Below are 144,179 nucleotides of genomic sequence, written 5' to 3'. Positions count from 1 at the left end.
ATTTGTTTGTTGTTTACATGTTATTACTTGAATGTTTCTGCAACAGAAAGTACATTGTGCATGTTGCTTTATTAGTTTTTTTCAAAATACAACTCGGTTAAATTATTTCACTGTGTGTATCAGTACTTTTTGAAAATTTTGAGCATGTCAACAATACTGCGATAATAATGATAACTGTGATAATTTTGGTCACAATAACCGTGATATGAAATTTCATATCATTACATCCCTAGTTGAAGACTAGATCTGACTAGTCTGTAACCATGACCAGTCTAAATAGTGGGTTAGTGCTCGCTAACTAAACCTGAAGCCATTGTGGGGGTGTAATCATTAGTGACTTGTCTGCAGCCTATATTGCTTATTCAATGAATCGATAGTTATTAAAATAATCTACAGACTAATCAATTATAAAAAGTCATTGTTAGTTGCAGCCCTAGTAGTCGTACCCTTCCTGTGTCAGTATTACTTTTATTACAGTATTATTCTTTTTATTATGGTGCAGTACTGGTAGTGTTCCTGGTGTATGAAGTACCTCGTACACACACACACACACACACACACACACCTGAATGTCCGTGGGTGTTCTGTTTCCATCCGTGAGCTCAAGCCCGGTCACGCTTTATCTGTTGCCATGGCGCTGAGAGCGTTGACCCTCGTGCGCGTCCGGGCGCTGGGTGTCTAATGGCGTCTGACAGTGTCCAAATGGACTCCCGTACAGTTCACACAAGGTCATTTACATCATTTAGTGCCACTGATGAGATGAATAATAAATGAATTAGTCTCCTGATCGGGGGGGAAAAAACGTGTTGATTGAGACAGGAAGCTCAGTGAATGAAGGTGATGCAAACAGGTGCTGTGTTTACTGCACGCGCTCACTGAAGGTCTGTTCTCCGGCTGTAAAATTTCCCTGACATCCTCCAGAGTGAAGGTAATTTCATTACCCAGCATCCAAACTCTACATGCTTGACTAGTCGAGGGGAGAAGGGAAATCAATAGACGCCATTACCACGGTTCTCAGCTGAGGCGTAATAGACGTGCACGCGGCGGCGGCGATGCGTGTGGTGGGTGTGTGTTACTGTGTCGGCGTGTTAAACAAACCTCATTTACTGTTGACTAATGAAGATTTAAGAACCTACTGTTTGTCTTTCTCTGAGCAGCTGTCAGGGGTTGATTACATCTTCACATCTGAAGAGGAGCCGTTGTAGTAGTTTAATGGTGGCGTCTTACGTTTCATGCTCCTCCAGCTGAAGAATGAGGCCTGACCGTGACCCCATGACCCCGGAGACTGACAGGAGGAGGGAGGAGGAGTTGAGGGAGGATGGATCACAGCGGAGTGGTGGCATGGAGCTCAGGATGGGATGGCCAAGTTCAAGTACACTGGTCTACTATGTTTTATAAATCTTCTTCCTCAGAGATTAAATGTGCTAAATCATACATACTTTAATAAGATGAACTGAACACAAATGAAAGATGCTGGTTATATGATGTTTTCTATGCATATGATAGTGTTATTCCACACTAGGGCTGGGTATCATGGCCAGTTTCCTTAATCGATTCGATTTCGATTCATAAGGTTCTGAATCGAATAATTGTGATTCGATTTGATTCAGTATTAATTGATTGATTCAGATTCATTTAGTGATACCAAAGTACAATTTTGAGTTGAAACTTGATTTGACTACTGCAGCCATGCAGCAGTCAAGACAGAATCAATATTGATATTAGAAAGGAAATAAATCTGACATTTCATCAGTAAACAGATGAATCTGCTCTGAAATACTGAACAGACACAAACATGTCCATGTTTCTCCAGTGGCTCAGATCAGACTTCTTCATCATCTTTATTCTGTTTTATACCTGCTGCTTCCAGCCTTAAGGCACATTACTGCCACCCTGGGGCACTGACACCAGTCTGGCCCCCCTGAAACAGACTCATGTTGGGCCCTTGGTACAAGAAACTCACTGGAGGGGGAGGGTGGGCGGAGCTTTGTGATTTCCGCTTTACTGTTCCTCTAACCCCGCCCTCAGCCACAGGTGACTGACGTTAATATTTCTAGAACGACTAGCTTCTGTGACCCGCCTCCACCGGCCAGTTCCTCCACACTGCGGGTTCCAGTTTAAGGCTGGGAGGACCTCTCGCGGGGGGGTTTTCCCCACCCTTCCTCCGCATCACTCCCGCACCATAGCTGTCGCGAGCATGACCAAGACCCTGCGAGGAGCTCACGAGACGGAGCCAGCCGCGTTTCCACGTTGGCGGTTTCCAGGTCATTTACTCGCAGTCCTGTTCTGAAAAATCAATCTCATCCACCATTAATCAATTACACAAAATTAAAAAGAAATCGATCCAAAATTGATCAAATCGATTTTTTTTTACCCAGCCCTTTTCCACATATGTATTGGTTTATGTCCATTTATCCAGTAGATTTATAAATGATCCAGTATAAAGAACCTGTAAAGTGGATGTATTGTGATGTACAGTGTTTTTTGACACAAACATTCCTTTGGACTTAAATGAATTCTATCATTAATTCACATTATTTCACATTTAGACCTAAGACTGTATCTGTGAATCTACAGACGACCTGCATTTGGACTGAATCTGTGTTTACAGGTGACTCAGACTTGGTAAGGTTTCCCTACTTCTATTCTGTAGATTTTTTTTTTACTTTTAGACCAGTGTAATTAGTTTTGGTGTCCCGCAGGGCTGTGTGTTGTCACAACTAGCGGTGTGGATTGGCAAGAATTTGACGATACGATCCAAATCACAATACTAGGATCACGATACGATATATAGCAATATATCACGATACTGTTAGCAAGGCCATATTTTTTGTTTTGTTTCTTTTTATAAAAGAGTATTTCCGAGAAAAACTTATTGTGCAGCATTTGGATAAATAAAGTTTTAACATGCGAGTTTACTAGTACAAAAATCACACAAATCAATAAATAGATAATGTTTTGCAGACATTAGAGTTTAAGATCCTTCTTAAATGTTTGTATTTTATTGCGAAAAGAATGCATAGTGTTCAGTCCCTAAATCATCCAACATCAGAACATTATTTTTGTGCATTCCCAATAAAAAAAAACAAACATTTACCTCTTTCAGACACTAAAAAGTCCTTTTAGGATGCTTGAAATAACGGTCAATTTCCAAAAACTACATGTATGACCTGCAATATCACAATACTACTTTTGTAGAACACAAACAACAGAGCAAAGTACCCATGTGGATATATATATAAAAGAGCATGACAAACAAAAAAAACCCAAAAATGAATCTCTGCCATTTCTGCATTTGAATAAATACCTAAAAATATCCATAAATACTTTTTGATATTGGTACAGTATCATGAAGTGAAATATCGCAAAATATTGCGGAACCGATATTTCCTTACACCTCTGGTCACTGCTGTTTTCTCTGTATTTAAGTAACTTATAAATTCACTTCTACTCTGGAGGCGTTTTACTTGTAGACCAGTGTCATCAACGGGATAATATCATACAACTGTGTTCACGTCTGTCGTTTCACGGCTCACAAACCAAAAAAAAACAAATGACAGTGAAAACCTGGACTGACATTGAACTACATTTCTAGTTCAATAACAACTATTAGCCACTGCCACACAAATGCTAAAATTAGCATGCAAACACTTTGATCTTTAAATAACCTTTTAAAGATTTTGTGTGGGGCTTTTCACGCTCATATGGGTTTGTGGAAGTAGAGACAGACAGGAAGTATAGGAAAACAGAGTATGGGACAGACATGTAGTAAATGACCTCAGGCCAGAATCGAATCCAGTCTGTGATGAAGGTTCAGCCTTTGGACACCATCTACTGAACGACCTTTTTAACACAGTGATATGATGCAGTAGGAAACATGTACATTAACCCTTTCATGCATGAATTATAAGTGCCTTAACCAAGATTTTTTTTTCCTGAGTGTTTTATTCCTCTAGGCATTAAAAAAAAACAATGCAATTGAAAAAAAAATGTATGAACCTATTTTTCATGGAGTTGCAAAAATGTCCACTCAGCTGGACACCACGTGTTTAATTTTTGAAGCAAACAAACATGTATTTACTGATATATTGTGTGAAAACTATGAAATAAAAACATTTTTAAGTGCAGTGAAAGTGAAACTTGAGATGCTTTACTGATTCTTCTATTGCCACATTTCCACCATGTGGACCCGCTCCGACTCAGCTCGTCTCCCGTTGTTGTGCACCTCATTTCCTTTCCCCTACCTTCGGAAACTTGTATTTGAGGGGGTATGACGTTTGTTGCCCGCACCGGAACCAGAACTGGGCCCGTCGTTCACTCTACCGCTACATTCACAAGTGTCGCTAAGTAGCGAATCAAATACGTGACATTCCTGTAAATAAACCACATGCTGTGGACAAATGTTTGAACATATTGGAGGGATTCCACCCTTTAGAAGACATGGAAGCTTTGACAGTGTTCCAGTGGACCTGCTGTCGTCTGTTTAGACCGTTTCTGCCTCAACACCGTGTTGGCTACGTTCTGACCAAAACAATGCAGCGTCATGTCAGCGTGATGTCATCGCACATGCACAATGAAGGCAGGTTCGATAAGCAGAATCGTTAAGCAGGCAGGCAAATGATTCCAAGGAATCGAGCAACTGGGATCCGGTTCTCAAAAAGAACCGGTTCTCGATTCCCATCCCTACACCTTCGGATATAAATAAAGTAACCTTGAACCTTGATGCGTCACTGCCTTCATACTCCCATGCGTCCTGTACGTCGGAAAGAGCTTTTCTCAATCATTCCACCAGAGGGCGCTGCTCTTATTTACCATACTGGACAAATACCACGAAGAAGTGTAAAGTTTTTTGGGGAGAAGAAGAAAATCGATAATAACAAACATGGCGATGACAGAGGAGGTTTCACGAATGCTAATATTCAGAAGGGTAGTTGTCATAAATATGTATGTCAGTAGTTTTTCACTAACTCACACAGTCGCTCTTTAAAAGACACTGTTTATGGAAATTATTGTGTTCAAATCTCAACACTGCCTCCACTGTTCCTGGTGGTACTACTCTGTTTGGTCCGTCGCATCCACAAGCTCCTGGAAAATGGACAGAATTACAAACATAATGTACGCAGGGGATGGACAGAACTGTCCGTCTGTATCTGTCTGTGTCTTTAACGTAGAGCATAAATGAGCCCTTAGGGGTAAAAAAAAAAAAAGTAAGGGGGTAGAAATTGTACAGCAGTACAGAGCATGTGTGGCTTCTTCTTGAACATAGTAGTATGTATGTATGTATATATTATACATATGTATAATAAGTCCAGTGCGACAGTGAAACGCTGGATACTGTGGCATATTTGCCGCATTGGAATTAGGGTACTTGACATTTTACTCATTGTGTTCAGTTTTATGTGCAGGGGTTCAAGGGGGTGTGGTTATGGTCATGTTTATGTACGTTAATGTGTCTGTTCTACAACCTTTATTGGCCTTTTTATGTTTATTTTTATTACTCTGACACCATTAGTCAAACCTGTAGGCTGAACAATGCCGAACCTGTTTGTCACTGTCAAGCTCTAGTTCATGACGTATGAATGAAACTTTTCCAACTTCAAAGTAAAAGGACTTCCTACGCACCCTGAAACTCACAATATCAATATTCTTCCTTCAGAGTACATGTCAAGGTTCTAATAGTTTTGGATTTTTCATTATAGTTTAGTTTTATTTAGTTTTGACTTTTTTTTTTCTCTAATTCAGTTAGTTTTAATTAGTTGTTAGAGGAGGTTTGCTAGTTTTTATTAGTTTTCATTATTTTCTAAATGCTTAGTTTTAGTTTTTTTTGTCTTTTCTCTTCTTCTCCGTCGTATTCAAATAAATCCCAGACAGGACTCTGCTGCTTTCTCTCAACTTTAGTCTCCATGTTTCCAGGTAGAGCGGGGACCAGAGGACGACTCTAAATGACAAGTGTCGAGCAGTAACGGACCGTTAAATATCATATGGTGCCAGCAGCTGAAATTGCTTCAGGGAAATAAATCGATTTCATATCAATCCGACACTGACAAAGACGAAAATGAAGGGAATTTTATCCATAATTTTTGTACGTTTTAGTTAGTTTTGTAAACACACAATACCGTTTCAGTTAGTTGTCGTTTTTTTTCTTCGAATTATAGTTTTTATTTATTTCACTTAACGAAAATATTTTTACAATTCTAGTTTTTGTCATTTCATTAGTTCCCGTTAACAATAACAACCTTGGTACATGTGCAACAATACTGTCCTTCATCATTTGGAATCACCTCAGGGATCACATCAAGAGCTCTGAAAATCATCTCCCGACCCCCCACTAGCATCCCAGGGGGTCGTGACCCCCACTTTGGTAACCCCTGTGTTAGAGGTTTAATCTGTGTCGCTTTGTCATTTTTACCTCCATCAGGAGGTATTGTGATCACTTTGCTTTGCTATGTTTGTTTGTTTGTGTGTTTGTTTGTTTGTTAGCAACTTTACAGGAAAACTCTTCCACCCATCTTTCCCAAATCTTCCCCACAGATAGGCCTAGGCCCTGGGACCAACCCATTAAATTTTGGGCCAAGTAGGACAAAGTTCAAGGTCACAGCAAGGTCACAACATCTGCAATTTTCCTATCTGTCATCATTGAGCAATTTTCAAAAATTCATCAAAATTTCAGAACGACTTCAGTTAGCCTCCAATATTTGATCCACCTGTAGCTTAGAACAATATCTTGTATCTGGCACAAAATTGTCCACATCCACTGTGGAATGTGGACTCTGTGGACATTTACATTTAACATTGAAAATCCCGTTTACCACACATTTAAAATTAGAACTCAACAAATATTGACATGAATTTAATATAATCTGACATACACGACTGGTACCAAGCTTCAACTTTGTACGAAATATCATTCTGCTCCATTTCTCTTCCATCACGCTCTGTTGACTTTTGTTATTTTTTATGCACTATTTTCAAAAAATCATAAAAAATACAATTTGTGAAATATCATCTTCTCTTAAAATTAAAATTCTATAAATAAATAAATGAATAAAAACTAATGACAGACCCCCTGTACGGAAGACCTGTAGTTAAAATCTTTTAATTCAATCAAACTATAACTGTAAAAATGTAAAACCTATTAAATGTATTACCATGTTTCACCGCAGCATAGTCGATCCACACATGCACACCGTTCGGGATGCTTGGCGGAGGTTTGCGTTCTCTGAACACTTGTTATATCTGACTTCAAAGTCTGCATTTTTGCATCATTTTGCACCAACGTTATTACAATACTGATAATATGTAGATGAATAAACCCTACATTTTCACGTACATACAGCAGCAGGGTTTTATTAATTGCCTAGACTGTGGCGTAAATGTCCTGCTGGGGTTTTCCAATGAATCAAAAGCATTTTTACACCAACATAAATATCTGTGTGAATCAGACTCAATCAGTGCAGAATTGATGACCTGCAGTGGACTGACTTATGGTAATTCACTGTCATTATTTATTCTTCAGCAGTGAAACAACACATTACACACACTTTGCAAGTTAGTTCAAACTAAACTCAAACACCTTCATGCAAACAGACACGAAAATATCAACATAAACTAACATGACAACCTTTACGAGGGACATCAATGCTACAAACACATAGATCAGTGGAAACTGTCATCATTACTATTGGTCATTATTACTGTATTGATCATTACTGTGTTATTGATTGTTGTGTTATTGGTCATTGTTGCATTATTGGTCATATTGTGTCATTGGTCATTATTGCATTATTGGTTGTTTTTGCTTTAATGGTCAATCTTGCATTATTTGTCATTATTATGTTATTGGTCATTATTATGTAATTGGTCGTTATTGCGTTATTGGCCATTGTTATGTTTTTGGTCATTGTTGCATTATTGGTCATTACTGGTTCATTGGTCATTGTTGCATTATTTGTCATTGTTGCATTATTGGTCATTATTGCATTATTTGTCATTGTTGCATTATTGGTCATTATTGCATTATTTGTCATTGTTGCATTATTGGTCATTGTTGCGTTATTGGTCATCGTTGCATTATTTGTCATTGTTGCGTTATTGGTCATTGTTGCGTTATTTATCATTGTTGCGTTATTGGTCATTGTTGTGTTATTTGTCATTGTTGCGTTATTGGTCATTGTTGTGTTATTTATCATTGTTGCGTTATTGGTCATTGTTGTGTTATTTGTCATTGTTGCGTTATTGGTCATTGTTGCGTTATTTATCATTGTTGCGTTATTGGTCATTGTTGTGTTATTTGTCATTGTTGCGTTGTTGGTCATTGTTGCGTTATTTATCATTGTTGCGTTATTGGTCATTGTTGTGTTATTTGTCATTATTGTGTTATTGGTCATTGTTGCGTTATTGGTCATTGTTGTGTTATTTGTCATTGTTGCGTTATTGGTCATTGTTGTGTTATTTGTCATTGTTGCGTTATTGGTCATCGTTGCGTTATTGGTCATTGTTGCGTTATTTATCATTGTTGCGTTATTTGTCATTGTTGCGTTATTTGTCATTGTTGCGTTATTTATCATTGTTGCGTTATTGGTCATTGTTGTGTTATTTGTCATTGTTGCGTTGTTGGTCATTGTTGCGTTATTTATCATTGTTGCGTTATTGGTCATTGTTGTGTTATTTGTCATTATTGTGTTATTGGTCATTGTTGCGTTATTGGTCATTGTTGTGTTATTTGTCATTGTTGCGTTATTGGTCATTGTTGCGTTATTTATCATTGTTGTGTTATTGGTCATTGTTGTGTTATTTGTCATTGTTGCGTTATTGGTCATCGTTGCATTATTTATCATTGTTGCGTTATTTGTCATTGTGTTATTTGTCATTGCGTTATTTGTCATTGTGTTACTGGTCATTGTTGTGTTATTGGTCATTGTTGTGTTATTTGTCATTGTTGCGTTATTGGTCATTGTTGTGTTATTTGTCATTGTTGCGTTATTGGTCATTGTTGCATTATTTATCATTGTTGCGTTATTTGTCATTGCGTTATTTGTCATTGTGTTACTGGTCATTGTTGTGTTATTGGTGATTGTTGCGTTACTGGTCATTGTTGCGTCATTAGTTGCTGTAGAGCCTTTCCCATCAGTCACCGTCTAACATTATGAGGTCACTCAGACGTACGTAGTCGTATTCACACTTTTACTCTGGTAGAGTCTTTTACAGCTCAGTATTGATCTGTTCACTGTAAGCATGTGACTCTTATAACGGTGTCATTTCGGTGCTTTTTCTGACGCTGTCCGACCGCGACCCCTGACCCCTCCGGCTGACAGGAGAAAGGCAGCGGAGGAGGGCGGGGGTCGAGGAGGTGTTGAAGGAGGATGTGAAGGAGTCAGACGGGTCAGTGAAGTGGATGGCGCCTCCAGACTCCTCCATCTGCTTTCATAAACGTGCTTGTCTGCTCGGTAATTAAAATTAATTACTGATAATCAACTGCAGGCTGTACGTTCTGTCGCAGCCTTCCGACGACTCGGCCAACCTCCAGGATAATGTGCTTTTGGCGTCTCACCGAGTCTGACGGACGTCACATGGGTTCCTCATCATGGTGAGTGGCCGGTGCTGCTGTTGTTTTGCTTAACAGACTTCTCCAGCTCCTGCCAAGGCGACGGCAATTTGTCTTTTAATTCTGAGGCGACACTGCTTTGCGTGTCTCATTTCAGAGTCGGCAGGAGACTGTCCCTGCCTCTGCTGATGCTCGCCGCCGACGCCCACTGCGATGTGCGAATTAGCGAAAGCTGTCCTGACGGTCTGCAGAGAAAACACCTCACACATCCTCTCACCACCCGCTGGCCTCGGTGTTAAAATGAAAAACAATCTCCTTAAAGTTCTGTCAATGGAGACGGATAATTCTTTTTGTTTTTTCTTTGTTTTTTTTTCTTTTTTTATGAAAACAGCTACTTGATTATAAGAAATGCTTTACTGAGCTGCTAATGAAGCTGACAATCCAGACAGAATTATTATAGTCCTGGAATTTCATTTTGTCTTAAATTTATGTGAAGAATTGACTAGTAATTTTTGTTAATTTTTCCATTCTTGGTTTTGCAGAAAAGTGCTGCACCTGGATTGAGGGTAATGATGTAGAACACTGTGAAACACTTTTACTGTGCAGTTCGTGGCTGTTTGATAAGAAATAAACAGAGGACGTCTGGACATGCCTGGGGAAAGTCCTGCACATGTCCAGATTAAGGTTATAGTAGTTTTGGATTTTTCATTATAGTTTAGTTTTATTTAGTTTTGACTTTTTTTTCTCTAATTCAGTTAGTTTTAATTCATTTTAAGAGCAGGTTTGCTAGTTTTTGTTAGATTTAATTTTTTTCTAAATGCTTAGTTTATTTTAGTTTTAGTATTAATTTTAGTTTTTTTTCTATCTTTTCTCTTCTTCTCCGTCATATTCAAATAAATCTCAGACAGGACTCAGCTGCTTTCTTCTCCATATTTCTAGGTAGAGTGGGGACCAGAAGACGACTGAACGATAAGTGACGAGAAGTGACGAACTGTGAAGTACCATAGGATGCTGCTAGCTGAAATTGCTAGAGCAAAATAAAGTGCTTTTGTATCAATCCGACATTGACAAAGACAAAAACGAAGGGAATTTTATCCATAATTTTTATACGTTTTAGTTACTTTTGTTAGCACACAATACAGTTTCAGTTATCGTTTTTTTCTTTTAATTACAGTTTTTAGCTTACCAGCCGATAGGCTATAAGCTATTGTCGTCGTGCGGCATCTGTCATTGTCGTCTGTCGTCCGTTACAAAAATTTCAATCGTCTTCTTGTCCGAAACTACAATTCCGATTGACTTCAAACTTGGTATACAGCTTCTTTATGATGATGTCAACAAAATTTAGTGAAATTATTTGGATCCGGATCTGATTCTGGATTTGGTGCCACTTTGAAAAATTTCCCCATTATAAGAGATAGGAAGTGGATGGATGCAATAAGTCAGTAAATATAAATGATATCCAGTGTAAATTTCTCCAGTCCAGCCCTGATGAGGAGATGACCAAAACATTATGTCCACATGTGGATCAGGATCTTCTTCTGGATCTGGAACTGACGCAAAATTTAACATGGGCTCTTATGGGGAAACATTTCAATCGACTTTTTCTCTGAAACTCCAGTTCTGATTGACTTCAAACTTGGTATACAGCTTCTGTATGATGATGTCAGCACAAGGTATTGAAATTATTTGGATCCGGATCTGATTCTGGATTTGATGCGACTTTGAAAAAGGTTCCCATTATAACAGATAGGAAGTGGATTGATCCAATAAATCAGTATCAATGATATCAAGTGTGAATTTGAATTTTTTACAGATCTGATTGGAATATGAGCAAAACATGGACTATTTCTGTAATAGAATAAATACACAGAACTGGGTGAGAATAAATGGATCTGGATACATTTACCTAAGCTTTTCATTTGGCCGGTAAACTACAGGGCCATTGGTCCTGTTTTTATTTATTTCAGTTAACGAAAATGTTTTTTTTCAATTCTAGTTTTTGTCATTTTGTTAGTTTTCGTTAACGATAATAACCTTGGTCCAGATATGTGCCTTGGTCTGGTAAAGATTCAGGATGGGTAAAACCGCCTGGTTACGGTATGACATAATGGTGTAATTTGATATGAGGGCCCATGAGGACTGGTAATATTATAATGGTGTCAATCTGACTATCCAATGAAAAATGATCAGTAGGCACGGAAATGACCTTTGGAAATGTATAAAAGATGAACCCCCCCCCCCCTTGTCTGGTCAGAGGAGTTTGTCTGGTGTTCTTTGATGTCACTGTGAACTGTTCTCAGATTTGCTGGGCAGCAGAATAAAGTCCAGTCATCTGTATTATGAAAGGGAAGTGGACTCTACTTCTGTATTTTTGGTCAAGGAACAGACTAGTGAAAACGTCAAGTTGATAGGACCAATATTTTGGGAGATATTAGTAATTCTGGAATACAATAGCCCTATAATAGCCTTGCCCAGAATCATATGCCACATTTCCACTACGTGGAACCAGCTGGGTTTGGTTCGACTTGACTCTGGTACCAGGTCCTATTCCTGGAGACCGTTTCCATTACAGGATACTACCGACTTTCCAGTACCTGGACGTCATAGCGATGTGGCGCGTTACTTCTGTGTCGTCTGCTCAGAATCACTGATAAACTCGCTAGTTGCGTGTTGTCTCGTCAAGCTCGTGCTGAATTTTTACGTCTGAACCTCCTGGACAAACCATGGTGTAGTTTTATGGGCTGTCATCATGTGGATTAACCTACCGACATATTTACTGTCAACTTCCGCATCTGTTTTTTGTAAAACGGTGGGTCACAGAGACGACTCTCTGACCAGTCAGTGGTCTGCAGTGTTTACACGTCACGTTTTAGTGTCTGGTCCCCAGTCCTGGAACTTCCACGGAGGTGATACTAAAAAACTAGTACCAGGCACCACATTCCAGGTCCTTTTTCGTAATGGAAACGCAAAAAGGCCGAATTGAGTGAAGTCGAGCCGATACCACATAGTGGAAACGCGGCATTTTAGACCCTTTTGATGTGGGACACCCGTTCCACGTCAGTACCGCTGAAATGAAATATTATTAACACTTATCCTGTCACTGATCGGTGTATGTAGTGGCAACAAAATAAGACAACAAAGCAATAGAGAACAAAAGAAGAACCAACACATGCAGCTTCTAACCCAATAATGGACGACCCAATATAAACAGCTCCTCGACCCATTTCTGGTCCCGACCCTAAGTTTGGGAACACCAGTCCATAACCAGGGGTTGTGATGAGCAGCTGCTGAATGGATGTGTGACCTTATTTCCTCCAGGACAGACTCATGATGTGCGGCTGAATTCAACCCAGTCCCAGATCTGTGCGTTCTGTGCACATCCATCACCATCAGTGGCAGCTTTATGGGTTTTCATGACGAGCCTTCAGAACATTAAGTCCATTTTACATTTCATTGCTCTTTCTATGATGCTTTTTGGGCAAAGCTTTTTAGTAAAATGACTTTAATTTATGATGAGCATAAAGATAATGAAAAACTTGACTTATTTTCAAATAGGGACATTTTCTGTGGCTGTTTCATTCACACAATGAGGATCCAGTTTGTAATGTAATGCAAGTTCTATTCATGTGAGGAATTTAAGGTTTTATTTTGTGTCTTTTGACCTAAACTATACAGACAAAAGTATTGGGACACATTGAATTCAGGTTTCATTATGAACAGGGGGCGTGGCTGCAAAACAAGACCCAATATAATTTTATATTGCTATAAATATCATTTAAATCCATGTCTTTAAGGTTAATTGTGTTTATGTTGTCATCTACCATGACAGAATGCTTCACTGTTAGTTTTTAGTTAGTTTTAGTCAATGAAATGTTCTGCTTTCCCAAGATTTCTGAAATACTTGTTACATTTTGACTATAAATAATCATTTAAACCACAAGTAACTGGTTTCTTCAACCCTAACTCAGGAACAAAACTCAACATTTAACCCTAAAAATCTAAAAACAGCCACCAGCGGCCTAACCGTCTGCTGATCAAACCTGTTTAACACCTGTTGATCCACTAATCCTATCAATACATGTCAATAATTGATGTAAAAGCGTAAAATCATTCAATGCATATTTTGTAGGAAACATTCATATTGTTATTTGGTTGAAAATGGAAAAATGTTGAAATTATGGTGCCATTCAAGGGAAATAAAAAGGCTGTAAAAGTTTTATGTGAGAAAATAAAAATGACCTTAAATGTTCTATATTGTCAAAATGTTACTGGTAAAATGTATTTTTACCTCCGCCAAGGAGGTTATGTTTTTGCCAGGGTTTGTTTGTTTGTTTGTTTGTTTGTTTGTTTGTCTGTCTGTTAGTGTGCAACATAACTCAAAAACTTATGGACAGATTTGGATGAAATTTTCAGGGTTTGTTGGAAATGGGATAAGGAAGAAATGATTACATTTTGGTGAACCGGGGGGGGGGGGGGGCCCACGGGGGGGGGGGGGGGGGGGGGGGGCAAACATAACATAACAAAAACATAACCTCCTTGGTGGAGGTAAATATACCAAGTAAAATGAATAAAATGAACAAAATAAGAAAATAAGGTTGTAAAACCCATGGAGTTGGATCAGTGACAGTGGATGGACACACTGGGGTTATGTTGTATTATTGAAAAAGTCACTTTTTCTTCAGTTTTCTCTGTTTCTGTTTTAATAACCCCCAACTTTAATCTGAGCTTTAATGAACATCTACATGATCAGTGAATTAAATATAGGAAAATACTTGATTTACACTGAAAAACTGCATAAAAAAAAAAAAAAAACATAGGATAATATTATAATAAATGGTGATGAAACACTTATTAAAGGTTAAATTTAGAGAAAATGTAATTTGGGAACTGACACAAAAGTATCACTGGGTTGAAACATTGATTCACCAGCAAAGCCCATGGAGTTGGATCAATGACAGTGGATGGACACACTGGGGTTATGTTCAATTAATGAGAGATTTGATGAAAAAGTCACTTTTTCTTCCAGCCTGTGGGATGAAAATATTAACTCATAAAGACCCAAACATCCACTGGCAACCAAAACCATCTACTGATCTAAACTGTTTAATACCTGTTGATGCACTAATCCTATCAGTACATGTAAATAACTGGTGTAAAATACAGTTCTTCATCTTTTCATGGTCATCAGACATGACTCATTTGGACGTTCGGAGGTTCCGTAGTTACCGTGGAAACACCGTCATCTTCTACAACACTGATTCACCAGTAAAACCCATGGAGTTGGATCAATGACAGTGGATGGACACACTGGGTTTATATATATATGAAAATAAAATGAATTAAAAGAAGCAAAAGTGAATTAAAAAATTCCAAAATAATAAATAATGTGAAAAGAATAAGCAAAAATTGGACTAAAATGAAGTAAAAAAATTATATATTAAAAAAAAAAAAAAGCCACAAAATGAACAAAAACAATATAATTAAAATGAATAAAAATGAATTTTAAAAAATTACAAAATAAGGTTGTAGAGACATTCTGTATTAACATCGTTTTAGACTAAAAGGACTAAATCTGTCAAACAGTAAAATGAACTTTATTTACATTCATTATTTAAATACTTATTCTTAATTCTTCGTATTCATGTTTGACAGATGTGCCTTTCCGTAGGTCGAGCCTCTCTAAGACGTGTCTAATAAATCCTGTACTTACATGTTTCCTGTATGTTTGACTGGTGCTGATGTGGGTCCATGAAAACAGTCTTAATTGTTTCCGTGGAGACGGGCAGTAAAGGCCCACGAGTCCAACCTCCGCTTTTCTCATTAGCCGAGTACCTGACAGTCAGTGCGATCATCAGAAGAAGAAGAAAAGCCCCGTCCACCTCTGGAACCGAAGCGGCTTCTCCTTCATCCTCATGTCGATATCTGTAATCCCTCTCATCTTTACGTCGGTTGATGTAGACGCCAGTTCAACTCCGTGTTTGTTGTTCGTCACCTCTGACAAAACGGTAGAGACGGCAGAGAAAACATCCAGAGAAAACATCCACAGATACATGAGCTCATGTTAAATGCACAGTGAATCCACCAGGAACCATTCAGACCGTGAAAAAAACCTGCATTAACTCATTTATCTACCTGTATTTCAGTTAAAACACAGGTGTCAAACATGCGGCCTGGGGGCCAAATTCAGCCCACCATAGGGTCCAGTCTGGACCTTGGGGTGAATTTGTGAAATGCAGAAATTACACAAAGATATGAACAATCCTTTTAGTTCAGGTTCCACATTCAGACTAATTCCATCTCAAGTGGGTCCGACCAGTAAAATACGATCATAATAACTAGGGATGCACCGATACCAATACCAGTATCAGCATCGGCTCCGATACTCAGTGTGTGTACTCGTACTTGTAAAAGATATCCGATACAACTGCACCGATACCACTTACGGCCGTTTGACATTCCCAGTTCAGTGCAGCAGGTACGCAGCGGTGGAATAATGTGTGTGAGTGTGAAGAGTGTGGAGATTTTTCAAAATAAATGACGGTGATAAAAGTAACGCTGACTGACAGTAACTTTCCAGACACAGACAGATACAGACGCAGCGTTCTGTCCGTCCTCTGCGTACATTCCACCAGTTTTCCAGGTGATGGAGGATGCGTAAACAGAATGAGAATACCAGCAGGTGTGTGGACCGCCGCCAACAGAAGTGAAAACCAAACTTCTGGCTCATTTCTCTTTTCTCTTCCTGCTGAAGCTAAACTTTTAAACCTTACCAGTGAAAACGCTGCAATATTAGTATCACATTAGTGTTACCTCTGTCGTCTCCATCCATCCATCCATTATCCACCGCTTATCCGGGGCTGGGTCGTGGGGGTAACAGTCTAAGCAGGGATGCCCAGACTTCCCTCTCCCCAGACTCCTCCTCCAGCTCTTCCGGGGGGACCCCGAGGCGTTCCCAGGCCAGCCCACAGACATAGTCTCTCCAACGTGTCCTGGGTCTTCCCCGAGGTCTCCTCCCGGTGGGACATGCCCAGAACACCTCCCCAGGGAGGCGTCCAGGAGGCATCCGAAACACATGCCCGAGCCACCTCAGCTGACCCCTCTTGACGCAGAGGAGCAGCGGCTCTACTCCGAGCTCCTCCCTGGTGACTGAGCTCCTCCCCCTATCCCTAAGGGTGCACCCAGCCACCCTGCGGAGGAAACTCATTTCGACCGCTTGTATCCGGGATCTTGTCCTTTCGGTCATGACCCAAAGCTCATGACCATAGGTGAGGGTAGGAACGTAGGTTGAAGAAGAAAGTCAATAACATTGAGACGACAGAGGAACAATCGATCTTCGTTCCTCTGTCGTCTCAATGTTTGTTATTACTGACTTTCTTCTTCTTCTTAGGCGCCCCCTGGTGGATTAATTGACAAACGCTCATTCCAACACATTAAATGTCAGTAGCAGCACTTTGTTCCAGTCAGACTAATGACAACGACAATAAAGCACATTTACAAAAGGAACTAACAACTGGAATGGGATTATTAAGGACTCGTATCAGTACTCGGTATCGGCAAGTAGTCAAATGTAAGTACTTGTACTCGTACTTGGTCTGGAAAAAAGTGGTATCGGTGCATCCCTAATAATAACATATAAATAATGACAACTCCAGATGTTTCTCTTTGTAAATTTAAATATTTTCATGTATTTTCATCCAAAACAAAGTATTATTTTGCAAAAATGGGAATCACCTGAACTAATATGAACAACCTGAAATGTCTTAAGAGAAATAAGTGTAATTTTAACAATATTCTTCCTGTTATTAAATGTTTTTTGTGTTTGTAAGTTATAATGTATATGTGTAAATGATAAACTTAGGCAGAATATTGTTAAAATTACACTTATTTTTTCATTTTTTTCGTGTTATTCACATCTTTTGAAAGGATAGTTTGTAAATGTAAACCTTTTCATAATGTAAATGTACTCTTTTCTTTCTAAAACATAGAGAAAAGTTTGGAGTTGACATTATTTATATATTATTATGTTATTATTTTACTGGTCCGGCCCACTGCAGATCTAATTTAGGTGAATGTGGAACTGTTTGACAGCCCAACAGCAGCTAAAATCAGAGGAAAAAACACCAGAAAATCAGGTACAAAAGTATGTGGATACGTCGAATCTAGGTGTTTCTTTCTACAAAACAATAATGACTAATGTCAGAAAATAGTTTTATATTGGGATAATTGCAGTTTGGTTTAAATTGTTACCTTTGCTTGTAGAATGCCTCAGGGAAGGTTTGGACTTATGGTGTTATTGTTTTTTTTTATCCGTGACTATGAGGAACTTTTCAGAGATATAAAAACTTATTTTTAGACAATAGATCTGGAAAATCTTATTTCAAGAAATCTTACCAAGATAATTTTCACTTGTTCCATTTGCAGATTTTTTTTGCTTAAATTAAGCAAAAAAAAAAAAAAAAGTTACTCTTTAGGTGATTCTGTCTTATTTTAAGTGTGATGAGATATTTTGACTAGAAATGAGAAAAATACACTTGGTCAGATTTAGATTTTTTAGTGCATGCACCATCCCATACACTGCCATTCATACTGTTCCTGTAACTTTACTGTTCTTTATAAACCTGATCTGCACTGACATGTTTGAATGTAAATCAATTGCTTGTTATTGTTATGAAACTGTAATTAACAGATTTTGTGGGTTTTTTTTTGCATATTATCTCCATGAAGTGAGTAATGACTAGTATTAGTATTTGTTAAAATGTGAGAAAACATCAGATTAGCTGCAGTAAAAATGTTTTCATTTCATAGTTTTCACACAGTTTACCAGTAAATATGTTTCTTTGCTTCAAAAATTTAATGTATGGTGTCCAGTTGAGTGGACATTTTTGTAACGCCATGAAAAATAGCATTGCATTGTTTTTTTAATGCCTAAAGAGGAATAAACATTTAAACATCCCGCACACAACACAAGCACATACTGACAGCACTGAACACTTTACTGCTGGTTTTAATTGTTTTAATTTTCTAGTTGATTTTATTTTATTATTACTATTGTTTCCCCTGTTCTTATTTATTTTTTAATGTGTTGTGTTTTTAGGGAGATGAACAGAATAAGAATTTCATTGTGTAGTATAACTACCTGTTTTGCTGTGCATATGACAATAAAAACTATTGAACTCGAAAAACACTCAAGAAAAAAATATTGACTAAGGTTCTCATAATTCATGCGTGAAAGGGTTAAACAATAATAAATCAAATATAAACTAAAAAACAAAATGAACCTCCACAATATCTACATTTGAATTAATACCTAAAAATATCGTTATAGTAATTTTTAATATCGATACAGTACTGCGACATGAAATATTGCGATATACTGCAGAAGTGATATTTTCTTACACCTTTAGTTACCAGCCTCAGTTAAATGCACTAGTGTCCTGGTGTCACTGTGTCCATAGTAGATGGTAGATGATCCTGTTTTTTTTTTTTCCTTCACATTCTCCTCTTTCTAAATTCTCTGCACACTTTCTCGTCGGCCATTTTTCTGTTTCCATCACTGAACACTCAACCCCAATCTTTAAGTGTGAGATCGCTGGCGCCTCTCCACTCTCCTCCGCTGGCTTTCTACGTGTCCATGGCAACATTTCAGTCCAGTATTGATTTTACCATTTGCACACTTTGCAGATCTTGTTATGCCTTAATATTATTGCCCGAGTGAAACGTCCTCCTTCAGCCACTGGACTGTGCTGAGCTGCTGCGGCTCCATTAAGTGCGGCCCTCGGCCTATTTGGGCCCCAATGAAAGACACTAATGGTGCCATTAGAGGAGCTAGATTAGTCACACATGGACACCGAATGCACTCGCACAAAGTTAACATGTTGATGGCAGCCAGACACAGAAAGAAAAGGAAAATGTGAACCAGGATGAAGCCCAGAAAAACCTGAGAGGGCTGGGAAAAATGAATAAATGCAGCTTATTTTGCTGTAGAACTGATTGGTCAATTAGTCACTGTGGAAAAAACATGTTCGTCTTAACCCTTAAAGACCCAGTAGTACGTTTGTGGCACTTCCCAAATGAATTTCTCTGTTTATTTAACCTTTCTTAAGTGATTTATCACCATTTATTCTAATATTTTCCTCTGTATTTTTGCATGTTTAAGTGAAAATCATGTATTTTCCTGTATTTAATTCACTGATCGTGTAGATGTTCATAAAAGCTCAGATTAAAGTTGTGGGTTATTGTATCAGAAACAGAGAAAACTGAAGTAAATATGACTTTTTCAATCAAATATCAAATATCAGTAACTGAACATAAAAACCAGTGTGTCCATCCTCTGTCATTGATCCAACTCCATGGGTTTATGATGTTTTTCTTAAATTTTTATTCAGTTTGTGGCTTATTTTGTAATTTTTTAAATTCATTTTGTTCATTTTATTCATTATTTTGGCAGTTTTTTCATTTTATTGCATATTTTCTCCATTTTATTTTTTTTAGAAGAAAAACTGACTTTTTCAGCAAAGATATCATTAACTGAACATGAAAACAAGTGTGTCCATCCTGTGTCATTGATCCAAATCCATGGGTTTATTATGTTTTTGTTAAATTTTTATTCAGTTTGTGGCTTATTTTGTACTTTTTTTTAATTCATTTTGTTCATTTTTATTACTTATTTTGACTGTTTGGGTTTTTTTTTTTTTTCATTTTCTTGCATATTTTCTCCATTTTATTTATTTTAGAAGAAAAACTGACTTTTTCTGCAAAGATATCATTAACTAAACATAAACCCAGTGTGTCCATTCTCTGTCATTGATCCAACTCCATGGGTTTATTATGTTTTTGTTAAATTTTTATTCAGTTTGTGGCTTATTTTGTATTTTTTTTTATTCATTTTGTTCATTTTATTCATTATTTTGGCTGTTTTTTTATTTCATTTTCTTGCATATTTTCTCCATTGTATTTATTACAGATGAAAAACTGACTTTCTCATCAAAGATATCTTTAACTGAACATAAACCCAGTGTGTCCATCCACTGTCATTGATCCAACTCCATGGGTTTTACTGGTGAATCAATGTTGTAGAAGATGACAGTGTTTCCACGGTAACTACAGAGCCTCTGAACGTCCATATGGGTCATATCTGATGACCACAAAAAGACGACAAACTGTATTTTCACCAATTATTTACATGTATTGATAGGATTAATGGATCAGTAGGTATTAAATATTTTACATCAGTAGATGGTTTGGTTCACCGGTGGCTGTTTGGATCTTTAAGGGTTAAAAGATCCACTAATGTTTTCTTTCTTCTGTGATGATTTGCTGCTGCTGCTCTCAGTCATTTGTGACAGTATTATTATTATTATTTGGGTTTCAAATGAAATAACACACTTTAAAAATGTCACTGTGCTCTGAGAAAAGGTTCTTGGTATTTTTCATTGGTTCTCTGACATTGTTCTTAAGAATCATTCACTAATTGAGATGATGAAAGCTTCTCCTCCTCCATAATTAGTCTAGTTTCACAACGGGTGTTATAAATGGATGCTGGGAAAAATGCCTCTGGACACAGCTGGATACAGCAGCAGCCAATCAGAAGCAAAACATGAGGCTAGTTAGGAAGTTGCACCTACCAAATCCAGTCAGAAGAACAGGAATTTTTTTTTTTTTTAGCAATGAAGGTGTTGAAGGTCATTTTTATGATTTGGAAAGTCTAAAAATGTACTTCAATTAAGAGAATTTTACAATGTCAGTACCTTGTCATGGACCTTCTGGGGCTCTTTTCTGGGTTAAAGAGTGAACGCAGCCGTTTGTGCGCCTTTCAGCGCAAATATTGAGCCAACAATGGGTCGGCAAACGCAGAGGCTTAATGGACGCAAAATCCGTTTCTGCACTCGTTGCATTCACTAAACCATCGTTAGTTCACTATTTATGTTGAAGCGTGCGCTAAACAGGTGTGTTCACTATTTAACCCAGACCAACGCCTCCACTCCCACTGTTTCCAGTAGAACCCGACCGATATGGGATTTTTGGGGCCAATGCCGATATTGATATTGGAGGCTAAAAAAAGCCGATATCCAATATATCGGCCGATATCCGATATTGGCCGATAACCAATTTATTGGCCGATATATGAAATAAGAACACTGATTTACACAGGATATAATAATCTTCTATTAGATAATTGTGGACAGGTGGATAAACAGTTGTATAAATCTGTGTTTATCTCACAAATATAATTGACACAACTTTCAAATGCAAACTATGCAATCACAAAAATAATTAGAGCAAAAAATATGACTGAGCACAAAATTATGTTTTCACTCACAAATTTTGATGTGTCTGCCTCACGGCACTACTATGTGGACGAAGGACTAAACTGAGCATGTGCAGAGTGAGTTAGGTGAGTCCTAAGTTGTCCCTGATTGGAGCAACTGCAAGAGTTACAACTGACCTGTGTTACAACTGTCCCCAGTCTCCCCTACACTATTAACACCCAGGCCTGTCTGCAGAATGAAACTATGAGGGAGACAGGAAGTGCACGGACATGGGGGTGTGTGGGGGGGTGAATACTTCATAAGATGAGGGGGGGTCCATGATTTTTGGAGTGGGGCGGGGGTAGCTCTGTGATTGTGTGTGGGGGGGTGATAGCGTCATTGTCCGAGCAGGAGTGAAAGTGAAACTAACTCGCTTTAAAGTTCCTCTTACTCCCCAGGCAGCACACACACACACACACACACACACACACACACACACACACACACACACACACACACAGGAGCAGCGAGCAACAGAATCTAAAGAAGCACAAAAAAGTTAATATATCGGCCACATCGGCTACTTATTGGCCAATGTTGATTAGTTGGTGAACGCTACAATTGGCCCGATTAATCGACTGGCCTCTAGTTTCCAGTCATCTGACAGCATTATGGTTAGAATGAAGAATTATTATAGTCTATCTGTGACCCCGGATGTCCTCCCTTACCCTCACCTGTCTGGATGGACCTCCTCACCCTCATCTGAACGTCATGTGAATGGTAAATGGACTGAACTCCTATAGTGCATTTTCTACACCTTCATGGTGACGGTGCTTTACAGTTCCTCATATTCACCCATTCACACACACACTCATACAACAGTGGGCGGCTGCTGCCATGGGATAACCCTAACCCTGCCTGGCCCTACTGGGAGCAGTTTAGGGTTCAGTGTCTTGCCCAAAGGCACCTCTACATGTGGACAGTCACAGCCAAGATTTGAACCGCCAACCCTTTGGTCATTGGACGACCCGCTCTACCAGCTGAGCCACAGCCGCCCGTAAATGGCACATCGTCTGTCTGTATGTGCAAAAACTATGGTGTGGACTGAAGGCTGAGGGGTTTCAAGTACGTGCACATGATGTTTTTTCCTAGAGTTAAAGTGTTTACAAGACACAGACTTCAAACCCATGACCTACCCACTCATTACTACAGCTAGTCCTGATGTGGATGTTGAACATGAGTGAACTCTCCGCTCTGGTCCATCCTAGTAAAGTGAGCGGTACATGGTACTTACTGGCTGTTCCAGACCTTTGTATCTGCCAAAGCTGCAGACTGAGTGGCCTGGTCCTCATCAGCTGCCTCTAGAGTCCTGTGAGCAAACTAGGCCCCATAAGACTTGACGCTACCCTTTATTACTGGTTTCCACCACTGGGTTTGAGGATCCCCACCACAACAGACACCCACGACCTCAGCCACAGCTCTGAACAGCTGCTTCTGCCATAGAAGAGCTGAACATGGTCCGTTCAGGGTCCTCAGCCTCCCTCAGGATACTCGCACCTAAACGTATTATAGAAAAAATAAAGGGAAAACTTAAGTGAAAGTGCTTTAATTGAAAAATGAAGCCCACATCAGTACACTTAAGTTAAATATGTGAATATGACTACATACATTGAGCTCTGTATTAATTCAATCCCAGCCATTAAAATTTTAATTGAAACGGGGACGTTCACAGCAGATATTAGATGTCCCTAAATTTCACAAACTGAACCTTGAAGTGCAGCTCTTTGGCTCGACTCGCCAACCGAAGCTGCTGTCCAAGGCCAATTAACTTAATTAAGATCTACGATGAGGGCGAGCAGAGCATGTCTGCTCTGAAATTAGCTTAAGGAAATGAGTGAGAGGGCCGATTCATTTAGGGTCATACTTTACATATATGTCCTTCACACATCCCTCGGGTTATGGACGCTCTGTACTATTGTCTGTCAGAGGAGGAGAAAAACGACTTATTAACTTGAGTTTAATGCTGCATTCAGGTGCCTCTCCTCAGGCTTCTTCCAACAGAATTACAGGGCTCTTACACCGCAAAAAAAAAAGGAATTTGAAGACAGAAAAAATCCCTGTCTCTGTGAAAACAAAAGAATAATCTTATCAAGACGATAGAACTGATCTGATTCTGCTTAGGCTACATTAGCTGCTATCTGGCAAAAGAGAGATTTTTCTGTGTTTGTGCCTAGCATTTACATGACAACGATGGCCACGCCCACCGAAAACAATGGTTTCTAAAAACTCAAATCTCCGTTTTCATGTTAGCGTGTAAACAGGGAAACAGAGATCTCGCACGGATGTCACAGTTTTTCACAGAAATAAATTTGCGTCACACGTGCGACTAATGGAAGTAGCATTTTGTTGTGATTCTTTTCAGGCTTCTGATTGGTTAAAGGTACCTGATGGTCTCACCACACTGCCATCTACAGGTTGGCGTGCTCTTCACAGTGTAGATATACAAGGCTGTGGAAATGATGATTTTTCTGAAAATGGTCACATGTGCACGAGGTTTTTCTTGAAAGCGGAGAGGGGGAAATATCCTTTTCCCAAAGTACTGGGCTACATGTTGAACAGTCTCTTACCTCTGTCACTGCTGGCATTAGAGAGCTGAAAACGAGGTATATGTGTTGAATCCACTCCACAGTGTCCACAGTGTCCTAATGTAAACTCCCACTGTCCAGAAGATGAAGACTAGGCACCCTGGGTTTTGTCCCGTGTCTGGTTGTCTGTCTTCTCCTTGAATATCCACTATAAATGAGGGCTGCAGGATATTGGAAAAAACTGACATTGCGATTTTTTTTTAACCCTGCAATATATATTGCGATATGAAAAACCACTCAGCAGGATGTAATATCTGTGTGGTGCCGACATAAACGGTCAAATAAATTAGTTGTGTCGACACAGAACACGTGTTTCAGTTTCATCCTTCTTGTAGTAGAAATAATTCCACATAACTGACGTTGCTTTTCTTTTTGGCACCAAGTCTTCATTTTCAGTGGTTTTCTCCTGTTCGTTGCCCATGGACTGGTGTTGGAATCGAACCCAGGACCTTCTGTCTGTGAGGCCCCAGTGCTATCCACTGCACCACTGTGTTACCCACCACAGGACGTACTCATGGGTCAAGTCACACGCCTGTTGACTTTGAATCAAAAAATTAGAACGGAGATAATGATTTCAAACTTTTTGTAGTTCAATAGTAGAACATTTTAAGTTACTAAATCCATTAAAATTTTTGTCAAAAAAGGATTTTCAAGAAAATTACAGAACTTTTTATATGAACTAAATTCAGTCCCTCGGAAAGTTCTTTAAGAATGAATAATAACAGAACTTATCATTGCAATAATTTGAAATCTCAATCATATATTTCTATTCCCAATATAGTTTTATGACCTTTTATACATCCTTTTATCATTATAAAAATAATTTTGTCTGGAAAAATTGTTGTGAATTGCTTTTTTAAGCATTCTAATATCAGATGGTGCTGGTTATGCAGGGAATCTCAGTTTTCTCAAAAAACATGTTTTTTTTTAATCACTAATTAATCAAATGAGCTAAACCAATGGAAATTTCTGAAAGTAAGCACTTAACCCTCTGCTTAAGCATGGTTTCATCGAAATTTAAGATTATTTTGTCACTAATCTAAAAAAAAGATTTATTTCTTTTCCCTACATAACCAACAATAGGTCTGGACATGAAATAGCTGCTTGTGAAGGATTTTTTTCTTTCACTTTCTATAGATTTAACTTTTCAAATAAGTAATTATGATATTCTGTTGTCTTCATATGGATTTGGTATACATGAATATTACATTCTCTGGTAAATATTTCCTCTTAATTGAGATCAAAGAGTAGTTATTAAGGGTTAACACCTAAATTGCAAAGTCATGTGAAACTACCGTTTGTTCTTTTTCACATGTCTATATGGATAATACATTGAGTAAAGAGTTCTGTTTAATGTGTTTTATTGAATGTCAGTTGTTTGTGGTCAGTAGATGTGTTCTGAGGAGAGAACCTGAGCCCAACATTTGGAAGAACCCACATTAACAGCTTCATTCCATCAAATATGCATTTTTGACCATTTGGGTGACCTTTGACCTATAATTTGACCTTGACTCTACATCTTTTGTAGTGCAAAGCACTCTGAAGACATGACATGTCTGACAAAAAAAAACAAAAACATTGAAGGGCCCATCATGAGCAGATTGCTACATTGTACTTTATCAAAAGTGAAGAAGGTTTGAAAGTTGCCAAAAACCCCATGTTTTCAGGGTTGAAAAAGTATTTTTCGGGGTGGGGGGTTTGGGCTTGATTTGAAATTTTTTCACATTTTTGTATTCCCAAGACATGGGAGCATTAGAAAATCTGGGCTAAAGTTGAATCTGAAAACTTTCCTGAAATAAGCCCCCCCACTGGTTTTGTGATTTGTATCGTATCCACAGATTGTTGCCGATACACAGCCCTAGACTTCGTACATGATTGTGTTTGTTTTGTGCCTGTGATGAGAGCGTCACTGAGTCATTAACGTGTGTTTTAGCTGCATCACAGATGTAATGTCCACAGGTTGGAGGAGGCCAAGAGGGAAATCAGCTAAACGCCATCAGAATGTCAAAGCTGATCCGTCTGCATCTCCTCCAGCTCCTCCCTTTCCTCCTTCTTCTTCTTCTTTTTCTTTTTCTTGTGTCAATAGTGCAGCTGGGTCTCCGTCCCCATCGGCTCCATTTAGAGGTCTTGTTTTGATTTCTTCACATGAAATATCACTTCATCTTTAAAGGCCCGGGGGTGGCGTTCCCGCACTGACCTTTCCTTGTCAGTCAATAAAATGAACCCGTCTTTCATCAGGAGGACCCACAGGAAAAATTAATGCATCATTCTTCTGCGCTGCATTTGCTTCAGAATCATTGATTGTGGCTGAATTCATCACCTGCAGTCTGTTGTTACAGATTTCACTGCAGCGCTGCATAAAAAATACATTACAAAGCTTATATTGTAGATTTTAATGCAGTTAGGGCAGGATGATTTATATTTGGTAATAATCTTCTGTTCTGCAGTAACAATGCAATATTTATTCAATATTTATCAAAATAGAATTGCATTGTTTTTTACTTTAATAGGGTTAGGGTTATAGATGGTTCATAGATATACATTCTGTCACATACTGTTAATCATGTAAATTTACATGTATTCATATTTTGTCCATTGTTACCCTGCCCCCCGAAGGGTAGGAGTATTGGGGGTTTTTTTGTTTTGTTTTTTTAACACAGGTTGTAGATGATCGTTTTAGGTGTAGTTAACGACATATGTCAATAAAAAACTCACTTTTTCTTCAGTTTTCTCTGTACTTGATATAATAACCTTCCAGTTTATTCCAAAAAATGAACAAAGTAAGTAACAAAATGAACAAAAACAAATAAAGGAATAAAAAAGTAACAATAATAATTAAAAAATAAGTGCCAGGAACAAAATAAGGTTGTAGATTTTATGATCAGATAATGATATTGGCTAAAATTTACTTCAGGGGTCAAATGAATGTCCATTTTTGTCAAAAAGAAAAAAAAAAGTTGTCATAAATGCATAGAAGTGTGTGTAAATAACACTAATCCATTTGTGCACAGACTACTGATATTCTTTGACAGTGGAAGCTCTATTTTCATAAATATTGGATTTGGAATAGCACGTGTATGTGAAAACTTTTGCTGGTGGACGGACATGACATTACCCATGATGCTCTGGTCAGTACCAGTACTTTATTAGGAATAAACTTATAGACTTACTATTGTTAATTCTCCTCTTATTCATAAATGTTCGTATTGTGGATCTAAAACAATCCCAGCTGACACAAAAACACTGAATGTGTCAGTGGACGGATGTGACATGGTTGTTGTGGATCCCATCATACTGATGCTCTGCAGCCATGTCAGCGTTTACACTAATGATCCCTGTGCAAAAACTAGGATCAGAATTATTTATTGGATAGTTTAGCATCAGACTAAAGAGGAAAGAACAATATAGAATTGTTATTTCTTTATAAAAATGCTTATTATTAGAAAACTGTTGATTTAAACAGTGACATGTGCCATTCTTCATGTATGTATTGGTGGAACATAAGCAGGATGGATCAGCACCATACTCCAGATTGAACCTGTACAAATAAAACATGTGATATGGAGGAGAGAATCTGGGAAGAAAAACTGGGGAATCGAAAAGAAGAGAATATTTGTTTTTCAGGTAAATTCAGTTCAAATAGAACTTGTCCATTTGTGACATGAAAATATAGCATTAATTGTGATGAAACTGGACATTTTTGAGCTGAAAACATAGTTCATATGAACAGAAGTGAAATCCTGTACATTTGCAGAACTGTCATTTACCAACACAGAGTTCCTTTGGAGATTCACTTATACTGATTTCTTATGCTCGAAGACATAAATAAGGCCTCTAAGCAAACTTTAGCCGATGTATTTTACAAAAAAAAAGTCACTTTTCCTTCAGTTTTCTGTGTCTTTCATATAAAAACCTCTGAATTTACTCTGAGCTTTAACGAACATCTATACAATCAGTGAATTAAATACAGAAAAATACCTGATTTACTCTGAAAAACACAAAATACAGAAGATAATATAAAAGAAATGCTGATAAATCCCTTAAGAAAGGTTAAATAGAGAGAAAGATGTCACAAAAGCAACAGTGGGTCTTTAAGGGTTAATACGGAGGTTTCACACACTTCTTCTCATTCGGCAGTATTTTCTGGACTTTGACGTGACTTCACAGCTGTGTGTTTAAATATGGATATCTGTGCGTGCTGATTGGCTGTCTGTCCGCTCTGACTGTCCGCTCAGTGACCCCTGAATCCGTCCTCATTAATCACGGCTCGACACCTCGTGGGGACGCAGATCCAACTCAGCGGTGATGGCTTCAGCAGACGTCCCCACTTTACACCACATCAAAACTGGCTGTATATGTGTATTTATTTCCATATTCATGTTCTGGGGCACGTTACTTTTGTGGTGTTTCTAAATCTGAAGCCTGGCATTCGGTGGGACTCCCGCGGTCTCGCCATCGATCGGCCCCCGGGCCGCCGCTTGGCCGTCCGTCCCACATGTGTGTGATGGCGTTGCGTGTAGCGGTGGCGTGTTCAGCCGCTGACTGATGGCCTGTCCAGGCGGCAGGCAGCGCTGACTGATAAAGAGCCCCACAGAGTTTTAATTAATGGTGTCCAAGGTCAGAGTCGTCACGTCAACGAGCCGCGAACCCCCCAAAGATTGATCACCGGCCGCCACATGCCTGGTCAGGTGACGCATTGATCACAGGTTTATTTATTAATATATGAACGTCTCCGTCCCCCCTCTTAACTCTGCTTTCATGCTTTAATTTCTTTATTTATTTCTTACAGACAGCTCGCATTAATTTTCAGTTTAGACGTCGGAGTTAATGAGCTAATCGTTAGCCTCGTAGCATAATGAGGCTAACGTCATACACTATATGGACAAAAGTATGTGGACACGTTGAATTCAGGTGTTTCTTTTCTAACAAAACAATAACGACTAATGTCAGAATATAGTTTTATATTATGGGATAAATATCATTGCATTGGTTAGTTTGGTTTAAATCGTTATCTTTGTTTCTAAAATGCCCCAGAGATGGTTTTGACTTAATTTCTTTCAATATTGATTTTGTTTTTTTGTTGTTTTTTTCATCCATGACTATGATTTTTAATATTCTTCCTCTCCTCTAAATTTCTAAAATATTTTTCCTGCTCTGACTGTAAATAATTATTTTCTTCCACAACTAACCATCTACTTTTTTCACGTCTCACTAAGGAAGAAAAATCTAACATTAAACTTTAAGGAAATACTGATGTTTTTATCTTAAATCATCATGAACAGGACATTTACAGCTGTAGACATGATGTGTCCACATACTTTTGTCCATATAGTTTATAATATTCTCCCGAGATCCAGGAAAGTATTTTTGTCCTCTGTAGTGGACAAAAGTTTCACAGCTTTATTTATAAAAAAAACCCACAAAAACTGTAAAGGACATTTTGTTAAATAAAAATTTTTAAAAATGTATCTGAAATATGTGGCATCTACGGTTTCCAATCAAGGCAACTATTTAATGTAAAAAAAAACCAAAACAAAATAAAAAATCTTTCACTTACTGGGTCTCAGGAGGATATTCTGTCTCAGTTTATCATTTCCACATGTTCATTGTAACGTCCAGATCACAGTGGATCTAAAAAAAAAAAATCACCAAACATTTAATAACAGGCAGAATATTGGTACAAATACACTGATTTTTCTTCAGACATTTCAGGTTAGTCATATTTTTTGTGAAAGGATAGTTTGTAAATATAAACATTTTCATATAACTTCACATTTTTTAAGCGAAAATAAAGAGAAAAATTTGGAGTTTATCATTATTTATACATTATTATGTTATTTTACTATTTTATGACTATGATTTTAAATGTTCTACCTGTAAATTTCTAACATATTTTTCCTGCTCTGACCATAAATAATATTTTTCTAGCATAACTAACGTCATACAGTTTCCAATCAAGGCAGTTATTTAATGTAAAAAACAAACAAACAAAAACTTTCCCTTACTGGGTCTCAGGAGGATATTCTGCCTCACTTTATCATTTCCACATGTTCATTGTAACGTACAGATCCACAAATACACAAAACATTTAATAACAGGCAGAATATTGGTACAGTTACACTGATTTTTCTTCAGACATTGTAGGTTATTCTTATTTTTTGTGAAAGGATAGTTTGTAAATGTAAACATTTTCATGTAACTTCACTCTTTTACCCTAAAATAACAACATAAATTTGGAGTTTATCATTATTTATAGGTTATTATGTTATTTCATTATTTTATGACTGATTTTAAATGTTCTTCCTGTAAATTTCTAAAATAGTGTTCATGCTCTGACTGTAAATTATATTTTCTGCCTCTACTAACCGTCTACTTTCATCACATCTGACTGAAGAAGAAAAATCTACTATTAAACTTGAAGGAAATATTGATGTTTATAAACAATAAAACAGTGAAGAAGCAGAACAAATACGAACAACCTGAAATATCTTGAGAAAAATGAGTGCAATTTTAACAATATTTTGCCTTGTTTTGTGTATTTGTAGATCCACTGTGATCTGTAAGTTATTATATACATGTGTAAATGATAAACTGAGGCAGAATATTGGTAAAATTGCACTTATTTTCTTAATAGATTAACTTTTTTCATGTGCACTTTTGTTTTTTTAAGTCTAGTTTGTAGATGTAACTTTTTTTATAATGTAATTTTACGTTTTTCACTCTAAAACATAGAGAAAAGTTTAGAATTGTTCTTATTTATAGTTTATTCTGTTATTATTTGACTGGTCTGACCCACTTTAGATCATACTGGGAGGATGTGGAACCAGAACTAAAATGACTCTGACATCCCTGCGCTACACATTCATCCTATTTATGCTCCTATTTTTACCAAATCCAGACCGTAACCACGGCGACGTCACAGTCTAAATGCATCACTTATATTCCACTAGTTTTGGGAATATTTACTGTTGACAGATCAGGCTGAAGGGACATGAAAAGCCCTGTTTTTTGGGAGTAAATGTGCTGATAACAGGTTACCAGTGTGGGGTGGTGGTTTACGTCCGACCTGCTGCTCCTTGGCTGGAGGTAAATCTGTGAAAACGCTGAATTCTTTGTGGCATTAAACCGGGCCGTTCTAAAGGTTAAAACACTAAATGCAATAAAGTGGTATTAGAGGTGTTCAGAGCTGCTCAGTGCGGCGAGACCGAGTCGCACCGGGAAACAAATCAGACATCAGCGTTATTTAAAGGAGGAAATACAACAGGGGTGGTAAACATACGGTCTGTGGGCCAAAACCAGCCTTCCCAAGGGTCCGATCCGATCCACGACGAATTTACTAAGACACACCGACAGTGAAGTTGTGTTGATCATAAAGTTAAAGGCTGTATTTTTCAGTCCCATCGCCTGGAACTGAAAAATAAAATAAATAGAACAATGAACAAATTAAGCAAAAATGAACAAAAATAATTAATAAATTGAACAAAAACCAACAAACTGAACAAAAATGAACCAAATAACAAACAAAATCAACCAAATAATGAACGACATAATCGTGTTTCGTTCAACAGCTTCTATAAACCACAGTGGTCGTATTTAACGTGACCTTAACATGTCTTTAACCCTTCTGTTCAGTTAATATGAGATTAACAGCATTAATTTTCTGATGTTTCACACCAGTAACAAACTGGACAAAAATTAGCAAAATGAGCCACAAATTGAGAAAAAAAAAAACTGAAGAAAAATGAACAAAATATTCAAACAAAATAAAATAATCAGCAAACTGACAAAATAATCAATAAATTATACAAAATAACAAATAAAATGAACAAAATAAATACAACAATGAACAAATTGAGCAAAAATGAACAAAAATAATTCATAAATTGAACAAAAAACAGCAAACTGAACAAAAATGAACCAAATAACAAACAAAATCAACCAAATAATGAACGACATAATCGTGTTTCGTTCAACAGCTTCTATAAACCACAGTGGTCGTATTTAATGTGACCTCCCTTTGACCTTAACATGTCTTTAACCCTTCTGTTCAGTTAATATGAGATTAACAGCATTAATTTACTGATGTTTTATACCAGTAACAAACTGGACAAAAATTTGCAAAATGAGCCACAAATTGAGAAAAAACAAAAAAAACAAACTGAAGAAAAATGAACAAAATATTCAAACAATAAAATAATCAGCAAACTGACAAAATAATCAATAAATTATACAAAATAACAAATAAAATGAACAAAATAAATACAACAATGAACAAATTGAGCAAAAATGAACAAAAATAATTCATAAATTGAACAAAAAACAGCAAACTGAACAAAAATGAACCAAATAACAAACAAAATCAACCAAATAATGAACGACATAATCGTGTTTCGTTCAACAGCTTCTATAAACCACAGTGGTCGTATTTAATGTGACCTCCTTTTGACCTTAACATGTCTTTAACCCTTCTGTTCAGTTAATATGAGATTAACAGCATTAATTTACTGATGTTTTATACCAGTAACAAACTGGACAAAAATTTGCAAAATGAGCCACAAATTGAAAAAAAAAAAAGTTTTTAAAAAATGGAAAAAATAATCAACAAACTCAAGAAAAATAAACAAAATATTTAAATAATAATAATAATAATCAACAAATTGAACAAAAAATTGACAAAATAATCAATAAATTGAACAGAAACCAACAAATTGAACAAAATAAATAAAATGAAAAAAAATTCAAACAAAATAATAGAACAATGAACAAATTGAGCAAAAATAGACAAAATAATTAATAAATTGAACAAAAACCAACCAACTGAACAAAAATGAACTAAATAGCAAACAAAATGAACCATATAATCAACAACATAATCGTTTTTCATTTGGATAAACATTAGCAAAATGTGCCACAAATTGAAAAAAAAAAATAAGAAAATAAAATAAACACAAAGCAACAATGAACCAAAAATTAACAAAAATGTAAAAACCAACAACAAAATGAACAAAAATAATCAACAAACTAAAGAAAAATGAACAAAATATTCAAACAAAACAAATAAAATCAATAAACTGAACAAAAACCAGCAAACTGAACAAAAATGAACAAAATAACAAATAAAATGAACAAAATACTCAAACAAAATAAATAAAATAATCAAAAAATTAAGCAAAAATGAAATCATCAAACAAACAAAAAAAACAAATGGAACAAAAATGATCCAAATAAACAAAATTAACAAAACAAATAAACATTATTATCAATAAAATGAACAAAATAATCAGGTTTCATTCACAGATGTTTCTAATTGTTCTGTTTTTTGTCTTGGGGTCAGAGGTCAAACTAAACACTTTGACCTTTACAACACATTCAGTTTCGTTTTTTGTGTCTTTTAAGGCTGTGCGTGTGTTTCTTGTATTTTCTTGTCGTATCTGAAGAAAAGAGACTGAAAAATAACCATATATGATCATTTCAACCCTGAAAAACAGCGAAAATAAAGGAGGGATTCGACGTTTACACACGACTGTTGGACTCACTTTCATTCATTCGTTCTGGTTTCAACATGTGCAACAGAAAAGAAGTCCACAAACATCGGCATGCTGGTCCAATAATTCCTGACATGTGGATCTTTTCTTAACTCTTCTCCTTCATTGTGACTAAACTGAACCTGTTTTCATCCGTATCTTTCTAATCCTAAAGGTTAACTGGATGAATTAATCTCCTAAATCTCATTTTTATTGATCATTAACTGCTGAATCTTAATAAAGTCTCCTCTTTCCTGCTGAAAAATGATCTCGGTCCCACTTTTGCATCGTTAATGAGCTGCTGTTAGTGACCGTCTCTGTGGTCGTGGATCAACACCTAGTGGCCGACAGAGGAATTACACCAGACGGACCATTACCATGGATTCAGCTCAGATTTTACAGGTTTATTCTCACAAACAGGACGTCTGTTTAGTCCACATCTGTCAAATCAAATGTAAATTCTAACAGTATTCGTTGGTGTTTGGATGTTGATTTCAACTTTGCTGTAATTCACACAGAATTACTGTTTAGTTCATTTTAACCACAGTTTAGTTTTACTGTCTTTTTTTACTGGTTTGATCAACTTTTCGTCTGTTTGAACCATGTCTTAGTTTGATTTGGATTGGTCACAGTTATTGTTGTAATGGACTTATGTATTAACTGTTTGTTTCTGTAATTGTTTAACCTTGCTTGTACTTTTGCCCCCATCTCCCCCCACCCCCACCCCCACCCCCACCCCACCCCTCAAGGAGCCATTGCTCTTTGATCAGGCTGCATTTGTAAATAATCTGTTCTTAATTGCTTGCCTGGGTAAATAAAGGTTAAATAAAAAACAAACAAACTGTATTTTAGTCTAGTTTAATCCTGTAAAGTCTGAACCATTAAATCAGTGTTTTTCAACCTTGGGGTCGGGACCCCACATGGGGTCGCCTGAAATTCAAATGGGGTTGCCTGGAATTTCCGGTAATCGATTAAAAAATAAAAAACAACAACTTACTAATAAAAAAATCTATGGTGAGTTGACCGAGAGAATCCCAATCCATAACAGACAAACTGAGTCTGAAACTGAAGCACTGTCATATATGTAGTTGATCAAATACGTATGCGGTGAACAAAACCTTTTTTTCACCACTGAATTTTATTCAATTTGATGATTGGCGACACAATAGAAACAGCTCATTGACCCATTTTGGGAGGCAGTCGTGTGTATTGTCTTATATCGATGCTAAACTCGGGGTTCGGGGCATCCATTAATCAGCCTCAGTGAAGAATCCGTCTCCAGTTTCACAACTAACTTTAAACTTTAAATGAGTGTTTTTCAACCTTGGGGTCGGAACCCCACATGGGGTCACCTGAACTTTCTAGGAATTGATTAAAAAAAAAAAAAAAAAAAAAAAACAACACTTAATAATAAAAAAAAAATATGGTGACTTGACAGAGCCAATCCCAATCCATAACAGACAAACTGTGGTTGTGGAACTGCAGCTCTGTGGTTCTGTTCATCTGTCACATGTTCACTGTGGTCAGTTTCAGATGCTGCAGCTCTTTCAGAATTCATAGTTTCAGTTCTTGTTTGTTCAGTATTAATTGTCCTCCTTGTAAATCCCAGCTGGACTGACTGGACAGATCCTGACCAAGGAAAATAAAATTCTCTCTTTGTGCAGTAATCTACACCTGGATTTACTGCCTCTGTCCACAATAATATACATTATATAGACTAAATGTCCTCTAAAATTATATTACATGATCAAAAACAAATTAATTTTAGCACAACAAAAAAGGCTCAGTTTTGAATGTCTGGGGTCAGCAGAAATTTCTGATGTTAAAATGGGATCACGAGACAAAAAAGGTCGGAAACCACTGCATTAAATCATTGACAAATTCCACTTCTTTGAAACTGGAGCTGTCATTGGTCCTTCTGAACAACAACCAAAAAAAATGTTTTTTTAAATATCAATTTCCATGTATGAGTTTCAGTTTTGTATCATATTTGAGCCATCAGGTCTCAATGCTCAAATATTATTATTTTTAAACAAACAAAAACATAATCTAACACAAACATGTCTGACAGACTGTTCGTTCCTTTTCTAAATGGTCCCAGTTCTTCCTCATTAATGTCAGTCTTGTAGTGTCACTGGAAAGGCCTCTGGTGAATGAACGCCTCCCCCTGGTGGATTATCTGTGTATTACATGTATCTAATTGTATACATCAGGTTTTAAGACAAAAAATATCACACTGATCATGCAGAGGGCTTCAAAACTCATGGATCAAATATGATACGTTTGGTGTTAAAGGGTTAAGTCTGGTTTAACCTTCAAATACTCTGAATTTACCGTCTTTTAAGCATGTTTTTAGTCTGTTTTAACCGTCTGTAAGACTAGTTTAACCAACTGTTAGTTTGGTTTTATCATCCTTTAGACTCATTTCAGTAACTTCATCATTTAAGTGGGTTGATCATCTTTTAGTTTAGCTTCATTATCTTAAAGTTTATTTTATCTGCATTTTCATTTAGTTTTATTGTCTTTTTTTACTGGTTTGTCTAACATTCAGCCTGTTTAAACTATCTCATAGTTTGGTTTTTACTGGACTTGAACCATATTTAAGTCTGGTTTAACCATCAAATAGTTTGGTTTTAGCTAATTTTAGTATTTTTTCACCATCTTTTAGTCCAGTTTAACCATCCTTTATCTGGATTTAGCATAGTTTAATTTGACTTTATTGTCTTTTATTTTATTTTGATAATGTTTTAGTTTAGTTTTACTGTTTTTGTTTTTGTTTTGTTTTTGTTTTTTTACTGGTTTGACCAGCTTCTAGTCTGTTTAAACCATCTCTTAAATTACCTTTATTTTATTTTAGATTAGTTTAGACCTCACCAAAACATTTCATTGTATTTTTGACTGTGTTAACCTGCAGATGATAAACAGATAAAAAGTGGAAAGGTTTTATCTCGAGGATGATGGAATCAATGTAAAACTCCTTCAGATGATGATTCTAGACAAAACTAAACCATGTGAATGGAAAAAAACCTTGAACATTCATTTAAAACTATAGAAAACAGACACATTTCAGTTTTATCAGCCCTGAAACTCTTGATTTTCTTGTAGTTGGCACCATCTGCTGGTGATAATATGTAACGACATAAAACTGAAGTGTCCTGTAGAAATACAAGATATTACAAAAAGATACACGTATTAATTAAAAAAAAAAAAAAAGCCTCTCACAGGACCAACTTAATTTAATAAAATATAGTGATAAAAAAAAATATATGTATTAGAACTAAAATAATATTGATTCTAATTGATAATTGTGTCTAAAAGAAGAAAATAAAACCCAAATAATACAGGTGCAAATACAGGGAATGAGAAAAACAAAATGCAATAAAACAGAGTAAAACGTTATATATTCATTAACAGGATTATTAGTCATTGGTTTAAAAGGTGATTTGATCGATTTTTAAATCTATTCTGTTTTTTGTTTTCCATCCAAAAAAAATTAATTATTTTCAGTATAATAATGTAAATAGTACAGATATTTGAGTTTATGTTTCAAAGGTTTTTATTAAATCATTTTTATTTTCATTATTATTTTTTTAAATTTATTTTTCAATAAATTTGTTGTAATTTTTCCATGTGTTTTGATTTTTACTCCCTTTTTCATTTTTTCCATGTTGTGAGTGGTTTTTTAATCAGTTTATTTTGTTCTTTCTCCATATATTTTGAAGTCCTTTGTATTTTTTTTTTCCCCATGTGCTTCAAAGGTTTTTATTCATATATTTGATTATTTTCCATGTTTTTCAATGCTTTTTTCGTAGTTATTTTTATTTTTTCCCATGTTGTTATTAATTGCTATCATTTTTTTTTTTTAATAAATTAATTTTATTATTTTTCCATGTTTTGATTTTTACTACTTTTTGATTTTTTTTAATATTATTTTTATTCCTTTTTGCATGTTTAGAATTTTTTTAAAAAATCCCTTTATTCTGTTCTTCTTCCATATGTTTTGAAGTTCTTTTAATTTTTTTTAACTCCTTTTTTTCCCCTCATATGTTTTGAAGGTTTTTATTAATATATTTTCAAGATTCAAATTGTATTTGTCATTTCAACATGTAAAATACACAGAAACGAAACATTTTACTCAGGTCCCTGAGTGTCAGCAGGATTTCGTAAATAGTGTAAAATATTGATAAAAAATAATAAAATACTAATAAAAATAAATAAATACACCCCCCCAAAAAAATAAATAAATAAATAAATAAATAGAATAAAATGGGGAAAAAAAGTTACCTATAAATAAGTAAAATTTGTTTTCTAAAGTGCACAGCAGTAAAGTGCCAATTAAAAGTGCATTCCGGGGCTCATCTTTTCCATGTGTTTCAAAGCTTTTTTTTTTTTAACCCTCCGGTATCCCGTCCAGCAAAGCCCTTACTAAGCTCTAAGCGTGCTTTTTTCGCACACTTGTGGAATAATGAGAAAAAAAAAAAATTCATACAGTTTGTTTTTAATTCTTTTACACTTTTTTCTATTTCATCAACTTGAGCTGTAAATAAAAATACCAAATACTCAATAACTGTCACTTTTTTTAACCCTTTAAATGCCGTGTTTGTAATGTAAACAAACCATTTCTTCGGATGCAAAAAACACAAATAAATAATTTTTTTCAATATACAACATAAAAAGTGGATCACATATTTGATTTTTTTCATCCTGGCATATGTCAGTGATTAACTCCAACATTGGTTAATTTGCATTATTATTTTTGGCACTAGGTCAAATGTACAAAAATACTAGCATCTGTCACCAAGTGTGCATAAAATGCACATCTGTAAATCAAACTATTAAATACTGATTAATTTTTCTGCTCTAATTTGATTTTATTTTTGTAAATCAAGGTCAGTCCTAATCATACAGATCAAATGGAAGAAGTAGTGGATTTTAGGCACACTTCAGAGACAGATGCTAGTCTGGTCATTTTCTTTTGTTTATAATGTGAAAATTTTAGTTGGTGGGCAGAATTTTAAAGATCATGCAAAAATGAACAACTTTTGAATTCTAACCTTATTTGAATTGTGAAAAATAATATGAAGTTTTTTAAAACAAAGTGCAAAGTGTGCCTAAAAGGTGCGCCCGGATACCGGAGGGTTAACTTGTGTTTTTTATTTTTTTCTCCCATATTTTTCAATATTTTCATATATTTTTCATATTTTTATTAGCTAATTTCATTATTTGTAGAGGGTTTTTTCCTTACTTAATTTAATCATTTTTCTTTTGTCTTTTTCTTCTCTGTCACCACTGGCAGGTGTTCCCGTACATCGGCAGGTGTCGCTAAACCTTCTCCTACCTGTTTAACCACCGTAGAAGAAGAGTCACTTCCGGGTGTCTTCCGGTCTATTGGAGCGGTTGTCAGGGAAACCCGCCTTCAGCAGGACTGTTTCAGTGGAAGGTGTTCAGTTCAGCTCTGTTCTGCTTCAGTCAGATGACAGACCGCCGGTAGCCGCGGGTTTTCGGTGAATTCACGTCTTTTCTTTCGGTTCCGGTGACTTGAAGCCCGGTCCAACATGACCCAACAGGCCGCGGCTCTGCAGACCTACAACAACGAACTGGTCAAGTGTAAGTCAGAGGTTTGTTCTGGTCCAGATCTGAGGGTGGAGTTCAGTTTGAGCTTCAGACTGTGTGTGTGTGTGTGTGTGTGTGTGTGTGTGTGTGTGTGTGTGTGTGTGTGTGTGTGTGTGTGTGTGTGTGTTCAGGGTGGGTCTGTTCAATCTGATTAAACCTGACAGATGACACCGTCTATCACCTGGAAAACAACTATATGAATGAATGAATGTTCTATTTCAGGGGTGTCAAACTCATGTTAGTTCAGTTCCACATGCAGCCTAATATGATCTAAAGTGGGCCAGACCAGTAAAATAATATAAATAATAGGATAAGAACTGATAAATAATGTCAACTCCAATGTTTTTTCTATGTTTTTGAGTGAAAAAAGCTAAATTTCTTAATGAAAATGTTTACATGAATGAACTGCACTTGAACAAATATGAACAACCTGAAAGTTCTTAAGAAAAATAATTGCAATTTTAACAATATTACACCTTAGTTTTATCATTTCCACATGTGCATCACAACTTACAGATCACAGTGGATCTACAAATACACACAACATTGAATAACAGGCAGAATATTGTTAAAATTCCACATACTTAAGACATTTTTGTTCAGGTTATTCACATGTTTTGTAAAAGGCTAGTCTATAAATGTAAACATTTATGTAATTTTACTGTTTTTACACTAAAACAAAGGAGAAATAAAAGATTGTCATTATTTATAGGCTGTTATAATAGTATTTTAACTGGTCTGGCCCACTTCAGGTTGAATTGACCTAACATGATTTGAACATCCTTGATTGTTAATGTCCTCAGTGTAATTTTTGCATTTCACAAATTCATCCCAGGGGCTGGACTGGAGCCTTTGGCGAGTTGGATTTGGCCCCCGGGCCGCATGTTTGACACCTGTGTTTTATTTCATACATATAAAAAGCACAGTACAATCACTAACACTGTAATTGTTGTTTTGCCCAGAACTTATTTAATCTAAATTCTTCCAATTTTCCAATAGGAATGTTGTAAAAATTGTGACTTATTATGTTAAAGCTGCTGGTTTCAGTTTTAACCCTTTGAATGAATGAATTCTAATGGGTGTTTAGATTTTATTTTTAATTTTCACATAACAACAGCACAACCACCAACAAAAGCAAATGCCCGAAGCAAAATAACAACAAAAAACAACTAAAATTAAAGCTGCAAGCAGCATTGGGCGGGACCTCGCACCGGGCGATCCGCCTCCCCCGCGATCCGCCACCCGTGACTGTCGACGCCTCAGCTCCACTCACACCTGTCCGTCCCCATACCAGTTCCCATCCTTTAGTGTCTGTCCTCCTTACATCTGTACAGAACACCAGTGACCCTCTGCTGAAACCCCCATCACCTTTAAAATGAGACTTTTATTTTGGAAACCCTACTGTGTGTATGTGCATTTGTTTTTAATGTGAGAGAAAGAATCAGTTTGAAAAATGAATTGAAATTGTATGAATAAGTGAGTATAAAAGTGATGATTTACCACATTTAAGGCTTTTATTTTGGAAAAACCCTATTGTGTGAGGATGTGTGTCTGTGAGAAAGAGTACTTTTGAATGAAGAAACATTGTACAAACAGTTGAGTGTTTGGTCATAAAAATGAAAAGAAGTTATGTAATAGACATTTTGTATTATTCTTAATTTTGGTTTTATTTTGAAAAAATGTACTCCGTGTACTTTTGAATGTGTGCAAAATTTCCAATATCCACAATACAATGCAGTAAAACCTGTTTTAAAATAAAATTAAAAAAAAAAAAATTTTTTTTGGATTACCTGGGACTTGAACCTGGGTCCTTCAGCTCCATAGGCAGCTACATGAACCACTGCACTACAGAGAGACATGTGAAAATGGGCACCAGCAAGACTTTTATAGGGATTTTGCCATTTGGAAAAGTGAAACTAAACATAGTCTTCAAAAAATCGCTATAATTCCATAACCGTAGGGCGTATCTGAAAAATTCTTTCACTTTTGGATTCTGCAGACTTGTGGGAATTCAATGAGGTCTAACTTTTATGTCAAAACTCTGAAATGAATAAGCAGTAATTGCAGAAACGTAGAGTAACTTTCAAAGGCAGATTGCCAACTTCCTGTTGGAGTTAGCTCATGAGTGTCAGTGTATGATTTGTCGGGCTCAATCAGACCAACATTTTGGCATTTGTTTCATGTTTCTGTGACATTCCTACTGGCTGCTAGGGCAGATTTTGCGTGTTTTTTAGTACATAGGTGGCGCTACAGAGTCCATTTTGGCACCCAAGGGGTTAATTTTTGATATTGTATGAAAGTGTTCACCAGCCATGACATACATGGCAAATTTGGTGAGTTTTGGAGCATGTTAAGGGGGTCAAATGGCAGTCTAAAGTGGAAAAAGTATGAAAATAAAAGAATTGTTATAAATCAACAACCGTACATCCTATCTCAAAAATTTTTGCATGTGAGCATTGTGCTGAGTCCCATGAACGTGTAGATATGTCACATGTCAGGAAAAACTGCAAAGTGAAAAATGAGTTCCAAACATCACAACTTTGCGGGCTTGTAAAAAAAAAACTAAGACAGTTCCGGAAAAAGTGAGAGATCACTTTTTTGAGGAGGTTTCACTCTATCTTTTGATGCTATTTAGAAGTCAATATGACAAACGGTGTCATCGGAGTTAGTTTTAGAAATTTTATTTTGAAAGGCATATTGCGAACTTCCTGTTGGAGTTAGGTCATAAGTGTCAGTGGATGATTTGTAGTGCTTCATCCAACAAGAATTTTGGCACTGGTTTCATGTCTGTACGACATTCCTAGTGGCCACTAGGGCTTTTCCCATTTTTTTCACATAGGTGGCGCTAGAGAGGCCATTTTGGCACCTATGGGGTTAATTTTTACATTTTATCAAATTTTTCGCCAGGCCTGACATGTGTGCCAAATTTGGTGAGTTTTTGAGCATGTTTAGGGGGGCAAATTCCAGTTTAAAGCGTCACGGAAAAATAATAATAATAATAATAATATAAAAACGAACGAAAAACAATAGGGCCTTGCTTGCAGGCAAGGCCTCTCACTGCGTGAGAGGGCCTTACCTTTCGGCTCGGTCCCTAAATACCATTATATAAAAATATTATACAAAAGAAATACAATTTCAGTATTATATACACATCAGAAAAGGAGAGACTAAAAGTAAACACTTATTAATCACACACCTTTAGTACAACACAGACACTATAGAAATCTACATTAATACAACATGTATATTTACAAATCGATATAATAATTATCATTATATTATGCATTATAAAATGTAACGTTTTATATCATTTGATTTTCATTTTTTATTATTTTAATTATGTAGAATTTTTATTCTTTCTTTCTCTTTTGTGTATTGTTTATTTCTGGGGAGGAATTTATATAAGTCTTTTTGGCTTCTCCTGCATAACTGTGTTACTTGTATGATAATTTATTTTTTCTTTTCATTCTTTTCTTGTTTGTGAAGTGTGAATAAATAAATTCAAATACAAATCATATATATACTTCTACATTATAATCCACTACCTTTCCTTAGAATTTGTACTGTATATGACTGTCTCACTTGTGTGTTTTTTTTAATATATAACCTACAACTATATTAGTTGAATATATAAATATAATCTATAACTCTATGTAACCTATAAGCCTTTATCTGTGTCATGACCAGCTCAGAGGACATGGGTGTCCTCACTGAATCACAGCAGGGGGTGGAAGGACACCAGCTCCTAACCCAGTCTTAACCTCCTCAGACCCAGGACATGTCAGCGAAGTACCAGCTTTTGTTTTTTATTAAATAAGTGCCAATATTGGAAACATGATGCAACAGTTTTTTCAGATGCAGTTTTTAACATTTTTATGGAATGTCCTTTGTGGTGGACAGTTTTCTTTTTTTTTTGTATAAAGTTGTGAAACTCTTGTCCACAAATGTGGACAGTGGGCCCTAGGAGGTCAAAGGTCAGACTAACTCCTGATCAAAACTAAGACAAATGAAATGTGCCGTCCCTCTGTGGTCTAATGTCCGTCCCTGTCGTGCTCAGGTATCGAGGACCTTCACTCCAGACGGGACGAGCTGAACCGTCAGATAAATCAGGAGGAGGAGGAGAGGGAGCGTCTGCAGCACGACATCGGCGTCCTGACCGAGAAACTGAGCCGAGTCAACGACAGTCTGACGCACAGACTGAGCACCAGGGCCACGCTGGAGCGAACCATCGCAGAGAGCCAGGCCGCATACACCAAGGTGACATTTAGGAACAGGGGGAGGGGGGGTGTGGGGGTTCATGGGTGGAGTTCATTTGTTGCTTCCATTTGATTCCAAAATGCCTCAGATGGTTTTTACTTAATTTCTCTCAACATTTATTTGTTTTGTTTTTTATCCATGACTGTGACTTTAAATGTTCTTTAAGTAACACACACACATAACACACATATACAACACACACAACACACATACACTATATTGCCAAAAGTATTCCCTCTCCTGCTTTGACTCACATATGAATTTCAGGTCCATCCCATTCCTAGTCTATGGGTTCAGTCTGACGTGGCTCCACCCTTTGCAGCTCTAACAGCTTCAGCTCTTCTGGGAAGGCTGTCCACAAGGTTTAGGAGTGTGTTCATGGGAATTTTGGACCATTCTTCCAGAAGCGCCTTTGTGAGGTCACACACTGATGTTGGACAGAAGGTCTGGCTCTCGGTCTTCGCTCTAATTCATCCAAAGGTGTTCTATGGGGTTGAGGTCAGGACTGTGTGCAGGCCAGTCCAGTTCATCCACACCAGACTCTGTCCTCCATGTCCAAATGGACCTTGCTTTGTGCACTGGTGCACAGTCATGTTGGAAGAGGAAGGGGCCGGCTCCAAACTGTTCCCACAAAGTTGGGAGCATGGAATTGTCTAAAATGTCTTGTTCTGCTGAAGCATTCCCAGTTCCTTTCACTGGAACTAAGGGGCCACGCCCAGCTCCTGAAAAACAACCCCACACCATAATCCCCCCTCCACCAAACTTTACACTTGGCACAGTGCGGTCCGACAAGTATCGTTCTCCTGGCGACCGCCAAACCCAGACCCGTCCGTCAGATCGCCAGATGGAGAAGCGCGATTGGTCAGTCCAGAGAAGGCTCCTCCCCTGCTCTACAGTCCAGTGGTGGCGTGCTTTACACCACTGCATCCACCACTTTGCATTGCACTTGCTGATGTATGGCTTGGATGCAGCTGCTCGGCCACGGAAACCCATTCCATGAAGCTCTGTGCGCACTGTTCTGGAGCTAATCTGAAGGACACATGAAGTTTGGAGGTCTGTACCACTGACTCTGCAGACAGTCGTCCACCTCTTCACACTCTGCACCTCAGCATCCGCTGACCCCGCTCCGTCAGTTTCCGTGGCCTACCACTGCGTGGCTGAGTTGCTGTCGTTCCCAAACACTTCCACTTTCTTATAATCCAGCTGACAGCTGACTGTGGAATATTTAGGAGCCAGGAAATGTCACCACTGGATTTGTCACACAGGTGGCATCCTATCACAGTTCCACGCTGGAATTCACTGAGCTCCTGAGAGAGACCCATTCTGTCACAAATGTTTGTAAAAGCAGTCTGCATGTCTAGGGCTGGATTTAATACACCTGTGGACATGGAAGGGACTGGAACAGCTGAGTCTGAGGATTGGGATGGAGGAGACAATACTTTTGGCAGTATAGTGTATAACATATATAACACACACACACACACATAACACACACACACACACACACACACATATAAAACACACAGTCTTCTCTACGTCAGTAAAACTTAATGCAGCTCATGAATAAATTAGTAAACTCTGTGTGTGCGTGCGTGCGTGCGTGTGTGTGTGTGTGTGCGCGTGTGTGTGTGTGTGTGCTTATTCCTGTTTCAGGGCGTTTTCCTGATCCTGTACATGTTTGACTTGACCTTTAATGATCCTGTAGATGATTTATTCTGTTCAGTGGTTCTATTTGTTGGTTCTTTTGGTTCTGTTCGGTTCATTCCATCCTGTTTTTAATGTTTTCCTTCCTTTTCTAACCTGATTAAACTCATATAACTGTGTGTGTTTTCATGTGTTTGTGGTTCAGATCCTGGAGAGTTCCCAGTCCCTCCTCAGCGTCCTGAAGCAAGAGGCCGGAAACCTGAGCAGAGCCACAGAACCACGCAGACGGGACCACTGACTGGGACCAGGACCCAGGACCAGGACCCTGAACCAGGAGCACAGCCACAGAACCACGCAGACGGGACCACTGACTGGGACCAGGACCCAGGACCAGGAGCACAGCCACAGAACCACGAAGACAGGACCACTGACCTGGACCAAGACCCTGAACCAGGAGCAGAGCCAAGAACCATACAGATGGGACCACTGACCGGTACTGGGACCAGGAACCTGAACCAGAACCAGAACCCTGCTTGCCCTCCGTTCATGGCCCGTTCTTTAATATGTGATTGTTTTATTGCACAGAACTTATTTAATGTAAATTCTATAAATTTTCCAATAAAAATGGTGTGACTTTTATACGTAAAAGCAGCTGATTCCAGTTTTAACCCTTTGAATGAATGTTTTATTTCATACATGTAAAAAAAAAACACAATACAATCAGCAACAAAAGCAAAGTAACATAAGAACCAAAAACAAATTCATCCACACACCAGTACAGATACTGGAGTGGAAGGAAGTTCAACACTCATGGAATCCAACCCTTTAATTATAACATAAACTACATCAGTCTATATTAATACATGTATATATGTCTATATCATCAATATATTATCATATATAATTAATCTGTGATAAATATAAGCCCATTTAGATACAAAAGTCGTTTTTCGTAAGTTTTCTGTCATATACTAATCGTTGAGTTTATCTACATAATCACTAAAATGTAGGAAAATACTGAAAAATAACATCACACTAAATCACCTGGGAATGGTTTGATGTAGAGAAAATTTAATTTGGATGTAACTCTAAAAATAGTTTGAGGTCTTTTGGCCTTAAAATGAAAAAAGAAACAAAAGATAATTCAGAAAACGAACAGTAACGGAATCAAATAATAATAATACCAAAAAAATTAATGAAAACTGAGCAAAATAATCAAACTGAAAAACTATTCCAGAAAATAAACCAAAATTAACAAAGTAATGGATTACCCTGTGAAAAATGTTCAACCATTCACTCACTTTGGGTCTGAGACGTGGTTTTGTGGAAATCCAGGAGTAGAACTGAGAAACAATGTAATCGATTACAATTACTGACATATATTCATGAATGCTGTTAATTTACCAGAATAAACGTGTTGAAGTTTAGGACACATTTATAATCATATTCATTATCAATTAAAAAAAAAGTTAATTCAGTTTGTAAGTGTGGTGTGTTAGCAGTTATCTACCGCAGGGGGGCGCTGTTACATCATTTTATCTTATTTGCGTGACGAGAAGCTGCTTAAATAACCATATCATGAGGTTTTTCTATTTTTTTGCCCCCAAAACCAGGCCATTTATAAATTATACTTATAATTATATCATACCAATTTGACTTGTTTCCTTTTTTTGTTTTGTCAAGTTTTCCTTTAAAGTATAATTGAAGGTAAAGACTTGAAACTGTGCTGTGTCACTGTAAACACATCAACAACAACCTTTAACTGAAACATTTAATATGTTTACTGCATATTTTTTATAATGTGAAGTATATTTGATTCATATTTTTGCAGACTTTTTCCACTTTTCATCCATGTTTCCTGTGAGTGTGAAGTGATAAACAGTATTTGACCTGTCAGAGAACTTCAGCAGGACTAAACACAACCATGTGTTTGCACTTTTTAATTATATTTCCCTGTCAGCCTCCTTTATCCTCGTTGGTAATTATGGCTCTGTGATAAATGTTTGATGAGGAACAGTAATCTCCTGTAGTGGCCAATAATAACCCTCTTAGAGCTGATTCATTTAGAAGGAGGAGGAGGAGGAGGAGGAGGAGGAGGAGGCCTCTTCCTTCTCAGCTCATGTGTTTCCTTCATCCGGATTATGGACAGGTGGCATCACGGATAAATACTCAATGAACACTTCCCACTGTCCTTTAAGCTTGGAAAATACTGGACTTTGAACAAAACACAATATTTATTTCACTTAATCACTTTCATTTTGACAAGAATGAACATCCCAAACATTATTATTATTAAAAGGTTCTGTAAAAACTGGTTCAATGATTGTGAAAAATCTATAAAAAAAATTCTGCTAGAATTTAATTAAAAATATTATTTATTGATTTATTTCTTGCATAAATTAAGTGGACAGTGTTGTTTCACTATCTAATGGTAATTATGACATAATATAATGGTATTTAAGAGGTACTGTGGCTAAAACTGTAGACAATGGGGTGGGGGGGCAAGGCAGGTTTATTTCTACAGCACATTTCATGTACAAGACAATTCAAAGTGCTCTACATAAAACACTACAAGCATTTCAGCAGAAGCAATAAAATGTATAGGCATGAGAAAAACAAACAAAACAAAACAAAATCAGATAAACAGATAAAAACTTTAAGCTTAAAAGAATGAAAAATACAAACTCTATTCAAATGCAGCTGAGAACAGGTGGGTCTGTAACCTGGATTTAAAAAAACAAAAAACAGTGTTTCAGCTGATCTGAGGTTTTCTGGAAGCAAGCAAGTTATTGTGATTTGATCATTTAATAACGACAAATTTAATTTAATAGCCTTCAATCTATATGAAAGAGGTGAGACCGAATGAATGTCCCAAACATGATTATTATTAAAAGGTTCTGTAAAGACTGGTTCAATGATTGGGAAAAATCAGGCAAAAGTTCTGCTAGAATTTAAGTGAAAATATTATTTATTGATTTATTTCTTGCATAAATGAAGTGTCCAGTGTTGTTTCACTATCTAATGGTGATGATGACATAATATAATGGTATTTAAGTGGTACTGTGGCTTGGAAAATACTGGACTTTGATCATAACACAACATTTATTTCACTTAATCACTTTCATTTTGGCAAGAATGAACGTCCCAGGCATGATTATTAAGGAAGTGAGTGAGTAAATTTTATTTATAGAGCACTTTTCACAGACAGAGTCACAAAGTGCTTTACAGTGCGAAGTACAAATACACAGTACAAATAATAATACCATTAAAACACAATAAAATACAATTAAAATATCATAAATACATAAAGTGTAATCAGTGTGTAGCAGCCCTGAGTCAGCTGGGAAATTAAAAAGCCTGTTTGAACAGGAGTGATTTGAGGTGTTAAAATGTTCTGTAAAGATTGGTTCAATGATTGGGAAAAATTAGGAAACAGTTTTACTAGAATTTATGAGAGAATATTATTTATTGATTTATTTCTTGCATAAATGAAGTGTACAGTGTTGTTTCACTGTCTAATGGTGATTATGACATAATATAATGGTATTTAAGCGGTACTATGGCTAAAAGTGTACACATTGGAGGGAAAAAAGCAAGCAGTTATTGCGATTTGATCATTTAATAAAGACAAAATTTAATTTAATAGCGTTTAATCCAGTGTTTTTCAACCTTGGGGTCGGCACCCCACATGGGGTCGCCTGGAATTTCTGGTAATTGACTGAGAAAACTGGAGAAAACGCCTATGTAAAGATATGGTTTTAGGTCAAATATTTGAATAGATTTTAATTTATTACAATTTTGATTTTATATACTTAATATTTGGAACCAATATTCACTTTTAAAGTCTTTGAAAAGGTTCATTAGCATCTTTGTGTTATTTATGCAATAAATTATATACATTTTTCAAACTGGATTTTATATTTTGTGTGTGTTTTTTGGCCTTTTGTGTTGATATAGTAGGTTAAAGTGAAAAAATAATAGACAGATGAGATAGATGAAGTTGTGCTGAAAAAGAAGACACTAAACATGGATATAGTACATATTTCTTTATATAAAGACAAAATCAAAAGAACTCAAAAACAGCCAAAAAAGGCTCAGACTATTAAGGGTTCAGATGCTGCAGCTCTTTCATAATTCATAGTTTCAGTTCTTGTTTGTTCAGTATTAATTGTCCTTGTAAATCACAGCTGGACTGACTGTACATATCCTGACCAAGGAAAATCTAATTCTCCCTTTGTGCAGTAATCTACACCTGGATTAACTGCCTCTGTCTACAATAATATACATTATATAGACGAAATGTCCTCTAAAGAATAACCTGTATTTGCAACATAGTATAGCAAACTATTACATGATCAAAAACAAATTAATCTGAGCAAAACAACAAAAAAACAACTCTCTGTTTTGAATGTTTGGGGTCGCCACAAATGTGTGATGTTAAAATGGGGTCACAGCAAAACAAGGTTGGAACCACTGGTTTAATGTATATGAAAGAGGTGGGGCCGTTTGCACCTGAACGCAGCACTTTTGATTGACAGGCGATCCCGGCCCAGTCAACAATAGAAAAGGGTGTGGCCTGCGTCAGTGAGGGGCGTGCGACAAAGGGAAGAGGGGCGTGTCCTCACTCCCTGCGGACCAATCGAGCAGCGGATGAAGGCGCTCGTGCCGCTGCGGAGGGGCGGGGCTGCGTTCAGGGACCGTGGGGCCAGTGAGCAGCAGACAGTCAGAGGGAGAGGAGAGAAAGAGCAGACGGGAGGATGATGCGCGTGAGCCGGTGAACGGCTCTGCTGCACGAACCGACCGAGCCCCATTCAGGTGTCCAGCCGCACCGGACCGCCGGAAACCCGCCTCGGAGCACGCCTCTCTCCTCTTCAACCCCTCCCGAAAAACCCTGCGCGATGTCTGGCGGAGGAGACGTCCGAGTGCTGCGGCAGGAGGCCGGCCAAGAGAGCCCGAGGATGCCGGCCTGGAAGCGCGAGATCCTGGAGCGGAGGAAGGCGAAGGGCGGCGGGGCCGGAGGAGCCGGAGGGGCCGGAGGAGCGGAGGCAGGCCCCGGAGCAGGAGCCGGAGCCGGAGCCGGAGCGGGCCCGCAGCGGCTGAACGGAGACGTAACGGGGAATGTAAACGGCGGCGGCCCCAAGAGAGACGGAGGGCCGAGCGGAGGGTCCGGGCGGAAGTACACCATCAGCCCGGCCAGCCAGCACCACGGCCACAACAAAGAAGCACGGCCCGCGGCGGACCGGGAGGACGGCGGACCGGAGAGCCTGGTGCTCCAGGAGAGCCTGGGGCCGCTCCAGGAGAACCCGTTCATCAAACTGGAGAAGGAGCGGAGGAGGCGGCAGGACCGGGAGAACGCAGCCCGGCCGGTGCAGCACATCCTGGAGCTGTACGGCAGCGTGCCCGGCATCCGGACCATCCGGGCCGACAACATCATCATCATAGAGTCCGACCCGGATTACTTTCCGGAAGGAGGAGACGCGAAAGCCGGCTCTAAATGGCAGCAGAACGGCGTGAGTACTTACAGCTCCCTGAACGACCTCCTGGACCGGAGGGGGAGCGCGGTGACCGAGATAAGAGCCAAGGAGGTGGTGATTTATGACCCAGCCCTGAGCCGGAGCGAGGAGAACCTGAGCACACTGGGCCTGCGCGAACCCAGGGCGCACGAGACAGGTGAGGACACACTGACACACACTGAGAACCATAGACACACACTGAGAACCATAGACACACACTGACACACACAGACACACACAGACACACACTGACACACACACTGACACACACACTGACACACACTGACAACCATAGACACACACAGACACACACGGACAACCATAGACACACACAGACACACACAGACAACCATAGACACACACTGACACACACTGACACACACACTGACACACACACTGACACACACTGACAACCATAGACACACACAGACACACACAGACAACCATAGACACACACTGACACACACTGACACACACTGACAACCATAGACACACACAGACACACACAGACAACCATAGACACACACTGACACACACAGACACACACTGACACACACTGACAACCATAGACACACACAGACACACACAGACACACACTGACACACACAGACACACACTGACACACACTGACACACACAGACACACACTGACAACCATAGACACACACAGACACACACAGACAACCATAGACACACACTGACACACACAGACACACACTGACACACACACTGACACACACTGACACAAACAGATACCCACTGACACACAGACACACACTGACAGACACAGACACACACTGACAGACACAGACACAAACAGACACACACTCACACCCACAGACACCCACTGGCACACACTGACGCACACAGACATGCACACAGACACACACTGACACAAACAGATGCCCACAGACAACCAAAGACACACACTGACACACACTGACACACACAGATGCACACAGACGCACACAGACGCACACTGACACACACTGACACAAACAGATACCCACAGACAACCAAAGACACCTACAGACAGACACTCAGAGACACACACACACACACACACACACACACACACAGACATCCACAGACACACACAGACACACACAGACACACACTGACACCTACAGACAGACACCTACACACTGACACCCACAGATACACACTGACACACACAGACACCCACCACTCTCACTGACCTGAGACACTCACCTGGGGGGGTGGGGGGGGTCCCATTCATGGGACTTTCTACTTGTAATCCTCTACTATCAGGGCTGTCTAACATATGGCCCATGGGCCAAAGCCGGCTTCCAAAGGGTCCAGTCAGGCCCCCAAAGGGTCTAGTCTGACCCCAAAGGGAACAGTCTGGCCCCTAAAGGCTCTGGTTTGGTCCCCAAAGGGTCCAGTCCAGCTTGTCAAAGTTCTAGTCCAGCCCCAAAGGGACCAATCCGGCCTCTAAAGCACCCAATCTGCATCCTAAATTGTCTGGTCTGGTCCCTAAAGGGTATGTCTGGTCCCTAAAAGGAACCAGTCTGGTCATCAAAAGGTCCAATCTGGCCTCTAAATGGTCCAGTCTGGCCCTTAAATTGTCTGGTCCAGTCTCTAAAGGATCCAGTCCAGCCCCTAAAGGGTCCAGTCCAGCCCCAAAGGGTCTGGTCTGGCCCCCAAAGGGTCCGGTCCAGTCCAGGGGCTGGATTTGTAAAATGCAAAATGACACTGAAGATGTGAACAGTCAAAGTGTCCCAAAGGGTCCGGTTCGGTCCCCAAAGGGTCCAGTCCGGCTTCCAAAGGGACCGGTCCGGCCCCTAAAATGTCCACTCTGGTCCCCAAAGGGCCCAGTCCGGCTTCTGAAGGTTCTAGTCCGGCCCCAAAGGGACCAATCCGGCCTCTAAAGCACCCAATCTGCATCCTAAATTGTCTGGTCTGGTCCCTAAAGGGCATGTCCGGTCCCTAAAAGGAACCAGTCTGGTCATCAAAAGGTCCAATCTGGCCCCTAGAGGGTCCAGTCTGGCCCCTAAAGGGACCAGTCCAGCCCCTAAAGGGTCCAGTCCAGTCCAGGGGATGGATTTGTAAAATACAAAATGACACTGTAGATGTGAACGGTCAAAAGTGTTCCAGTCGTTTCAGTTCGGTCCAGTATGTTCATAAAGTTCTGTCTGTATTAGAACTGAATTTGACAGGAACACTACATTTATTAGTACAGAACAGAAGGGAACAGAATAGATCTTTTATTTGTTTAATTGAACCTTTATTTAACCAGGTCATTGGAGAACCAGTTGTCATTTCCAACTCTGCATCCTGAGCTAAAAGGAGCTGGTTTTATGTCACAGTTATTGGGATGAGTTTGTGCTTCACATGTTGGTCATCTTCCTGTTTTGAATGTCAGTAGTGTCCTATAAGCCTGTATGGGCTGGACAGGGAAGTGTATGACAAATAAAATATTCATTCATTCATTCATTCATTCATTCATTCCAGTGATGACCTGACCAGGAGGCAGCATAAAGGCTGCTAAAAAAACCGAAACAAAACCAGAACCTTTCTTACCGCTGTTACAGGAACAGTACAGATCAGTTCATCAGCTCTGTTCTATTTAGCAGCAGATTCTGTAAATGCAAAAATAAAGAATGTCGCAGAAAATTACACTGAAAATATACAACAGAACACATCTACACCACAGAGACAGAAGAACTCTGTAATGCAAGTAGGGCTGCACAATACTGGAAAAAAACTGACACTGCAATTTTTTTTTTTTTTTTTTTTAACTCTGCGATATTTATTATTATATGTATGTATGTATCTTTATTTAGGTGGGACAGTGCACATTAATGAACACATTTATACAGTCCATTTCAGTATCAACAAGTAAATATGCCAGAGTTAGCGTCAGTGCTAATTTTCATCCGCAGTCCCTGTTTAATAAATATATAAAATGTAAATGGTATCAGATTAGGGCTGCACGATATTGGAAAAAAACTGACACTGCGATTTTTTTTTTAATCCTGTGATATATATTATTATATGTATGTATTTATCTTTATTTAGGTGGGACAGTGCACATTAATGAACACATTTACACAGTCCATTTCAATATCAACAAGTAAATATGCCAGAGTTAGCGTCAGTGCTAATTTTCATCCGCAGTCCCCATTTAATAAATATATAAAATGTAAATGGTATCAGATTAGGGCTGTACGATATTGGAAAAAAACTGACATTGCGATTTTTTTTCACCCTGCGATATATATTGTGATATGAAAAACTATTCAGGAGGATATGTTTATGCATTTGGCAGACGCTTTTTTCCAAAGCGACTTACAGGGGAAAACCAATCAAATCACTCAATCAATCAAATTTTATTTATATCACAACAAAAAAGTTATCTCATGACACTTTATATATAGAGTTGGAGAGTTGGTCAAAACCAGACTCTAAGCCAATTTACAGAAACCCAACAGAATCCTCCAGGAGCAAACACTTGTGACTGGTGACAGTGGAAGGAAAAACTTCCCTTTAACAGCACAAACCTGGAGCAGAGCCAGACTTGCTTGGACATAACAGCTGTGTGGTGTCGACGTAAATGGTCAAAAACAAATTAGTTGTGTTTCCTCTTGTTGTGATGACAGGTGGAAGACACTGTCATGATCTGTCGTATCGTGATCCTAGTATTGTGATTTGTATCGTATCATCAGCTTCTTACCACTACACAGCCCCAGTCCCAGGAACGGTTATCTCTGTATGTTCTGCAGGTCAGAACCGAACTGGGACAGAAAGCTGTTAACTGTTCTGGTTCCAGTGACTGAAAAAACCTACAGGAGATCAAACTGATGGAGCTGGAGTCTGTAAATACAGGCAAAGGGATCTGAAAAGAACAGGAAAAGGATAAGTCTGGATGGAGGAGATGTTTTTGTAACTGATCTAATCGGGTTTTGCTTTGAGGTGCGTTTAAGGAACACTGTTGATTATGCTTCTGGTACCTTTAAACTTCCTGCTGGTGTTTTTATGTTCTTAGTTTGGTGTTTTATGGAGGTTTTAGTGTGGATGTACGGCTGTGATTTCTATTTCCTCTAACTTCTGCTGCTTCTGTCTTGGCCAGGACACTGCACAAGAGGTTTTTAATCTCAATGAGTCATTTTTACCTGGTTGAACAGATTTAGGCCAACATCAGAAGTCTGTGAGGGCTTGAGTTGTTTAATTCAAGATTTTTTTTTCTTAATTTAAGATTTTTTTTTTTTTTGCTTTATTGAAGTTTTTTTTTTTTTTTGCTTAGCCTAATTCAAGATTTTTTTTTTTTTTGCTTAATTCAAGATTTTGTTGCTTCATTTAAGATTTTTTTGCTTTATTCAAGATTTTTGCTTAATTCAAGATTTTTTGGCTTAATTCAAGATTTTTTTTGCTTAATGTAAGATTTTTTGCTTTATTCAAGTTTTTTTTTACTATTTTATTTACCTTTGTTGTCCATCCGTGATGCTGCCATTTTTCTAAACTATGTCTATTTAGGTTTGATCAAATATTTTTTTCCTCTATAACCAATTATTCGGTTGTAAAACAGAGGGTTTAAGGTAAACACTGAATACAGTTGAGGATAAAAATATCAGAGGAACTTCCCTTTGGAGAACTTTGGAATTCTTACAAAATATAGACTTTAATTTTTCGTCCATATGTGACGCCGTAGTTTTTGATATTTTTCATTTAAAAATATTTGAAACTAAATTTTACCCTTTGAGTCTGTTTCAGATGGTATTTGGACCTTTACAATTATGTGGAATATTTGTCTGAAACTGGTCTGGTTCAAAAGTTATAAATCAAAAAGTAGTGGGTGGTCCATCTGGGACGCCCTGGACCTCACCCTTATGTGTGTATGATATCACATGTGTATGACATCACATGTGTATGACATCATGTGACTGGTTGCAGGTGACGGTCCAGGCAGGGTGAGCCGGATGCTGCAGAAGTTCGACAGTAACTACGGGAAACTGCAGAAGAAGTCCCACAGCACGGAGAACCTGCTGGACTTGGACTGCAGTGCCAGCGGCCGGCCACGCCTCTGGCCCAAGCCACAGCCAGACCTGGTGCCAAAGCCCAGAGCCGGACCCCCGTCACCCGTCTTCCACAGCCCCGGGTCTTCCAAACCAAAGCCGCCGCCGCTGGCCGCCTCTGAGCCCACCAGCCCGCCGCCGGCCCAGTCCGTGTCTTCCTTCCGTCACCGCTTTGAGGACAGTGGGGGTCACGGCCGAGACGAACCGGACCGGGGTCAGACCAAACCCACCAGAGAGAGGGACTGGGACAGCGCTGAGGTGCCCCCCAAACCCAAGGTCAGCACTTTTACAGGCAACAGGACTAAAAACGGTCATCACTAGGGGTGTAAGAAAATATCAGTTCTGCAATATATCACGATATTTCATTTTACAATACTGTATCGATATTAAAAAGTACTATATCGATATTTTTAGGTATTTATTCAAATGCAGATATGGCGGAGGTTAATTTTTAGTTTTTTTTGTTCTTCTTTTTTGTTTATATTTTATTTTGATTTATTTATTTGGACATAATAAAACGGCAAAAGAAAAAACAACAACATTCAAACAAGTACCAATATTGTGCAGGAGAGGTTAGAAGCCAAAAAAAGCTTATGTGAATACCTCCCCAGAAATGAACAATACGCAAGAAAAAAGAATTAAAAGTACAATATAACTGAATTAGTAAACTACAGTAAAAACAATAAAAATGTGAATCATATTACAAATCATCAAATACAAATCAAATGATATACAGCCTTACATTTTTTCATGAATTAAAGTCCTTTTCAGATGCTTTTTAAACAATGATAAAGTAGATGTTGATTGAAGTTTCGGTCGCAGATTATTCCACAGATTTGGAATTTATTATTATTTAACACTCTCTTATTAAATAATGTTAGTTTCTTTGTTGGGATCGCACAAAAATACTGTTCTGAAGTTAGTTCTGAACTAATAGAATATGAACATTTGAACAGGATCTGAAACTGTAATGTCTGTAAAACATAGTTTAAGTTTGAACACAGGAACATTTTGTGATATAGCGTAAGATCCTGTTGGGATCAAATAAAAATGTGTTTAGTATTTGTGCAGATTTCTGTTGTAATTCAATTCTTCAAGGAAATAATAATCAAAAAAAGAGACAAATAAAAAATTGCTTTTTTAACAGTATCATGATATATCGTGATACATCGTATCATGATCATAATATTGTGATTTGTGTCGTATCACCAGATTCTTGCCAATACACAGCCCTAGTCATCATCACTGAGTACATAGAACAAATCTGATCAACACATCTCATCAGTTAATTTTGTAATACATTTTTTCAGCTGTAAAGAGTCTTTATGGATATGCTGTAGAATAATAATAATAATAATAATAATGATAATAATAATAATAATAATAACTAGAAAAACATTTGGAGAGCGCAGACCTCTGCCAAGGCAAATCAGTCCCGTCTCCCTCACCCCCCCAATCACCACCAAAATTTAATCATTTATTCCTTGTGATGGTATCTACATTTCCTGAAAATTTCCTGAAAATTTCAGCCAAATCTGTCCATAACTTTTTGAGTTATCTTGCACACGGACAAACAGACCCCGATGGAAACATAACCTCTGCCGTTCCTTGGCGGAGGTAATAAATAATAATAATGATAATAATAATAATAATAATAATATTAATAATAATGATGATGATGATAATTATACATTTTATTTATAGGCACCTTTGTATGTCATCTTCTTCTTCATGACCAGGCCTTTATACATATTTGTAAGTTAAAAATGATAAAAAAGAATTAAAGACCTTATGAAAGAAGTTAATCTTTGTTATTGAACAAACTGCAGCAGAGTACAAACTGAAATTAAAGATACTTAGCATGGCTTCCTTTTCCAAACAAAACAATCAGCCATGTTACATAATAGTGTTACTGTTTCAGCTGCTGTTTTAACCCCACTGTGGTGGTGGATGAAAAATTCATATCATACAGGAAAGTCAAACTGGTGTACTCATTTACCCGTTATGTAACCCAGCTTCAGTCACAGACGTATGAGCTCAACCTTAAACATACATGTGAAGTTTAAAACATGAAGTTTAAAACACGTGAACGCAGCAGTAAAATGAACCCAAAATATCAGATATAATATAATATAATATAATATAATATAACACAGGTACATTTTGTGATATTGCATTAGATCCTGTTCTAATCAAATAAAAATGTGTTTAGTATTTGTGCAGATTTCTGGTGTAATTCCATTCTTCCAAGAAATTATCTTTTAAAAACAAAACAAAACCAATAAAAAATTGCCATTTTAACAGTATCGTGATATATTGAGATATATCATATTGTGATCCTAGTATTGTGATTTGTATTGTGTCGCCAGATTCTTGCCAATACACAGCCCTAATTGCAAAATTGATATCCAAATGACAAACAAGCACCTCATGGAGTTAATTTATCAACGTACCTCTGGAAAATCCTTTCTTTATGCCTCTTTTTAAACACAATCAGACTGGAAATTTGTTTTAGTTCCGCACTCAGTCTGTTCCACAGTTTAACTCCTGTAACACTGATACACAAGCTTTTCAATGTAATGAGTTAAAAGAGTTTGACATCCTTGATTGTTAATATCTGTCAATAATAGTTCATCCTGTGGGCCGGACCAGACCCTTTGGTGGGCCGGTCTGGACCCTTTGGTGGGCCGGTCTGGACCCTTTGGTGGGCCTTTTTGGACCCTTTGGTGGGCCTTTTTGGACCCTTTGGTGCTGGACCCTTTGGTGGGCCTTTTTGGACCCTTTGGTGGGCCTTTTTGGACCCTTTGGTGGGGCTTTTTGGACCCTTTGGTGGGGCTTTTTGGACCCTTTGGTGGGCCTTTTTGGACCCTTTGGTGGGGCTTTTTGGACCCTTTGGTGGGCCGGTCTTGGCCCACAGGCCTCATGTTTGACACCCCTGTTGTAAATACTACTTCCTGTCTTTCAGGTGCCATGTTCTCCAGAGACCCGCCGAGCTCGTGCCGAGTCGCCAACGAAGTTCCCCCGCTCCTCACCCGACTACGAGATCCGCCCGTCCCCAACGCCAGACCTGAGCCGGATCCCTGCGGGCGACGCCCAGGCCCGGGCGTTGGCCAACCTACGCCTGCAGTCCCGGAACTCCTTCACCGTCATCCCCAAACGGCGTCTGGCCGCGTCGTCCGCGGCCACCAGTCCGGTCCCGCCCGGCCCGGTCAAGTCCTCCCCGTCCCACAGAGCGGTGGAGGTGCCCACGCCCGGAGTGCCAACCTCTCACCCCCCCACCGCCACGGTAACGCCCTCAAAGAGGAGCGAGGAGCCACGGCAGAAGGAGCCCCCTCCTCCGGTCGCCACCAGTCCAGTTTGTGCTTCGCCCTCGGTTCTCAGCCCCCCTCCCTCCTCCCCGCCTGCCCCCTCGTCTCCCCCGTCTTCTCCAGCTGTCCCCGTGTCTCCCCCCGCCTCCCCCTCCTCCCCCGGCCCGTCTCCGCCCTCCCCCGCTAAAGAACCGCCTCCCCCCGTGGATCAACTGCCAGTAACGAACATCGACGACATCGAGGTGGAGCCCCCCCAGCGCGTGCCTGCCCCCAGCCCCCTGGTGCACAGGAAAAAGGGCAACACCTTCACTGTGGTGCCTAAACGGAGGGTGGAGCCCGAGGTCCAGCCCGGCTCACCTGAGCCCCCGCAGGATGCCCCCTCCGCTGACGCCCCCCCAGGGTCGACGCCGCCACAGGCCCCCTATGCCCAGCTGGGGTCCCTGCTGAAAAAACGGTACCCTGCCGCCGAGGAGATCCAGGTCATAGGAGGATACCTGTCACTCGCAAAGTCCTGCCTCTCCAAGACCGGCTCCACGGGGAAGAAGGTAAGAGCAAAACCTGAACACGTGGGGGGGTGTTCCTTTTATCAGTCTGGGAAAAGATGCACAAGTTAAATGAAGATCTAGACTGTGTTTGTGTGATTAGTCCAGTGGAAAAGAAGTAATTAGTGGAGCCCGACCGATATGGGATTTTTGGGGCCGATGCCAATACCGATATTGGGGGCTAAAAAAAAAGCCGATATCCGATATATCGGCCAATATCCGACATTGGCCAATAACCGATATATTGGCCGATATATGAAATAAGAACATTGATCTACACAGGATATAATAATCTTTTATCAGATAATTGTGAACAGGTGGATTAACAGTTGCATAAGTTTTTGTTTATCTCACACAGATAATTTACACAACTTTCAAACGCTGTATAACAGTCTGATATTAGACTAGTCTGTGACCTGTGGGGAACCACAGGTTGTAGATGTGGTAGTTTTTATGCCAAAATTGTTTGGTAAATCATTCTCTAAAATGTAAGAGACGCCTACCTTTAATGAGTCCAACTACAAAGCAAGCTATGTAATCACAAAAATAATTAGAGCAAAAAATATTACTACCACAAAATTATGTTTTCCCTCACGAATTTTGACGTGTCTCTCTCACGGCACTACAACTTCCCATGTGGACTAAGGACTAAACTGAGCATGTGCAGAGTGAAATAGGTGAGTTCTAAGTTGTTCCTGATTGGAGCAATTGCAAGAGTTACAATTGACCGGTGTTACAACCAGTCTAAAATAACCCATTATCCGATCAAATTGGTAACTATTTACACTAGGGCTGCATGATATTGGAAAAAACTGGCATTGCGATTTTTTTTAACCCTGCGATATATACTGCGATATGAAAAACTACTCAGGAGGATGTAATAGCTGTGTGATGTCGACGTAAATGCTCAAACAAATTAGTTGTTTCCCCTCGTTGTGTCGACACAGAACATGTGTTTCAGTTTCATCCTTCTTGTAGCTGAAATAATTCCAGATAACTGACATTGCATTTTTTTTTTGGCACCAAGTCTTCGTTTTCAGTGATTTTCTGTTGTTCGTTGGTCATTTCTCAATGTTGTTACCAGTGACTCACTCCAAACTGATTAAGAACGATTGTGACCGGTGGAACTCTGCGTATAGCGTGTGTCAGGTACCCAGGTTGAAATTAGATGAGAACAGGTTGAGTTCATTTGCCTCCTACATTGCAGGACCTGTGATGTGACTATTGCGCACATGTACATTGCGATGTCATGCTCAAACGATATATTGTGCAGCTCTAATTTACACCAATTTCCTCAAAATTGCGAGCCACAGTTTGTTTTTTGAACATGTGTTTTCCACTCAAACATGCTCACTGACTGCTGCTTGTTTACTCGCACTCATCCCCTGGAATCAATGATGGTACATCAATTCTGGCCACCAACGGCTGCTCCCATAATATGTTCTGCCCCTGCCCCTAATTCACATAATAAAACAGTCTAGTGTGGTGCATTTATGGCCCTTTTTTTAATGGAATTTGCGCCTCTCTTGCTATAAATAAAACACAAAGTACAATTAATGTGGTAAACATGACCAGTACAGGTTCACACAAAGTTATTAATTTACAGATTATTTTACAGGAAATCCATGATGTGAACTTTGAGTTTGTAGGTGAGTTCGTATGGAATCACCCTAAAAACAAACACGACAAAGCTTCAGGATTCAGAAAGTCAATAAAACCGTAGATCTGGAACCATTAATCACATTAATCAGCTGCTGTTTTCAGCCCTGGTTAATGGTTAACACCAAACATCCATGAGCTACACCTTCCATTTTTTTTTCTAATTCAAGTTTTTATTTGATTTTGTAATGGAGAGTTTACATGTTTTACATCACATGCACATAGAACATTTTACAGTGTTGTTTTTCTATATTTCTTTTCTTTTCACAAAAGAACAAAATAGTCTATCTGTACAATTGTTTTTCTGTGTTTATCTCCCGTGTATTACTTCTGGATTTCTTTTCCCCTTTTTTTTAAATAACCATAAAAAATACAAACAACAGTAATATAGTAGCTAAACAACAGTGGGTATCATGATTTGTTCCTTATGAGTGTTCATGAAGTCCATCCATGGTTTCCAGTATTCCTCAAATTTGTCATGTTCTCGTCTCAAAGCAAATGTGAGTTTCTGCATCAGGGAAATTTCTTTAACGAGTTCTATCCAGTCTTCTAATTCTACCCTAAATTTTAAGATTTTTGGGGGGTTATTATTAGAGATGTGTATTGGGAAGAATCTGGTGATACGAAACAAATCACAATACTTGGATCACGATATGATCTATCACGATATATCATGATATTGTTAAAAAGGCAATTTTTTGTTTGTATCTTTTTTTTTTAAATGATTATTTCCTTGAAGAATTGAATTACACCAGAAATTTGCGCAAATACTAAACACATTTTTATTTGAGTCTAATGTTATATCACAAAATGTTCCTGTGTTCAAACTGAAATTCTGTTTTACAGACATTACAGTTTCAGATCCTGTTCAAATGTTCAGATTCTATTAGTTCAGAACGAACATCAGAACAGTATTTTAGTTCAGTCCTAACAAAGGAACTAACATTATTTAAGAAAACAGTGTTAAATAATAATAAATAAAATTTAAACAAAAAACAAAAACAAAACTAAAATGAACCTCCACAATATCTGCATTTGAATAAATACCTAAAAATATCCATACAGTAAGTTTTAATATCGATACAGTATCTTGAAATGAAATATTGCGATATATTGCAGAACTGATATTTTCTAACAGCCCTAACAGATAGACAGCCATGTTTTCAGAGGCCAAACATTGCAAACTCTGCATGTGCACCTGGAATGCTGCTGCTTCTCCAGGAAATTAGCAGCTTCATGAGTTTTCAAAGTGCGGTAATCAAACACGGTTATCATGATAATTAGAATTTAAATGGTAATACTAACCGTCTGGAATTTTACCGTGGTTTATCGTTATACCGGTAATCGCTACATCCTTAACACGCAATTAGAATTTAACCACTTTAGACCCACTGTTCACATTTTGGACAAGAGTTTCACAACTTTACATAAAAAAAGAAAAGAAAAGAAAACTGTCCACCACAAAGGACATTCCATAAAATTTTTAAAAACTGCATCTGAAAACACTGTTGCATCATAACGTTTCCAATACAGGCACTTATTTAATAAAAAACAAAAAAGCTTGTACTTGGCTGACATTTCCTGGGTCTTAGGAGGTTAAGAGAAAAAACGTGGACTATATGAACTTGAACCAGAACTTGGGTCGGAGCTGGAGGTAAATCTGCAGAACTGGATACAGCCTTGATGGGATTGTTGGGTCAATAGGCTTGGAAGGCCACCTAACCCTGTAATACGCTCTACGACAAATAAAAGGACTTAGTGGGACGGCCATCAGCAGCGGAGCGATGCCAGGCGTTCCAAGAGGCTGTGTAAACACAGGCTTTTAATCCACTTAGACACCCAGGCCCAGGAGCAGGTCAAGTGATGGGACAAGAAGGTTTAAAGCACCACCGCACATGGGAATAACAACCGAGGATTAATGCCGAGGTGCGCCCAGGTTGGGAAAGAAGCCGGCAGAGCGGACGACAGATAGAAAAAAGGAAAACAAAAACAACAGACGCTCCTGAATGACGCCTCCACGCTCAAATTAGACCACAGGAAACTTTAACGATACCTCTGGGAACAGTCGGCACATGGTTCGATTAAACAGATACAATAACAGTTGAACTCTGCCTCTAATAAACTTAATACTGACAGTTTGGTTCAATACTTCTTCTATTCCTCCTTTCACTTCCCTCTATGTATCCTACTGCAATTACCTCCAATACTGTGCAATAATAACCCCATGTAATGTGAATTGTGTGCAATAAGTTCATAGAATAATCCTCTGTTCTTACAAAACAATGCAATATTTATGCATTATATAGACGAGTTCATAAATATATACACTGTTAATATTGTGTCTATACATAAAAAAGCAGAGGTGCATAATATCAGTTCATCTCTGAGGCATTTTAGAAACAAAGGTAACAATTTAAACCAAACTAACCAATGCAATGATATTTACCCCAATATAAACTATATTCTGACATTAGTCATTATTGTTTTGTATCCCAGACCCCTGTTCGAAAAGAAACACCTGAATTCAATGTGTCCACATACTTTTGTCCATATAGTATTTGACGTTGACCTCGTCATGCTATGAGGCTAACGATTAGCTCATTATCGCCAACATTTTTACGTCTAAACTGAAAATCAGCGCGAGTTGTCTCTCAGAATAAATAAAGAAATTGAATGAATGAATGAATGAATGTTTATTTCAGTTAAATACAAAACACATACATATTAAAAAAAAACACAAACATAAAATTAACACAATTGGTAACTGAAAAAGGCGGAAGCTGAAGCCAGAGGCTCATTTTTGCTTCTCCTATTCCCATCCTTACTCCAAGTCCACACCTGAAGTTGCAGCAGATTAGAACTTAAACACAAATTATTCTACATTCGGTTTTATAAGTCACTTTGACATCATTTTACTTTCATAGCCCTTGAGAATTTGACAAATTAAAGCCTTTTTGAAACTCGACAGTGAGCTACACAATTTCACTTCATCCTTCAATTTGTTCCATAATTTGACACCAGTAACAGAAACACAGTGATATTTAACGTTTGTTCTTACTTTACATGTTTCAAACACAAACATCCCTCTTAAATTATAATTTCCTTCTCTTAACTTAAAAATTTTCTGAATACAACCAGGAGGATTTTTACTTTTAGCACGAAACATAAATTCCATTGTTTTTAAATGTACAATATCAAAAAATTTTAGTAAACCAGATTCTACAAAAAGTGGATTACTTGATTGAAGATAACCAGCTTTGTTTATGACTCTGATAGCTTTTTTTTGGAGTTTAATTATTGGGTCTATATTAGTTTTATAATTAATGCTTTCTTCTATCATGCTTTAATTTTAAAATTAAAGCATGATAGAAGAGTTAATGGGGACGGATTCAACGTGTCCACATACTTCTGTCCAAAAACCGAAAATGTTGGTTTAATGTTAGATTTTTCTTCCTCAGTGAGATGTGAAGAAAGTAGATGGTTAGTTCTGGTAGAAAAGTATTATTTACAGTCAAAAAAAAGAAAAAAAAATTAGAAATTGAGGGGAAGAACATTTAAAATCATAGTCATGGATTAAAAAAAACAAAATCAGTGTGTTTTTTTTCTCAGCATTGTGTTTTTTCCCTTTTAATTGTATTTTTTGTATATTTTAATGAACTTTAGTGTGCTTTAGCATATTTTTTGTGTATTTTAGTGCATTTTAGCGCATCTTTGTGAATTTAGGTTCATTTTAGTGTATTTTTTGTGTTATTATACACCAAGTATAATAACTATGAGGCCTGTTGGACTGTTATTTATGTGAATGGAAGGTCTGAAATTTGACCGGGATACTTTAAAAAAGTTGGTTTAATGGTAGAGGTTTCTTCCTCAGTGAGATGTGAGGAAAGTAGATGGTTAGTTGAGGTAGAGAAGTATTATTTAGAGTCAGAACAGGAAAAAGATTTTAGAAATTTAGAGGTGGAACATTTAAAATCATAGTCATGGATAAAAAAAAACAAAGAACAAGATCAGTGTTGAGAGAAATTAAGTACAAACCGTCTCTGAGCCATTTAAAAATTTAAACCAAACTAACCAATGCAATGATATTTATCCCACAATATAAAACTATATTATAACATTAGTCATTGTTTTGTATCCCAGACCCGTTAGAAAACAAACACCTGAATACAATGTGTCCATATAGTATTTGACGTTGACCTCGTCATACTATGAGGCTAACGATTATCTCATTATCGTTGACATTTTTACACTGATGTCTGAACTGAAAATGAATGCGAGTTGTCTCTCAGAAATAAATAAAGAAATTAAAACCTGACAGAAGAGTTAATGGGGACGGATTCAACCTGTCCACATACTTTTGTCCATATAGTTTGTCTCCTGATCTTCTCAGATTTCAGATGCGTACGTCCCTTCTTCTCTTTCATCTCCATTAGGGGTTAATTATCAGAGGAAGCTGTTAATTAATGTTGCCGGTTTGCTGCAGGCTTCCTTCAGACTGTGCTCTACGTGTTGAGCTTTATTTACATCATGGTGGTGTTTGTGTTGCAACAGTAGAAGGAAGTAAACTGTTGTAGCCCGTAGCCTTGGTTTTTAAGTGAAGAAAACGTTTTTATGGGCATCCTGTCATCTGCAGCGTGAGCACCCGCCCTTTACAACCGCTTTTATGGTTCCTAAGATCATTCCTCCTGTTGGCGTCTGACATTAACATTCTGTTGACGCACGGACACAAAGATCTGCAGTCGTCTGTGGAAATGTATTTGATCTGAGGCTTTTTAGCAGCAGGAGGTGGACAAACGTATGGATATCTGTGTGGTTTTTTTACTCTCTTTGTAAAACAGCTCGGAGTGAAAACCTGTCAGAGGAAACAAAAACACTATAACTTGTGATGAAACTGCAGTTGTGAATCTACCTGTTTGTCATGATCTGATTTCCAGTTCTAAGATAAACCTTAGGGGCCCCGTGACTGAATCACATGACTTTTTCAACACACCGTAACGTCAGAAGTCAGTCGTGTAGTCCAGTGGGGAGAATTGCATTTGAAAGTGCAGGCTTGAAACATTCTCCCACTTTTTATTTGTTGTTGATAGAGCAAACACAACCGGAGATATGAGGTTTTGAAACCAGAGCAAACAAACATGAATAAAAGTATGAAAATGAGGTGGGGGTTAGGGTTAACACAGAACACAGGACATAACAATACATGATATGCATGACAATTAGGGCTGTAAGAAAATATCAGTTCTGCAACATATCGCGATATTTCATTTCACAATACTGTATCGATATTAAAAAGTACTGTTTTGATATTTTTAGGTACTTTTTAAATGCAGATATTGTGGAGGTTCATTTTTGGGTTTAGGTTTTCTTTATTGTTTATGTCGTATTTATTATAATTTAACACTCTCTTATTAAATATTGTTAGTTCCTTTGTTGGGATTGCACAAAAATACTGTTCTGATGTTAGTTCTGAACTAATAGAATATGAACATTTGAACAGGATCTTAAACTGTACAGGGTGGGGAAGCAAAATTTACAATATTTTGAGGCAGGGATTGAAAGACAGTGTATGACCAATTAGTTTATTGAAAGTCATGAGAATTTATTTGCCACAAGAAAATGTCCATAATAGAAAATGTTTTTATTCTATGTGTCCTCCTCCTTTCTCAATAACTGCCTTCACACGCTTCCTGAAACTTGCGCAAGTGTTCCTCAAATATTGGGGTGACAACTTCTCCCTTTCTTCTTTAATAGTATCTTCCAGACTTTCTGGTAATAGTTTTGCTCATAGTCATTCTCTTCTTTCCATTATAAACAGTCTTTATGGACACTCCAACTATTTTTGAAATCTCCTTTGGTGTGACGAGTGCATTCAGCAAATCACACACTCTTTGACGTTTGCTTTCCTGATTACTCATATGGGCAAAAGTTTCTGAAAAGGTATGGATAATAGTGTTAGGTATGATTATGACATCAATATATGTTTGGTTTCAAAACAACTGACGTAGTGCCTGCTGAGAAAAAACAACTAAATGTTCATTGTAAATTTTGCTTCCCCACCCTGTAATGTCTGTAAAACAGAATTTCAGTTTGAACACAGGAACATTTTGTGATTATAGCATTAGATCCTGTTGTGATCCAATAAAAATGTGCTAAGTATTTGTGCATATTTCTGTTGTAATTCAATTCTTCAAGGAAATAATCATTTAAAAAAAAAGAAACAAACAGAAAATTGCTTTTTTAACAGTATCATGATATATTGTATTGTGATTTGTATCGTATCACCAGATTCTTGCCAATACACAGCCCTAATGACAATCACAATTCACATTATTAACAGTGCAAATCTAAAAATAATAACCATTATTAACATCATTAAAAACATAAAACATCATTAGAAAAATATAGGATTAGTTCTTACATTAATCACACAAAATAACATCCACTCCCCTCCGTACAGGACCTGCTCAGATATTTAAACAGTGCCTTCTCAGATGATACTTGAAAGATGATTTACCTTTTAATTTACGTATGTTCAGCGGGCAGTTATTCCAGTAATCGATGGCATGATAAATAACTGTCCTCTTTAAAGCATTTGATTTTGGTTGTGGCAACCAACATGAACTCACTGAGGCAGTGGATTGGCCCTATTCCAAATCAAGGTTATCATTAACAAAAACTAATGAAATGATGAAAACTAGAATTGTAAAAACATTTTCGTTAACTGAAATAAATAAAAACTCTAATTAAAAGAAAAAAACGATAACTGACTGAAACTGTATTGTGTGTTTACAAAACTAACTAAAATGGGAAAAAAAATTACGGATAAAATTCCCTTCCTTTTCGTCTTTGTCAACGTCAGATTGATGGGAAATTGATTTATTTCCCTCAAGCAATTTCAGCTGCTGGCACCATGTGATATTTAAGGGTCCGTCACTTCTCGTCACTTGTGGTTTCCAGTCGTCTTCTGGTCCCCACTCTACCTGGAAACATGGAGACTAAAGTTGGGAGAAAGCAGCAGAGTCCTGTCTGGGATTTATTTGAATACGACGGTGAAGAAGATAAAAGATATAAAGAAACTAAAACTAAACTAAAACTAAGCATTTAGAAAATAACGAAAACTAATAAAAACTAGCAAACCTGCTCTAAAAACAAATTAAAACTGAATTAGGGAAAAAAAAGTCAAAACTAAGTTAAACTATAATGAAAAATCCAGAACTATAATAACCTTGTTCCAAATTACCAAGAATAGTCACTTGCCCGATAAAGGGTTAAGTCTGCGATGACCAGGAGGAACTATTCTAGGTTCCTTCAGTTACATCATGAAATCCAAATCTGCACGCCATCGCCAAAGTGAGCGTGTGCAGACATTTGGCAGCTCTTCCATGTAGGCCGTTGTCTCCGCCTCTCTGGCCTCAGTCCAGTTTCCTTGACCTGGTCCTGCTGTAATCCTCGGCTCTCAGACTAAATCCATCTACCTGTTAGAACCGGGCCGAGAACCCTCGTGGAAACAGTGACGAGCTGACGCCAAAACTCACCCACGTACGTCCAACATTCAAGACTTTACGGCCAGGATTCACGTATAAAATCTGATCCGATCGTATGAATCAGCTGTCGGTGGTTTGGCCTCAGTATTAGGTTTGTCAGACGCAAATACTTTTTATGTTTTTGCTTAAAGTCTTTTTGTTGGTATTTATGCAGAGACTGTACAGACAGTATGTTACAGGCATGAGTCAATACAAACAAGAACAATCCCCACCATACATAATCCCACCCATGCTCCAACAACAGAGCCCCACCCCTAAAAATTAAACAAAACCAAAAAAAAAAAAAAAATCACTGTACCATTTAGCAGATTGGCTTTAATTCTGCATTCAACCACATATATTGTATACAATGTAAAAGAGAAGGGGGTTGATGCAAATACTTTTCTGGTACAAAGGACAGAAATAAAGTCGAAACTAGACCTTTAACCCATAAAGACCCAAACATCCACCGTCGACCACAACCATCTACTGATCTAAACTGTTTAATCTAATCTTTAACCCGTTGATCCACTAATTTGATCAATACATGTAAATAACTGGTGTAAAATACTGTTTTACCTCAATTATTTATAGGATAAAATGTCCAAAAACTTGTAAAATGAGAATAAAATGGGGAAAATTCTTGAAAAATAAGGAAAAACTTTACTATAAAACCTTGAAATATGGTGTAAAAGTGAATTAATCCTTGTAAAGTGAGGAGAAAATAAGAAAAATACTTGATAAATGAGGAAAGTTCATCATTTCGTAAGATCCAGAGCCCTTTATTTAGTCTGTTGACCACCAAAAACCAAAACCATCTACTGATCTAAACTGTTTAATCTAATCTAATCTTTAACCTGTTGATCCACTAATTCGATCAATACATGTAAATAACTGGTGTAAAATACTGTTTTACCTCAATTATTTATAGGATAAAATGTCCAAAAACTTGTAAAATGAGAATAAAATGAGGAAAATTCTTGAAAAATAAGGAAAAACTTGACTATAAAACCTTAAAATATGGCGTAAAAGTGAATTAATCCTTGTAAAGTGAGGAGAAAATAAGAAAAATACTTGATAAATGAGGAAAGTTCATCATTTCGTAAGATCCAGAGCCCTGTATTTAGTCTGTTGACCATCAAAAACCAAAACCATCTACTGATCTAAACTGCTTAATACCTGTTGATCCACTAATCCTATCAATACATGTCAATAACTGGTGTAAAATACAGTTCTTCATCTTTTCATGGTCATCAGATATGACCCATTTGGACGTTCAGAGGCTCCGTATGTTACCGTGGAAACACCATCATCTTCTACAATACTGATTCACCTGTAAAACCCATGGAGTTGGATCAATGACAGTGGATGGACACAGTTGTTTTTACGTTCAGTTATTGATATCTTCTCTGAAAAAGTCACTTTTTCTTCTGTTTTGTCTGTTTCTGATATAGGGTCTAAACACAGTATTCGAAATCTCTCTGACAGGACATTTTAGAGGACAATTTGACAGATTTGTGTTGCTAAATGACCCACATTTTTACTTTTCAATTCCTTTTTGCTTTAGTTGGACCATGAGGGATTATCCAAAACAAGGAGCTACTTTATATTGAAATAAATGTTGGAATGGCAATCAATTAAAGTTCACTCTCTGACAGGACATTACTGTGTTTGGACCCTATAATAACCCTCAACTTTAATCTGAGCTTTCATGAACATCTACATGATCAGTGAATTAAATTTAGGAGAATACTTGTTTTTCACTGAGACAAAAGCCAAAGTACAGAGGACAATAGTGTAATAAATAGTGATAAATCACTTCAGAAAGGGTCAATACTGAGAATAACTCATTTGGGAGCTGACACAGAGGTAGTGCTGGGTCTTTATGGGTTCATGCAAACATAGAGGAAAAGTTGTTTAAAAAGAGGTCAAAAACTCTGAAAAAGCCACTTGTAATTCTAATCTAATTATGAGCTCCACTTTATTCAACTGTGTATTAACACCACATTTGATTGGAAGGATTTGGGCGACTTTAGTTCGTAGTAAGTCCACTTCCGCTGTTTGTGTTGTTGAAATGGCACGACAAACATCACTAACACGTCCCTGCATTACCAGAAACAGAATCTGAATACTTTATTAATCCCAGGGGAAGTTATTGTGTGTTACAGAGGCTCCGTGCCAGTATAATGAAAGTAACAGGAAGGAAATTATCAATGCGACAAAAAAATATAGCTCTAAATATATCTATTTTTTGTGTTATTATACACCAAGTATAATAACTATGAGGACTGTTGGACTGTTATTTATGTGAATGGAAGGTCTGAAATTAAGACCAGACACTTTAAAGAAGTTGGTTTAATGGTAGATTTTTCTTCCTCAGTGAGATGTGAAGAAATTAGATGGTTCGTTCTGGTAGAAAAGTATTATTTAGAGTCAGAGCAGGAAAAATATTGTAGAAATTTAGAGGTAAAACATTTAAAATCATAGTCATGGATAAAAAAACCAAACAAAATCAATGTGTTTTTTTCTCAACATTGTGTTTCTTTCCCTTTTTAATTGAATTTTTTGTGTATTTTAGTGAACTTTAGTGCATTTTAGCATATTTTTGTGTATTTTAGTGCATTTTAGCACATCTTTGAGAATTTACATTCATTTTAGTGTATTTTTTGTGTTATTATACACCAAGTATAATAACTATGAGCACTGTTGGACTGTTATTTATGTGAATGGAAGGTCTGGAATTTGACCAGACGCCTTAAAAAGTTGGTTTAATGGTAGATTTTTCTTCCTCAGTGAGATGTGAGGAAAATAGATGGTTAGTTCTGGTAGAAAAGTATTATTTAGAGTCAGAACAGGAAAAATATTTTAGAAATTTAGAGGAAGAACATTTAAAATCATAGTCATGGATAAACATCTTTTTTCTCAACATTGTGTTTTTTTTCCCGTTTAATCAGATTTTTTTTTTGTATTTTAGTGAACTTCAGTGCATTTTAGCACATTATTTGTGTACTTTAATGCATTTTAGCACATCTTTGTGAATTTAAGTCCATTTTGGTGTATTTTTTGTGTTATTATACACTAAGTATAATAACTATGAGGCCTGTTGGACTGTTATTTATGTGAATGGAAGGTCTGAAATTTGACCAGATGCCTTAAAAATGTTGGTTTAATGGTAGATTTTTTTTTCCTCAGTGAGATGTGATTGTGTATGATGTTAGCCTCGTTATGCTATGAGGCTAACGATTGGCTCATTATCTCCGACATTTTTACACTGACGTCTAAACTGAAAATGAATGCGAGTTGTCTCTCAGAAATAAATAAAGAAATTAAAGCATGAAAGAAGAGTTAATGGGGACGGATTCAACGTGTCCACATACTTTTGTCCAAAAACCAAAAATTTTGGTTTAATGTTAGATTTTTTTTTTTTCCTCAGTGAGATGTGATGAAAGTAGATGGTTAGTTCTGGTAGAAAATTATTATTTACAGTCAAAGCATGAAAAATATGTTAGAAATTTAGAGGTAGAACATTTACAAACATAGTCATGGATAAAAGAAACAAAGAACAAGATCAGTGTTGAGAGAAATTAAGTCAAACTCATCTCTGAGCCATTTAAAAATGTACACAAAACTAACCAATGCAATGATATTTATCCCAGTATAAATCTATATTGTAACATTAGTCATTATTGTTTTGTATCCCAGACCCCTGTTAGAAAACAAACACCTGAACTCACCGTGTCCACATACTTTTGTCCACATAGTGGATGCTTCATGTGTCAGTTGTTGCTGGTGTTAAGTGTCACTTGTGTTTGCATGTGTTTGTATTTGCATTGCAGTTTGATGTCCTGGTGATGTTGTGTTTTTACTTTGGAGGAGTCAGTCACAGAGTACAGTCACGGAAAAAGTTATTAGACCATCCAAAGTCATCAAACACAATGGTTATGCAATCAAATTCTAACTCCTGTGTGTTTCATGTGACTAAAACAGACAGAAAAGAAAACATGGAATGTCTAAAAGCACTGTTTTTGTCAGTACAGTGACACAGATACTGATGGAAGAACTGAAGTGATTTGGGTTTTTATCAAGAAAACCTGTTAAATGGATAGATATCAGCTCAGAAATTAAACTACTATGAGCTGTTTTTGTTGTTGTCATTATATTTGTCCAAACAAATGGACCTTTAGTTGGACCGGGCATTAAAATGAACAAGAAACTGAAGAAAACAAGGGGTGTTCTAATATTGTATGTATTTGTAGGTATCTTTATTTAGGTGGGACAGTGCACATTAATGATCACATTTATACATTCCATTTCAGTGTAAACATGTAAATATGCCAGAGTTAGCGTCAGTGGTAACTTTCAGCTGCAGTCCCCATTAATATAAGATAAGTTTAGGGGTGTGTATTGGCAAGAATCTGGCAATACAATACAAATTACAATACTAGGATCACGATACGATATATCACGATATATCATGATGTTGTTAAAAAAGCAATTTTTTGTTTTTTTCTTTTTTTTTCAAGATTATTTTCTGAAAGAATTGAATTACACCAGAAATATGTACAAATACGAAACACATTTTATTTGATCACAACAGGATCTGATGCTATATCACAAAATTTTTCTAATTCTCCCAGTTTCCAAAGGAACTAAAATCTGCCTCTTTCAGACAGTAAAAAGTGCTTCAAATAACCATTATTTAATAAAACAGTGTTTAATAATAATAAATAAAATATAAACAAAAGAAAACCAAAAAACAAAATTGAATCTCTGCCTTATCTGCATTTGAATAAATACCTAAAAATATCGATATAGTGCTTTTTAATTTCGATACAGTATCGTGAAATGAAATATATATTGCAGATATATTGCAGAACCAATATTTTCTGTCACCCCTAGATAAGATAAGATGAGATAAAATACTTTATTGTCATTATACCACAGGTGTCAAACATGTGGCCCAGGGGCCAAATCTGGCCCGCCAAAGGTTCCATTGTGGCCCGCAGGATAAAAGTGCACAAATGAACCTGAATCATTTTGGTTCAGGTTCCACATACAGACCAATGTGATCTACAGTAAAAATAACAACACAATAACCCATAAATAATGACAACTACACATTTTCTTAGTGAAAAATTATGTGGGGAAAAAAAATTGAAAAAAGTAACATTACACTGTGAAAATATTTACATTTACAAAACTATTCTTTCACAATAAAATGCAAATAAATACATAAATAAAAACAAAGATGCATAACAGGAAATGTGCAATTTGAACAATATTCTGCCTGGTACTAAACATTTTGTGCACTTATAGATCCACTGTGATCTGGAGTTGTGTTAATAGTAAGAGATGTAATATTGTAGAAATTTTTCAAATTTTAGTTCCAAACTCCAAAATTTGAACAATATTCTGCCTGTTACCAAATGTCTATTTATCATTGTGTGTAAATGTACATGTATAAATAATAAGTCGAGGCATAATATTGTTAAAATTGCACTCATTTTTCAAATGAAATTTCTGTTTTTTCAGGTTATTCGCATCTTGTTTGTAAAATGTAAATATTTTCATAATTTAATTTGGGTTTTTTGTAGTAAAACAAAAAGAAAAACTTGGATTTGTCATTATTTATAGGTTATTAAGTCATTATTTTACTGGTCTGGCCCACTTGAGATCAAATTGGGCTAAATATGGAACTGAACCAAAATGAGTTTGACAGCCCTGGATTATACAAAATGTACAATGAAATTTCAGTGCACTATCAGGACGCGGACTCATAAATAGTAATTGTAATAAATAGTGATAATAGCTATAAAAATATATAATAAAAACAAAATATGCATCATGCACATATCAACATCCGTTCATTAATTTCCTCACACATCAACCTCCTTCATTTATCACACAGCAGTACGTCACACACACATCAGTGCCAATATAGTACGTGTCTGATACTTTTTTCTGCGACTGTAGATGTATTTTCAGGGTGTTTTGGTTCTTCTGCTTTAACCTCCTCAGACCCATCTATGGGTTTTCTGTCCACCACAAAGGACATTCCATAAAAACCTTAAAAAACTGCATCTGAAAAAACTGTTGCATCATGATGTTTCCAATATAGGCACTTATTAATTAAAAAAAAAAAAAAAAAAAAACTGGTACTTTGCTGACATTTCCTGGGTCTCAGGAGGTTAAATAAAGGTAAAAACCTGTGTATATTTGTACAAATCCAGCTGCTTCTTTACCGCAGTGTTGCGTCAAGTGGAAATTCATGCGCCAGACATCTTGTTCACGTCCCCTTTAATTCAGTTTTATATTTTTGGTAACCATGGAAGCTGTGGGCTTTCGCGTAAATCTGCGACATGGCCTGCAGATCGTGACTCTGAGGCTGCAGACTTCAGCGACTGGGTTTTTTTTTTTTTTTAATTGCATGTAGATCACATCCTGCCTTTTGTCCTCGTCAGACCTGGTCGTCCTTTTGTTGTCTTCGTCCTGGTCATCATCGCGGCCCACATTTGTTTTCTTCTTTTCTTCTCTGGGCAGGGCTGCGTTGGCAATTACAAAGGCACTGGAGGCTCGGCCCCGGCCTGTGTAATTTGTGTGGAATTTTTTGCTCCTCGGTGCCTCGATGTGAAAAGGAAAGAGTGGGTTTGTCAACGCTCTTTTTCCACCAAACCACTTTTTTTTTTTTTTTTATATGAGGAAAACCGGCTAAAGAGGAACATTCCAGGAGCAGCTGATCATGCCAGGCTCTCAGTTTCCCGTTGCATGTTGTGCTTTATGAGCCTCTGCAGGGATTGTTTGGTGTGTCGGTCCATAAGCACCACTCTGCTTTGTTCCCATGGTGCACTGCTTTATTCCTGAGCAGCGCTGGTTGATAACGCCCGACCCTGTGATCTCCTCCTCTCTGTCAGAGCAGGGAAATGTTGGAAGAGCTTCTGTATGTAGATAAATGCAGATAAATGGAAACCAATATGGATACTCAAAAATAGTTTTTTTTACAACCGATACCGATAACCAATAACTTCCTGCCTTTTGTAACCGATACCGAGAACAAACAACAATAGTTTGCATTCTTCAGATTCTTTTATTATTATTTCCAGTCTGTGGTAAAACTCCCTTATTAGTCAAATAAAGGCTTCTACAGAACCAAAGCCTATGGCTGCTTCAAATGGACAATAGACCGAGGGTTTCCAGTTACTTACTATTAGGGATGGGAATCAAGAACCGATTTTTGAGAACCAGATCCCAGTAGCTCAATTCCTTGGAATCATTTGCCTGCCTGCTTAACAATTCTACTTATCGATTCCACCTTCGTAGCACATGTGCGATGACGTCACGCGTACACTGCATTCTTTTGGTCAGAACGTAGCCAACATGATGTTGAGGCAGAAGTGGTCTAAACAGACCACACCAGGTCCAAACAGACCACACCAGGTCCAAACAGACCACACCAGGTCCAAACAGACCACGCCAGGTCCAAACAGACCACACCAGGTCCACTGGAACACTGTCTAAGCTTCCATTTCTTCTTCTTTCTAAAGGGTGGAATCCCTCCAGTCTGTTCAAACATTTGTCCACAGCATATGATTCATTTGATTCGCTACTTAGCGACGCTTGTGAATCTAGTGGCAGAGTGAACATCAGGCCGTCATCTGGGCCCAGTTCTGGTTCCAGTGTGGGCAACAAACATCGTACCCCCTCAAATACAAGTTTCCGAAGGTAGGGGAAAGGAAATGAGGTGCACAACAACAGGAGATAAGCTGAGTCGAACCAGTTACACGTAGTGGAAATGCGGCGAGAGAGGAATTAGTAAAATATAATAAAAGTATAAAAGACAGTTACTGTAAACACACCTGTTTGTACTCTTTTATTCCCTCACCCAATGAGAACTGATAAGAGAATCGATAAGGAATCGGATTGATAAGCCAAATCAGTAATGGAATTGGAATCATTAAATTCTTATCAATTCCCATCCCTACTTACTATTTATAGTAGGGCTGCACAATTAATCGATTTTAAATTGAAATTGGATTGTTTAATTAGGGCGATTTTTATAAAAAGGTAATGGGCTCTGTGCACAACCCCACAACTCCCTGAACTGCAGGTGGGTCCTTTATTTCCTGTCTTTCATTGGTGGACACACTGATTAATCCAGGTGTGTCTAATCAATCAGTTGTCCCAACAAGTAGCAGACACACCTGGATTAATCAGTGTGTCCAGTAATGAAAGACAGGAAATAAAGGACCCACCTGCAGTTCAGGGAGTAGTGGGGTTGTGCATAGAGCCCAGAGTGAAATTGAATTCCATCTCTCATGTCTCGGGGCCGTGCGCCTCTAGGCTGCCGTAGCCTCCTCCTCTGGGCATTTAGCACATTTTTATTTGATCCCAACAGGATCTAATGCTATATCATAAACTGTTCCTGTGTTCAAACTGACATTCTGTTTTACAGACATTACAGTTTAAGATCCTGTTCAAATGTTCATATTCTATTAGTTCAGAACTAACATCATAACGTTATTTCTGTACAATCCCAAACAAGGAACTAACATCTGCCTCTTAGACGGTAAAAAGTGCTGTTAGGGTGCTTCAAATAAACATTATTTAATAAAACAGTGTTAAATAATAATAAATAAAATATAAACAATAAAGAAAACCAAAAAAAAATCTCCACCATATCTGCTTTGGAATAAAAACCTAAAAATATCAATACAGTACTTTTCAATATCGATACAGTATTGTGAATTGAAATATCGCAATATATTGCAGAACCGATATTTTCTAACTCCCCTGTAGAAGCCAGTAATGTAATAACAGCCGATAACATAATAACAGCTGATAATGTAATAAATTTGCTATTTTTAAAATGTGGTAAGCCAATAACATAATATCTGGCCAACAATGTAATAAAAGTTCTGAACCGATAACATAATAACTTTTGGCCAATAACATTATAACTTATTGGCTGGTTATTACAACATTTTCCTAGTAAAAAAAATAATTCTTTGCAAATGTAATAACTGAGCCAATAACGTAATAAGTTATAACATTATTGGCCAAAAGCTACTATGTTATCGGCTCAGGACTTTTATTATGTTATTGGCTTATTACATTTAAAAAATGGCAAATTTATTACGTTATCGGCCGCTATTACGTTATCGGTTGTTATTACATTATTGGCTTCTACACCCCCTAATCGTAAACATGCACATCTAACCCAAAGCCAGGGGTTGTTTTGAAGCACCACTCTGCTTTGTTCCCATGGTGCACTGCTTTATTCCTGAGCACCGCTGGTTGATATCTGCCGTCCCTGTGATCTCCTCCTCTGTATTAGAGCAGGGAATTGTTGGAAGAGCTTTCGAATGTAGGTCAAGTGCAGCTTCTTGTGCCGCCGCATCACTCCTGCATTTGCATAAAATCCACTCGGTGTTTCCAGTGAAAACACTCCGGGCCCGGATCGACCCGGTTTCCTCCCGAGGTTCTGATGTGACCGGCTTCTCTCGCAGCAGAATTTGGAAAAGTCGCGTTTCCAGCTTTGCGGTAGACGCTGGCGCTCTTTGTCGTGGGGAAGATGCAGCTGGAAATAAGACATGAGAGGGGGTGGAGTGGTTTGTGTTTGGAAGTCTGTGCTCCCTGTGACCGGTTATTATGGAAAAAAAAACAGATGTACCATGAGTTTAAGAGAAAAACCAAGAGATGTCATGGTGCACGCCGGCTTTTTCCACTCAGACTAGTTTAGAAACTGCTGCAGCTGATGTGTGTAATGTAAAGGGTATGCATTTACATCACCCCCCAGGCCACTAGGGTTGTGAATTGACAAGAATTTGGCGATACAATACAAATCACAATACTAGGATCATGATACAATATATCATGATATATCATGATACTGTTAAAAAGGCAATTTTTTGTTTTTCTCTTTTTTTTAAATGATTATTTTCTTGAAGAATAGAATTACTCCTGAAATAAATCACGATATCCCAATATATCACGATATATCATGATACTGTTAAAAAGGCAATTTTTTGTTTTTCTTTTTTTTTAAATGATTATTTTCTTGAAGAATAGAATTACACCCGAAATCTGCACAAATACCAAACACATTTTTTTATATTTTACAGACATTACAGTTTCAGATCCTGTTCAAATGTTCATATTCTATTAGTTCAGAACTAACATCAGAACAGTATTTTTGTGCGATCCCAACAAAGGAACTACCATTATTTAATAAAAGAGTGTTAAATAATAATAAATAAAATAGAAACAAAAAAGAAAAAAACAAAAACGAATCTCCACAATCTATATTTGAATAAATACCTAAAAATATCGATACAGTACTTTTTAATATCAATACAGTGTTGTGAAATGAAATATCGTGATATACACGCCCCTCTAAATCAGACTGAGTGGCAAAAACCAACCTCACTCAACTGGACTGAGTATGGCAGTAAACACAGCGAGACTGGGAAAATGTGAAATATGGAATGAAATGAAGGACAGTTGGACTGGACATGGATCTGTACGAGCTACCAAAGAACAAGTGGTCCATGAACACTGACACGTGGACACAAATGGAGGATCCAGACCTGATCCAGGGTGGAGGGGATCAGTGCTATTTGGACCTGAAACTAATATACATGGTTTCATCATCACTGACAACCAGGGTCCAAAATTAGGGCCCAGAACCAGCTGATCCAAAGGGTCCAAAACTAGGGCCCAGAACCACCTGATCCAAAGTGCATTTACAGTAGACCGTGGACTGACCCCAGTGAATATATGCATGATCTACTGGGACTGAGGAGATTTACTGAGTCTAGTTCAGATCCAGTACTTTATCCAACACAGATACTACTGCTGTGGACCAGCAGGGCACCACTGGATTCTGGGAAATTAGGAGATTTTTCCCTCCTGTTTTTAAATTTCGACATTACTCTCATACTGTTATGGCTTTATTCTTGGAATATGACAACTTTAATCTCATAAAAGTATGACATTATTTTCGTAAATTAGGATTTTTTAAATTTTTATTTGATTTATTTTAATTTCTCTCAACAATGATTTTGTTTTGTTTTTTTATCCATGACTATGATTTTAAATGTTCTGCCTAGGGATGGGAATCAAGAACTGGTTCTTTTTGAGAACCGGATCCCAGTAGCTCGATTCCTTGGAGTCGTTTGCCTGCTTAACGATTCTGCTTATCGATTCCATCTTCGTTGCGCATGCGCGATGACGTCATGCGTACGCTGCATTGTTTTGGTCAAAACGTAGCCAACATGGTGTTGAGGCAGAAACGGTCTGAACAGACGACAGGAGGTCCACTGGAACACTGTCAAAGCTTCCATCTAAGAAAGGGTGGAATCCCTCTAATCTGTTCAAACATTTGTCCACAGTATGTGACTCATTTGATTCACTACTCAGCGACACTTGTGAATCTAGTGGCAGAGTGAACACCAGGCCGTCATCCGGGCCCAGTTCTGGTTCCGGTGCGGGCAACAAATGTCGTACCTCCTCAAATACAAGTTTCTGAAGGTAGGGGAAAGGAAATGAGGTGCACAACAACAGGAGACGAGCCGAGTCGAACCGGTTCCACATAGTAGAAATACAGCAATAGAGGAATTAGTAAAGAGACTTTAGTTTCACTTTCACTGCACCCCCCCCAAACCGGGCCTGGCATCATCTGTTCTTATTATTTGTACATACTGTATATTAGAGCTGCTCGATTATAGAAAAAAAAAAAAATCACGATTATTTTAGCAATAATTGAAATCACGATTATTAAAAACGATTATTTGTTAACCTTAAAGTTGTTTATTTTTTTCTTGCAAAACAATGTAAAATATACTCTTTAAACATAAATAAAGCTTTTAACCACTAAAGCAAAGTATGTTCACTTTTGTATGAAACAAAAAAATCTTTGAATGCAAATAAGTGTACTGTAAATTCAAGTATGTTTCCTTTTGTAAATAAATAGTGCACTGTAATTAAACTGCTATAGACTTGCCATAGAACTGTAGCAATTTAAACAAAAAACAAAAAACTCACGTAAAGTGCAAATTATAAATTCAAGTATGTTCAATGTAGTACGAAACATAATAAATTCAGTGGCGTGCCGTGAGGTTTCAGTTCAGGCCTTCTGTATACATCAGCCATCTAGAAAACGCACGTTAGGGTTATACGGGTTAGGTTAGGTTAATACGGGAGTTGCAGCGTAAAGAGATTCGGAAACTGAAGACTGCATTGCGGACGAAGTTGTTTTTATGTGTTTTAGTTTTTCATAAGATTATGATAAAGGTGGCGGTGGTTAAACTTTAGATGGTTAAAAAGGTTTGTTGTGTTAGCGGTCGGTGCGGACACAACTACTAAACACTTTTTGCACGTGATGTGTTTTTGCTCTTCGTCTTCTTCATCAAACCCAAAGTGATTCCATACAATTGAATTTGACTTGCCTTTTTTGTTTACCAAGCACTTCTGCTGTGATTCTCCTGCCGTTTGTCCAGACCGCTAGATACAACTGTCCTCTTGGGGTGGACCTGCCGGCTAGCAGGCAGCAGTAGCTTAGAGGGGGGCGGGGCAGAGCAGCTCATGGTAGCTTGCGTGCGCGTGAATTAAAACAACTCAAAATTAATAATCGTTTTTTCTCGATTACATAATTTTTGTAATCGTTGCGTCTAATAATCGAAATCGTAATTGAATTTCGATTAATTGCACAGCCCTGCTGTATATGTTATATTTTCTGTGCAGAGATGAAAATATAAAAGACAGTTAATGCAAACACACCTGTTTGTACTCTTTTATTCCCTCACCTAATGAGAATCGATAAGAGAATCAATAAGGAATTGGATCAATAAGCAAAATCGATAATGGAATCATAATCGTTAAATTCTTATTGATTCCCATCCCTAGTTCTACCTCTAAATTTCTATAATATTTTTCCTGCTCTGACTGTAAATAATAGCTTTCTTCCACATCTAACCATCTACTTTCATCACATCTCACTGAGGAAGAAAAATGTACTGTTAAACTTTAAGGAAATATGAATCTATTTTTTTTTTAATTAAAAAAACAAAATCAATGTTGAGAGAAATGAAGTTAAAATCATCTCTGAGGCATTTTAGAAACAAAGATAATTTAAACCAAACTAACCAATGCAATGATATTTATCCCCCAATATCAATAATAATAATAATAATAATAATAATAATAATAATAATAATAATAATAATAATAATACATTTTATTTGTAATGCACTTTACATTTTTATCTAAAACCTCAAAGTGCTACAGGCAATGTACAATAAATACAGTTAAATAATATGAAACTGTATTCTGACAGTCATTATTGTTTTGTATCCCAGACCCCTGTTAGAAAACAAATACCTGAATCCAACCTGTCCACATACTTTTGTCCATATTGTGTACTTGACGTGTCATTTAAAACAGTTTCAGTTCCATACTAAAGGTTCTAATCCGTTGTTTTGTCTTTGTTTGCTAAAAGTTGTGGTTTTGTTGATTCCCAGGATACAGAAGTGCTACAGCTCAGGCTCAGGCCACTACCAGCACACCCAGCGTGGCCTTTATTTTGAAAAGCCACATGTTTTTTGTGAGTTGAGGGGGTGGGGTGGAAGGTTTCAGGAAGGAGAGATGGGGAATGTCTGCTGGGTGGTAAATAATTAAACACAATGGACTTTCACACCTGTAGGCCAGGCACACAATGTAAATGTAGGAGTGTGCCCTTTCATTGGCCTTCCTGTGTTACCCAGGCCTCCAGGTATTTTTAACCTGCTGCTGCTGCAGGACTGACATTTAAGCACAAGGAGAAACAACAAACATGGAGGAAGGAAACGCAGGAGGAGGTCAGACCCCAGACCCTTTTCATGCAGACGATAGGTCAGATCTTTGTACTGTCCAGGACTGTGTCAGGACTGTTACATCTGCATCTGATCACAGTCACAAAACATATGTAACACCAGAGAAAGGATTCAGAGGAACAGGTGATCTGAAGAAGAAGAAAGAACAGCAAAGAAATGAGCAGTACTACTATGACTACTACTGATACTACTACTACTACTACTGATACTACTGATACTACGACTACTATTATTACTACTACTACTGATACTACAACTACTACTACTTCTACTACTATTACTACTACTGATACTACTACTACGACTACTACTACTACTACAACTACTACTACTGATACTACTACTACTACTACTGATACTACTGATACTACTGATACTACGACTACTACTACTGATACTACTGATACTACAACTACTATTATTACTACTACTACTACTGATACTACAACTACTACTACTTCTACTACTACTACTACTGATACTACGACTACTACTACTACTGATACTACTACAACTACTACTACTGATACTACTACTACTAAGACTACTACTACTACTACTGATACTACGACTACTACTACTACTACGACTACTACTACTACTACTACTACGACTACTGATACTACTACTACTACTACTACGACTACTACTACTACTACTGATACTACTGATACTACGACTACTATTATTACTACTACTACTACTACTACTGATACTACAACTACTACTACTTCTACTACTATTACTACTACTGATACTACTACTACTACTACTACTACTACTATTACTACTACTGATACTACTACTACGACTACTACTATTACTGATACTAGTACCACTACTACTACTACTACTATTACTACTACTGATACTACTACTACTACCACTACTACTACTACTACTACTACTACTACTGTTACTACTACTGATACTACTGATACTACGACTACTACTACTGATACTACTGATACTACAACTACTATTATTACTACTACTACTACTACTGATACTACAACTACTACTACTTCTACTACTACTACTACTGATACTACGACTACTACTACTACTACTACTACAACTACTACTACTGATACTACTACTACTAAGACTACTACTACTACTACTGATACTACGACTACTACTACTACTACGACTACTACTACTACTACTACTACGACTACTGATACTACTACTACTACTACTACGACTACTACTACTACTACTGATACTACTGATACTACGACTACTATTATTACTACTACTACTACTACTACTGATACTACAACTACTACTACTTCTACTACTATTACTACTACTGATACTACTACTACTACTACTACTACTACTACTATTACTACTACTGATACTACTACTACGACTACTACTATTACTGATACTAGTACCACTACTACTACTACTACTATTACTACTACTGATACTACTACTACTACCACTACTACTACTACTACTACTACTACTACTGTTACTACTACTGATACTGCTACTACTACTACTACTGATACTACTACTACTACCACTACTACCACTACTACAACTGATACTACTATTACTACCACTACCACTACTACTACTACTACTATTACTACTACTGATACTACTGATACTACTACTACTACCACTACTACTACTACTACTACTACTACTACTACTACTGATACTACTACTACTACCACTACTACTACTACTACTACCACTACTACTACTGATACTACTGATACTACGACTACTATTACTACTACTACTACTACTACTACTGATACTACAACTACTACTACTTCTACTACTATTACTACTACTGATACTACTACTACTACTACTACTACTACTATTACTACTACTGATACTACTACTACGACTACTACTATTACTGATACTAGTACCACTACTACTACTACTACTATTACTACTACTGATACTACTACTACTACTACTACTACTACTACTACTACTACTACTACTGTTACTACTACTGATACTGCTACTACTACTACTACTGATACTACTACTACTACCACTACTACCACTACTACAACTGATACTACTATTACTACCACTACCACTACTACTACTATTACTACTACTGATACTACTGATACTACTACTACTACCACTACTACTACTACTACTACTACTACTACTACTGATACTACTACTACTACCACTACTACTACTACTACTACCACTACTACTACTGATACTACTGATACTACGACTACTATTATTACTACTACTACTACTACTACTGATACTACAACTACTACTACTTTTACTACTATTACTACTACTGATACTACTACTACTACTACTACTACTACTATTACTACTACTGATACTACTACTACGACTACTACTATTACTGATACTAGTACCACTACTACTACTACTACTATTACTACTACTGATACTACTACTACTACCACTACTACTACTACTACTACTACTACTACTACTACTACTACTACTACTACTACTGTTACTACTACTGATACTGCTACTACTACTACTACTGATACTACTACTACTACTACCACTACTACCACTACTACAACTGATACTACTATTACTACCACTACCACTACTACTACTACTACTATTACTACTACTGATACTACTGATACTACTACTACTACCACTACTACTACTACTACTACTACTACTACTACTACTGATACTACTACTACTACCACTACTACTACTACTACTACTACCACTACTACTACTGATACTACTGATACTACGACTACTATTATTACTACTACTACTACTACTACTACTGATACTACAACTACTACTACTTCTACTACTACTACTACTACTACTACCGATACTACTACTACTACTGATACTAGTACTACTACCACTACTACTACTACTACTACCACTACTACAACTACTACTACTACTACTGGTACTACTGATACTACTACTACTACCACTACTACTACTACTACTACTACTACTACTACAACTACTACTACTACCACTACTACTACTACTACTGCTACTACTACTACTACTACTGACACTACTACTCCTACTACTACTACTACTACTACTGATACTACTATTACTACTACAGAAAACATTAGATTAGATAGAACTTTATTGATCCTTTGGGCAGAGCTCTTGGGAAACTGAGGCTCCAAAGCAGCACAACACAAATGTACACATATAAGAAATACTATATGAAAATAGTAGTAACAATAACTATATATATATAAAAAAAACAACCTTTTAAAACACTAGTGAAAAAACAAGCAGCTGCACATTGGAAAAGTACCAGTAAAAATAACAAGTAACAGAGTAGTAATAATACAGCTGAAGTAACAATAAATATTTATTATGTTATGTTATAATATTTTAATTTACAATGCATTATACATTATATATATATATATACTGCCAATATACATTTTAAAACACTCCATTAGGCTCCACCCCAGTACCTCAGTGTCCCGCCCCCACTGCCTCATCTGATTGGTGGACTCTGAGACAGGAACATGTATTTATGTACTAACTCTGGGTGTTTGTCAGAGTTGAGGAGGATCCTGCAAGGATTCCTTTACAGACCAAGTCCTCCCTCTGGAGAATATTCAGGGATGCTTCTGCTGGTTTAAACTCCCATAATCCTCTGCACAAGTGTTTTAAAAATGTGGAGAATACACTAACATACACCAAATACATTCACATACACACAAATATTCAATAGAAATCACTGAAACACAGAAAAAATACACTAAACACACAATCAGAGTATCTGCAGGTTTGATGAAGGCAAATTTATGACTCAGTACTACTCACTAAAACACACTAAAACTCAATTAGAAGAGGGAGTTGTACAATATATGTACAACATGAACTAGTTATAAATATGATCAATGTAATAATGGACTCGTCTGCAGGCCGCCTGTAAGCCCAGTGTAATTTTAAAAACAACTAATAACCCCAAAAGTACTGGTCGTATCAATAAGCTGTTTTCACTCTCTGATTTGGAATCTGTCCAGTTTATCAGTTATAAAGCTGATACACACACACACACACACACACAGAGGTCACTTGGCTTTTATAATGTAGATACATGTGAAATAATGATTATAGATAAAACTATAATCATAATAATAATAATTATACAGGGATCTTATTAGGAAAGATGAGGTAGGTTTATTTACTTTTATTTATTAAATTTTACACACAAAACAAGGCCATTAATTCAGTGTGTTTATAAAAATCTAAATAGGACATCTGGAGGAAAATAAAATCATAAAACATGCACATGTTGGGAAATCCAGCCCAGCATCCATCCATCCAATCATCATAAAACAATAATAACAGCCCTGGATTCAGAGCTCCGTATTCACAAAGAAGGGGTTTTTAAATCAGATTTAGAAACATCTAGATTTAGGTCTGAAGTTTCCTTTTGGTTTCCTGCTTCATTTGACAGAGATGATGCTCAATAATCAACAGAAACACGAGACGCCAACAGGGATCATTTTCATCTGTTGTTCCCAGAAACAGAGTCTATGAAAGCAAGAAAATATCACAAGCAGCTCAAAGCATTAATAAAACAATGGGGATAAATGGGAAAAATGCACTACAGCGAAATTTTGTTTTATTTTTTAATGGGGACTCGTAATAAATAAATTTTTTAGATGCTGTTTCCGAACGCAGAACTTGTTATTCTTTCCTTAGCCTGTAGGTTTTCATGTGGTACCATTCCTCTGTGGAAATCATGGAATTCTACTCTTTTTCCCACTTACATTTTATATATAGTGCTGTGTATTGGCAAGAATCTGGTGATACGATACAAATCACAATACTAGAATCACGATACGATATATCACGATATATCACGATACTGTTAAAGAGGCCTTTTTTTTTTAAAGATTTTTTTCCTGGAAGAATTGAATTACACCAGAAATTTATGATGTTAAAATGGGGTCAGGAGCCAAAAAAAGGTTGAGAACCACTGGATTATTTGCTTTAACCATGACTTCCATTACTGGGTTACTTTATTGTAATATTCCCTCAGTTGAAGATATCTAAATAGTAGGCATGTAATGATACACAAACTTTTTGGTACATTTTCAGTTTTGAAAGCCAAGGTTCGTTTTTTATTTTTTATTTTTTTTTCAGTTCAGTACGGGAAGAAAGAAAACCCCTCAAAATGTCTTTAATGCATTTATTATGAATTTTTGAACATTTTCCCCTCAATTTTTGGAGACAATAGAATACAGAAAAACAGAAATAATATAATTCTGCTGCTACAAATCAAAAATAAAATAAAAAAAAAATATTACTAAATGTATTTTAAACAGTAGTATTGCTCTTTTCCCTGAAAGGTAGTTTTGAACAAATGACAAAAATCAAATCACAGTTCTGTCAGTTCACATTCTGCATAAAAATAACCAAAAAAAAAAAAATTCCACATGAAGTGCAACATTAACAAGAAGGTAAACTTGTGTTCTCTTTTAACAAACTGAAGAGCAACATTAGAGCTGAAACGATTAATCGATTAGGTGCTTGAAGTGAATGCAAAAATTAATGATTCAATTAATCGACTCGAATTGATTGAAGGGAAATATTCTATTGCAGTTTTCCTGAATTGAAGCTTCTTTGTGCGTGACAATAAGCGTCCGTGTGAAACACAACAGTGGAACCAATGTTTAACAGCAGAGAAATGAAGGAAACAAAGCTTTGGTTCAGGAGAATTATGGTTGAATGATTTTTTTGGATCACTTTGAGTCGATTAATCGTTTCAGCTCTAAGCAATATTAACAACAAAATTAACCTAATTATTTATTTTAGGAACAAACTGTTTAGGCCACTGTGTGTGTGTGTGTGTGTGTGTGTGTGTGTGTGTGTGCGCAGGGTGCGATTTGTCAAAAACACAGGAGGTTTTTTTTTTTTTTTTTTTTTTGTCAGAGCAAACAGGTGCGTACCAAAACAGTTCGGTTCAGTATGTGTACCATTACAGGCCTACTAAATAGGTCTTGATTAACAAGTGCAAATCGTTTCTTCAAATATTTCAAACTTCTTAACTCTCCATTCTCTGTAACAGTACACCACGCCGTCATTGCCTTTTTTTATCCATTCTTTAAATCTTGAGTCATATAACCCAGCCTTAAAATCACCATCCAGTGCTATTCATTTCAATAATTTTTTGTTTAGTTTTCAAGAACTTCCTTTTAAGATTTAAGTTCCTTTAAACCAAACTAACCAATGCAATGATATTTATCCCATAATATATCACTATATTCTGACATTTATCATTATTGTTCCAGACCCCTGAATCCAACGTATCCACATACTTTTGTCCATATAGTGCAGGGCTGTCAAACTCATTTTAGTTCAGTTCCACATTCAACCCAATATGATCTCAAGTGGACCGGACCAGTAAAATAATAACAGTAAAAAAAGTCAAATGAAATTCTGATAATGTTTACATCTACAAAAATCTGAAATAACATGAACAACTGCAAACGTCTTAAGAAAAACAAGTCCATACACACGTATTTTGGGACTGCCCGAACTTGTTTATATACTGGAAAAATATCAAAGAAGAAATTGAAAGAATTGTAAAAAGAGAAGTCCCTTCAAATGTTTTGTTCTATTTACTTGGAGTTATACCGATCAAGGATTTTAATGCAGAGCAGAGATATATTTTACATATTTTACTATTGATTGCTAAAAAAAATAGGAACAGTAAATTGGAAGAGTGTCAAATCACCAACGGTAATAGAATGGAAACAAAGACTGAAACAAGTGTATGCTATGGAAAGAATGACTGCATCATTACAAATGAAAATGGATCTTTTTCAGCGGAGATGGCACATGGTTGAAGACTATTTGTATAATTAAACTTTTTGGGTTGTTAACGAGAATTGCTCTTATAAGCCCTGTCATGAGGTGTTTTGTATTTATATAGATGTGTGCAAATGTATACAAATATATGAATGTTTTGATACTTGGCAATGTATCTATAGATGTAGTGTAGTGTCTGCAACAATAATAATACTATGTGGTGTAATTTATTTATTTTTTTATTATTAATTAATTTTTTTTATTTTTTATTATTATTATTTTTTGTGTGTCTTATCCCAGATGTTTTGTTCTGTTTTGTGTTTCGTGCAAAAATCTAAATAAAAAGTTTAAAAAAAAAAAAAAGAAAAACAAGTCCAGTTTTAACAATATTATACCTCAGATTATCAGTTTATCCTTCACACATGTGCATTACAGCTTAATTACAATTACAAATACACGAAACATTTCATAACAGGCAGAATATTGGCAAAATTGCATTTACTTACCTTAGGGCATTTCAGGTTTTTCACATTTTTTGCAAAATAACAGTTTTTTTAATATAAACATTTTCATGTAATTTTACATTTTCACACTAAAACAAAGATAACATTTGCTGTTTTAATTGTTTATAGGTTTAATATGATAATATTTTACTGGTCTGACCCACTTGATATCTAATTGGTCTTCATGTGGAATCTGAATTAAAATGATTTGGACATCCTCGATTGTTAGTATCTTCAGTGTAATTCTTTTATTTCACAAATCCATCCTACGGGCCTGATTGGATCCTTTGGCGGACCGGATTTGGTCCCCGGGCCGCATGTTTGACACCTGTGATACAGTGGATTTGGTCTTCTGTCCAGTGTAACGGCTGTAATAGAGAATCTGAGCGACTTTATAATATCTCCTTCTGGACGTAGAGGTGGATTGTCACAGAGGAGAACATTCTAGATCCACCATTAGTTGAAGTGGACCGGCCTGTGTTTGGGCAGAGGTCAAAGGTCAAATGTGACTGGATTCCAGGTGGAACATCTGTTTCTGCCTGGTCCTTCACTTCCTGCTTGTGCTGCTTCACTCGCTGCTTTTCCTGCCTTTGAAATATTTAAACAAGCCTCTTCTTTATTTGGATCTGTGGCTTCCACTCAGCGGTTTCTGGCTTTTCCACAGTCCGAACAGAAAGTTTTAATATGAAGTGTCCGTAGAAGGAAATGGACAAGAGGCGGAACAGGACAAACGGACACTTTTGATGCTGGAATGTGTCCGTTTTCTACTTTTGTGAAGTTTTACGGCTGTGATTCTATTTTTTCTGGATGTTTCACTTTGGTCCTGCAGAATTACAAACATTTACAGAGTTTACGGCACGTTGTCTGTCCATCTGTCCGTCCGTCCGTCTGTATGTGCAAAAGCTTTAGCTTGGACTGATGGCTGAAGGTTTTCAAGTACACGCACATTATGTTTTGTGTATTTTAGTGAACTTTAGTGCCTTTTAACATTTTTAAAATGTATTTTAGTGTATTTCAGTGCATTTTTCTGAATGTATGTTCATTTTAGTGTATTTTTTGTTATTATTGTACACCAAGTATAATAACTGAGTTAATTATGTTATTTATGTGAATGGAGGGTCTGAAATTTGACCAGAGACATCTTGAAAAATGTCTTTGAAAAGTCATAAATTTGACTTCATCAAACCTGAAGATACACTGACTGTGTAGTCAGTGTATTTTTTTGTGTATTTTAGAGTGTTTTTGCATAGTTTTTGTACATTTGAGTATATTCTGTGTGGGTTTTAGTGTATTTTTGCAAAGTTTTTGTATATTTTAATGTGTTCTATGTGTAGTTTAATGTATTTTTGCATAGTTTTTGTACATTTGAGTATATTCTGTGTGGGTTTTAGTGTATTTTTGCAAAGTTTTTGTATATTTTAATGTGTTCTATGTGTAGTTTAGTGTATTTTTGTATAGTTTTTGGTATATTTTAGTCTATTCTTTGTGTATTTTAGTGTATTTTTGCATAGTTTTGGGTATATTTTAGTCTATTCTTTGTGTATTTTAGTGTATTCTATGTGTATTTTAGTGTATTTTTGCATAGTTTTTGTACATTTTAGTGTATTCTATGTGTATTTTAGTGTATTTTTGCATAATTTTTGGATATTTTAGTGTATTCTATGTGTATTTTAGTGTATTTTTGCATACTTTTTGTAAATTTTATTGTATTTTGTGTGTATTTAGTGTATCCTATGTGTATTTTAGTGTATTTTTGCATACTTTTTGTACATTTTAGTGTATTCTATATGAATTTTTTTGTATTTTTGCATAGTTTTAGTACATTTTAGTGTATGCTATGTGTATTTTAGTGTATTTTTGCATAGTTTTTAGTATATTTTAGTCTATTCTTTGTGTATTTTAGTGCATTCTATGTGTATTTTAGTGTATTCTATATGTATTTTAGTGCATTCTATGTGTATTTTAGTGTATTCTATATGTATTTTACTGTATTTTTGCAGAGTTTTTTGTACATTTTAGGGTATTCTATGTGTATTTTAGCGTATTCTATGTGTATTTTTTACGTGTTGGTTTATAATAGCTGTGAGGCCTGTCGTGCTGTTAATTATATGAATGACCAAAGACGCCTTGTTTTAGAAAGTCATAAATTCATCTTCCTCAGACCTGCAGATACACTGATGATGGTGAATAGTGAGTTTTTCTAAAATGATGAGTTTTTCTAAAATGATGAGACAAATATGAAAGTATAATAAGTCATTCATCTGAGAAGAGAAACTGAGCCTAATTCTAAAACTAAACTAAAGTGTGACCTTGACTGAAACAGAGGGTTTTCAGGTTCATGTGAAGGTGAGATCCAGCACAAACGTCTTGAATTTGTGGGTTCCAAACTCCAGCTGGTTCTCACCGATACTCAGAGCCGGAGGCACATGTGCACGTGGCTGTAATTAGAATTCAGCCGGCTAAGCCCCACTATCATAGTCATGTTTAATTCAGTATGTGTGTGTGTCTTTAAAGTGCATGAAGACGCTAAAAGCAGGCAGCGTTTATCTGATGTGGCTTTTAGAAAGTCCTTAAAAAGAAGCCGAGGCTGTGAGCGACTGAAACCAGGCGGCGTCTGAGCGGCGCTTTGTTTTATTTATTTCATTCGAAGGTGAAATCTTTTGGCAAATAAAGTAAAAAACACTCAGCTTTCTGTGTCTGGATCCTGGATGACAAATGCAAAACACAGCTGGGAATGTGCTTATTTTTGGACATGATGTAAATGTTATTCAAATGCACAGTGTCAGTGAAGGCTGTGTTTCGATGCATGTAAATGACATTTATAGGCGTCATCAGAGTCTTCATCATTAGCTTACCTTCAAAATGTTTTGTAAAGTCAGACATTTGGCTGCATCAAACCTGCAGATACACTGACTGTGGAGTTACTGTAGGTTTTGTGTATTTTAGCAGAGTTTTTGTGTTTTTTAGTGTATTTTTGCATATTTGTATATAGTCTTTGGTACATTTTAGTCTATTCTTTGTGTATTTTAGTGTATTTTTGCATAGTTTTTGGTGCATTTTAGTGTAGCCTATTCGTTGTGTATTTTTGTGTATTCTATGCATAGGCTATTTTTTGCATGTTGGTTTATAATAACTGTAAAGCCTGTAAATGCACGGTGTCAGTGGAGGCTACGTTTCGATGCATGAAAATGACTTACAGTCGTCATCAGAATCTTTGTCATTAGTTTTGCATTGAAAAATGTTTAGTAAAGTCATACATTTGACTTCATCAAACCTGCAGATACACTGACTGTGTGGTTAGTGTAGGTTTTGTGTATGTATGTTAGTGTACTCTATGTGTATTTTAGTGTATTTTTGCATAGTTTTTGGTGTATTTTAGTGTATTCTTTGTGTATTTTAGTGTATTCTTTGTGTATTATATGTGTATTTTAGTGTATTCTTTGTGTATTTTAGTGTATTTTTGCATAGTTTTTGGTCCATTTTAGTGTATTCTTTATGTATTTTAGTGTATTTTTGCATAGTTTTTGGTCCATTTTAGTGTATTCTTTGTGTATTTTTGCATAGTTTTCGGTACATTTTAGTGTATTTTTTGTGTATTTTAGTGTATTTTTGCATAGTTTTCAGTACATTTTAGTGTGTTTTTGTGTATTTTAGTGTATTCTATGTGTATTTTAGTGTATTTTCAGTGTATTTCAGTGTATTCTTTGTGTATTTTTTGCATACTGGTTGATAATAACTGTAAAATGAATGCACAGTGTCGGCAGAGGCTGCGTTTCGATGCATGTAAATAACATTTTTCTGCGTCACAGGAGTCTTCGTCATTACTTCTGCTGTTTAAGTCGACTTCCTCTCTGCTCGTCTCTCTCCCCTTTCCCTCTGTCACATATCCATGGCGCCTGTCGCCACGGCAACATGAGCCGCGGCCATTCTATCCTGTCATTAGGATTCCAGGATAAGGACACACACACACACACACACACATGCGGCGTTATGTCAGTGTTGATGGTGCAGTTTTTTTGGACTGGCAGTAACAGTATCTACTGCAGATGTGTGAAAGGGTTTCCTCTGTAATCAGCAAAAGCAAATCAGTGTTTGTGTGGGCGGAGCCTTCAGATGTTTAGAGGAGTGAAGCAGAGGTTCAGGACATGTGGACGACACCAGCTCATACACATGTACACTAGATTTAAAACAGAACTAAATGTGTTTTAAAGGTTCATGTCAGTATTTAGTTTGACCTCTGAGCCCAAGACAAGAAACAGCACAAACAGTTACAAACATATGACATGAGCTGGATTAAACCGGATTGTTTAGGTCATTTTTTATTCGTCTTGTTGATGATTTTGCTCATTTTGTTGATTACCTTGTTTATTGTTGTTCATTTTAGTCATATTTTATTCAATCTGTAGATTATTTTCTTTTTTTAAATTATTTTGCCAATTTTGTTGATTATTTATTCATTGATTGATTGTATTTATTCCAAATATGAATGTCAAAACAGAAGAAAAATAAATAAACAAAACACTTAAACATAAAACATAAGACATATAATACATATTCGAAAAGGAGTGAGAAGCACAACTTATAAACTCCCACCCCTTCTCCTTATATAATTAATAACAATAATAACCTTCCTAGTCTCAGCATATATATATATATATATATATATATATATATATATATATATATATATATATATATATATATAATATATGTGTGTGTGTGTGTGTATATATATGTATATATATATATATATATATGAATATATATGTATATGTGTGTGTGTATATATATATATATATATGTATATGTATGTATATATATATGTGTGTGTATATGTATATATGTATGTGTATATATATACATATATATATATATATATATATATATATATATATATATATATATATATATATATATATATATATGTATGTGCGTGTGTGTATGTATATATGTATGTATGTATGTATGTATGTATGTATGTATGTATATATAATTTTGTTTATTGTTGTTCATTTTAGTCATATTTCATTCAATTTATTGATTATGTCCTCCTTTACCTCCACCAGGAGGTATTGTGATCACTTTGCTTTGTGTGTTTGCGTGTTAATTACCTCTGCCAAGGAGGTTATGGTTTTGCCGGCGTTGGTTTGTCTGTCTGTCTTTCTGTCTGTGTGTAAGATAACTCAAAAAGTTATGGACAGATTTGAATGAAATTTTCAGGAAATGTTGATACTGGCACAAGGAACAAATGATTAAATTTTGGTGGAGATCAGTGGGGGCCCACTGATCTGCCTTGGCAAGAGGTCTGTACTCTCCGAGTGCTTTTCTAGTTTGTTTGTTTGTTTGTTTGTTAGCAAGATAACTCAAAAAGTGATGGACGGATTTTCATGAAATTTTCAGGAAATGTTGATACTGGCACAAGGAACAAATTACTACATTTTGGTGGTGATCGGTGGGGGGCAGATCTGTCTTGGCGGAGGTCTGCGCTCTCCGAGTGCTTTTCTTGTTTTGTACATTATTTTGCTCATTTTGTTGCCTGTTTTGGTCTTTTTTTATTTTGTTGATCATATTTGTTCATTTTTGTTCATTACTGCCATTACTGGGGTTTGTCTGTTAGAAAGACAACTCAAAGTTATGGACGGATTTAGATGAAATTTTCAGGAAATGTTGATACTGGCACAAGGAACAAGTGATAAAATTTTGGTGGTGATCGGGGGGGGGGTCTGATCTGTGATGTCAGAGTTCTGCGCTCTCCGAGTACTTTTCTGGTTTCAGTCTGTGGTCTGTGAATATGTTGAACTAATTATTCAACAGCACATGAATATACAAAGATTCTGTCCGGTCCAATTATTAGTCATATATCCTCTGTTATTAGCTGTATATATCACTACAGTTGTAATATTTATGTTCAGTAAAGGTTTGTGATCATATTTGTCGTGTTTTAGTTCCAGTACCAGAGTGATTCTCTAGTTTATTTATGTAATGATGCTGTCTGTAAGGTCCTTCTGTAAAGTCCGGATCCTAAAACCAGTAGATCACCCAGACTTCTACTACAGTTCCAAACACACAACAGTTATTTTCAGGTGATCAAACCCTATTGAAAATCCTCCCACATCCTCCACACTGAACCTTTAAGCGTGCACGAAGGCGGATGAAACACAAACGCAACTCCTGTTTTTTTCCCTCCTACTTTTGGTCGTATCGTGGTTTATTTCTGTAAAGGTCGTCACACTCCTACAGTGGGTGACGCCTCCGCAGCCGCCATCCTCCTTCATTCGCCGGTTCGTGGATTCACGTCCGAGGTGCAGCGAGCGTGGGCGTCGTCGGGCTGAATCAGTGTAATGATGGAGTATCACATACGGCGTCGATAAACTGGTGTAGGTGTTTGGCGCTCGCAGCTGACAACCAGAAAGCTGTGTTTACTCTGGCACGTCTCAGAACGCCGTGACTCACTGGTGTAATAGTATGACCTTTGACCGCCAGGCCCACGGAGGAAGCCCATGAACATACAGGGAAAGAGACGCATTACAACATATTAGTTCTGCAATAGAGCGCGATATTTCATACACATATACACTGTATTTAAGACACACAAAAAACAGAACTAAATGTGTCGTAAAGGTTAATGTCAGTATTTAGTTTGACCTCTGACCCCAAGACAAGAAACAGCACAAACAATTACAAACATGTGACGTGTGGAATTAAACCAGATTATTTAGGTCATTTTTTTAGTCCTTTTTGTTGATTATTGTATTCATTTTGTTGATTATCTTGTTCATTTTTTGTTCATTATGGTTATATTTTATTCAGTTTGTCGATTATTTTCTTCTTTCTGTTGATTATTTTGCTCATTTTGTTGCCTATTTTGGTCATTTTTTACAAATTTTTGGGGGGGGGGGGTTATTAATTTTTTTTCATTTTGTTGATCTTATTGCTAGTTTTTGTTCATTTTGGTTATATTTTATCCAATTTGTTGATTATTTTCTTCTTTTTGTAGATTATTTTGCTCATGTTTAGCTTATTTTGGTGATTTCACTCATTTTTAAAATTTTTGTGTTCATTTTTTTTTCATTTTGTTAATTATTTTGTTCATTTTGTTGATTATCTTTTTTATTGTTGTTCATTTCAGTGATATTTTATTCGATTTGTAGATTATTTTCTTCTTTCTGTTGATTATTTTGTTCATTTTGTTGATTATCTTGTTTATTGTTGTTCATTTTAGTGATATTTTATTCCATTTGTCGATTATTTTCTTCTTAATGTTGATTATTTTACTCATTTTCTTGCCTATTTTGGTAATTTTTACAAATTTTGTTGTTTTTTGTGTTAATTTCTTTTATTTTGTTCATCATGTTTTTCGTTTTTGTTCATTTGTATTATCTTTTATTCATTTTGTTGATTATTTTATTCTTTTTGTTGATTATTTTTTAAAATTTTTTGCTTATTTTGGTAATTTTTCTCATTTTGTTCATTTTTGTTCATTTTGTTGATTATTTTGGGAATTTTTTGATCATCTTATTTATTGTTGTTCATTTCAGTGATATTTTATTCAATTTGTCGATTATTTTTTCTTCTTTACGTTGATTATTTTGCTCATTTTGTTGCCTATTTTGGTAATTTTACTCATTTTGTTGGTTTTTGTGTTCATTTTGTTTATTATTTTGTTCATTTTTGTTAATTTTGTCTGGGGTTTTTTTGCTGTTCATTTTTTAAAATTTAAAAAAAGTAAAATTACATGAAAATCTTTGCATGTACAAACTATCCTTTCATCAAAAAACATGAGCAATCTGAAATGTTCTAAAGTGAAGTAGGTGTAATTTTACTAATATTCTGCCTGTTGTTAATGTTTTATTTATTTGTAGATTCACTGTCGTCTGTAAACTATAAACTGTGGCATAATATTGTTAAAATTACGCTTGTTTTTCAAAAGAAATTTCAGGTTATTCATGTTATTCACATTTTTTAATGGATGGTTTGTAGATGTAAACATTGTCCTCATGTAATTTTACCTTTTTCACACTAAAACATAGAGAAAAGTTTGTAGTTGTCATTATTTATAGATTATTACGCTGTTATTTTACTGTTCCGACCCACTTTTGATCCCATTGATCTGAATGAGGAACTGAAATGAGTTTGACCTTCCTGTTTTACAGCGCGTTCTCATCCACAGTTTTACACCAGCTCCCAAACAGATCCACTTCACATGAATCGAGGCCTTTTATTACATGTGTTTCTGTTCATGAACACACTTTGTATGTAAGCCGACACCAACAGGGTGGAGATGGAAACCTCGGCGATCGGCTCTGTGCACACACTGTCATTGTGGCAGCGTTCAGGGCGGTTAGCGCATAAAAGAGTCCGACAAAGTCTGCAGTAACGGCCGCAAGAGATGGCCTCATCAAACACTTAATCCCCCAGTTTTACTTTCATTGTGTCCGTGTTTCACAGGACTATATCTTACATCAGACTCACACAGGCTTCTATGTAAATAATTTTAATTACTAATTTAATAATTTAATTTTTAACCCATAAAAGTCCAAACATCCACCAGCGACCAAAACCATCTACTGATCTAAAACGTTTAATAACTTCGGATCCACTAATCCTATCAATACATGGAAATAATTGGTGTAAAATACAGTTCTTCATCTTTTCATGGTCATCAGATATGACCCATTTGGACGTTCAGAGGCTCTGTAGTTACCGTGGAAACACGGTCATCTTCTACAACATTGATTCACCAGAAAAACCCATGGAGTTGGATCAGTGACAGAAGTTGTAGATGCTTGTTTTTATGTTCAGTCTTTGATATCCTAGTGGAAAAATTCCCTTTTTCTTCAGTTTTTTCTGTTGTAAAAGAATAACCTTTAAATTTCCTCTGAATTATAATGAACATCTACATGATCAGTAAATCTATCTATCTATCGATCGATCGATAGATAGATAGATATAGATATATATAAAAAATATTTATTTATTTATTTATTAGTGGAATTGTAAGTAAATATATGTGTATATACATATGCAAGTAGAAGTACAGACTATTACTTTACTCAAGTACAAGAACGTTTCTTCATTTCTACATTGTTTCTGTAAAACTTAATAGTTTATAACGTGTAAATACTTACAGATATCAAAAGTTACTATTGATCACTGATTGGAAGTCATATATGGACTTCCTGGATATGGATATATATGGACTCATTTGGATTCATGACCTTTGACCCTGAGTGACCTTGAAGGGTCAAACTCAAGGTCACCAGTGTTTACATAGCAACAATCTCCTTCTTTGAAACCACTGTTCGGATTCATTTCAAATGTCTTATGTATCTTCCTTGGGACAATGTCTACAAAGTTTGTTTACAGTGTTGACAAATTTTGTTTTTTGAAATTGTGATGAATCTTTGAAGTATTACAAATGTTCCTTTCCTTCTACTGGTCCATATTTGGATGGTTTAGAACATGTGAATGGTTCCAGATATCAGTCTAGTTCCTATTGATCACTGATAGAAGTCATATCTGGACTGTGATCGGATGGGTGAAGTTCTCCTCCAGTGTAAGTCCCGCCCACTTAAATAGTTAGATTGGTCTGCATCCAGACCACAGGACTGGAACATAGAACAGAACCAGGACTGGAACATAGAACAGAACCTGACAACCTCACAGCCCCACTACTTCCTGAATTTAACCTCCAAAGACCCACTGTCCACATTTATGGACAAGAGTTTAATAACTTGATACAAAAAAAAGAAAAGAAAACTGTCCATCATAAAGGACATTCCATAAAAATTTTAAAAACTGCATCTGAAAAAACTGTTGCATCATGATGTTTCCAATATAGGCACTTATTTAATAAAAAACAAAAAAAGCTAGTACTTTGCTGACATTTCCTGGGTCTTAGGAGGTTAAAGCAGCTCCGTTATTTCCTGTCTTCATCATTGGACACTGATTAATGCAGGTGTGTCTGCTACTTGTTGTTGTGATACTGTGGTCAGACACACCTGGATTAATGAGTGTGTCCAATAATAAAAGACAGGAAATAAAGGAGCTGCTTTAAGTTCAGGAAGTAGTGGAGCTGTGGATGGAACACATTCAACTGGGGGTTGATTCTAGACAGAACATGTTGGTGAGATACAGGGACATTGGTCCTAGTTTTTATTTTTTACATAAGAGAATCCATTTCAACATAAATATGCTGTTTTTATCTGATTACTCCGCTTGTCTTTCTCTTAAGCTTCATTCAAATGGAACACGATGGAGTAAAGTCATAAACTCAACCTCACTGACCCTGTGGAACACACCCTCCTGACTTTCCTTCTGCCTCCAAGGTGTGTTCCACAGGGTCAGGGCAGTCACTGATAAGGTTCCTGTTTGATTTAACGTCAGAACGCAGACTAATCAATCATCGACGCGGCTAAATGTATTGATTTTTACAACATAACGACATTAGCACGAGCATTTGATACAGAAAAGCCAATACATACACTGTTAAAAAAAACAAAAAAAACATAAACGGTAATATTGTGGCAGCTGGGGCACCAAAAAAATGCTGTAAAATAATGGAAAATAACCATCTCATAAAAATACGATAATTTTCCATAATTAAAATACAGTTTTTTGCCCTAACTTTATATGAGATTTTGCTTTTTTTTTTTTTTTTTTTACTTTTTAATGTTTAATAAAGAATATTTACATGTATTAAAACAATCAAATTACCTTTAAATATATATATAAATAATTTTCAATGAGACTCAGTTGTCCAATCCACTGATAAAAACTGTATTTGGACAGTTTATCAGTGCTTATACATGTTATACATTCACAAAAACACATTTATTCAACATTTTTGTTGTGAAACCTCCTGTAATTACACAAGATATTTGTCAATTAACGAACAAGTCTGATTAAACTGACAGAACAAATACTTCTTTTACAGTTAATTGTCAGTAATTTTATCTCGTTTTATTTATTTTTTTTACAGTATTAAACTTTAACAGTTTAATTTCATAAATAGAAAATAAATATTTGTGAAATGACGATACATTTGCAAAAGTATTTTAACTGTATTTTTCTGTGAAAAAAGAAAAAATTTCTTTTAAAAAATTTTAATTTTATGGTTATTCACAGTTACTGTGTTTTCATGTTATTTTACATTTGACATTTGACTAAAATCACAGTCTTTTTTTGTAATGCCAATGATATTTTCCTGCATCTTAAGAGTACAGGAAAAATCTGTAAAATAAACAGTGAAAATTCTGTTAAATTACAGATTTTTTTACAGTGTAGTATAGTAACAGGAAGTGAAGGACGTTGCAGAAATACTAGTGAATATTTCAGATAATCGTCCTTTTATGTTTATTTTTTATTAATGTTCATGAGGATCATCAATTCCAGTTCAGGTTTATGATGTACTGATGTTAAATGTGGTGGATTTGAGCCTCAGACAGCTTCAGCCTCTCAGTGTAACCACGGTGACGTCGACCATTGGCTGAATATAAAACATTGTAAAGAACAGCTTTGAAGTGACTGAAAGAAGTGAGTGATGAAAATAGACTCATTATTTTCAACCTGCGTCTGGTTCCACTACGGCACAATTCTGACCTTTTATGAAGAGAAAAGTATCGACCTCCTCGACAGAAAACCGTTGAAGCTGATTTAATCACATATTCGTCGTGTATTTTAGGGGTTTTTAGACGTCGGTGTAGAAACAGTGACTGTATTCCACTTTTAAATGTATTTTTTATGAGAGGAAATGAAAGAAAAAGTCTGAAAATATGCATTGAACAGTGCAGGATGAACAGGGAGGGGATGGTTTTTGTTTTGTCTTTTTTAAAACTACAAATAATGAAAATGACAAAAGATGCATCAGGAGATTTTAGAAGCATTTTAGAAGGAAAGATGACAATTTAACCCTTAGGGGTCCACGGTCACAGCCCTGCAACTGAATCACATGAAAATTTCAACACGTCATAGCGTCGGAAGTCGGTCTCTGTGCCAAAAAATCGATATATTTAAAAATCGTGATTCTCATTTACTACAATTCAGAATCGATTTAAAATGTCCCAAAATTGATTTTAAAAAATAAAAGAAATCCGCTGGCAGTCTACCTCTGTTTTGTACGCAGGATGTCCTGACTAGGGCTGTGTATTGGCAAGAATCTGGTGATATGATACAAATCACAATACTAGGATCACGATACGATATATTGGAATATATCATGATACTGTTAAAAAAGCTATATTTTGTTTCTTTTTTTTAAATGATTATTTTCTTGAAGAATTGAATTACAACAGAAATATGCACAAATACTAAACACATTTTTATTTGATCCCAACAGGATCTAATGTTATATCACAAAATGTTCCTGTGGTAAAACTGAAATTCTGTTTTACAGACATTACAGTTTAAGATCCTGTTCAAATGTTCATATTCTATTAGTTCAGATCTAACATCCAAACATTATTTTTGTGCAATCCCACCAAAGGAACTAACACTATTTAATTAAAGAGTGTTAAATAATAATAAATAAAATAGAAACAAAAAAGAAAAACTAAAAAACAAAAATGAACCTCCACAATATCTGCATTTGAATAAATGCCTAAAAATATCAATACAGTACTTTTTAATATCAATACAGTATTGTGAAATGAAATATCGCGATATATTGGAGGACCAATATTTTCTTACACCCCTAGTCCTGATGTCATCACGCAGCCGATTCTGGAACATATGCATGCGGGGTAAGCACCAAAACAAAGAGGAAACTAATGGAGGAAGTAGGGTTAGCGGTTAGTAATTAGCGTAATTAGCGGCTAGCACATTGACATGCAATCAAATGGTGTTAAATAATACGTGAAAGGATGAAAATGCTTACATATATGTAGCACACCAAATGCAATAAACTGGCATCACATACAATGTGATTTGATGAGCTCAGTCTGTCATCCGCATCACCCAGAGTTTAATGACACAGTGCAGAGTCAGCCACCAGCAGCAAACCAACACACACTACTGTGCCTCACCAAACTCCTGCCAAGCATGGATAAATGTTTAAAACTGAATAAATGTGAAAAAGACATGTGAATGTCTACATTTGTCATTCTGTCTTCCAAAGCAGACTGGAGTAGATCATGAGGATCCTTTGCACACCTATAGATTGAAGCAGAAATCATTATGAATCAAATTGTTTTGAATCGAAAATTGTTTTGAATCAAAAATTGATTTTGAATCAAATCGTAGCCCCAAAAATCGGAATCGAATCAAATCATGAGCAAGGTTTTAATAGTTTTGGATTTTTCATCATAGTTTAGTTTTATTTAGTTAGTTTAGCCAAAATAGGCTCAGACCCCTAAGGGTTAATCCAAACTAACCACTGCAATGATATTCATACCATAATATAAAACTGTATTCTAACATGAGTCATTATTGTTTTGTATCTCAGACCCCTGTTAGAAAAGAAACACCTGAACTCAACGTGTCCACATACTTTTGTCCACATAGTGCACTTGTAATCCTGTTTAATATAAAGTACAGTACATCATGTTCGGTCTGTTCTGAGGCTGAATTCCATCCGAGTTTTTCAGCCCAGTTTCATGGTGGTGTTCTCGGAGGCAGAAGAACATTTTGGACACAAAACACAAAAGGAGAAGTGAGTGAGAGAGGAAGTGGACGGTATGTCTTCATCGACGGCCAATAGGAAACCGGGGAACGCTGCCAGGAATGTTTTCCAGGCCACCCAGCATGACGTGTCCTGGTTTTACTGGGACATGTTTGTTTCTGCACAGGCCGAGACGAGTGGATTTATCCATTTACGCAGGGGTGGCCGAGCAGGCGCCTGATCAGAACCCACCCAATATATATGATACTAGAGCAGCAGTGAAGTGACCGTGATGCGTTCAGGCTCCATCATCCACCATCTCAGATTTAGACTTGAACCCTTAAACACACAGAACTGTTTCAGTAACAGTTCACAAATGAATGTTTCTCTATATTTAACCTTTTCTAAGTGATTTTTCACCATTTATTATTTTATCATCTGCATTTAGCATTAAACAGTGTAAATTATGTGTTTTCCTATATTTAATTCACTGATCTTTAGGGGTGTCAGGAAATATCAGTTCTGCAATATATCATGATATTTCATTTCACGATACTGTATCGATATTAAAAAGTACTGTATCAATATTTTTTAGGTATTTATTCAAATGCAGATATTTTGGAGGTTCATTTTTGTTTCTCTTTTTTGTTTGTATTGTATTTATTGTTATTTAACACTCTTATTAAATAATGTTAGTTCCTTTGTTGGGATTGCATAAAAATAATGTTATGATGTTAGTTATGAACTAACCTATTTTGGTCATTTTTACCAATTTTGTTGATTTTTTTGTGTTAAATTTTTTTGTTGTTGATCATATTGTTTATTTTTATTCATTTTGGTTATATCTTATTGAATTTGTTGGTTATTTTCTTCTTTTTGTAGATTATTTTGCTGATTTTGTTGATTATTTTGTTTATTGTTCATGTTAGTCATATTTCATTCAATTTGTCGATTATTTTCTTCTTTTTGTAGATTATTTTGCTCATTTTGTTGCCTGTTTTGGTCATTTTTACATTTTTATAAAATTTAAAAAAAATTTTTTTGTTCATCATGGTTATATTTTGTTCAATTTGTTGATTATTTTCTTCTTTTTGTATATTATTTTGCTAATTTTTTTGCTTATTTTGGTAATTTTACTTATTTTGTTAATTTTTGTGTTCATTTTGTTGATTATCTTGTTCATTTTTGTTCATTTTGTCGGGGTTTTTTTTGCTGTTTCGTTTTTTTTTCTCTCTCTTATTGCGCAAGTTATATGCGAATGGAGGTCGTGGTGATTTGAAGTATCCTAAAAGCACTTTCTACTGTGAGAGGCAGATGTTAGTTCCTTTGTTGGGATTGCACAAAAATGATGTTCTGATGTTAGTTCTGAACTAATAGAATATGAACATTTGAACAGGATCTTAAACTGTAATGTCTGTAAAACATCATTTAAGTTTGAACACAGACACATTTTCTCGTTATCTGAGTGTTTCAGTTGTATTTTACAGTCAATGTGCTTTAAAAAAAAATCATCCTCAAATATTGAAAAAATTAATTATTTGTTCCTTGTGCCAGTATCAACATTTCAGTATTGAGACCCAATGGATGATACAAAATTGAAACTCATACATGGAAATTGATATTTGAAAAAAAAATATTTGGGTTGTTCAGACGGACCAATAAAGGCTCCAGTTTCAAAAAACTGGAATTGATTTAATGGTTCAGACTTTACAGGGTTAAAAACAGAACGTATAGGACCAGGTATTGTTCAGTTCCTGATACAAACAGTAATTTAATAAAAAGGACGATTCTTTGGTTTTATTTTTCATCTCATCAGATCAGTTTTTGAACATTAAAAAGAACCTCTTTTCCACTCATTGCAGTTCTCCGTTCATTAATACTGTGAAAACTGTGAATCCAATCACTGCAAAGGCCCTGCAGTATGTATTCGTTTCAGTTTCAGCCCATCTCACCTCAGGACGCTCTTGTTCCCATGATAATCGAGTCGTGACCCACTTTCAGAAAACTCCGACAGAGTAAATGTATTTGTGCAAATGCAGACGTTTTCATCCCAGCGTTCAGAACTCAGTACTGTATGACTTCAGCTACAAAAATATAAAGGTTTACCCTGTTTTCACTGATGTGTTTGAATAAGAAACTGCAAAATATAAAGGTTTACCAGGTTTTCACTGATGTGTTTGAATAAGAAACTGCAAAATATAAAGGTTTACCCTGTTTTCACTGATGTGTTTGAATAAGAAACTGCAGATGGAAGAGAGTGGAAAGGGAGGGGAAGGGAATAGTAATATAATCAAAATAGAATAGAATAGAATAGAATAGAATGGTACTAAAATTGGAATGGAATGGTAATATAATTGGAATAGAATGGAATGGAATAAAATGGAATGGTAATATAATCGGAATGGAATGAAATGGAATGGTAATATAATCGGAATGGAATGGAATAAAATGGAATGGTAATATGATTGGAATGGAATGGAATGGAATGGTATTATAATTGGAATGGAATGGAATGGTAATATAATTGGAATAGAATGGAATGGTATTATAAAGGGAATGGAATGGAATAAAATGGAATGGTAATATGAATGGAATGGTAATATAATTGGAATAGAATGGAATGGAATGGTAATATAATTGGAATAGAATGGAATGGTATTATAATCGGAATGGAATGGAATAAAATGGAATGGTAATATGATTGGAATGGAATGGTAATATAATTGGAATAGAATCGAATGGTAATATAATTGGAATGGAATGAAATTGAATGGAATGGAACGGAATGGAATGGTAATATAATCAGAATAGAATGAAATAGAATAGCCTTTATTGTCAGTGTCAGATGAACACCAGAGTTATATAAATACATTTATTATTATTATTATTATCATTATTATTATTATTATTATTATTATTGTTCTAAGAGACATTCAGCACAAGTGCAGCTTCCCCAAACCTGCAGTTTTCCCTTTCCTTCCAGGTTTATGTTCCACTCCCTCCTGTAGGTTTCACTTCCTCTTATTGCCACTGCCTGGTGGTCATATTTGTGCTGTTACTAACTCTAACCCAAGAATGACTGTAAACTCAGTATCTGCCAGTCAAATCCCTGCTTTACCATGGTACATATACGGTGTTCTGGTTCAGTACTCAGCCAATGAGATGAAGAGAAGTGAATGGACTGATACTAAAATCCAGGATTTTAGAAACGATAGCGTCCTCTTCCTTCCATCAAAGCTGGATAAAGGAGCGAAAACCCCCAAAAAGTACAAGCAGTCATTATTTCTCCATAAATCCTTGAAATATCTTAATTGGTATCAGCGCGGACAGTGTGAGTCTGAAAAGCAGCGTCATGACGGGGTTGTTAGAGGCTCATGTGGTGAAAGATGAATGAGAAAGTGGGACTGATTGGGCTGAGACTGGCCTTAATCTGGTCCTGGGCTGATCCGTCCCACAGCCCCAGGACACCAGACCAATCACTTCTGCCTCCGTGATCCAGCCTTTTATCCATGACATGAAAAAGAGCCAGACTCAGGCCGCAGACGAGAGGGCCGATCCGAGGCCCGTTCACCTGAGAAGAGTCACCACGGAGCAAAAAGGAAAGTGAAAGAAGCTGAAAGAGGAAGCCGGCCCAGCGGCCCGGCCCGGCGGCAGGGCTGATTTATTGATGGAGTCCTCTGGCATCGACAGACTTCCTCTAAGACAGGACGCCAAGTCAGAAAGGAAACACTTCTACTGGAGTAAGGTTTAAGACGGGAACTAAAAAGGCAGTTTTAGGGCTATAAATATGTGAGGGCTGGGACGGAGGAAATAAAAGCCCACAGCCGCTCAGATTCACTGTGGATCTGAAAGATGTGGACAAAAGTATGTGGACACGGTGAATTCAGGTGTGTCTTTTCTAACAGGGGTCTGGGATACAAAACAATAATGACTAATGTTAGAATGTAGTTTCATATTATGGGATAAATATCATTACATTAGTTAGTTTGGTTTAACCCTTAGTGGTCTGAGCCTATTTCGGCCGTTTTTCAGTACTTTTGATTTTGCCGTTATACTATATATAAGGAGCCTTTTCAAAGACTTTAAACCTTACGCCACAGACGGGAACTAAAAAGGCAGTTTTAGGGCTATGAATATGTGAGGGCTGGGACTGAGGAAATAAAAGCCCACAGCAGCTCAGATTCACTGTGGATCTAAAACATGTGGACAAAAGTATGTGGACATGTTGAATTCAGGTGTTTCTTTTCTAACAGGGCTCTGGGATACAAAACAATAATAACAAATGTCATAATATCTGTATTATAAAAGGCAAGTGGCCTCTGTGTGTGTGTGTGTGTGTGTGTGTGTGTGTGTGTGTGTGTGTGTGTGTGTGTGTCCGGGGATTCACACTAAATCCGTCCACAGCTGACTGCTCAGTTTGTCATACTTAAGTATTTTTGGCCAGACTAGTGAAGTGGCAAGTTAACAGGACCAACATTTTGGGAGATATTAGTAGTTTTGGAATACAATAGCCCCGTGTTTTTCAACCTTGGGGTTTGGACCCCATGTGGGGTCACCTGAAATTTCTAGTAATTGATAAAAAAAAAAGACAAAAAAAAAAAACTTAAGTGGCAAGGTTTCCCAGTAAAAGGATCGACGTTATTCCAATGCAAACTTTGGTGCTGCTGGTGGATATCCACCCAAGGTGAGCCTCTAAATAAGACCCTCTTTCCTCCTCATTTCAGTTTAACCCCTTGAACACTGGTTTCAGATATTTGTGGTGCAAGATTTTATCAGTTTGAGAAAGAACAGACTGTACCACATAACTTAAAAAGGGACTTGGGAGCAGTTAATGCAGTGTTTTTAACCTTAGGGTCGGGACCCCACGTAGGATTAGGGATGGGAATCGTTAAGAATTTAATGATTCCAATTCCATTATCGATTTTGCTTATCAATCCGATTCCTTATTGATTCTCATTGGGTGAGGGAATAAAAGAGTACAAACAGGTGTGTTTGCATTAACTGTCTTTTATATTTCCATCTGCACAGAAAATATAACATATACAGTATTTACAAATAATAACAGATGACACTGGACCTGGTTTGAGGGGGGGGGCTGCAGTGAAAGTGAAATTAAAGACTCTTTACTAATTCCTCTATTGCCACATTTCTACTACGTAGAATCGGTTCGACTCGGCCAGTCTCCCATTGTTATGCACCTCATTTCCTTTCCCCTACCTTCGGAAACTTGTATTTGGGTACAACATTTGTTGCCCGCACCGGAACTGGAACTGGGCCCGGCGTTCACTCTGCCGCTACATTCACAAGCGTCGCTAAGTAGCAAATCAAATATGTGACATTCCTGTAAATGAACCACATGCTGTGGACAAATGTTTGAACAGATTGGAGGGATTCCACCCTTTCTTAGAAATGGAAGCTTTGACAGTGTTCCAGTGGACCTGGTGTCGTCTGTTTAGACCGTTTCTGCCTCAACACCATGTTGGCTTCGTTCTGACCAAAACAATGCAGCGTGCGCGTGACGTAATTGTGCATTCACAATGAAGGCAGAATCGATAAGCAGAATCATTAAGCAGGCAGGCAAACGATTCCAAGGAATCGAGCTACTGGGAACCGGTTCTCAAAAAGAACCAGTTCTCGATTCCCATCCCTACGTAGGATCGCCTGAAATTTCTAGTAATTGATAAAAAAATTTTAAAAGTTTGACACGACTGATTTATACCATATATGATTATCTCAATTATGTGCTTTTTTATATATAACCCACAATTATATTAGTTTATATAAATACAATATATAAAGCATATAATGCATGTAAGTAGTAACTACTGCTGTGTGTTCGAGTGTGCACAGTCTGATCATTAGTGTCATATCAGGGTCCATGTCAGTGTTGTCAGTGTTTGTTTGTTTGTTGACTAAACGCCGTCCGTGATGCTGATCCTGAACCTGTCGTTGAAGTTGTCGCGTTGCTGCTGCTGGCTCGATGCCTTGTGATGGAGATTAGTGATTAGTGCAGCTTTAGCTCAGGGCCTGCAGTGGATGGAGCCAGGTACTGTACGTTAAGAGCAGTCAGCTGACGGCCAACCTGCTGCTATATTTGTGTATGCATGAGTCGTCTCCATGGCAACCAGCCAGAAAGTATGAAAACCTCCCGGCCATGTGTTGGCAACGCCCCCACACTCACGTACAATGCCAGCATCGGCGAGTGGTGATGAAACAGTTTTCACTCAGATCCAAAATAAACTATGAATCACACAGTGACAAAAGCATGAACTAAAACACAAAGAACATATTGTATAGAAATCAGGCAGGAAGTGGTTTTAGAATCAACCTGGAAGTGATGTTTAGCTCAGTTCTACAGAAGCATAAATGAACAAAATAATAATAAAAAACAGTAGGGACAGCAATAAAGAAACAGACAACAAAATGAACAGAAATGAGCAGAATGATTAACTATACGGACAGTCATGAACCAAAACTTAACCAACAAAAGGAACAAAAATGATGAAACAATCAACAACATGGACAAAAATTAACTAAAACATTCATAAAATGAACAAAATATTCAACATAAAGGGCAAGAATAAGGAAAATGATCTAAAAAGTTGACAAAAAATAACTGAAAATGACCAAAATAATCAATAAACGGAACAAAAACGCAGAAAAAGCAACCAGATGGACAAAAATGAGCAAAACTGAACCAAATAGTATAAAACAAAAAAACAATAGGGACAACAATAAAGAAATAATCAACAAAATGAACAAAAATGAAAAGAATAATCAACAATAAGGACAATAATGAACCAAAAATTAGCAAATTAACCAAGAAAATGGACAAAAATGAAGAAAGTATCAACAACATATACAAAAATTAACTAAAACATCCATAAAATAAATCAAATACTCAACACAAAGGGCTAGAATGAAGAGAAATAATCCAAAAAGTAACTGAAAATGACCAAAATCATCAACAAAATGAAGAAAATAACCAACGAACAGAAACAACAAGGTAGAAACAATCAACAAAATGGACAAAAATGAACTAAAACATCCATAAAATGAACAAAAATTCAACACAATGGGCAAGAATAAAGGGAAATAATCCAAAAAGTAACTTAAAACAACCAAAATAATCAACATAATGAAGAAAATAACCAATGAACGGAAACAACCAGGTAGAAACGGTCAACAAAATGGACAAAAATGGTGTCCACATACTTTTGTCCACACAGTGTAAGTTCCTGGTAACAAAGTTCATGGGAATGTGGTGTAAAAGGGGTTAATGTTCCGGTTCTTAAACCTGTATCTGTCAGACGTGTCATTGGTGACAGATTGAGTCCATCAGGTCTCATGTTGGATTACACACCCCTCAGAGCTGCAGTGGCAGACCTCCGAAACACTGCCAAACAGACATGTCCGACAGCATCACCTGGGGAGGATCAATCCCAGGCTGGAGGCCCCTGCGAGGCCCCTGTGAGGCCCCTGCGAGGCCGCCACCTGTCCCACTGAGGACCGCAGACGCCCACCGCATACGGGTCGACTAAAACCACATGTACGGCTGCAGGAAACACGAGGAGGCAGTTAGCTCATGTGGAGCTAAACAGGGATTATACAGTGAGAACAAATGACTGATATACATGGAAATACCCACAATGCACTGGGTCCAGGCTTTTCCCTAGGTTTCTGGAAGCTTTAACCAGTAGGAGAAGGATTTACACTGGAGGATCCTCTCATAAACCAGGGTTATAATAGTTTGGGATTTTTCATTATAGTTTAGTTTTTTTGAGTTTTGACTTCTTTTTCTCTAATTCAGTTAGTTTTAATTAGTTTTTAGTGCAGGTTTGCTAGTTTTTATTAGTTTTCATTTTTTTCTAAATGCTTAGTTTTAGTTTAGTTTTAGTATTAATTTTAGTTTTGTCGTATCTTTTCTCTTCTTCTCTGTCGTATTCAAATAAATCCCAGACAGGACTCTGCTGCTTGCTCCCAACTTTAGTCTCCATGTTTCCAGGCAGAGTGGGGACTAGAAGACGACTGGAAACCACAAGTGACGAGAAGTGACGGACTGTGAAGTGTCGTATGGTGCCGCTAGCTAAAATTGCTAGAGCGAAATAAATCGATTTCGTATCAATCCGACATTGACAAAGACGAAAACAAAGGGAATTTTATCCATAATTTTTATCCATTTTAGTTAGTTTTGTAAACATACAATACAGTTTCAGTTAGTTATGTTTTTTCTTTTAATTATAGTTTTCATTTATTTCAGTTTAACGATAATGTTTTTTCAATTCTAGTTTTCGTCATTTTGTTGGTTTTCGTTAACGATAATAACCTTGCTATAAACACCGTAAAAACAGTCCTTATGACAGTGTTTTCCCACATGGGGTCGCCTGGAATTCAAATGGGGTTGCCTGAAATTTCCAGTAATTGACAAAAAAAAAAGAAAAAAAAAACCTTATTAATAACAAGTATATGTTGAGTTGACAGAGACAGTCTCAATCCATAAAAGACAAACTGTGAGTCTGAAACTGTACTTATTTATTAACAGTTTGTTTCTGTAATTGTTTTAACCTTGTTTTTACTTTTAGCCCCCCCCACCCCTCAAGGAGACGTTGCTCTTTGATCAGGCTGCATTTGTCAATAACAATCTGTTCTTAATTGCATGCCTGCATAAATAAAGGTTAAATAAAAGTTGTTTTTTTTTTTTTTTTTTTTACTATACTTTAGTCTAGTTTAACCACGTTTAACCCTGTAAAGCCTGAACCATTAAATCAGTGTTTTTCAACCCTGGGGCCGGGACCCCACGTGGGGTCGCCTGGAATTCAAATGGGGTCGCCTGAAATTTCTAGTAATTGATTTAAAAAAAAAAACAAAAAAACAAAGCAAAACTTACCAGTAAAAAAAATCTGTTGAGTTGACAGAGACAATCCCAATCCATAAAAGACCCAGACAAACTGTGGTTGTGGAACTGCAGCACTGTGGTTCTGTTTATCTGTCAAATGTTCATTGTGGTCAGGTTCAGATGCTGCAGCTCTTTCATAATTCATAGTTTCAGTTCTTGTTTGTTCAGTATTAATTGTCCTCCTTGTAAATCCCAGCTGGACTGACTGTACATATTCTGACCAAGGAAAATCAAACTCTCCCTTTGTGCAGTAATCTACACCTGGATTTACTGCCTCCGTCCAGAATAATATACATTATATAGACTAAATGTCCTCTAAAATTAACCTGTATTTGAAACACAGTATAGCAAACTGTTACATGATCAAAAACAAATTAATTTTAGCAAAAAAAAAGTCTCTGTAGCAAAATATTGTTTCATATTTAGTTCCTATCAGTGCCTGTTTTCTGTTTGTTTTTGGAAGTCAGTCATTTCTTGCTTTGCGTAATGATAGTAACAATAATAATAATCATCACTGGTTTGACATTCATTTGGTCTGGCTGGTTTCCACGGCGATGCCTCAGCGTTATACGACTGGGTTAAACCCTGACTGTGTCATTTGAGAGTAATAAGGAAGAAGGTCGTAACCCGTTAATGTTCACCACAGATCACAGCCCAAAGCCTTCGGAACGTTCAAGTCTGAACTGAGAACCGGAAACTCTGACACTGGTCCAACACCGGTCCATGGAGGTGGTCTAGAACTGGTCCAGACTCAGACTCCAACACTGGTCCATGGTTGGTTTGTTGTGTTGGTAAACAGAGGTGGTCTAGAACTGGTACGGACTCAGACTCCAACACTGGTCCATGGTTGGTTTGTGTTGGTAAACAGAGGTGGTCTAGAACTGGTCCGGACTCAGACTGAACAGTAAAGAATGTAGACCATTTTAGTTTAGTTTAAGGAGTTTTCATTTTCATTTTCTGTATCATTCACTATATGGACAGAAGTATGTGGACATGCAGACTCATTCCAGGTTTGGTGTGGAACCCATTGTGTCCACTCACGTTACATACAGAACCTGTCCATTTAAACGCATATTAATCACAAATGATTTTGCATCAGCGGTCATTTTCGTGAAACTCTCTGCCCAAAATATGCCTGTGAGAGATTAAAGAGATATTTGATAAAATAGTAGCGTGTCATTTTCGTGTCCTTTTTACTGTGTTACATGCAGATTTTTGTATGCACACATCAAATAAAAATGTGTTTTATCACAGTAAATATTTATTTTGAGAATAGACCCAAAGTGCCTCCAAACTTGCTTCATAACATTAGTCTACATCTGGGTTGAATTTTTAGCCTCATGTCCTGTTTTTAGGACCAGTTTCAGAAAAACACCCAGTTTATGTTGGGATAAATATTACTACACTGGTTAGTTTGGGTTAAATGCCTCAGAGGTGGTTTTGACTCCATTTCTCTCAACAGTATTATTGTTTTTATCCATGACTATGATTTTAAATGTTCTTCCTCTAAATTTCTAAAATATTTTTCCTGCTCTGACTGTAAATAATAACTTTCTACCACATGTAACCATCTACTTTTATCACATCTGACTGAGGAAGAAAAATCTACCGTTAAACTTTAAGGAAATGTTGATGTTTTTATCTCAAAGAATTATCTCAAATAATTAGAATTATGTCAATAATTATGTGAAAGTTGTACTTATTGGGTGTGTTAACTGTTATTTATTGCTACTGCATTGTCACTGTATTTATTGTGAATGACGTGTCAATTTTTCATGTCTTTTTAACTGGGACCCCAGGAACACTAGCAACCACTACAGTGGAAGCTAATGGGGATCCCCAAGAAACAATAAACAATAAACAATAAAATCCTCATGAACAGGACTTCTTACAGTTGTAGACATGATGTGTCCCAATACTTTTGTCCATATAGTTTAGAAACATCAATATTATTATTAGTAGTAGTAGTAGTTTTGCTGTTATTTATAAATAAATAAATATATACCATAACATAATTACTTTTTATTATCATTTATGACTATTATTTATTTCCACTAGTACTTTCTAATGTGCAATATCTTATTTTTTACTACTTTTTCATAGTTATTGTTATTAATATTTTCTTGTAATATTTCTGTCATGTGTACATTCGTTTTTGTGCTGCTACTGGAACCTTATTTTCTTAATCTAATCTAGGGATGTAACGATTACCGGTATAACGATAAACCGCGGTAAAATTCCTGATGGTTAGTATTGGCATTTAAATTATAATTATCATGATAACCATGTTAGATAGATAGATAGATGGATGTGCGGTAATCTATCTATCTATCTATCTATCTATCTATCTATCTATCTATCTATCTATCTATCTATCTATCTATCTATCTATCTATCTATCTATCTATCTATCTATCTATCCATCCATCCATCCATCCATCCATCCATCCATCCATCCATCCATCCATCCATCCATCCATCCATCCATCCATCCATCCATCCATCCATCCATCCATCCATCCATCCATCCATCCATCCATCCATCCATCCATCCATCCAAAACAACTCAAACTGGATATGGAAAATGGTCAAACAATGGCCATCTTTAATGCACATTTGTATGTTTGATGTTTACATGTTAATATTTGAGTGTTTCTGCCAACAGAAAGTACATTGTGCTGTTATTTTATTATTATTTTTTTATTATTATTATTTTTTATGTATTTATTTATTTTTCAAAATACAACTTGGTTAAATTATTTCAGTGTGTGTATCAGTACTTTTTGAACATTTTGAGCACAGTTTCAACAATACTGTGATAATAATGATAACTGTGATCATTTTGGTCGCAATAACTGTGATATGAAATTTTCATATCGTTACATCCCTAATCTAATCTAATCTAAAATCTAGTTTTATCCTTCATGGAGTCAAAGTACGTTTGTTACCAGAGGGAATCACTGACTTCCTGTGAATGTAACGTGTTGGTTTGTGTTTCGTTTCCTGCAGTTGAAGATCTCCTTCAACGAGTCCAGTCTTCAGAGTACGTACGAGTACCCGTCGGAGAGCAGCGTATGGGACAGCGGCGACGAGGACGACGAGGACAAACAGGACGGGAAGGCAGCACCGGCGGCAGACGAGCAGCCCAGCATGGTGGGACGGATCCACATCCCCAGACCCAGTTTGACCGGATCCCCGACTCACAGCAGCAACAGCAACGGTGAGAGCCAGAGAATAATCCCATTAAAGGCCTGCATCTGGGTTTGTTTATTTATTAATTTATTTTGAATTAGCATTAAAACCAAACAACAAAAAGATTATATAAAAGAAAGTCCAACATTTGAAAAGGAGCGGGATGAAGTTTAACCCCTTACCCCATCCTTCTACCTGCCCTAAATTCTGACACAAAACACAAAAAAAACTGCTGTAAATATCAAGGATAGACTGTCCATTTAGCAGCAGCAGCATTTCATGCTAAAGTAAACTCTGTCCTTTTTGTAGCTGTAATAGTACACAGTGTAATTTGGGGTTTTTCACTGTTATTATTTTCCTGGTCCCGCCCACTTCAGATCATGTTGGGTTGAATGTAGAAGCTGAACTCAAATTGGTTTGACGTCCCTGCTGTGGAAGAACCAACATGACAAAGAGAATGATATAATAATAATAATATAAGAAAAAATAAATAAAGTAGGAAATGAGAAAATGCAGAAAATGAACAAAATAAAGAGAATAATCAAAGAAATTATTAAAATAGGAATAATGATAATAAAAGGTTGGAAATGATCATCAAAATGTGCAAAAATTAAGAGAATAATGAAAAGAATAAACCAAAAAAAACACAATAATGAAAAAAATTAACAAAAATGAATACTGAAAAATATGAGGAAAACATGGCATGTTTTTTTTTTTTCAATATTCTTCATAAAAATTGGATTACTTATTTATTTTATTTACTGACAAAAACGGTGCTTTTATTCATTCCATGTTTTCTTTTCTGTCTGTTTTAGTCACATGACACACACAGGAGTTAGAACTGGATTGCATAACCATTGTTTTTGGATGGTCTAATAATTTTTTTTGTGTGTGTAAATGATAAACTGAGGCTAAATATTATTAAAACTGCGCTTATTTTTCTTAAAACACTTTCATAATGTAATTTGGGGTTTTTCACTGTTATTATTTTCCTAGTCCCGCCCACTTCAGATCATGTTGGGTTGAATGTAGAAGCTGAACTCAAATGGGTTTGACGTCCCTGCTGTGGAAGAACCAACATGACAAAGAGAATGATATAATAATAATAATATAAGAAAAAATAAATAAAGTAGGAAATGAGAAAATGCAGAAAATGAACAAAATAAAGAGAATAATCAAAGAAATTATTAAAATAGGAATAATAATAATAAAAGGTTGGAAATGATCATCAAAATGTGCAAAAATTAAGAGAATAATGAAAAGAATAAACCAAAAAAAAAACACAATAATGAAAAAAATTAACAAAAATGAATACTGAAAAATATGAGGAAAACATGGCATGTTTTTTTTTTTCAATATTCTTCATAAAAATTGGATTACTTATTTATTTTATTTACTGACAAAAACAGTGCTTTTATTCATTCCATGTTTTCTTTTCTGTCTGTTTTAGTCACATGACACACACAGGAGTTAGAACTGGATTGCATAACCATTGTTTTTGATGACTTTGGATGGTCTAATAATTTTTTTTGTGTGTGTAAATGATAAACTGAGGCTAAATATTATTAAAACTGCGCTTATTTTTCTTAAAACACTTTCATAATGTAATTTGGGGTTTTTCACTGTTATTATTTTCCTGGTCCCGCCCACTTCAGATCATGTTGGGTTGAATGTAGAAGCTGAACTCAAATGGGTTTGACGTCCCTGCTGTGGAAGAACCAACATGATGCAGAGAAAACAGGAAACGAGTTCATGATTCACTCTCATTATCTCTGAGGGTGTGATCTGAACTATGAGCAATTAAAACTCTATTTTAGAAACAAACAGGCCTGTGTGAACTCTGTGGATCACATGTGATGATTAGTGTCAGTGCTTTATACTCACAGGTTTTATGACTTATTAACCTGCTGGTATCGAGGTGAGCATATTATGCACACTTTGCACTTTAATGTTATAACAGGTCAGATTATTATTTTTTCACAATTTGTTTTAGGTCAGAATTCAAAAGTTAATTTTTGCATGATTTTATAAAATTCTGATCCATCCATTAAAATCATCACATTGTAAAAAAAAAAAGTGTTAAATTCCTACACTAACACCTTTCCACCAAGTGAGTATAAAATTCACAGACATATTTTAGCATTTGACCTAGAACCAAAAATAATAATGTACATGAATTAATGTTGGTGTTAATCACTGACATATGCCAGGATGAAAAAATAAAACAAATCAGGAATTAAATTTTTATGAAGAATATTGGAAAAAAAACCAAAACATGCCACATTTTCCTCATTTTTCAGTATTCGTTTTTGTTAATTTTTTTCATTATTGTGTTAATTTTTTTTATTCTCCATTATTCTCTCAATTTTTCTCGTTTTGATGATTATTTCCAATCTTTTTTTATTATTCTTATTTTGATCATTTCTTATATTATTCTCTTAATTTTGTTCATTTTCCGCATTTTCTCATTTCCTGCTTTATTCATCTTTTCTTATATTATTCATTAGTTCATGAACTCGTTTCCTGTCTTCTCTGCATCATGTTGGTTCTTCCACAGCGGGGACGTCAAACCCATTTGAGTTCAGCTTCCACATTCAACCCAACATGATCTGAAGTGGGCGGGACCAGGAAAATAATAACCGTGAAAAACCCAAAATTACATTATGAAAGTATTTTAAGAAAAATAAGTGCAGTTTTAACAATATTCAGCCTCAGTTTACCATTTACACATACAAAAAAAAATATTAGACCATCCAAAGTCATCAAAAACAATGATTATGTAATCCAATCTTAACTCCTGTGTGTATCATGTGACTAAAACAGACAGAAAAGAAAACATGGAATGAATAAAAGCACTGTTTTTGTCAGTGCAATGACAAAGGTATTGATTTAAGAACTGAAGTGATTTTGGTTATTATCCCAAAAAAAAACATTTTAAATGGATAGATATCAGCTCTGAAATTAAACTACTATGAGCTATTTTTGTTGGTATCATTATATTTGTCCAAATAAATGGACCTGTAGTTGTAAACAGGCTTTAAAATGAACAAGAAACTGAAGAAAACGGGGGGGGGGGGGGGGGGGTGTCTAAGAATTTTTTCCGAGACTGTATTGTTTTGGACGAACAGTAGTAGGCTTTTATTTTGAAGGACCGGTCCACATCAAACACACAGATCTGCAGCCATGAAAACTAGTTGGACTTCATATTCTAGAGGGTGGAGGACGACTCATCAGATGTCTTCATTTAATTTCCTTTGCCCTGCCTTAAACATGCTCACTTTGACTAATGGACTCCAAGAGAAAATCCACCATCAGCTGCAGAAAACAGACAGGAAACCCAGTAAAACGACAGAATCTAAGTCCTGTCTGCAGCGAAACACATTTTACAACAGTCCTTATGACTAAAAAGCATGAATTTCAGGTGGTTAGTATTAACCCTTTCATGCATGAATTATGAGAACCTTAATCAAGATTTTTTTTCCAGTGTTTTTATTCCTCTTTAAGCATGAAAATTATCTTATGAACCTGTTTTTCATGGAGTTCCAAAAATGTCCACTCAGCCTGATACCATGTGTTTATTTTTCGAAGCAAAGAAACATGTATTTACTGACGTACAGTGTGAAAACTATGAAATAAAAACATTTTTAATGCTGCTAATCTGACGTTTTCTCACATTTGAACATACTCTAATACTAGTCACTACTCACTTCATGGAGATAATATGCAAAAAAAGTATTTTTGTTTAAAAAAACAAACAACCCTGTTAATTACAGTCTAATAACAATAACAAGCAATTGATTTACACTCGGTCATGTTACTGCAGATCAGGTTTATCAAGAACATCACAGTTACAGTAATGGTATGAATTATTATTAGGATAAAGTAAGCCAACTATGAGTGTGAATCTAAGATTTTGCTTAGATTATATTATTTGTTTTACTATATTATTGTTTAAAACTGTGCCATCTTGTTATCTTTTTTGTTTCTGCAACTTTTCTTCTTGTAAATAGGGAAGGCATAAATAAGCTGCTGCTTCAGCCGACGCCTTCTTGCCCCTGTTTAATATAGAAATCCAAACTGTATGTATGTATACATCATGTTCTGTTAAATAGATGAATAAATTACTACTGCTACTACTAATTGCAGTGTATGGGATGGTGCATAAGCATCCACTGTGTTGGCTGATATGGATCTAAAACAACAAAATCCATGAATATATAAGAGAACAGCTTTGAATAACTGTCCACTGTAGTGACCAGTATGCATGAAAGGGTTAAAAAATAGACATTAAACACCTAACAATGGTTAAAAATTCATATATTTTCATAGATTCTTGCCAACTACTGCTGTTATCGACGACTGTTTTTATAATCAGTGGTGGTTTTCAGTATTATTTTAAGAAAAAAGGGTCAACTCTCTGATTCCAGCGTCTTAAAGTTTTATTAAAATTTCAGTTTTATTTCCCTCTTTGTCAAAATAAACTGAACAACTGACATTTAATCACATCCACACCTTTTCCAGACCAATCGATTAGTCAAAAACACAAGTGAAAATAATCAATAGTTGTTGTTTAATACATTACACACTTCAGCTAAAGAAAATAGATTCAAGTATTATAAAAATAATGGAGCATGTGCATCATTCTAGACCTTTAAATGGATAAATGTGAACATGTAGAGCATCTCCTTTGAGTCATGATACTTTTATGTACATATATGTGCAGAGTTCGCCCCCTGGTGGAAGAACATAAAAGTACACAAAGAAAATATATGAGTCAACATCATGAACATAAATAACATATATTTATATGAAATGCAGAATGTAATTAAATGTAGTTGGTTTGTGTTTTTCAAAAAGGTAAAATGACAAAAAAAATCTTTTTTAAGACATTGTGTGTTCTTTTTTTCCAATGAAACTTCTCATTCTCCCCTTTCAACATATATTTGAACATATATTTAACTAATAATTATTGTCATTATCTGCACATGTAGCACGAAATATGAACACTTTTGTATTTTTATTAATATCATAATCTTTATTTGAGTTTTTCTTGCCTTTTTCTGCCAGACACTGTCCAACTACGTCCCCAAACACTCGGTGGACTTCAGCACGTGGCAAGAACAAAAACACGACGGCGGCGTTTCCCAGGAAGACGTCACTTCACCACAACAGATGCAGCTGACAGAGGAGGTCATGGTGAGAGAAACACCATGAAAACATGGAATATCAGAGACGACTTTTGCCGCTGTTTCCACTACATGGAACCGGCTCGACTCTGGGTACCAGGTCCTATCCTGTAGAGCCGTTTCCATTACAGCACAGGTGTCAAACTCCGGTCCTCGAGGGCCGGTATCCTGCATGTTTTAGATGTTTCCCTCTTCCAGCACACCTGACGGTTGTTATCAGGCTTCTGCAGAGTTGGATGATAGGCTTATCATTTGAATCAGGTGTGTTGGAAGAGGGAAACATCTAAAACATTCAGGATACCGGCCCTTGAGGATCTGAGTTTGACACCCCTGCATTACAGGGTACTACAGACATTACAGTACCTGGACGTCATAGCGATGCAGCGCGTTACTTCTGTGTCGTAGCTCAGAGAGTTGCTGATAATCTTGCTTATTGTCTTGTCAAACTCATGCTGGATTTTCACATCTGAACCTCCTGGACAAACCATGGTGTAGTTTTTACAGGCTGTCATCATGTGGATTCACCTACCGACATATTTACTGTCAACTTCCACATCTGTTTTTTATAAAACAGTAGGTCACAGAGGCGACTGTCTGACCAGTCAGTGGTCTGCAGTGTTTACACAGTGTCACCTTTTAGGATCTGGTCCCCAGTCCTGGAACCTCAGCGGAGGGGTGATACCAAAAACTAGGACCAGGTACCAGATTCCAGGTCCTTTTTCGTAATGGAAACGTAAAAAGGCTGAGTCGAGTCGAGTCGAGTCGAGTCGAGCCGATACCACGTAGTGGAAACACGGCATTTGTCTGTTCCAAGTAAAAACTGAAGTTTAAGTTAAAGTTTACACGGTACCAGAGTTAGCCTTTAGCTAATTTACATCTGCATCTATGAGGGGAGTTCTCCTCCAGTGAAAGTCCGCCCACTTCTATAGTTAGATTGATGTGCATCCAGACCACAGGGACTGGAACATAGAGCAGAACCTGAACAGAACCAGGACTGGAACACAGAACAGAACCTGAACAGAACCAGGACTGGAACACAGAACAGAACCTGAACAGAACCAGGACTGGAACACAGAACAGAACCTGAACAGAACCTGACAACCTCACACATTCACTCGTTCTGATCCACATAGAACATGACATCCGACCCTGAAGGGTTATTATGTCATCTGTCCGTCATCCATAAACAATTTTTCAACAATCTTCTTCGATGAAACCAGAAACAGAAATGACTTGATATTGTTGTGGAATATATTTTGGAGTAAGGTCTACCAAGTTGATCAAATAATTGGGAAATATCGATTCTGAATTTTGGATATTTTCTAAATCCCCAGTGGTTTATAATGGGACACATTCCAAAGTGCTATAACTTGAAAACAGTTGAAGATATTGATATAATTACTATGGTAATAGATAGGAAGTCAGATATGGGCTTTCATTTGGTGCCATGACCTTTGACCTTGAGTGACCTTAAAAGGTCAAACAAATGTCTATTACCGTCTTTAAATATGCTGTTGGACTGCTTGGTCCTATTTTTTTTTTTACTCCACGTCATCCCCCTTTTGAATTTCCTACTAATTACATGTGATCCAACTTTAATGTGGCCTGAGGTGAAGCTGAATAAAGTGACACATCATTTCCCACCGAGGAGAAGAGGATCACTTTAAAAAAAATATGAATGTAGCATGGACTAATATGGATGTAATGACAATTACATTATATTTATCAACCTATTAGACTCCAAAGTGCTGCAGATGGAGGGCTGCAATTAGTTCTTTATTTTTAAGAGGCTTTAATCCGTCGTAGAGAAGAGACTAAATTCATGAACAGCCCAAAAAGACGAATCATCACAGTTTTTATCCAAGTTTATGTGGTTGTTTTAAAGGGCTCATATTTATCTGCACCCACTATTATTAGTCTTTGGTTCACTGTATTTGTATTGTATTTGGTTCATGTATTTGGACCCTAATAACTGGGTCTGAACTAAACGTCTCCTTTGGTATAACTCCCAGAATTCCTCCTTTTTCTCCAAAGATTTTTAATTTAATTTTTATATTGTAACAATCACAACTTTACCAATTGAATGCACACAAAATAAAACAGCATTGCACCTCACACTTCAACAAAAATACATAAACATACACATCCGAAATGAAACATGAAATAACATTAATAGATTTAAAAAAAAATAAAATAAAATAAATAATAAATATATAATTATTATATATATATATATATATATATATATATAATATATATAATATATATATACGTATATCCTTAGTTACAATGAGAAATTGTCTGTGTTCGTCTGTTTAATATATAATAAGACAGGTTGCCACATTGCACAGGATTTGGCTGGATGCCTCTTTGTGGTTTCTTATTTTCTCTGATGTCAGATCGTTCATAAGGTCTTTAATCCAGAGGTTGAATGTCGGTCTTTCCATTTAAGTCAAATGAGCCGACGAGCTGTTAAAGTTGTAAAGGCAATGATGTTCTTAAAAGTCTTTGTTGAGGTGTGTATTAGGGCTGCACGATTAATCGATTTTAAATTGAAATCGGATTATGGAATTAGGACGATTTTTATAAAAGCATAATGGTGAAATTGAATTTCATCTCTCATGTCTCTGGGTTGTGTGCGAGAATTCCTCCTTTTTAACGTCAGTCTTTTCTCCTCAGCTCACCCCCGCAGACAGCTCGTCCCTGTCCGACTACAGCAGCGAGCCGGCGCTTTACTTCTGATCAGTCACCAGGACCGGGACCTGGACCTGGACCAGGACCTGGACTAGGACCAGGACCAGACTGAAGTCCCTCCGGCTCATCTCCAAGCACACCTTCCAGAGGGACAGGAAACAGCGCTGGTCTCACTCCTCGTCCACATCTCGCTGCTGTTTTCCGTCTTTAACCCTGTGAGAAAAAAAAAAATCCAAAAGCAGCTGGACTGTGTTTCCCACAATCCCCTGGGGCAGTTGATCTGTCTTCCACCTGCTCACGTCCGAGCCACGGCTTCAGGTTTTTATTATTATTATTTTTTGTTTGTTTGTTTTGTTTTTGGGATGTGGAGCAGAGAGACCGCACGTGTTAAAACCGCCGGCGATGCCAGGTGAGTTCAGTGTTTACCATGGAAACCTTGTCGCACATCCTCCAGAAACACAGACGTTCAACGGGTGCCACAGATGAAACGTTTTGTACCTGATGTTTGGGTCCGTCGCTTCTCTGACTGGAAAGCTTCTGTACGCCTTTTAGTTTTTGTACGGTTATTGTTATTATTATTTTTTGTTTTTTTTTTTCTGCTGTACCGACGCTGCTGGACGTTAAAAGTGGACGAGTCGACAAGCAAACTTCAACGTTCCGGGGAAAAAAATAATCAGCAAAAATCAGCATAAATCAGTAGCAGCTCCATTTCTGATGAAATGTTTGGAAAAAGTGCCCTTGGCCAATAATGTCTGTACGTCGGTTGTTTTCTGGTGACGAATGTTCTGTGAGTCGTCCGGACCAGAACCCGAACCCAAACCGGCCTCAGTAACAGAACCAGACCCGGTCCAAGTGTCAGAATTAGACCAGAACGGGGGGGTCAAACTCCTCATAGTCCAGGTTCCACATTCAGACCAATATGATCTAAACTGGGTTAAAAAAAAAAAAGTAAAATTAAAAGTGAAATTACATGAGGACAATGTTTACATCTACAGACTATCCTTTAAAAAATGTGAATACGATGAACAACCAGACATTTCTTACGAGAAATAAGTGTAATTTTAACAATATTCTGCCTCCGTTTATCATTTACACGTCAATATTATAGTGCAGTGGATCTACAAATACACAAAACATTTAATAACAGACAGAATATTGTTAAAATTACACTTATTTCTCTTAAGACATTTCATATTGTTATATTGTTCAGGTTATCCACATTTTTTGTCAAAGTATAGCTTATGAATGTAATTATTTTCATGTAATTTCACTTTTTAAAACTAAAATAAAAAGAAAAAAATCAAATTTGTCATTATTTATAGGTTTATGACTGATTTAAAATGTTCTACCTGTAAATTTCTCAAATATTTTTCCTGCTCTGACTGTAAATGATATTTTTTTTATAAACTATATAGACGTAAATATTGGGACACATGATGTCTACAGCTGTAAGATGTCCTGTTCATGAGGATTTAAGAACAAAACATCAATATTTGCTTAAAGTTTAATGGTAGATTTTTCTTCCTCAGTCAGATGTGATGAAAATAGATGGTTAGTGTGGTAGAAAATTATTATTTACAGTCAGAGCATGAAAATATTGTAGAAATTTAGGAGGACGAACATTTAAAATCATAGTCAGGGATGGAAAAAACATTATTCAAATTTATTAAGTAAATAAAAATGAGAACTTTTTAAAGACATTTGTTCATGGTGTCTCTGGTCATTTCAGACATAAATAACAGTTCAACGGCCTCATAGTTATTAAACTTGGTGTATAATACACAAAAAATACACTAAAATGAACCTAAATTCCCAAAAACTACCACTAAAATACACACAAAAAATGCTAAAATGCACTGAATACATTTTTAAAATATGCTAAAATGCACAAAGTTCACTAAAATTCACGGTTAAGTGGAAGTCAAATAAAAAAAAAAAAAAAACCCCCCCAACAACACAATGTTGAGAGAAATTAAGTCGAATGCAATGATATTTATCCCATAATATAAAACTATATTATGACAGTTAGTTCATTATGTTTTGTATCCCAAAGCCCTGTTAGAAAAGAAACACCTGAATTCAACGGGTCCAGACTCTTTAGTCTTTGGTGAACGGTCTCTGTATGTTTGTATAAAACTGTACTGCTGATGCATCCGTTACTGTCGAATAAGGAAGTGAATGAATGCCAGTCAACATCGGTGTTTCATTTTATGGTCAGATATCATCTTTCGTTATCTAGATACAACCCCCATAAAACTGAAAAAAAACTGTCAATAAGGAAGGAAACAGAAGGAAAAAAACAAACTGATAGTAGTAACATCAATAAATAAGGACAGAAGGCGCAGAAAAAACTAAAACAACAAACCAAACATCAAATTCCAACTAAAACCCACAGTTTTCTGATTTATTTCACAGAACTTCACTTGTTGGGGCGTGGCTCTTTCTCACAGTTTTTTTTCCTCAAACTTTATGGTTCACACATTCCAGAGGTGGATTAGAGGCACACAAATACGATCATTTGAGGTTTTAAGATGTCATTTGTTGAGAATAACTCATAAAGGTGTACAAGTATCAGAGGAACAGGTCCAAATACTCATACATAAAACGGTCCATCTGGGAACTTCAGCTTCGGATTTTCATGATCATTTCTTTACTCATAAAAATGCAACGTGGCTTTATTTTCTTAATATTATGACTTCATTTATAAAAACTCACAGACTTAAACAGTCAGTGACCAAAACCATCTACTGATCTAAACTGTTTAATACCTGGTGATCCACTAATTCTATCAATACATGTCATAATGGTGTAAAATACAGTTCTTCTTCTTTTCATGGTCATCAGATATGACCCATTTGGACGTTCAGAGGCTCCGTAGTTACCATGGAAACGTCGGTTTATGTTCAGTTAATGAGAGATTTGACCTAAAAGTCATTTGTTCTTCAGTTTTCTCTGTTTCTGATAAAATAACCACAACTTTAATCTAAGTTTTAATGAACATCTGCATGATCAGTGAATTAAATACAAGAAAATACAGGATTTTCACTGAAAAAAAGCAAAATACAGAGGATAATATTATAATAAATGGTGATAAAAATATAATAATTAAAATATATATATGATAAAATACTTAAGAAAAATTAAATAGAGAAAATGGACTTGGAAGTTGCCAAAAAAATCTATATAATTACGTGAATTAAATGTAGGAAGATGCCTGAAAAATGCAGAATTCAAGGGATAATATTATAAACAGTGATAAATGACTTTGGAAAATTTAAATGTAGATAATTAATTCATCTTTAACCCTTAAAGGCCTAGATTTTTTTTTTTTTTTTTTTTTTTTTTTTTTTGGTGACGTCCAAATAAATTTTTCTGGATAAGTAAATTTTCCAAGGTGATTCATCACAATTTATTGTTTTATCTTCTGCATTTTTAGTGAAAATTGTGTATTTTTCTATATTTAATTCACTGATCATATAAATTTTCATAAAAGCTCAGAGTAAATTCAAGGTTTTTTCTGTGTATTTGATATAATAACCTCAACTTTAATTTGAGCTTTTATGAACATCTACATGATCAGTGAATTAAATACAGGAAAATACTTGATTTTCACTGAAAAAAATGTAAAATGCAGAGGATAATATTATAATAAATGGTGATAAAACACTTAAGAAAGGTTAAATAGAGAAAAATTGACTTGGAAGTTGCCAAAAAAATCTATATAATTAGTGAATTAAATGTAGGAAGATGCCTGAAAAATGCAGAATTCAAGGGATAATATTATAAACAGTGATAAATGACTTTGGAACATTTAAATGTAGATAATAATTAATTCATCTTTAACCCTTAAAGGCCTAGATTTTTTTTTTTTTTTTTTTTGTGACGTCCAAATTAATTTTTCTGTATGAGTAAATTTTCCAAGGTGATTCATCACAATTTATTATTTTATCCTCTACATTTTTTTGTGACAATTGTGTATTTTTCTGTATTTAATTCACTGATCATGTAGATATTCATTAAAGCTCAGAGTAAATTCAAAGGTTTTCTGTGTATTTGATATAATAACCTCAACTTTAATTTGAGCTTTTATGAACATCTACATGATCAGTGAATTAAATACAGGAAAATACTTGATTTTCACTGAAAAAAATGTAAAATGCAGAGGATAATATTATAATAAATGGTGATAAAACACTTAAATCTAAATAATTAGTGAATTAAATATAGGAAGATGCCTGAAAAATGCTAAATTTGAGGGCTAATATTATAAACAGCAATAAGTGACTTTGGAAAATTTAAATGTAGATTTTAGAATTAATTTGTCTTAAAGCCTTAAAGCCCTTTTTTTTTTTTTTTTTTTTTTTTTGGTGACGTCCAAATGAATTTTTCTGTGTAAATTAATTTTTCCAAGGTGATTCATCACAATTTATTATTTTATCCTCTACATTTTTTTGTGAAAATTGTGTATTTTTCTGTATTTAATTCACTGATCATGTAGATATTCATTAAAGTCAGAGTAAATTCAAAGGTTTCTGTTGTTTTTGATGTAATTACCAACTTTAATCTGAGCTTTAATGAACATCTACATGATCAGTGAATAAATACGGTGAAAAATGCAAAATATAGAGGATAATATTAGAATAAATGGTGATAAATGACTTAAAAAAGGCTAAAAAGAGAGAAAAAAATCATGTGGGAATGATAGAAAAGTAGTTCTGGGTCTTTATTGGGTTAATAAATGTAGCGATTAATCGAACATCGAGGCCTTATTTAGTGATTTCATGAGGTTTACGAACCTTAAACCCACATCGTTCCGGTTCTCCTGGTCTTCCTCAGGTCTAAACTGGGGTTCTGGTTTTAGTTCTGGTTCTGGGTCAGTGGTCCTGGTTCTGGTTCCGGGTCGTGTTTACTCCTGCGTCCAGTTGAAGTTGCCTGTCGGACCCACTGTGTACAACCCTGTTTTGTTGTGACAGACGGTCGGTGTGGGGGCGGAGCCTCGTCCGACTGTGCGTTGTGGGCGGAGCCTCGTCCAGACTGTGCGTTGTGGGCGGAGCTTCGTCCAGACCAGTGTGTGTGTGCTTGTGTGTCTTGTGTTTTCCAGTCGGACCTCAGTTGGACTTTGACATTCCACGGAAACAGCAAACCAGCATCCCGGTCCGCTGGTTCCGATCCGATTGTGAGCGAATGCAAGATTGTGAGCGTTTAAGAAAATGTAATGATTTTTTTTTTTTAATTGAGACTTTTTTATACACAATAACTCTCCAGATTTTTTTTTTTGTTTGTTTTTTTTACTCATAATGCCAACTGATTATTAAAGTGTTGCTGTAAAAGCCTCCGTCCATTGGTCTGCTCTCCCAGAATCACCTGGGACAGTGTTGTTGTACAGTTCGGAGAATCCCACCATATTTTCGTAAAGTTATCGTGTCATTTTTTCAAACATGTCAATCAGATGACGTTCTGTCAGGAGTGTTTTTTCTGTGTTTTGTCCTGATGTTAAATGTCTTTGCACTGTCGTTGTTTTTAGCTTCGTTTTGCACCTCATGAGAACGAAGAAGAAGGAGAAGGAGAACGTGCTCTTAAAGAACAACAACATCCGCTCACGAGTTTTACTCCAAAGGCTGATTATACGACAAAACATCTCGATCCACTGGAATGTCCGAACATGTTTACGATATTTTTATCTCAGCGGCCGGAAAATTTGCCTTAAAAAATTATCCATATTTTGATGCTTTACAACATGCAAATGGTTCCAAATCTCAATATAGTTCCTATTGATCACTGATGGAAGTCATATATGGACTTTTGATTTGGGTTCATGACCTTTGACCTTGAAGGGTCAAACTCAAGGTCACCAATGTCTAGATTTCAACAATCTTCTCTGAAACTAAAGGTTGAATTCATTTCAATTTCTTATGGATCTTCTTTGGGACAATGTCTACAAAGTCTGTTCAAAATTTTGACAAATTTAGGCATTTGTATTTTTAACAAATTTTTGAAATATTAAAAATTTGTCTTTCCTTCTAATGGTCCATATTTTTGATGGTTTTTAACATGGAAATGTTCCAGATATCAATATGGTTCCTATTGATTACTGATTGAAAGTCATATATGGACTTTCATTTGGGTCCATGACCTTTGACCTTGAATGACCTGAAGGGTCAAACTCATGGTCACCAATGTCGAAATTTCAACAACTCTCCAAAACTACAGGTCAGATTCATTTCAAATTTCTTATGTATATTCCTTTGGACAATGTCTACAAAGTCTGTTCACAATTTTGTCAAATTTAGACTTTTGACTCACTTTTGAATTTTTTTTTTTATTGGTATTATGCAGAGACTACAGAATTGTGTTTCAGACATGAATGAATACAAACAAGAACAGTCCCCACCCCATGCTTCCCACCAATGTTCCAACAGAGCCCCACCCCTAACAAAAAAATAATAAAAATAAGAAAATTTAAATAAATAAATAAATTAAACCTTTATTTACTCAGGCAAGCAATTAAGAACAGATTCTTCTTAGATTTCTTATTTGAAATATTGGCCTTTCCTTCTAACGCTCCATATTTGGATGGTTTATAATATAGAAATGGTCACAGGTATCAATATAGTAGTTATTGATCACTGATAGGAAGTCATATATGGACTTTTATTAGGGTTCATGACCTTTGACCTTGAGTGGCCTTGAAGGGTCAAACACAAGGTCACTAATGCATAGATTTCAACAACTTTCTTCTCCAAAACTTCAGGTCAGATTTATTTCAAATTTTAAATGTGATTTCCTTGGAGCAATGTCTACAAAGTCTGTTCACAAATTTGGACAAATTTAGATTTTGAATTTGTAACAAATTTTTGAAATATTAAAATTGCCTTTCCCTTCTACTGGTCCTATGTTGATGGTTTAGAACATGTAAATGGTTCCAGATATCAGTCTTAGTTCCTATTGGTCACTGATAGAAGTCATATATGGACTGTGTTGGATGAGTTCAGTTCTCCTCCAGTCAAAGTCCGCCCACTTCTATAGGTTAGACTGATCTGCATCCAGACCACAGGACTGGAACATAGAACAGAACCAGGACTGGAACATAGACCAGAACCAGGACTGGAACATAAAACAGAACCAGGACTAGAACATAGACCAGAACCAGGACTGGAACATAAAACAGAACCAGGACTGGAACATAGACCAGAACCAGGACTGGAACATGGACCAGAAACCAGGACTGGAACATAGAACAGAACCAGGACTGGAACACAGAACAGACCAGGACTGGAACACAGAACTAGAACCAGGGAACTGGAACATAGAACAGAACCAGGACTGGAACACAGAACAGAACCAGGACTGGAACATAGAACAGAACCAGGACTGGAACATAGACCAGAACCAGGACTGGAACAGAGAACAGAACCAGGACTGGAACAGAGACCAGAACCAGGACTGGAACATAGAACAGAACCAGGACTGGAACAGAGAACAGAACCAGGACTGGAACATAGAACAGAACAGGACTGGAAACACAGAACAGAACCAGGACTGGAACACAGACCAGAACCAGGACTTGAACATAGAACAGAACCAGGACTGGAACACACAGAACAGAACCAGGACTGGAACATAGACCAGAACCAGGACTGGAACATAGAACAGAACCAGGACTGGAACATAGAATAGAACCAGGACTGGAACATAGAACAGAACCAGGACTGGAACATAGACCAGAACCAGGACTGGAAAAGAGAACAGAACCAGGACTGGAACACGAACAGAACCAGGACTGGAACACAGACCAGAACCAGGACTGGAACATAGAACAGAACCAGGACTGGAACATAGACCAGAACCAGGACGGAACATAGAACAGAACCAGGACTGGAACACAGAACAGAACCAGGACTGGAACATAGACCAGAACCAGGACTGGAACATAGAACAGAACCAGGACTGGAACAGAACAGAACCAGGACTGGAACACAGACCAGAACCAGGACTGGAACAGAGAACAGAACCAGGACTGGAACATAGACCAGAACCAGGACTGGAACACAGAACAGAACCAGGACTGGAACAGAGAACAGAAGCAGGTCTGGAACATAGACCAGAACCAGGTCTGGAACCCAGACCAGAACCTGAAAACCTCACACATTCATGTACAGAACAGACGCTGACGTACAGGGACAGTGGGACTAGTTTTCTACACCTGATGTTCGTCAGACTCATCGATGCGTTGGAATGTCTGATGAAGTGTCATTGTTCTTTTTGTTTGTTTTTTGGAGTAAAACTCTGTCGGATGCACTGCGCCGAATGCCATGTCCACTGTTTGTATCTGCGTCCGCCTCAGCCTTTGAATCAGACGTCGTACGATTGTCGGCCTTGTCACTGTGACCGCAGCCGGAGCTGGAGTCGAGCTTTAACGCCGCTCCGAGGCTGGTTCTGGCACCGAAAAAACCTCTGAAACCAACACCTGCCATTCCAAGCAGCGGTTCCCCAGTCAGACTTTAGGAAAAACTCAATTCTGCTGCAAAAACATGCTGGGAATTGAGTTTTTTGGTGTAAATGCTGGAGTATTGTGTACATAGAAGAGCAGGAACCGCAGCTTTAATGGATCAACCAGTTTGTACAACTACAGTGCACCAGTTCAAAGTACGGAAGCAACGAACGACCATGCGTCCAATTATTTTATGTCTGAATACAAGTGACTTATTTAATTTATTAGACTTTATCCACTTTCTCCTAAGAATCACACTTTGTTGCATCGACGTAACAGAAAAATCAACAAGAAACAAATAACCTTTTATTATTTTAATGTTTCCAGAGATCGTGATTCACAGACAAACTTCAATTCTGATTCTTCAACAATTATGTGATAAATGTGTACAAAACAATCATTTTCTTCTGATAAATCTTCAACAAACTCCTGAATCATGACATAAATGAGCATGATATCAAAAGACAGTGACAAAAAATAAAGATAATGAATGAAAAAACATGGCCATTCTCTGCTTTACGATAAATTACACCTGTTTGTAAAACTACGGAAGCCTAGAAGGACCGTGTCTGTTTTATCTGTTTTTATTCATCTGTTATTTTCTCTTTAACTCAAGAAACTGAAGCTTTGTTGCATCAATGTAACTGAAAAATCAACCGTTATCATGAGAAAACAAAATACTTTTTTTTTTTTTTTTTAAATGTTTTTCATACGAGCATGTCCAGATCTCGTCATTAATTCCATGATAAAGGTCATTTTCTTTTTATAAATTTTCAAATTTATCAAAACTAATGATGTTTTTGAAGGAAAATGACAAAAAACACGATAAACATGGCTGTTCTCTGCTTTACGATAAATTACACCTGTTTGTAAAACTACGGAAGCCTAGAAGGACCATGTCTGTTTTATCTGTTTTTATTCATCTGTTATTTTCTCTTGAACTCAAGAAACTGATGTGACTAAAAAAAATCAACTGTTATCATGAGAAAACAAAATTCTTAAAAAAAAAAAAAAAAAACACATTTTTTTCATACAAACATCCAGATCTCGTCAATAATTCCATGATAAGATCATTTTTTTTTATAAATTTTCAAATGTAGCAAACTCTTGATGTTTTCAAAAGAAAATAACAAAAAAAAAAAAAAAATGACATAAACATGGCTGTTCTTTGCTTTACGATAAATTACACTGTTTTCAAAACTACGGAAGCCTAGAAGGACCATGTCTGCTTTATCTGTGTTTTATTCATCTGTTATTTTCTCTGAACTTAAGAAACTGAAGCTTTGTTGCATCGATGTGACAAAAATCAACTGTTATCATGAGAAAACAAAATACTTTTTAAAAAAAAATGTTTTTCATGCGAACATGTCCAGATCTCGTCAATAATTCCATGATAAAGATCATTTCTTTGATAAATTTTCAAAATTTTCAAAAACTCTTGATATTTTCAAAGAAAATGACAAAAAAAACACGATAAACATGGCTGTTCTTTGCTTTACGATAAATCACTTTATCTGTGTTTTATTTATTGTAATTATGAACCTTAACTTTAAACACTGAAGTATTTTTGCATCTGAGGCTCCGTCACACAGCAGGTCCTAATGCACGATTGACATTTTTGGGTGAAATCCAATTTTTTGTGTGTTCGTTCATATTCCACATTAAATACGACTTCTATCAGTTTTGAGTTTGAACTGAATGCGACCCTGAAGTGACCCACATGGACTAAAGAGGTCCTGAAGTGACCCACCGGACTAAAGAGGTCCTGAAGTGACCCACATGCACTAAAGAGGTCCTGATGGAATACGTGACCACGCAGACACACACTGTTTACAGAACTAACACTCCTGGGACGAAGAAATGTGACGTTTGTCGCATTTCAATGACATAAAGGTCGGATAAATGTGACCTGGCCGTTCAGACTGAAGTCACATTTCAAAATATCAGATACGGATCAGATTTAAGACCACATATGAAAGTGGTCCGTGTCATGTTTAGGACCACATATGAAAGTGGTCTTGGTCAGATTTAGGACCACATATGTAAGCGGTCCAGGTCATGTTTAGGACCACATATGAAGCGGTCTCCAGGTCAGATTTAGGACCACATATGAAAGCGGTCCGGGTCAGATTTAGGACCACATATGAAAGCGGTCCGGGTCAGATTTAGGACCACATATGAAAGCGGTCCGGGTCAGATTTAGGACCACATATGAAAGTGGTCTGGGTCAGACTTAGGACCACATATGAAAGTGGTTTGGGTCGGATTTAGGACCACACATGAAAGTGGCCCGAGTCGGATTTAGGACCACATATGAAAGTGGTCTGGGTCAGATTTAAGACCACATATGAAAGTGGTCCGGGTCAGATTTAGGACCACATATGAAAGTGGTCCGGGTCAGATTTAGGACCGGGTCAGATTTAGGACCACATATGAAAGTGGTCTGGGTCAGATTTAGGACCACATATGAAAGTGGTCTGGGTCAGATTTAGGACCACATATGTAAGTGGTCCGGGTCAGATTAGTGCTGTTCAGACTGTCTTTAACAGATCAGATCCAGGTCACATATGAGCAAAAAAATCGGATTTGGGCCACATTTACCTGCAGTGTGAACGGAGCCAATGCGACAAAAAAAACAACAGTTATCACGAGAAAACAGGAGCCATTTTATTTTTAATGTTTTCATTCGATCACGTCCAGATCTCCTCAGTAATTCTGCGATAAGGACCATTTTCTTTTTATAAATTCTCAAATTTATTAATATTCTCAATGTTATCAAAAGAAAATTACAAAAAACCAACAAAAATTGTGAACATGGCCGTTCTCTGCTTCCATACGAAGCAACTTGTGTCTGAGAAATCTTTTTATTATTATTATTATTATTATTATTATTTTCTGGATGTTCATTGACTTTAATTTAATTCTGTATTTGTCTTAAACCTTAAAGCATCCACGTATTAAAAAAAAAAAAAAACCAGACAAGAATAATCAACAGAAAATGTCAAATAATGAATTGAATTCCGACTCAGACAGCAGTGATCTCTAAATGTACTTAAACTCAGTGTTTTTGTCCTGATTCATTTAGTAAATTTACAACGAAGATGCCTGCGACACATTCCATAAACAGGTGATTTATGTGAACCTGGATGAAGAAAAAAAAAAGACTTCAATTCTGGAGGAAAAACTTCATCTGCAGTAAAAAATACTAACACTTTTACGTAAAAACTGGACTTTTAGTAAAAGAACATGAGTATCAGCAAAAAAAAACAAAAAAAACCCCAGCAGGTGTAGATAGGTTTGTTTGGGTCTTTTATGGTTATTTTTTTTTTTTTTTTTTTTTGTTGTATTGAATCTAAATTTGTCAAATGAACGAAGTTAAAAGTCCAGTATTTGACTCTGAGATGAAGGTTGAAACAGCAGAAAATGGAACCAAATGAACCACCTGTACTTCGTTACATTCCACCACATTTAGAAATCACTGCTTCCTGTTTGATTTTCCAAACTCCTCCTGATTGGTTGCTGTAAATATCACATGACCCTGGACTTTAAGATGTCAGGTTTGAGCACAAAGGAGGAGGGTCGGAGGTCACATGACAGACCTTCACTGACCACGCCCCCAAACAGGATCTCCACTGGCCACGCCCCCAAACAGGATCTCCACTGACCACGCCCCCCAAACAGGATACCGTCACACCCACAGCATTTTCTGTCGTTTTCTTTATTTCTTTTAATTAATTGATTACAAACACCAGCATCAGCACAAGAAGAAAGAGACTGAAGTGGACACGAGTGTTTTCATCATCACTGAAGAAACATCATCCACCCCCTCCTCCTCTTCCTCTCCTCTCCTCTCCTTCCTCCTCTCCTCTTCGCTCTCGTCTGTAAATCTACATCTCAGCAGATGTGTTTTACTGTAAAGTTACCGTCAATGATTTGGGAAAATAAAAGATAAAAACAAAAGTGATGTCAGACTTGTACAAATGAGAAGCTCAATAATAAATAGACTTGAACAAATGAAAACGTGTGGAATCTGTGAATTTGTCCTGCACTGTAAAAAAAAAAAAAAAAAAAGCATAAAAAAAAACAGTATTATTCCAGCAGCAGTGGTGCCAAAAATACTGTTAAATAATGGAAAAACCATCTCATAAAAATACGGTAATTTTCCATAATTAAAATACAGTTTTTTGCCCTAACTTTACATGAGATTTTGCATATGTTCTTTGACTTTAATGTTTAATAGTGAATCTTTACATGTATTAAAACAATCAAACACATATATATGTACAGGGTGGGGAAGCAAAATGTACAATGACATTTAGTTGTTTTTGCTCAGCAGACACTACGTCAGTTGTTTTGAACCAACAATATGATGTCATAATCATACCTAACACTATTATCCATACCTTTTCAGAAACTTTTGTCCATATGAGTAATCAGGAAAGCAAACGTCAAAGAGTGTGTGATTTGCTGAATGCACTTGTCACACCAAGGAGATTTCAAAAATAGTTGGAGTGTCCATAAAGACTGTTTATAATGGAAAGAAGAGAATGACTATGAGCAAAACTATTACCAGAAAGTCTGGAAGAGACTATTAAAGAAGAATGGGAGAAGTTGTCACCCCAATATTTGAGGAACACTTGCGCAAGTTTCAGGCGTGTGAAGGCAGTTATTGAGAAAGAGGAGGACACATAGAATAAAAACATTTTCTATTATGGACATTTTCTTGTGGCAAATAATTCTCATGACTTTCAATAAACTAACTGGTCATACACTGTCTTTCAATCCCTGCCTCAAAATATTGTAAATTTTGCTTCCCCACCCTGTATGTATATATATATATATATATAATATTGTGTGTGTGTGTGTGTGTGTGTCTGTGGTGTGTGTGTGTGTGGAGTGGTTTGTATGTATGTATGTATGTGTGTTTTTATATAATATATATATATATGTGTGTGTGTGTGTGTGTGTGGTGTGTGTGTGTATAGACCTGATCAAAATCTTAAGACCAGTTGAAAAATAGCTAGAATTTACCTTTTGCACATTTGGATCTTAATGAGGTTTTAAGTAGAGCTACAATATACAAAGCAGAAGGGGGAGTGAGACAAGTGGGGAGTCTGTGGTGTGTGGTGTATATATATATATATATATATATATATATATATATAATATATATATATATGTATATATATTATATATATATAATATATAATTATATATATATAGATATATATATATATAATTTTCAGTGAGACTCAGTTGTCCAATCCACTGATAAAAACTGTATTTGGACAGTTTATCAGTGCTTCTACATGTTATACATTCACAAAAATACATTTATTCAACATTTTTGTTGTGAAACCTCCTGTAATTACACAAGATATTTGTCAATTAACAAACAAGTCTGGTTCAACTGACAGAACAAATTCTTCTTTTTACAGTTAATTGTCAGTAATTTTATCTCGTTTTACGTATTTATTTATTTTTACAGTATTAAATTTTAAATTAACAGTTTAGTCTTATACATGGAAAAGAATATTTGTGAAATTACGATACATTTGCAAATGTATATTAACTGTATTTTTCTGTGAAAAACGAAAACATTGTTTTGTTTTTTTAAAAAATGGAAATTTTATGGTTATTCACAGTTACAGTTTTTTCATGTATTTTACATTTGACATGTACAATCACAGTCTGTTTTTGTCATTTCATTGATATTTTCCTGTATCTTAAAAATACAGGAAAAATCTGTTAAAGAAGCAGTGAAAATTCTGTTAAATTACACATTTTTTTACAGTGTGATTTCAGATAATGTTAGAATGTTCTGAACACCTTTTCCATCTGGACAAATAAGACACAGGAACGTCATCACATCGGACAGAATAAACCATGTGATTATGAGGCTTTAACTGGTTTTAACCTTTAAACATCTCATTTGTTTTGTTGATTTGCTGATCTTTTTTTTTTTATTAAACTTTATTTTACCAGAGTTCCATTGACATTCGGTTCTCTTTTACAAGGACGACTTGCCCAAGAGATCAACAGCACATGCCATCGAAGAACACAGGTTTAACCCATAAAGCCCCAAACATCTGCAGGTGACCAAAACCATCTACAACCTATTTTTTTTTATTCATAACTGATGCATGAAAGGGTTAAACTCAGAAACTGATCTGAATCTAGACCCAGAGCCATGAATTCAAGTTGAGCTGATTTTTATCATGACACACTTCCTGTCTCTCTGTTCCCACAAGCATTGAGGCACGATAACAGCGTCAGCTAATCAGGTATCTGCAAGTTTACATCTCTGACTGCGGTCACCGTAGCAACCACGAGCCACAGGAACCACTGTGGGATGAGTTCAAGTCTTTGCATCCTGTGATACGGATCAGAGAAGTGATGAGTGTGGGTCCAACAGCACAGCCATTTGGGAGAGTTGGTGTTTGTTGTTGTTGTTGTTGTTTTGTTCCTGATCAGCAGCTCAGAGGTCCAAAGGGAGGTTGAATCCAGACACAAGTTCAACAGGTGAAAGTCCTATCGACTGCACCCACTCCTGGGACTGAGGTCCAACTCATACGGCCCAGGACAACGTGTCCCACAATGCACTGCAGCTAAAGCCCAGGAAACCACAGAAGCAGCAGCAGCGGCGTGTGGACGAGGCTGAAGTCACGTACGCAGAGAAAATGGTGAGAAACAGAAGTGATGAGTGAGATGGAGCGGCTGATCGTCCATTTGTGCATCAGTGGTGGTTTTCCAGAGGTCCAAGGTTCCCATTCTGTCAAAGACACTGATGATGGAACAGGATCTGGGACTGCGATGACACTTTAGACCAGGGCTGTCAAACTCATTTTAGTTTATTAGCACTACCAAGAGAAAAAGTGTAACCCAACTACAGATCCCAGCAGCGTTGAAACACCTTCAGCCTCTGGTTCTGATCCAGAAAATGACAGAACAAATGCTACTGGCATGTTTACAGCCTCAGATGTAAGGTCAAATGTAAGGTCAAATGTAAGGGCAGAATTTGAACTACACTATATTGCCAAAGTATTTGCTCACCTGCCTTGACTCACATATGAATTTCAGGTCCATCCCATTCCTAGTCTATGGGTTCAGTCTGACGTGGTCCACCCTTTGCAGCTCTAACAGCTTCAGCTCTTCTGGGAAGGCTGTCCACAAGGTTTAGGAGTGTGTTCATGGGAATTTTGGACCATTCTTCCAGAAGCTCATTTGTGAGGTCCCACACTGATGTTGGACAGAAGGCCTGGCTCTCAGTCTGCGCTCTAATTCATCCAAAGGTGTTCTATGGGGTTGAGGTCAGGACTGTGTGCAGGCCAGTCCAGTTCATCCACACCAGACTCTGTCCTCCATGTCCAAATGGACCTTGCTTTGTGCACTGGTGCACAGTCATGTTGGAAGAGGAAGGGGCCAGCTCCAAACTGTTCCCACAAAGTTGGGAGCATGGAATTGTCCAAAATGTCTTGTTCTGCTGAAGCATTCCCAGTTCCTTTCACTGGAACTAAGGGGCCCAGCCCAGCTCCTGAAAAACAACCCCACACCATAATCCCCCCTCCACCAAACTTTACACTTGGCACAGTGCGGTCCGACAAGTATCGTTCTCCTGGCGACCGCCAAACCCAGACCCGTCCATCAGATTGCCAGATGGAGAAGCGCGATTCGTCAGTCCAGAGAAGGCTCCTCCACTGCTCTACAGTCCAGTGGCGGCGTGCTTTACACCACTGCATCCACCGCTGTGCATTGCACTTGCTGATGTATGGCTTGGATGCAGCCGCTCGGCCATGGAAACCCATTCCATGAAGCTCTGTGCGCACTGTTCTGGAGCTAATCTGAAGGACACATGAAGTTTGGAGGTCTGTAGCCATTGACTCTGCAGACAGTCGTCCACCTCTTCACACTGCGCTCAGCATCCGCTGACCCCGCTCCGTCAGTTTACGTGGCCTACCACTTCGTGGCTGAGTTGCTGTCATTCCCAAACACTTCCACTTTCTTATAATCCAGCTGACAGTTGACTGTGGAATTTAGGAGCCAGGAAATGTCACCACTGGATTTGTTGCACAGGTGGCATCCTATCACAGTTCCACGCTGGAATTCACTGAGCTCCTGAGAGCGACCCATTCTGTCCCAAATGTTTGTAAAGCAGTCTGCATGTCTAGGGCTGGATTTAATACACCTGTGGACATGGAAGGGACTGGAACAGCTGAGTCTGATTATTTGGATGGGGGAGACAATACTTTTGGCAGTATAGTGTATCTAGGATTCAGTTCATAATTTATTTCGATATATATTTCACATTCAAAGACCCACAGTCGTATACAAACTTCAGCTGGAGTGAGACTTAATAATTCATAATATGTTGCATTTTACTTCAGTAAAATTTTTTTCAAAGACATTGGTCTCCTTCCCTGTACAAAAACATGGAAAATGTATCAAAACCAAAGACCCCTGTACCCAAAATGGACCCAAACTGAACTTTTCTGTCCTGTTCCACCTCTAGTACACAGTCAGTCCAGCACAAGACCGTACGGGCTGCAGGCGCCCAGTGATGGAGGGGACATGCATTTACTCATATGTTTGTTTTTAAATAAATAAATAAAAACGGTGTCTCAGAGATCCAGAGCTTCTTTGCCCAAACATCTGGGGCTTGAGCCCGGAAGTGCCCAGGTCTAAGGACACCCATGATCCGGGGTGCTTGTTTACAGTGACTGCTCAGTGATTCTTGGTTTCATTAGTTTCCCTGGTGTCGAACACAGGTTGGTTGTCATTGACAGACTCCACATTAGTGGATCTGGACTGTGATTGGACGACGAAGAGTTCAAAGCTGCTGTTGTTGTTGGTGATTCCTTTGGAACTAACTTTGACCCTTTCATGCATTAATTGAGAACCTTAGGTGAGATTTTTCACCTGAGTGTTTTTAGTCCTCTTTAGGCATGAAAAAAACAATGTGATTGAAATTTTTTTATGATCCTAGTTTTCACGGAGTCCACAAAAATGTCCACTCAGCTGGAAACTAGGCCGTGTATTGGTAAGACCCTGATGATACAATACAAATCACAATACTAGGATCATGATATGATATATCATGATATATCATGATACTGTTAAAAAGGCCATTTTTTGTTTCTTTCTTTCTTTTTTTAAAGATTATTTCCTGGAAGAATTGAATTATACCAAAAAATATGTACAAATACTAAACACATTTTTATTTGATCAGAACAGGATCTAATACTATATCACAACATTTTTCTAATTCTCCTTGTTTCCAAAGGAACTACCATCTCCCTCTCAGACAGTAAAAAGTGCTTTTAGGATGCTTCAAATAACCATTATTTAATAAAAGTGTTAAATAATAATAAATAAGAACCTCTGCAATATCTGCATTTGAATAAGTTCCTAAAAATATCAATTCAGTACTTTTTAATATTGACACAGTATTGTGAAATGAAATATACAGTATATTGCAGAATCAGTATTTTCTAACACCCTTGCTGGACACCATGCTTTTAAATTTGAAGCAAAGAAACCATCATCAGAAAGTGACAGCGCGAAAACTATGAAATAAAAACATTTTTTATACAGCTAATCTGATGTTTTCTCACATTTTAACATACTCTAATATTATTTATTACACACTTCATCGAGATAATAAGCAAAAAAAGCTTTTGATTGAGAAAACTGTTAATTACATTCTAATATCAATTAGCAACTGATTTACACTCAAACCTAATACTATACTGTATTATCAAGAACTGTACTATTTTATCAAGAACAGCAAAGTTCCAGTAATGGTCTGAAATGCAGTGTATGGGATGGTGCATAGTGTCCACTGTGTTGGCTGATATGGAACTAAAAAACAAAACCCATGAACATACAAGAGAACAGCTGGAGAAGAAACTGACCACTGGAGTGACCAGTGTGCATGAAAGGGTTAAAGTGGTCAGTGACTGGTTTTGTGTTGGAGCTGCGTCACATTCATCAGGACAGTTTTCCGGTTGAAGCTCTGAACACGTCTGATGTGATGAAATGTTTGAGGTCGACTGTGACACTGAGCAGCGGAAGCATCGATGAGGAGATAAGAAACGCAGGGATAGAACCGGAGTCCTGATCAAAGACAGAGACAGTGAAGAGGACGACTCCGGACAACAGAAGACCATCTGACTGGACATGGAGCACAGCGTCTACATCCTGGTGTTTGTGTCCATGAACATTCCAGGTTAGGAACAGGATGGAGGAGACTGAAGTCTGGGACACAAAACAGAGTGTGTGTGTGTGTGTGTGTGTGTGCTTGGATGGACGACAGGCTTTGAATGCACCACACTGTGGACACACTGATGCATTCCAGCGTCTCCACTGGACACAGTGGGACTGCTGTTGGTCACCCAGTCTGTTTCATGTGTTTGTCACATTAGACCAGGGGGTCAAACTCATTTCAGTTCAGCAGCTGGAACCGTCTCTGTTCCATGGGCTTTGGACATCTGTTCACCACTATCAACCACAAACCACACCAATGCAGTCTAGAACACACTGAAACAACATTAACCCTTTCATGCATGAATTTTGAAAAAAAGTATCTAGATTTATTTTAGGTTGATTTTATTACTCAAAATTAGGCTAAATTTGAAATTAGCGATGTCCTGATCTGGATTTATTTTTTACTTCTGATCCGATTTTTACCTCCGCCAAGGAGGTTATGTTTTTGCCAGGGTTTGTTTGTCTGTCTGTCTGTTTGTTTGTTTGTCTGTCCGTTAGTGTGCAACATAACTCAAAAAGTTATGGACAGATTTTGATGAAATTTTCAGGGTTTGTTGGAAATGGGATAAAGAAGAAATGATTAAATTTTGGTGGTGATCAGGGGTGGGGGGGGCTCACGGGGGGGGCGCAGACCAGAAAATTTCATTAAAATCTGTCCATAACTTTTTGAGTTATGTTGGACACTAACGGACAGACAAACAAACAAACAGACAAACAAACAAACCCTGGCAAAAACATAACCTCCTTGGCGTGGGGGGGCCCACGGGGGGGGGCACTAATTAGCCTTGGCAGAGGTCTGCGCTCTCCGAGTGCTTCTAGTTATATGATTAGTTTTGCCAATACTGATCTGATACTGATACTTTTTACAATGAAATTTTCATTTAAATCTGGAGTCATTATTTATAGATTATTATGGTATTATTTTACTTGAGATCACAGAATGTGGAACCTGAACTAAAACAAATATGACACCTTTGACTCTTAATAACTTTAGTATAATTTTTGCACTTTCCAAATTCATACTGGGGGCCAAAATAGAACCTTTGGCCGGCCGGTTTTGGTCCGCGGGCTGTATGTTTGCCAGATCAGCAGCAGATACAGATCTTTAGATTGGATCGGGACATCCGTAATTGAAATGCATTTTGAATTTTTAATAATAGAGACCCAGTAATATATACGTTTTGGCTTTTTTTAATTAAATAATTGTCTATATTGGAAACATCGTGATGCAACAATTTTTTCAGATGTATTTTTTTTTTTAAATTATGGAATGTCCTTTGCGGTGGACAGCATTTATTTATTTTTTTGTATAAAGCTGTGAAACTCATAGATAGATAGATAGATAGATAGATAGATAGATAGATAGATAGATAGATAGATAGATAGATAGATAGATAGATAGATAGATAGATAGACATGGCTGTCCTTGGTCCTGGTTCCTAATGTGGACATGTTGGATTTCTCATCAGAATATTGTCCTGTTTTCATGGCTGTCCTTTGTGTTTTTGCTGCAGGGCTTCTGTCTGGAAACAACAGCACTTCAACAGGTAAGAAATGCACAAAGGAGGGATGTGAACTGGGCTGAAGCTGAACATCCTGGTTCAGGTGGTTTCAT

At 36.7% G+C, this 144,179-nt stretch overlaps 2 protein-coding genes across 4 annotated transcripts; both read left to right on the top strand.

Moving 5' to 3' along the window:
- Positions 1–39,341: 39,341 nt before the first annotated feature.
- On the top strand, positions 39,342–46,140 carry LOC115430471 (Sjoegren syndrome nuclear autoantigen 1 homolog). The gene is made up of 3 exons (XM_030150503.1): positions 39,342–39,568; positions 43,632–43,831; positions 45,681–46,140. Exons 1-3 carry the CDS (start codon positions 39,517–39,519, stop codon positions 45,771–45,773), a joined length of 345 nt encoding a protein of 114 aa, XP_030006363.1. The 5' UTR covers positions 39,342–39,516; the 3' UTR covers positions 45,774–46,140.
- Positions 46,141–50,037: 3,897 nt separating this feature from the next.
- tprn (taperin) lies at positions 50,038–132,655 on the top strand. 3 transcript variants are annotated; one of them, XR_003936943.1, is made up of 7 exons: positions 50,046–51,145; positions 55,902–56,299; positions 58,989–59,876; positions 115,748–115,958; positions 120,998–121,126; positions 123,796–124,464; positions 132,645–132,655. XR_003936943.1 is itself a non-coding variant. In XM_030150502.1 (6 exons), the coding sequence occupies exons 1-6, from the start codon at positions 50,374–50,376 to the stop codon at positions 123,856–123,858; spliced, it is 2,460 nt and encodes an 819-aa protein (XP_030006362.1). In that variant the 5' UTR covers positions 50,038–50,373; the 3' UTR covers positions 123,859–124,758. The 3 variants fall into 3 exon arrangements, 2 of the variants coding, with proteins under 2 accessions (XP_030006362.1, XP_030006361.1); XM_030150502.1 differs by lacking the exon at positions 132,645–132,655 and having other exon boundaries at positions 50,038–51,145; positions 115,748–115,960; positions 121,001–121,126; positions 123,796–124,758; XM_030150501.1 differs by lacking the exon at positions 132,645–132,655 and having other exon boundaries at positions 123,796–124,758.
- Positions 132,656–144,179: the final 11,524 nt, after the last annotated feature.

Source organism: Sphaeramia orbicularis, chromosome 12, assembly GCF_902148855.1.
Source record: "Sphaeramia orbicularis chromosome 12, fSphaOr1.1, whole genome shotgun sequence".
NCBI lineage: Eukaryota > Metazoa > Chordata > Actinopteri > Kurtiformes > Apogonidae > Sphaeramia > Sphaeramia orbicularis.
The sequence above is the reverse complement of the archived record's forward strand: the minus strand, read 5'-3'. Positions and strand labels throughout refer to the sequence as shown.

Bases quoted from the DNA above. Each gene is read 5' to 3' on its own strand.
- LOC115430471 (XM_030150503.1), top strand. From the start codon at position 39,517: ATGACCCAACAGGCCGCGGCTCTGCAGACCTACAACAACGAACTGGTC. The intron at 39,569-43,631 runs GTAAGTCAGAGG...TGTCGTGCTCAG, and splicing joins CAACAACGAACTGGTCAAGT to GTATCGAGGACCTTCACTCC. The intron at 43,832-45,680 runs GTGACATTTAGG...TTTGTGGTTCAG, and splicing joins GCCAGGCCGCATACACCAAG to ATCCTGGAGAGTTCCCAGTC.
- tprn (XM_030150501.1), top strand. From the start codon at position 50,374: ATGTCTGGCGGAGGAGACGTCCGAGTGCTGCGGCAGGAGGCCGGCCAA. The intron at 51,146-55,901 runs GTGAGGACACAC...GACTGGTTGCAG, and splicing joins ACCCAGGGCGCACGAGACAG to GTGACGGTCCAGGCAGGGTG. The intron at 56,300-58,988 runs GTCAGCACTTTT...CCTGTCTTTCAG, and splicing joins AGGTGCCCCCCAAACCCAAG to GTGCCATGTTCTCCAGAGAC.